Source organism: Cannabis sativa, chromosome X (assembly GCF_029168945.1).
Source record: "Cannabis sativa cultivar Pink pepper isolate KNU-18-1 chromosome X, ASM2916894v1, whole genome shotgun sequence".
Classification (NCBI taxonomy): Eukaryota; Viridiplantae; Streptophyta; class Magnoliopsida; order Rosales; family Cannabaceae; genus Cannabis; species Cannabis sativa.
Window position 1 is genome coordinate 19525408 of NC_083610.1, and position 114416 is coordinate 19639823.

Below are 114416 nucleotides of genomic sequence, written 5' to 3' on the forward strand. Positions count from 1 at the left end.
CAAATGGGCGTTTGCCAACAATGTTACGGGCATGGTAGAGATATCTACTATACCTGTTAATATCTTTTGTAATAATTATGAGGTTTAACTAAGATTGTTATCAAGAACCTAAAAAGGGATGACTCTATTTGGGGGATTGAGAACTATGTGCGTCATTGCAAGCTCCTCTCTACTTTTATGACTAATTGTAATTTCTCTTGTATAACTAGAAACTGTAACGACGCGGCCCATAATGTGGTCAAATGGGCATTTGCCAACAATGTTACGGGCATGGTAGAGATATCTACTATACCTGGTAATATCTTTTGTAATAATTATGAGGTCTAACTTTAATTTTATTTATAAATGCATTTTTCAAAAAAAAAATATATATTAAATTTTGAAATATATATGTTTCATTTGTATTAGTTTATTAAATCACTATTAGTTTTCTTTGAAATATTAATTATAATTTTGTAACCTTTAAATATGATTAGATTAATTACTTTTGCATGTACATTAACATTCAATTTGTACAAGTGTAGATTTAAGATTTCGCTCTACACAGATATCCACACTTTACGAATTAAAGTAAATTGGAGTGAATATTTTATGAACACTTCTACTTTTAATGTAATAAAGAATGATAATTTGGCTAAAAAAAATATAATAATGAAAAATATTATTTTAGTGTTGTAATTAGAATCAAAGAATCTATAACATCATATTTGGTATTGGTGAACTCCAAATTTAGTGTCCAAGTTGAAGATGGCCTAAGAGTGGCATGGTATTGTGTTTCTCCATGGCCAGAGTGGGACTGAAAAAAGTGATTCACAATACCAGTGCTGAATTTCTTCAGCTATCTTCATCTCCAAAAAATAAAAATAAAATTTGGGATAAAATAAATAAGGTTTCATCTCAAAACCAATAATAAAAGTAACTCATTCATCTTATATATGATAATTTATTTCCACAGATTAACAATGTGAAACTAACTTTAATATATAACCAATTGATTATTGCTCCAAGAAAGAAACAATGGAACTCCAATTCTTGATCTAAACTAAATGAAACAACGTTTTTTCTTTTATATTCATCTTGACACAAAATGTGTTTATATAATTTAAGCAATTGATAGGGAAGCAAGCAAGAGCTCAAAAGAGAACCAAATATAATATTTTTGGGATATCCTATGAATATATATTAGTTTGATTTATACTAAATCAACAACATTATAATTGAAAAAGGGGCAATAATTTAACAAGAAGTTCCCATGCAAAATCCAGAGTCGAGTCGCCTTATTTACTGGCTTGACTTTTGCCACTAGTAGATTTATAAGGACATACCTATTTTATCATCATATAATATGGTTACTTAACTTCCTATCTCCTATTCCTATACCTTTCTTCAGCATCCAAAGTCATAGGGCGCCAATCCTTTGAGCTCCGGTCCACTCAGCCTGGTGTTTTCGAAACTGAAACATAAAATGGCAAAAAATCAGAATTCAACAATTGAAACAAACACTGTTAAACCCTTTTCGCTAGAGATGAAAACACAAAAAACCCGACTCTTTTCCCTCTTCACGAGGCGTATATGATGCACTCAACACAATCTTTGGCGCAATGTTGTATTGTTCATAGCTTTGTTCATCAAACCGAATAATTTTTCAAAGCCTAAAATATGTCAAGTTGAGAAATATAACAAATGGTACCTTTCCATGGGAAATGTAGTGAAAGGGCCATCAACAGGTATTGTTCCACACAGATCATTGTTGGAGACATCACTGAATCAAATCATAAATGTCATAAAAATCTCCAATTGAACAATCAAAACCCATTGAATTTAATCGAAAACACCCAATTTTTCAAAATTTCTTTCTCCCAACAAATTGAAAAATATGAAAAACTTACAAGACTTTCAGATTAGAGAGTTTAGTGAGCTCCCTAGGGATTGTTCCAGACAGTTTGTTGTTGTTTACTCGTCTGTACATTCAGATTTTTATTCACATTAAGCCAAAAAAATTACCAAAAAATGTTGGCATTATATACTAAATATATAAATGGCTAATGAGTCTAAAGTTAACTCACAGAAACTTGAGTGAGTTCAATTTGGAAAAAGACTTGGGAATTTTTCCTTCAAATTTGTTGTTATAAAGATCCATGCTGACTAGATTTTTCAAATTGCCCAACTCCTCTGGAATTTTTCCACTTATGTCATTCATGTAAAGCTCCCTGAAATAAATAAAACCATATAAAGAACAGATCTCTAATCAAATTGGTAGTGAATAATCCCTTGAATAATCTCTAAAGCCCATTTTCTGGGTCTTTCTAGTTGTATAAAACAAATAAAAAGGAAAAACCTTTTTCATGGATAAAATTAACCATTAAATCACTGATTAATTACAAAGAGAAAGAGCAAATTACAAGTACTGAAGATGTTTGAGTTCACCAAGCTCAGACCCCAAAGTCCCAGAAATGTTAGAATTTCCCAAATCCCTGAAAAATTCAACAAAATAAAATATGAGGTATTAAAATACAAGCAGAGATAGCACAAAATCAAAGAAAGAAGAAGAAGAAGGGATCTTACAAACGGATCACATGGTTATTGTTATCACAGGAAACATGGAACCAGGTGCAAGGATTGACCAGAGTTGGGTCCCAGCTTTGCAGAACATTGGTGGGGTCAGATAGTCTGTTTCTCATAGCATGCAAAGCACTTCCTGAAACCATTCAACACCATTAAATCAAAGCTTTTCAAACAAAAAAACACACAATTTTGTTTCTAAGTTACCAAATTTAATTGAAAAGATGAAGAAAGATACAAACTTTATGTGAAGAAAGCCAAAAAGAAAAAAGGGGTTACCTTCAGAATTTGTGGAGATGGCAGGAGAGAGTAGAAGAAAGGCAAAGGAGAGAAAGAGAGAAAGGGAAAGAAACGCCATTACAACACCAAAAAAAATGGGAAAAGAGAGAGAAAGAAGAATAAGAAGATGAGGAAGAGAAGGTGATACTAAATATTAAATGCTTAGAAAATTAAGAAGAGAAGTGAGTTTTGGGTTTGGAGAAGGTGGGAAAAGTCAGCAGTCAAAGTCAAACACTATGGTATTTGTTAATGGCAAAAAGACTGTAGTAGTGCTTTCAAAACTACTTAAATAAACCGACCAATGAGAGAAAAATGGAGTGGTGTAGTGGGGAAGAAAGGAGACCCACCCATGCAGAGACCGTGACCTTACTTACTACTCATTTAACAACAAAAAAGAAAGTTTTATTTGGCAAGTACTCTGAAGCTTTTGCCGCGGGTTTGTCTAGCATTTTTCTATACTATTAATATAGCTGTTAATTTAATTTAATATCGAGTTTGATATAATATTTTTTTTAAGAGAATATCGCTAATTAATCGTAAAACAATATGTATTGAGGTGTTAGGTACATTAGAGAATCTTCAATAGTAAAACTTTAGAGGATACTTGGTGAATTAGATATAGTATGTGGCAAAATATTAAGATATTATACCATTGGAAAGAAAAAAAGGCTAATTATGATTTTTGCCTCCTGAACTTTGACATGTAACAAATCATGCCCCCTGAACTTTTAAGGTCGTTAAAAATGCTCCATGAACTATTGAGATTGTTGAATTTAAGGACTTTTGTCTAATTTCATTTAATTTTACTATTTTAGTGATTGTTTATGTACTAAACTATACTCCTCAAACTTTGATATATATCAAATCATACCTCTCAAATTTTGAAATGTACTAAATCATATCCTCTGAACTTTCATCCATGTTAGACTTTTTTTACTAAAATTGGACAAAATTTCTTAAATCCAACAATTTCAATAGTTCAGGGACATTTTTAACCACCTTAATAGTTCAAATGACATAATTTGGTACATGTCAAAGTTCAGGGGACAAAATTTCTAATTAGCCGAAAAAAAAAATATCATTTTAGAAATTTACATGGATATTGTATTGTAGCATTAATGCTATTCATTTTTTTTTAATAAAAAATTTAAGCTAAAAATTAAAATATACATTAAATAATATATATAATATTATAATTATAACATTTTGAAAGGGTACCATAAATTGGAGTATCTAAGTAATAGTAATACAAATAACATGAAAATAAAATATTATATTTTGAAGGAGTACTATAAATTATTGGAGTATTTTTAGTGTCTATTAGGAATACTGAGAGTAGAGGAAGGTATTAGTGGTCCCAGTAGGAGTGGAGGGTCCTAGTCCTGGTCAGTGGTCAGTAGCAGCAGCACCCTGGTTAAGTGGTAGGGTTTGGAAGTGTTAAGTTTAAGTAGCTGTTGTTCAAAACTAGTTATGTAGGTTAAGTGTTCAGTCACCACTCACCAGTGTTGTCCACTTTTGGACACAACTCTACCCAGCCATGGTCTGCCTTGTCAGATTGGATTGGACCCACAATCTCACATGAATCATCCTTTGCTTGCGTCTCAAAATTGACCTAATTAATTGTTCTTGGAATAATTGGCATTTTTCTAATGTAAAACAAGCCTCCAATTCAAATTCAAATTTCAAAGGATACAAGTCTCTATGATATTTAATTATAATCATGGTGATATGATATTTATGGATTTTGTAACAAATTAATATTGACACTTAAGAGTATTCATAAAATAATTGATCCATATTATAAATATGTAATTAATACTTTAATGTAAAAAATAATAATTTAAAAATATTATAAATATGATACATATATATAAATCATATATATTCTATTTTTATTTGTAAGAATTTTTTTTAACTAATTTATAAGAAAATATAATGTAAAATAAAATTAAACATTTCTTTATACATACATTATAATTTTTTTCTTCTTGCATTAAATTTTTTATTTTAACTTGTTATTAGAAACATAAAACAATAATTTATTTTATTTTGTAGTTAGTTAGTTATGTAAAGAAAATATTGTTTAAATATTATTGTTAGAAACATTATACTGAAGTGGTTATGATGTGTTGGTCGATTTGGCACCACCGAAACCAACTGGTTTGGAAGGAGAAGCAGTAAATAAACATTAATGATGTTACTCTGTTTGCTAAACTAAATTTTGAGGAATGGATTAATGCTCAAAAGCTTTCTATAGTTACCAACCATGTGCCTAGGCAGGTTGAGATTGAGCATTGGACAAAAACGGTGTATCCTCGAATCAAAGTTAATGTTGACGGAGCAGTGTTCTTGGATAGTAGGCATTTTGGCTATGGATGTGTGGCTCGGGATTCTCTTGGTATGGTGGTGAAAGCAAAGCATAGTAGTAAAGAGGTTGTCTTCGAACCACTTTTAGTTGAAGCAATGAGCATCAAAGAAGCGCTAAGTTGGATTAAAGATCATGGATGGACTGATGTGATACTTGAATCGGATTGCCTTACTATGGTAGCGGATTTGAATAATAATAAAAACATGGTCTCTCCTTATGGCTCTGTTCTCTTTGATTGTAAGGCTATTATTATTAGTTTAAACTCTTTTTCTTTGAATTTTGTCAAACGGTCTGCTAATAAGGTGGCGCACATGTTAGCGCAATCTTCTCGTTTTGAGGGAAACAGTAGTTTTTGTTTGAATATTCTTCCTGATTTTTTTTCATCCTTAGTTTTGGAGGATAGTTATTAATAAAGTTTTGATTTTCATTCAAAAAAAAAAATAATTCAATATTAAAAAAGTAATCAATTAAAAATAACCAATCCAATCCTAATTTTTACAGATTAGATTAGATTTAAGCTACTATGCAGATTAGATTGGATCGAAAATACGAAAATCGTACTTACTGCGAATCTAATGTACAATGAGCAAAATAGTACGGATTGAACTGGATAAATACCCTTAAAAGCTACTAATTTTGACTTCTGAGGTTTTTAGAGCTAAAAGCTGAATCTTACCGATTATCCAACCGGCAGTAAAAGTTCCACAAACCAAAATGGAGCTTTTAAAAGCTCAACCAACCAGGCCATAGATAAGATCAAATAAATGCATACAACCCCTTGCAGATCTTCTTGCCAGCATTTAAACTCTCCACATCACTAATGAATTTATGCATTTCTTTTATGAGACATACCAAACCTACCTCTTCTCATAATCTAATATTTTGTGGCTGAAAATCTCCAAAGCTCTCTATTTTCAAATGAGAATTACTTGAGGGCAAAATGATAAAGAAACTATGAAGTACTTTCCAGCAAAAGAGGAATATGAAGAGTTTTAAAAAACATCATTTACTAACACACTTCATTTGTAATTTCTTTTGACAATTTTTTTCATCATTGTTGATAACAAAGTAGTAAGCACGGTACATAAGAACAGCATTGTTTCTAGTGTCATTACCAATCTGTAATTCTACAGCTTAGGATCATTTCTTTAGGTGTGGGAAACAAGTAAACACATCAGCCTTAGGGTGCTTCGCTTCAGCGTGTTCTCGACATTTCACCTCCGTCGTGGTACACACAAATGTCTGCATGCACACCTTGCACTGCAACAAGGAACCGAAACAATGACAACCACCAGCAGTGATTGAACAGCAACAAAAACAAGTCATCACCTTTGTTAATGTGAATGGACTCTACTCTAATGCATTAGCACGAAAATTAATTACAATATCAAGAGGAAGCGATTATTATAGCATGCATGTTGTCAAAACTATGGCTATAGATAACTGTCCAACATCAAATAATGAAGAATCAATGGTTGCTAAAGATAAAAACTTTGTAACTCTACAACATTGACATTGAAATACTCAAGTGACTTCTTCTTCCCATGAAATTTCTATGAAGAATGTTTTCATTATCAAGGAGTATAATATGTATTATGTGCAGAAATGTAGTCACATAATCTGAAATTAGTCCCAAAAAATAAAAACCCCATTTAGCATGAGAGCCATGCAGTGGAAAACCCATGAACCATGAGAAAATTTTGGTAGAATAAATTTCTATTGCATAGGCAAAAACCAACAAACAAAAACATGCAACTACTTCAATATTGCTGAGTGAACAACTTTCGGCATGGATATCGACAAGTTAACTCTGATCAGCAAGTCCCATTCTTGGGAGGAGCTGAAATCAAAGAACAAACAGTTGAATTAACAGGGGAACCAAACCAATGAGAGCCATAGATAAGAAAATAACTCAAAAAACGGGATCATGGTACAAGAAAATAGCCTTGCTTGCTGGGAAAAAAAGTCTTGTATCATAATATTAGAAGAAATGATACGAGAACCAAGAAAATATTCTTAAGAATTCACATCCACAGGCTATAATACTTTTAGATATATATAACTTCATCATGTACAGGTTGGGGAAAATGAGAAGCCTCAGCAAAAGAATTCAGGCCTAGAATGATAGCCATAAACAATAGTTAAACAGCTCCAAGGAGCAGAGAAAAAACACATCCTTAAGATAATCAATTCACCCAAGTGGATCAAAAACACACATTCCATTTCCAGTACCTAATTCAGGGCAAAAATTAGAATAGTCAGTGGCTCATAGGCCCTCATTAAATCAAGATCACATACCAACTTCTATTTTGGTTATCCAAACACAAGAAAAATGGTACCAATTATGTGTACGAATAAAAAAAAGTGTTCATGATCCGGAAGTTGAATAGTTACAGTAACAAAACAAATCCAGAACCCAAATCTTGATTAAAGAATACCTGTATGTTCATAGCTTTCTTGTTTGCCTCAAGTTGACTACCTATATAAATCGGATGAGACAGAGCCACCATTAAAACCCCAAATCGCTAAAGGAAACAGATATACAAACTCTGATGCTTCAAAATTGACAGCAATGGAAACTGAAAATGAAGAAAAGAAAATACCTTTGGCAGCCTTCTGCTTCTCCAAATTCTTCTCACGGGCCATCTTAGCCTTCTGCCCATTGCCTCCGCCCATGGCTGATCGATGGGTTTAGCAAGAAAAGGAGTTGTGGTGTGGTGTGGTGTGGTGTGGTTTTTGAGTGTTAAAGCTATATTATCAATGGTAACAGAAAGAAACTACTAGAAGGTGGCAGTTGACAAAACTAAGTAAAAATGAAATAAAATAAAATTTGAAAGAGTATTGTAGTGTGTATTGTGGAGTATCTTTTTTAAAGTTATAATATTAAATTACGTGTGATTTAATATTTACATATAAGAATGAGCTAGGCTTTTTAATTTAAAATGTATATAAAAAATTGATAATTTTTTTTTTTCATAATTTTTAATTTTGGGAGCATGTTTATTTTAATATTTTTAAAATTTATATTTATTTTTCTAAAATTTTTAAAACTTTAAATATTATTTATTGTAAAAAAAATAAGCAGTTTCTTTTTTAATTTATAAAATTTTAAAAATATACATAATAAAAATAAAAACTAAAAATATAATTAAATATACGTATAAATGCACGTAATAATAACCTAATATATATAGAATAATTCTCCATGGGTATATGTATATTTATAGGAATTGAGATTGTGTATGTTTGGTTTGTTGCACATTTGTAAAGATATTTTAATGGAATCAAATCATCTATTGTTTTATTCTCAAACAAAAAAAAAAAATTATCTATTGTTTGATTTGTTTATAAAAGTGATCTAATGAAATTATAATGTAATACTGATTAAGTATGTAATTTTTATTACATTGAAGAAAAAGGTATGTAATGAGAAAAAAAAAATATATCACAAAGATTATGAAATTTAAGTGAAGACAATTTTGTCTTTAAATTTTCATTCTAGCAACAAACTAAAGATTTAATAACTTTAAACGATCAGCTAATATAGTGGCTCATACTTTTACTAAAGCCTTTATATTTTACTCTGATTGTCAATTCAGACTGAAGAATGTTCCTTCAAATTTACTACCTTGATTGATAGCTGACTGAAACTTTAATTTAATAAAGCTGGAATTCTCATTAAAAAAAAAAAAAAGATTTAATAACTTTGAAAGTGAATTAGTAATTTAGGTAGAACTTGGAATAGAAAATCTAAATTAGACCTAATCAATATTTGATTTAATACTATTGATATTCTTGATAGGAATATAATAATTAATCTATTAGTTCGATTTATTGTGATTTGTAAAAAACCTAGCAATTAAAACATTAATACTAGGGGTGTTCATCCGATCCAATCCGCACTTTTTTGGTCAAACAACATCCAATCCGCACTAAGTGCGGATTTCATATTTTGGATCCAATCCGATCCGCATAATAGTTTAAATCCGATCCAATCCAATCCGCAATAGTGCGGATTGGATCGGTTATTTTGGATCGGTTATTTTTTTAATAATAAATTATTTAATATTTCATAGAAAAAAAATTAAAATAAGACTATTGTTTCTTAATCTCCAATAATAATCTATTTTCATCTCTATTTATATATAAATCAAACCCATATACATATATGTCAATATATAATTTACACTAAAATATATATGTATTTATTACTAAAATAAATAAGTTAGTATATATATATATATTTAAATTTGTGTGTATGTGTCTATGTGAATAGAATAATTTTTCTAGTGTTTTTTATTATAAAACAAATAAAATACACTAACTCAATATATTACTAAAAAAGATTAATAAATTAGAAGTATGTGTTTTTTTTTTTAATATTACTAGAAAATTAATATATATTATATATTATAATTTTTTAAAAATATATATAATTAAGTGCGGATTGGATTGGATCGGTTACTTTTTGAGGTCAAACAACATCCAATCCGCACAAGTGCGGATTTTAGATTTTTCAATCCAATCCAATCCGCGCAAGTGCAGATATCCGCATTTTGCGGATTGGATTGGATTGAATCGTGCGGATTGGATTGGATCGGATACTAAGTGAACACCCCTAATTAATACGAAGATGATGAAACTTGTTAATGAACATGGGGAGAAGTTGAAGACCTCAAGACTTTTCCAATTCTTGATTTTATTTTTCTTATAATTTTGCTTTATTTTATTGTGTCTTGATTTTTATTGAACTTGGATTGAATGAATATTAGTGTTTGGTAATAATTAACACTTGAAATGGTAAATTAGTGTATGTGACAGTTGTCTACTTGTTAGGATATGTGCTCCTGCATGAGTTATAAATTCCATCAGCAACACTAGATTCCACCATATATATGAAAGAAAACTTTTGGTAATTCATAAATGATGAGAAATGGTAAATGTGGAATCAATGGGCAATATGGATTCATCGGTGTATTATGGTAATTGTTGAAATCAAATCAACAATTTCCTCAAATAACCCTTCTATTTCTTTTTCACCCTCAACTTTGTTTATCCACAACTATACTTATAGTTTTATCTCCAAGGAACTCATAATGTCTAGGCAAGTATTTGTTAGAATTTGGGATAAGAAAATAAAGTTTCATTTCAAAACTAATTAACAATGAGAAAAGTGACTCATTCATCTTATATATAACAATTTATTTCTACACATTAGCAATGTGAAATTAACTCTAATACACCCTCCTCACGTTTGGGCCTGAAAAGTGTGGGTATAACGAACGATCTTTAAGAGACTATAGAACCAAACATGACTTTTGAAAGAATCTCACAAGACCAAATATTAAAAAATTTGCAGGTGTACATTAACAATGTGGGACTAAGTCTAATAGTATCCAACTTAGCAAACTCTAGCTATAGATTTCTTGGATAGTTTCTGTTGTATTGTCTAACACATTCTAACAACTCTTTTATGTAACAGATTCACTCATCAATGAGAATCAGTAGAAGAGCATTTCCTTCATAACCATTCTCACACAGCACAATTACCAAACAGAACTAACATGTAACAGTAATAGTAAAAATTACATCACAAGGCTCCACAATAGCACAAAAAACAAATGCACACATATATACATTACATACATTTACTGCAGCACTAATCCGTAGAATGCTTTGCTTGTCTTTCTTCTTCTTCAGCTTTAATCCAAGCTGCCTATATAAAAGTACAAACAATTTGTAACTATAGGGGGGAAAAACCATAACAATCAACTCTATCTCCAAACAAAGAAGATGGCATTTTACCTTTTCTCGTTCAAGTTTTGACAAATGTGGCCTCATGGAGTTGCCTAAACTCAATCCTTCCCATGCTTCGTTTAACTTCTTCTCCCTTGCTTCTCTACGAGAGACAAAGCTTTTAATATGGTCTTCTTCTGGTTTGTGGGCAGCGTTCAACTTTTCCATTTCCAGTCTTGATTTATGTTTAACCATTACTTGGTCCAAACCACCAGCTTCCGCCATTTTTGGATTAACATTTGCCTTGACTTTCATAACTTTCATGGATGCATCTTCCTCTGAAACGAGCTTCATTTTCTCTTTCTCAAGTCTGGAAACATGCTTTATCAATACTTTGTCCAAGCTTTCGTACTCTGGGACAATATTTCCTCTATGTTTATTCTGAGGTTTATCATATCTACTGTTAACCAAGGCTTGCATCTTTTCCATTTCAAGCCTGTGCACTTTCTTGACCATTACCTTGTCTAAACCATCTTCACTCTCTGTAGTTGGAGCCTTCGTATTTTGATCAACTTCATTTTGCTCCAAGCTCACTTCAGCTTCCTTATTTAAGTCAGCATTGTCTTTCTCCATTAGCCCTTCATCAGAATCAGGACTAGAACTTCTCTCCAACTCTACTGTGACTAAATCAGAAGAATTTAATGTTGGATTTGTTGTACTACTTTTTTCATGCACGTCATTTTTTCTTCTGTTCTTTGCTTCTTGGACTTCTTTTTCCAATCTCGATACATGTTTCACTAAGAACTTATCAAGACTGGGGAGTTCGGCGATATCTTCTTTTACGCGACTAATGGCTGCTTTGTTTGGTGCTTCTATTCTTCTGCTGCAATTTCTCCTTGCTTCTTCAACTTCCTTTTCAAGTTTAGAAGAACGCTTAATCAGCATACTTCCCAGGTCTGGAATGACTTCAGATGAAGTTGTATCATCTCCACGTGAACTCTTGTGTCCCATTTTACAGTTTTCTGCTGATCTTTTCTCATTAACAAATGATGAAGTTTCACTATTATTTGAATCAACTTTCTCATCAGAAGGACTGGCATGCTCCACTGTACCTACGTTGGAAGCCTTTTGTCTGTTATTCCTGGCTTCCTGAACTTCTCTTTCAAGCTTAGTCACGTGCTTAACTAAAAACTTGTCTAAACTCGGGAGTTCTTGTTCCGCTTGCTTTCTTTTGGTATTCCCATCCTTGAAAGTTTCAAGCTTTCCAGCTCCCCAAGAAGAGAGTCTTCGCTGCAATCCTATACCAGAATTGGCAGTAGAGACTGAGTCGACCTGCTTGTTGTTTTGTATTTCAGTTAAGGCAGCATTTAAACCACAAGTTGCAACTATAGTGGCAAGAGAAGAAAGCTCGTTTTCTTGCAGTCTCTGAAGCCTATCAAACATCATGTTCACAAGCTTTGTCATGCTAAGCTTTTCAGACGACAGTCTTCTCTTACTTTTCCTCTGCCTCAACTTTGAAACTGGCGTCTTGCGATCCAAGTCTGGAGATATACCATCTTTTCTAGAAGCTGTTTCAAGTTTTGATTCACTTTTTGGAGAATCAGACTGTTCCTCGTCATTCTCATTAGTATCTGGGTTCTGACTGATTTTTCGAAGTAGATCTTCGAATTCATCTTTCTTCATAGAAGGGCAGTTAGCAAGCTTCACTAATGCAGTTTTTACCGCTGCAGCTACTTCAATATCAACCTCAAATGCAGTTTCAAAAGAAGCTGTAACAGCATGAGTGGTTGATCCTTCTCTAGAAGAAGAGGTTTCTACATGACAAGTCTTCCGAGGGCAGTTTGGTATGTCGTACATGATTACTCCTACTGCTAAGGCTGTTTCAAATGCTTCAGCTGCAGACTTCTCGGCTTTCTCCAATTGTGCTTCAGCTTCTTTACATTGGATCCTGAATAAACGAATGACAATGTTAATCTTAGAGCAAACTATCAAATATCCAATCCTGCTTTCTACTAAAAGCTCACCTAGCAGCTTTGAGTATTCTACACCAAGATGCTTCCACTAGTGCAGCTTTTCGAGCCTCGATTGCCTTATTTGCAGCTTCTTTAGCAGCCATTTTTTCTTTAAGTACCCTTGAGTAGTGTGGATTAGAATCACCTAGAGTTTCATCAAGTGTCAAATTCATGCCAGATACTTCCTGTCATAAGTAATTTCATCAGTTTTCTGTTTATAAAAAAAATATAATGTTAGGCAGAATGGAGATGCATATTTACAGATATAACCTGCAGCATTTTAATTTTTCTATCCAAGTAAGAATCGGGTTTCTTGCGCGGGAACCAATTGATAGGCGAAGCTTTTCGGTGCCCAGGCTTCTTAATTTGTGAAGTGAATTTGCTAAGAGAACCCATAATTGATTGACTGTTCTCTTTGAAATGCTTATTCTGCATTTGTTGACACAATATCGATGTGAAACTAAACCGAGATGGATAAATAAGACTCAATTCAAAGGGAAAAAACTAGGCTAACATAATTTATAAAAATCTAGAACTAAATCAAGAACACTAAATTTCACAGAAACTTAAAAACGAACACAATATGATCACCAAACATATAAGGCCTAAAGTTCCAATGTCATGAATGTTTCAAAATGCATCACAAAGAATGAATACACAGGAGTCATTCAAGGCTGAGGATCTGCTACTTTCTTCACTTAAGCTAGTGGCTTCGCTATGATGAAATTACGTTTCACCCAACAAAATTGAGGAATTCAAAACTTTTAACTGTTGAAAACAAAACTAAAACTGAAGCAATAGAATAAGTACATCGAAAACCACCACATAATCTACAACGTTATTCAAATTTCAATGTTAAACATGCTCAAAATCTTGGCACAAAGATCCGAATATAAACCATATGCCTAAAGCTCAGTCATTACTTGCTAGGGTTCTACTAATGGTTTCTGAATTCAGCTAGCCTAAATTCCAAAAATTAACTCATACAAGAACTCAAAGCCACAAAATCGGAAATGTAAAATTCTTAAACACTTAACGAGAAAAATCCCAAACCAATTAGTTTCTCTTAAAATTATTCACACATGTGTACAAAAGAACGAAGAAAATCTAAAGAGAAAAAAAATCAACAAAGAAAACCAGTAATGAGATCCGAGACTCTAAATTTAAAAGGAAGAAGGAGAAAAAGAAAACCTTTCCAATCTTTGAAGTGGCGGTAAGAGGTTCGGCGGCGTCGTTTTCCTTGTTATCAGAGTGAAGAGAAGATACTTTATCAGATACAGAGGTACAACCCATGTCTAAGCAGCCAAGATCCATGGCAGAAAACTGGAACTTGCTTGCTTCCAGGAGAAAGATGAAGCGAATATTGAGGGAACTGAAAATGAAGTTGAAATTTGGAAGTGAAAATTAAATGTTTAATCGGAATTTGGGGGAAAAATCAATTGTATTGATTTGATAATGTATATATTTTGCAAGTGGTCTCTTGTTATTGTTATTGTATCCGTTTTTTTTTTTTTTTGAATGGTAAGTACTAAGTAGCCGTTACAAGTCTCGTCCCTGTTTGCCTCCAACGGTCCTATAATCGTCTGCGTCGAGCTTGCAAAGATTGGAGTCCCATTAACCAATCGAGATTCGACACCTGTACCTTCTGGTGTTTTTTTTTTTAAATTTCCTAAATTTCTAATAGGGTTGAAAGGAATTAAGATCCCCTCTTAAAAACTAATTTAAATGTGACACATCAACTAATTTAATTTATATTAAAAAATTAAACTTTTAATTGAGTCAATAAAAATAGTTAACATATTTAATATAAATTAAATTAGTTGATATATCACATTTAAATTAGTTTAACACACTATGAGACACTAATTTTTAACAGGATCTTCATTCGGTTGGGAGTTGGCTGAATTGAGACTATTTAAGGTAGAAATGACATGAATTATGAGTTTTTTTAGTGTTTACTTTTTAATGGCATAATAAAATAATGCATTTGGTGTATGAATTTTGTGTTTTTGTTTATATTTTTGCACTTTTTATATGTCATAATAAAAGAATGTATTTGGTGTATTGAATTAATTATTATCTTTTTTAGAGTTTTTTCCTAATTTATTTACTAATTTTTTTGAGGCGTTCCTAATTTATGTTCGTATTCATGAATTAGCAGTACATGCAATCAGGATGGATAATAAATTAGTTTGGATGAATTCTCCATCTTTCTTTCATGATGTACTACCTTCTTTTGGTTTTTAATAAAATATTTGTTCATTGTTCAAAAAAAAATATAGAAGAGAGAGAGAGAGAGAGAGAGAGAGAGAGAGAGAGAGAGAGAGAGAGAGAGAGAGAGAGAGAGAGAGAGAGTGTGTGTGTGTGTATTTAAGGGTTGTACAAAGAAATGAAGTTTGTCTGATCTTGATCCATTAGAGTGAATTTTCTGAGTACTCAAATTAACAATCTTTCTTGTTTGATTTGTTATTAATGTCGATTGCCATTCAATTCTATTTTACATTTTGATTTGTTCTCATCACAGTTTAGATTACAAACATTTTGTTTGTTGTTCTAAGTCTTTGATTGCTGTTATGTTGCTTTGATCTTGTTCTTAAGATTGATTACAATCACTACATGTAGGTTTCTCTGTATTCTCTAATTTAATCATACACTTGGAAGAACAGTGGTTCAAATTTATTCATCAGAGTCTAAATGTGAGAATAACCACTTGTTCCACACTGGAAGACATTCCAAAATTTCAAAATTGAGGATATTACAATAGATGGAATTGAATCGAGGTCAAAAATAAAATTAGTCATCCTCTTCATCTCTAATCCATTTGGTTGCAACCCATTTCTCCCCCTTGATTACTGGACAGCTTCCATGGAGAGACAACTGTAAGAAAATCAATTATTTTGAGATCTAATGTGATGTCATAGACTACAAAAATAATTACCAAGAGAATGTATATATAGCCATTACTATATTCAAGAATCTATTCCAAACTTCTGATCACCTGTGAAAACCCAGCTTCAAACCTGAGTTTAAAGGTTGAATGATCGTATCTATACACCGCATATGAGCAAAAGCTTTACCTATTACTAAGAAAGGTGAAAATTAAATGCACTACTAGGTTGATTCACAACGGGAGGACATTCACCTGATCGATTGTGCCATTTGGAAACACTGAATAAAATAGTAAGCCATCACCTCGCCGAGGCTTCACTTTCAAACCAATGCACTTTTTGTAATCAAACCCAAAACTGATATCTAAGCCATTCTGCAAACCGAAAGAGTAGGCTGGCCAGTTACAATGTATATTAATGATTTGAATCCTTATATGATAAAACTAAATTTTCTGAAACCTACCTCAAAAGGAAACATGGTCTCTCCACCCTCTTCTACATCGGTTAAGTATAATAAAAAGGAAGCAACCTGCAATTTTAGTGAATTATGATCAAGCAACAATGGTTTCATAAGCTTGAACTTAAAAGGGAAATCAGTAAAACTGAATCAGGAAACTCAGAAAGCAAATATCAGAATCTACATATCATAGAAGTACAGAAAAAGAGCACTTGAGCATGTTTTTTTAATGTGAAGCCTTTCAACAAGCAAGGAAGGATGGTAAAGACAGCAATGGTAGCCAAATTCAGGGCAAGTGGAAAAGCAACAGAAAACAAAATAACAAATCAAAACACCGAAATACTTCTAAGTATTAACAACTTAAATGCCAAAAGATGCAGTCATAACATGATATGATTGAGAATGTAGCTACACATACCCTCTGGCTCTTTTGTGGGCCATATTCTGCTGGGTTGAATGCATCATAGTGAGAATCATACTTCTGGCCAATCTCATACCGCAAAATATTGAAAGCCTGCAACATGGTGATATCCCCGCATTACTCAGGTTAATAAAGAACTGACCTGTGATGAAAGATTAACCCTTTTAAGTTTCTCCTGGAAACTATACGTAAAACATGACTTCTACTAAATGTGGAATTCATCGTTTTTCAACAGGAATGTAAATTGTAGAAAGAAGCTACATGTGCTCAACTAAACCACAATATCAGAAAACTGTAAAGTTACTTGATATTCCGCAAATTCAAACACCTAGGTACTTTTGCAAGTCCCAAGCGCTAGATGATCATGTGCATTTGTGTCATTAAAAGATTACCACCATTTTCTGATGCATTTACTTCAGTTCATTACAAATCCCTTACAATCACTATTCTAGGAATATAATCACATTCTGATTCTGTCGTCAATAAGAACCATCCAAAAACCAATATGCCTTGTAACTTTGACCACGACAAAATGAGAAAGAAGGGTATCCGTAACAGAACCTACCTCTCCGTGTGTTGTTGGTAGCATTGTAACCCTAGCAATCTTTTCTTCAATAACACTCAAAATTCCCGTCTTGTCTTCAGATGCACTAATAAAGGTGCCTGAACTATTGTCAATTAGAAATTAAGTGTTAATTTCTTATCCAGGAAAGCACTCCAAGAAAAAATGGCCTCACACGAAAAAGAGTATAGAAAGATGTCATATTGATTCCAAAAGTACCAATTTTAATATAAATCATGCTATGTCGAATTAGTGAACATGAATATAAATATGTGCGTGCGTAAATCATAGATAAACAAAAACTGTGTTAAGAAAACACATTGTACTGAAAGCTGAAACTAGAAATATAATGTAGACAGATACCTTGTCCTAGTTCCTTTTGTGCTTTCATCAGTTTCTCCCTTTCGCAAAGCCAAAGTAGAAGGCTTAAGATTAACTTTCGCCATCTCAATTATCTTTTGGCATTGTTCCGCAGTTGCAAATCCTGGAAAGTAAAGAGCTCGAGGTTTCCAGCTTAAGATCTGCAGTACATAATAATTGAAATAAGGTAAAGGAATAGATGAAGTAAGAAATCAAGTGTTCGGGTCGAGCAAGAACAATTTAAACCGTTTATTCAGTTGTCAATCCTAACAACTGTGAAAAACACAATCCTTTTTCTGTATTTTGATCCAACTCATCTCACTTGATACCCAGTTACATGAATTCTCTCTCTTCATTGAAAGTTTAATTTTTTCCAAAACAATCATCTACTACATCTCTGATAAACTTGGCATTTCTAATCAACCCAGTTATGTCATTCTGCACTAATCTAACACTCAATTTTCTTCTACCTAAAAATCATCGAACAGACACGTTGCTTCCTTGATAATCAAAACTTTGTAACATAATAAGGAATAAAAGTGGATACCCTTTAGAGTGAAAGTTGTGCTTCTCTTCTGTCAACAATTTTGATCAATAAGCATAACATAAATAAGAATAATTTAAAATGATCCCTCAAAATAGAAAAGATATATTTTTTCAAATAAAAATAAATTCCCATGATCCAAAACTACTACACCAAAAACCAATCTTCCAACCAAAATAAGAAAACAATAAGACAGGGATTTCCCCCAAACAAAAGAAAAAAGCTTATATGAAGCTCACCTGGAATGGAATCACTTGAATAGAACTCTCTCCAGTCTGGCCATGGACCATGGGCTCTAGATTCTCCCCAACCGATTTAAGAATTCTCGAACTGGGTAGCCGTACAGTAGGAACATCCTGCAAACCCGATCAACACCAAATCAAATCAAACCCAAATATAAATTTAAATAGAATAACTCAAATATATACATATATAGAAAGAGAGAAAGAAACCTGATAGAGAAGATTAGAGAGAAAGAAACCAAGAAGAAAGAAGAGAAAACAGAGAAGGAAGAGAATGGAAGGGCCAAACTTGGTTTTGTGAGTCTTAGCTTTGCCTTTCATCTATTATAATATATATATATATATATGTTTCAGTGAAGTTTGAAGGAGCTTCTTCTTCTTTTTCTCGTTTCTTCTTCAATGGAGGTGTATTGTATTGGGTTTTTGTTAGCTTAGTGTGTTGGGTTTTTGTTAGTAAATATTAATATTAATATGATAATTTAAGGTGTGAGTGAGTGAGTGAATGTGTGTTTTGTGTATTGAGTTTTTGCATTTGGAGAATTGATTTGATGAGAAGGAGGACTGGGCTGGGACGCGATGATGGCGGGAGTCTCCCGTGGGTTTTGGGTCCCACATGCACGCTCAAACCCCAAAACACTCCATTTTTTCCTTTTCATTTATTTTTTTGTAATAATAATTTAAAGTGATAATAACACCACTTCCATTCCATTAAATATTTAATTAAGGAGTTTCAATTCCATTCCTCCATTTTCATAGCTCCTATACAAATTTTGTGTAACTACTTTAAATATTGATTTTTATTATTTTTTTATTAATTACAATTTTGTAATAGTATATTTTGATTAGCATTATAATTTCTTAGTTAATCTCCGTACTTAAAGAAAAATATGTTAGAATATATTTTATTTTTTTTTTATAGTGGTGTTCGTTATGTTTATTATACAGTCTTTGTAAATTTTTGAAAAATTTCGAATAGTTTACGCTATGGTGCCGAAAATACGTTTGAGATTTTTTGAACACGCGTGGTAAACTAGAATATTAGAAACTTTATTTTTAGTATTGTAAACTATTTGAAATTTTTTAAAAATTTACAAGGATTATATTATAACCATAACGAATATCGCTATAAAAAATAAATATTTCGGTATGTGAATTCGAACATAAAAATTGATTAAAAGATTTTGATAAAAAGTTATAATTAGCACTCATTAACTTATATATAATTCTTACTACATCAAGTCCAAATAAATATTATAATTTAAAGAGAATATAATATGAGAGAAATACTAAAAGGTGTTATTGATGCCTAAGATTTTTCGAGATGTCATATTGTTATTAGTGTAATTAAGTATCAGATCCCGTATAATTTAATGTAATACTTTTAAAAAAAAATATCACCAACTAATTATAAGGCATCACCTCTAAAAAATGCTTGACACTTCTAATGTCCAACAAAAATGCTCGTAATATAATTACCACTCCAATAATCACTACATATCTTTGATCTTTCAAACACTATTTGAACGAGAATAATACTAAAAAGTAGAATATATAGTAGAATAGATCGTAAATATGGGCCGAATTTTTTGATACGGCATAAAATTAGTACAAGTCCAAGAGGCACGAGTACGATCCAACGCGAAAAATATATGCTTAAGCATGATACAACATGACATAAAAAAAATATGTGCTTAAGCACGACACAATAGAAAAAAATATAGGCTTAGATATGACACGATACAAAAAATATAGACTTAGGTACAATACGACACGACAAACCTGAAAGCACGACATTTAAGCACAAATAGATTAACTCGAAAGTATGACACATTAAAATACTCAATAATTTGATAATAATAACAATGATAAATATTTATTTATCAATTAAAATGATAGTAATATTCAACTTGTAATAATTATCATTATTTTTATATGATTGTGTGTAATTATTAAAAAAAAGTAATTTATATTATAAAATACACAAATTTTAGTATTTAGCTCATCAATTGTAATAAAAATGTAAAAAATATAGAGCATAAATTTGACCCGTATAAGAAAACATGTTGGTCTATTTAAGAAAAATAAGTCGGCCCAAATAAAGCATGACACGAAATTATCGAACTAGTCGTGTCGAGCCTGCCTTATAAAATTATTACACGACACGATCCGATCCATATTTTTTATAGCCCAACACAACATGCCAGTATTTTAAAAAACACGAAAAAATTAAATCAGACTAGTACAGCATACCCGTATTTACTATTTACAGCTAAAGAACAGCCTTCTAGAATTTTACTTTAGTTAGAAAATAAGAATCTAATCACTATCCAAGATCCCTAATTGTAAGTTAACTAGTTACTGTCGTTTTGCATTGAACACCTAAATGTTTAATTTAATTTCATTTTTAAATCTCTAAACCTCTTTCTCCATTTAATTTCACTGTCGGTAGGTCCTGTTTATTTTAAGCTAAATATATATGTATATGAATATCATCAAGTACTAGTAATCTATATATGTATATATATATTAAAAAAAAATAACACCACTCATTATAATTAGTTAGCACAATTACATCCCAATTTCACAGTATCAGTGTATCACTTTATAGTTTATACATTAATAGAGACTGTGTATAGACTTATATAGTTTATCATTTAATGCAACTATATATATTTGAGTGGAATTAGTTATGAAGCATTTTTCTATTTCATTCACATGTGTGAGAATTTTTCAATCATATGTAATGTAAGAGGAATAAAGTAAGTATTTCAAAAAAATAATGATAAGAAAGTAGATTTATATTATGTAGGCACCAAACTAGTTTATTTTTTGTGGCCACTTTTGTCAGAACAACAACACACTCTGCATATTGTTTGAATAATTGAGTACATTTACTGATGGGTTTGGTAGCAATGTTATTGTGATAGAAAAGCTCAAAAAAACATTTGAATTTCAATAAAAAAAGGCTAAAGATTAATTTAGTCTAAAAAAGGATGATGATGTTAAAGATCTATGGGTATAATGAAAAAAAAAAAAAGACTTTCGGCGCATAGGTCACTCTTTTAACTAAGTCTTTTAAATTAAAGCTAAATAATCAACTATTCTTCTTCCCCTCTCTTTTTCTCGAGGTGATTTTTTTTTTTTTTCACTTGATCAAGATATAAGATTCTATTGCTTTAAAAAAGATATAATAGATTCTATTGTACGTCTTATATGTATTGTCTGTGATCTAATTATATTCTTCAAATTAAGATTTTTTCTTACTTATATTTGAATTTAAAAAATAATAAACTTTTTAGTATACATAGATAGGTAATATTGGAAAGGTAGCACTGATTTATTAATATTCTTTGGTTTGATGATACATAATATGATTCGTTGACCACGATCCTACATTCATCGGTTCAAAATATAAGAAATTAGTAATTTAATGTTTGATACTAATTTTTTTGATAATTCATTTTCGTTTACGAAATAAAGTATATATTAAGGTTTGGTTTGGTACGCCGAGTCGTATTATATTAAATAATAAATAACACCATATTTAGATAACATAATGTATTGTATTAATTATTATGACCAAAACTTTTAATATAATGTAAGTTGCATTATTTAATACATAACAAATTATTTGTATTAGCTTGTATTATAATATTCACAAAGGATCCAGGTCAACCCTAATTCTCGACCCGGTCCTCGACTGGACCCAGGACCCGGACCCAGACCCTAGCCCAGACTTGGGACTCGGACCTAGACCAAAACCAAGACCCAAACCCAAACCGTGACCCATACGTACTCGGACCCTGACCTAGGACTCGAGAGCCACTTGGGACGCAGACCCGGACTCGGGACCCGATATGTAGACCCAGACCCGAATCCAAACCCGAACCTAGAACTCGGGACCTGGACCCGGACCGCAAACTTGAACTCGGTCTCGAACCCAAACCTGGACCCGAGACCCATGACCCGAACCCGACCCAGACCCGAGACCTAGACCTGAACTTTGACCCGGACCTAGATTCAGGACTCTGGACTAGGACCCGAGACCCGAATCCAGACCCAGACCCAGACTCAGACCACCACCACCTCCCGTTGGGTATAAGGGTCCATTAAAAAATCTTATTTTATTAAAAAACGTCGCTTATTTTATTTACTACAATTTTAAATCGTCGGGAATACTAAATTTTTTTCGACGACTTTAAATAGTTAATTTTTTTAGTGACGGTCTCCGAAAAAAATTATTCTTAGGACCGTCGCGAATTTTGATATTTGTAGTAGTGCTAATTAGATTGGATCGACTCAGGAGAATAATATTGGATTAGATCGGATGTTCAACTCTACTTTTGTTATTCTCCTTTATTGTAGTTTTAATAATTGAGGTGTCTCGTCCCAATTTTTATTAGAAAATCTTGACGAATTATTATTGATAGGTGTGATCCATCACATATTCTTTTACGAAAAAATTTAGCATTATATTCACATTCTTTTGATGCTTCAATGGATCTTTTAGTTTATTATGATGTTATAGGATGTTTTTATATATATATATATATTTTAAACGACTTGATTAGTCTATTATTATTTATTGTACTCGATGAGCAATATGTACATAGTCTATATCCAATTTACTCATTAATTAAAATTCCATTTACCTTTCAAAAAGATAATAATACATATTATTAAAGTGGTTTTACTATTAATATTTATGTTCCTTAAATATATTCAAATTCTATTACAATATATTGTGTATTGATTATATATGTATAGTTTTTTTTTGTAAGTAATTCTTATATGGAAACATATTTACTCATAAATATCGATATTTACGCATAAAATGTACCAAAATATTAGACAATTTATATCAAGAGCAAAATATAAACATGTCTAATACAGACCATAATCTTTACGTTTTCAAGAAAAGAGCCACAAAATTTAGTTTAACAAGGCTAATTAATTATTAATTATTAATTAGGTACTATATACTTGTCAAGCAAAAGAAACTTTAATAGACAAGTTATATGAACCACACACTTTGTTGTACTTAATAAACACTTCCATTAATAAAATATTTCACATCAGTGAAATGGTTTCTGTATCTATTACAATTTACAAGCAGTACTACTTTTACTTATTTATCATATAATAACAAATCAATGAATATAACAGATTTCAAATATATGATTCCATTGCACTTCTTTTTAATAATGAGATTTCTATGTAAACATATACAACAGTACCTACTAATAACGTCTTTATTAATTAATCACGTTTAGCATCTTTCTTTCTTCTAATAAAATATATTATTAATAAGATTAAGAAATGTGTCTCAATTAATAATACAACCTTATGGAAAACAATGTGTATGCAAATGAATAGTGAACTATAATTAAGTGGAGTACCTTTACCCTGGTCAAATTTCTTTAATGTGACACGTGGAAATGGAACCATTATATATATCACATCAGTGTTCTTTAGTACATCTAGACATGTCATTTTGCTGTTAACTAGTGATACTTTTTAAAAATTATTACATTAAACTATGTGAGACTCGATATTTAATTAGACCACGTAGAATGATATTTCTTTGATACCTATCTATATGTAAATATCGTTATTGATCCAACTAAGCACTCTCTTATGTGTCAATATCACTATTATTCGATTAAATATCGAGTCTTATATATATATAGGTGGCGTTTGGTAACACTTTTTTAATTAGTCTTTTGTTTTTAAAATTAGAAAAGTAAAAATATTTTTTAAAAACATGTTCTATAAAACTGTTTTTGCTTTTCAATTTTTTAATTGAGAATCAAAATTTTAAAAACAAAAAAAAAATCACTTTCAATATTTTTTTAAACAGTTTTTTTTCTTAATCAATATTTTAGACTCCGACACGACCCGGACCCAAATCCTCTCCCACGGCCCTTGTGCTGAACCCGACCTCTGACCCGGATCCGAATTCGACTCCGGACCTAGACCCGACTTAAATAAAATAAAAAAAATAAAAATAAAAATGAACTTTACAGAACACACTATTGTTTTCTATTTTAAAAATTGAAAAACAATAGTGGTTACAGAACACATTTTTATTTTTTAAAAACAAAAATTTTACTTGTATTTTGTGATTAAAAAATTAAAAAACAAAAATATTACCAAACGGTACCATATAATTAGTGTCTTAATTTTTGAAAATTATGGCTAATGAAAGGGACTACAATTGTTAATGCTCTTTCTTTAGTATAACTATATATATAGAGCTATGGTATCCATATATATATAGTGCAAATTTTCATGGGCAAATTAAAGGGCCAATCCTAAAAGAGTGCTCTATACATTGGACTCTGCCACGTACACTGGAACTAATAAAGACTGCAATCAGTCACATGAGAATAATATATATAATATTCCCTAAACTGCTTCAATCAACAGTAACAAATAAACGACAAAAATAATAATGTATAAATTATAATCCTATTTATAGATGAGCATCCATATATAATGACATTTAACAACAGAGTTTATATAATAATGATATACAGCCACAGGATATAATAGGAAATTAGAACCCAACATATGAAACATAATGCGTCTCATCTGAAAATTGGAAAAAAGAAGAACTAAAACTATTAAAGATTTAGCAATTCAACTTTTTGCCTTATTATTCAAATCTTGATGGTTCTTCTTTTCCGCGTAAACCTTCACCAGTCTTTTTAAAAAAGAACTTATTCTCTTCCCTAAAATTATTAAACGTCACATACACATATATATTGATTAATTATATAATAATTATATTCTATTACCATGATTTGGACTGCTATATATACTCCTAACTAGTTTCCATTCTTCTCATGCATTACTAACTCTCACACAATATATTGTTATAATAATTTGCATTAATCTTTAAGAGCTTGTGAGGAAATGGTCAGAAGCACAGTCACAAAAGCAAGGATGTTGTTGCTTAGGTAAATTAACATATAACACAATAAATGTCATATATATAATGTTTGTTTAGTATTTATGGCTCAACTAATTTTATGTGTACGTTACAAAATATTTGTCACTTTTAATAATAATTTTTTTTATTTTTAATTACAATAAAACTTGTGATTAAATGTACATTTGTTGTGACTAAAAATAAATTAATAACAACTTGTATCTAAATATTATGTTTTAGTAACAAGTAACATTTTGTTGTGATTAAAATTTCCATTTAATCACAAAAAATTTATATTGTGATTAAAAAATTAGCACTAAAAATACTCGTTTTTACTATGAATTTGATCAGTTCATGCATGAAAGCGAAACAAGTGGGAGTGGATAATCATAATGGGCGGGCGCAATTTAGCAAGCTGATAAGAGGAGGAGTAGCAGGGATGAAAGACTCATCATCATCTCATGAAAACAAAGATGGTAGAATATTAGGTAATAATAATAAGATCATGAATTATAATTATAAGAGAGATCATGAATATGAACATGATGATGAAGAGGAGGAGGAAGAGTTAGTGGTGGGTTCATCATCGTGGTCGAAAACGAGGTCGTATTGGAGTCCTCATCCGTACAGTGGGATATATGTACCAAAAGGACATGAATGGGTGGTGGATGATGTGCCCAAAAATGCTGCCTCTTTTGGTGATCAGACTTATTGGCTAAGGAATGTTGATGGTGTTGATAAGCCAGACCCCGATCTTCCCTACTCTCCTCATCAATATTACTACAGTACCTTATAATAATAATATACATATATATTATATATGATATGATGATGATGATCGTAAACTAATTGATCACACTTCACCACTCTCTAGCTAATTAATTACTTATAATAAAATAGCTGCATGTATTAATAATAATAATCATTTGATTTTCGAGTGGTATATATATATATTGGTGTTGTGTATAACATATATATCTAGTAATAAACTTTATTTAGCTTTACGTACGTATACGCGAGCGTATTGTATGGCATAATTATTATTATTAATGAATAATTTTAATTAGCATTATTATTATTATTATGTGTTATAACGAAGAATAGTTAGCTTACCCGATCTAGTCTTTGAAAAATCAGTCATATGCCCACTTTTAAAATTTATTTTTTGACGGGAAAATTCCTTAAACTCAAATTCTATTAGCAAGCAAGTAACTGAGTATGTCCATGTGTATTTAATGGCCCACCTAAAAAATATTTAAAAATAAAAATAAATTATAAATTAAATTAATTTAATAATAAAAATAAATCAAAAAAATAAAAACAATTAATTTTTTTTCTTTTTTCCTCCATATATTTTTTTTCCACCAGATTGTTTTCATCATTCTTCATCAAAAATATCACTATCACCTCCACCACCACCTCAACTTCTTTTTCAGATCCAAAACAACCACAACTATCGCACCTCCACTACAGTTAAACACAACCCCACACGTCAGATCCAAACACAATATCAAAGAAACCTAAACAGTAAAAACTTCCCACAATATTCAAGAACTTTACTGAAGAGTTCACACCATAATTTTTCAAGCCAGCCTCAACACTCAAGAATAGAGTGGCTATTAGATTCTATAAGATAAGTATATTTTTGTATCACAAAATATTCTCAACTCATGAGACACTATAATTAAAATATGAATGATCGTAAACTCACACCACACTACATTATGGGTGTGTGAGACTGAGGAGAGAGAGAGAGAGAGAGTGTGAGATAGGAGTATAAGGACAAAGAGAGGAAATGAAAAATCAATTCATAATTTCTCTCTCCTTTTTACCGCATATCTTAGCTTATTAGTTTCTTGCTTGTTTATATTAATATACATCATATATATAATGTTATAAATAAAGTCTTTTAATTAATTCTTTAAAATAAAAAAATATCTAATTTAACTTAAATTTAAGGAAATTTGCAGCAAAAGTTTTCCAAAAGTTCACTTTGATACTGTAACTAATTAGTTATATCAAGATGTATACAAATAAGTTTTTAGAGAGTAACCAAAATGTATCTCAAATTATATGATATAAAAATAAAATTTTTTTATGTAAAGGTAATTAATTGGTTTCTTATCAATATTATTAGTAACTAAAAAGTTACTTTTAAAAGTATAAAAAATAAAAAAAAATTGAAAAATAAAACATAAAAAATATATAAAAAAAAATATAAGATTTAGCTAACGTGGCACGTCAGCAATAATATATAGTAACGTTGTTATTAATATTGTTAATTAGACACAAAAACTAGAGGCATTCGCGGTACGGGTTGTAGCCATTTTTTTAAACCAAACCACAAATGCATTTTTTATAATTTTCCAAACCGCAACCGCACTGCGAGATCTTAAAACCGCAAAAATCACACTACGAAAATACGGTGTGGTATGGTGCAGTTTGAGCAGTCTATACTATCATAATTATCAAACATTATAATGAAAATTTTAAAATCAAACTAATAAAGTTTTAATAATACAAAACAAAAATCTTATTAAATTTGTAACACGTACAATAATCATCAAGTTATTATATTAAATTATTTCTAAAAAATAAAGTAATATACACACATATATATATAATATATGTGAGTTCTTATATGAAAAATAAAATAAAAAATATATCGTAAAAATTGGTGATTTTTTAATATATAGTGCAGTGCGGTTTGAACTGTAATTATTAAATTTAAAATCACAAACCGCATTGCACTGCGCGATTTGGCAAAAATACAAACTGCAATTTTTATGCGGTGCGAGCAATTTATACAATTTGAACAATTTGATGAACACTCCTAATAAAAACTATATATTAGTGTAACCTTCCCTTTTATTGTACTCTTGGTCTTGGATTCTATATTAGCTAAAAAGACAATGTGAGAGGACTTTAAACCTCATAAACCCATTAGCATTAATTCCCACCAAAATAAGCTTAAATATATGTTAAAAATATTGTCATATACACGGGTAGATTTAGGATGTGGTACGTTGTTTGTATTGTGTTGTATTATATAATTAAATTAGAATATATATTTTATTTTTATAATATTATATTAAATTATAATTTATACTAATATATTATATATTTAGGTGTCTATAAAAATTAATGTTATGTATTTTATATAAAATATAATTCAATGTAATCTAGCATACCAAACGAATTATATATAAATGTAATAATATATATGCTTATTTAAGAGGGCCTACATCTATTGAGAGAGAGAGAGAGAGAGAGAGAGAGAGAGAGAGAGAGAGAGAGAGAGGATTGACAAGAGCTCCACCTAATCTTTTATTGGATGCAATCTTCAAACAAAATATGGAAGTTGGTGTTAGGTGAAGGAGAAGTAGTTTTAATGTACAATTTTATTAAAAGAATTGAGCCTAATAATTAAATTTTTATGTTGAAATTTGGTTTTTTTATTAGCATATTTTCCATAACATTATTTTTTATCATTAAATATCTATATCATCTTGTTGTCGGGATATAGATTATAGAGTGGTGCAAACATATTTTAGTTATTTTGTAAAAATATTTGCGTCAAGAGAATTTAAAAGGTTCAAGCAAGTTACAACTATGGTAGTTGGATAATATATAATTTCATCATTATTCTAATAATATTTAAAATTGAGATTAAAACAAAAGGATGTCTTTAAATAGACATACGGCTACCAACACAAAATATTATGTTTATATATATGTTTCTCTTTTTTCTTTTGCTCGAAAAACCTTTGTCTTGTTTTCTTTCTTTGACTATTTGTTAAATATAACTATCTTAAAAAATGAGGGTGCGACACGTGTGTCTCATAGAAGAATCTAATAAGTGTGACATTGGATTGCTTTGATAAAACCTAATCAAAATAATATTTTTTTTTGTTGTTGAGAATAAAAAAACTAATCAAATTGAGATATTATATTCACACGGTTTTCTGACATAAATTCTCAAAAATCTCATTCAAAACGTCGTCGTTTTGATGCCAATAAAGAATCCAATTCAGCTAACAAAAAAAGTCTAATCCAATCCTGTCTTGAGAATATGGACCCCACAAAGCCTAATCTAAATCCAACGCCAGTTATTCCAAACACGTGTACGTTTGACACGTGGAAAGATCTGGTCTCTCCATCAGTCTCTTCCAACTTCGCCCCCAAAAAAAGAAAGAAAGCCTCTTCTTCAGTCACTGAAAGAAAAAGATGATCTTTAGAGCCATGGGAAAGTAACCCCTAATTTTCCCTTCTCTTTCGCCGAAATTCTAATTAATTTTCTGATAAAAATTAGGGCAAAATTAGAGATTTTAGGGTTTGGATTGGAATACAGGTGGGATTATTGTGTGTGCATGACGAGCGCTTCGGAGTTATTCTACACCAGGAGGTCTCGTTTCGGCCGAACCAGTCTGGATCTCGGCCTAGATTCTTCTCCCCCTCCCGATCGAAGTTTTCACCATAGTGTCAACCAGAATCGCCGCCATCATCATAATAACCATCATGGTAGTAATCATCGACATGATATTGACGGCTGCGATCCCCTTCGGCGATACCCTCACTCCCGCCATATCTCCCACCGGGTTTCTAACCAGGTATTTATCTTCTCGTAAAATTGATTTTGTTTCAATATATAAAATTGAACAAAAACATTTATGCTATTCTTAATTGTCATTGCTGGTTTTTGAGTTTCATTTCAAAGAAAGATAGGTGTCACTGTCATGCATTTAGGATTGATAAAGAACTAGCCATAACGTTCGTTAGCGGATTATCCTTTGGTTTTGGTGGGGTTTACAGCTAAAAACTTATTATATGGTATTATGTAATGTGTATGAGTTGATTGACATTGTTTCAATGTTTTGTAACTGAGCATTGTTATAGCACTTTCTAGACATGTCACCTTGCAATTGGTTATGGTTAGCGATCCTCCCCAAAAGTTATTACATACAATTATATTGGATTCCATACCTAATTGTGCCAATAGCAATATTGATATATCGGAGAGTGATAATACATTTGCATTTATTGTTCAGGACCGTATGACATTTAATCTCGAGGAGAGTACAGGACAATCTGTTTCCAGCAGTAATAGAATTGATACCGAAAATTTTATCAGTCCGAGCAGCAGGCAATCTGTTACTGCAAACGAAAGACTCCCTGGAGCTGTGCTTCTTGCAAGGGCAAGGCTTCGTGAGAGGTTGAGAGGGGTTACACTCTCTGGAAGCAGGTCAGTGTGCTGCAACTTGGGTAGGTGAGATATGCAGTATAGGTCAGAATAATGTGAAGTTTATTTATCGTTTTTTTTTAAAAAAAAAAATAACGGTACCTAGTTTAAAATTTCACTTAACCATAATTTTTAGCAAAAGCTAATTTTCTATTCATAAAAAGTCTTTGCAAACAACAAATTAGGTGGTGTGGTTATTGGCTTTTCATATTTTTTATTAAGTTAAGATGTGAATAGCAATATTGCTTTGAAAAGAAGATGTGAATAGCAAAATGATTCCTATTAAATAGTTATTGGTTATTGCTTTATATGTCAAGTTTCAAGTTTTCTAGTTTTTATCCAATATGCTGCTAAATTCTTTGTGTAGTTTTATTACTATGTAAAAAAATTGATGGCAAAACTTCAAGATGGTAGATTTTGCTACAGTTAACAACTTTATGTACAAAAATTGGCAGCAATGGTCGAAGATTTTTTTTTTCTTCTTTTATTTACTATGTAATGTAAATGTAAAAGTATCTCTTTGTTTTATAATTTTAATTAATTTTATATTCAAATTATTTTTAAATAGGTAGTTAACTACCCCTCAAATCATTTAAATTTAGTATTATCTATCTAATGTATATGATTGGTTAAAAGTTTTTCCCACAAATGAAAAAAGTGTGTAGGTAGTACACATGTCATTACTTTAATTTCTTCTCCAAAATGGGTGTGGCTCATTTTTCCTTTTCATTTGATGGAATAATTTTCAAAAGATTATTCTTGTTCTTTCAGCTTATGATTAAGTTGTTGACTATATCGCATACACACATATATAATTCATAGTTTAGTTGTTTTACTAAAGTTATTTATTCACAAGTCTGGTAATTTGTATTGGTGTCTGATGTGTTTACTGGGTTTCTTCCAATTTTATTCAGGCCACGTGGTAGAAGTACCTCTAACAGTGACCGTATTCACATAAGACCTGGTGACGATTTAAGGCCATTCAATGTAAGAGATTGGGATGCTGAAAACTCTACAAGTTTATCAACTGACCGTTCCCCATCTACTAATCTGAGCTCCCGAACTGTAAGGCTGCAAATCTTGCGAGAACAGAACGAGAAGCCACACGGCCTTACGCAAGAGGCTTTGTCTAGTTTGCAACTGGAGCTTTTCAGTGGGAAGGAGACAGATGCTGATGCGGCGGCGGTTTCTAGTGCACCACAGGATTGCAGCATATGCCTAGAGAGTTTCATCCAGGATGATCAGCTTATATGTTTGCCTTGTGATCATAGATTTCATGCTGGGTGCTTGGATCCCTGGGTTCGGATTCGTGGTGACTGTCCTTACTGTCGAAGGGCTATCCTTGTAAAGAAAAGAACAGTAAAGTCTTTATAGTCTTAAGGCGAGGCAGGTTTTTTCTTTGCTATGAAAATTGTGTGTCTCGCTTACTGTCATTGTCTACCTTCTGTTGTCAAATTTTACTGCTTTGAATACAAGTCTTTCACTATCGTTTTCTTTTCCTTTCAATTCAGAATTTAAAGATTTGTTCTATATTTCAGATGCACAAATTAATTCCCTTTCTATTTCTTTCTTGAAAAGAACTCTTAATGAACAAATCGGTAAGACTTGGAAAATGAGATCTAGATCTATTACATGTGCTCAATTTGTCGGTATGGTTAGATTAATAAGACAGCCGATTATTGCTTCGAAACTCTTGAGCATATCTCTTTCTCCTAGAGCATTGTTAGGAAGCATTATAGGACTTAGCACCACGATGAAGTATTATCTTATAAATAGTTAGCGATTTTTTATAATATTTATTAAAGTGAAATAAATGAGATTCGATATTAAGTTGCACTAATAGTAATATTATATCTCACAAGAGTGTTAGGTATCATGGGTACCTAGCACCATGATGAAGTTTCGTCCTATAATTACTTAGCGATAATATTTATTAAAGTAAAATAAGTGAGAACCGATATTAAATTGCACGAATAGTAATATTACATCTTACAAGGATGCTAAGCATCATGAGTGCTTTTTAGTATTTCTCTTTCTCCAAGAGCATTACTATGAGGCATCATGATGTCTAACACTACAATAAAGTATAGCCTTATAATTAGTTAGCGATTTTTTATAATATTTATTAATATAAAATAAGCCCGATATTAAATTATACCAATAACAATATTATATCTCACAAAAATATTTAACACCACCTCTTTAACATTTCTGTTTCTCCAAACATGAGAGTTGTTTTTATATTGACAAAATCAAAATCCAATGTTGCCTGCATTAATTGATGGTATAGAATTTTGGATAAACTATATTTAGTCCATACAATCTTGAAAGTCGAAACTTTAATCTACTACGTTTTCTAATTAATATATTTGGTTTGTGGTTGGTCTTTGGTTCATGTCATCATCACAAACTTGTATTCGGCTCAACAAAGGACCACTAAGTAATATTAATATAATTGAATTATGAACAAAAGTCGATCTCTACTCTCTGAGTCTCTAACTATTTTTTATATATTATATTATTATATGAGACCCAGTCGACAAAATAATATGGACTATGGTATCAGACAAGTCCTAGAAATGCATTATTTAAATGAGTCTTACTCTTCTCTTGTCGTTTATATTCCTAACACCATTACAGAATAGATGTATTATATCATTCAGACAAATATTTGTGTTTCAAATTTTTAATGGTATAATAGAAACATTTCACCACTTTTGTAATTAATATTTTTGAAGAAAAAAATATCGATTGTACCATTTTTGATTTGGAATAATGCTCTCAAATCACAATGTAGCCAAGGGTATATTTTGTCTTGGAATCAACTCAATAGTATGTTGTTTACTTAATACAATCTTTTATTCATTCATTCGGCAAAAGTCTTATAAAGGATTTGGCCAATCAAGCCTAACAACATGATTAATACAAGAAAGAATAACACCAATTCACATAGCACTAATTAATTTTGTTACTCAAAATATAATTAGCTAAAAGATGACCCACTAACATAATCATCCATTAATAACTTTCGAGTTTTCTTTACAATACCATCCATCAACATCATGAAATGAGAAAATTTGTATTGTATTCCCACTTGAGCCCATATTTTTATTGATATCAGTTCAGCTCTATTATCCATTACATTTTTATAGAATTCTCTCCCTATATATTTTAACTAAAAAAATTGTATATAGATAGAATGGTTAGAGTTTCTTTAACTAAACTAATAATAAGCCAATGAAAATCACGGCAGAAACCAAATATTCTATCTGTACACTAAAGACAATAATTTTGGGAAAATGATTGTAAGGTTTTGAAAGAAAGAAAGAAAAGAAAAATGATGTTACGTTACAAAAATGAAATGTGTAGAGAAATGAGATTGATATTAGATAGTAACAAGAGGAAGAAATTGCATTGGGAAGAGGGAGCATTCCATTGTCTCATTGGTCATATTTGTTTTGTACTATATTCTTTTCGTGGAAGTTACCTATTAGTTTCTATGAATTTGGAAACCCTCAAATTTTAGACCACATTCAAAGCAAAACCCACCAAAAGTCCAATATTCTTTTCTTCTCTTCTCTTACAATACTAGGGTAATACTTAATAGTATGACTATGAGTCCTACTTTTATTTTCACCCTTACAAATTTAAGTATTAAGAGAAATTATAGTTCAATTTTTTTTATTACTGTGTACATTATAATTATAAAAAATGTCTCACTTATTTTTTAAAAAATTTAAATAATTTATAATACCGAAATAAAATTCAAAATTACCAATTGTTTACATATTTTATGTTTTTGGCTCGTAAATTATTCGAAAAACATGTAGAATTTTGGGTAGTAATAAAAATCATATCCACACTGTTGTTGGAGGAATTTAGACAACACCAAGATAAATAATATAATAAAGATATGAACAGAAAATGTGCGATTACTCGACCGAGAATGACGAGTATTTAAGCAATAAACACACAAACGTACTGAAAATAAAAAGAACACAAAGGAATATAGTGGTTTAGTCAGATCACGGTCTGCTTAGTCCACTATTGCAAGGATTTCCTGTTTTGTCCATTTCATGTTGGATCACTCATTTATATACAAAGCAAGTGTCTTTTGATTACACAAAGATTGAATTCATTATCAATCCGTTTTTACATTGAATTATAACAATTAAATCAATAAAAACACATAAATACAATTGTTGTTGGAGGAATTTAGACAACACCAAGATAAATAATATAATAAAGATATGAACGGAAAATGTGCGAGTACTTTACCCAGAATGGCGAGTATTCAAGCAGTGAACACACAGACGTACTGAAAATAAAAAGAACACAAAGGAATATAGTGGTTCAGTCAGATCACGGTCTACTCAGTTACAAATTGTTCATTTCTTGTTGGATCACTCCTTTATATACAAAGCAAATGTCCTTTGATTACACAAAGATTGAATTCATTATCAATCCGTTTGTACATTGAATTATAACTAGGGGTGTTCATAAAAATTGAAAAACCGAAACCGACCATCAAACCGACCAGACCGTAACCGAATTTTTGGTTCCACGTCATCACCGAATTTGGCGGTCGGTTTCGGTTTCGGTTTTTTTGACATGGCGGTCGGTTTCGATTTTTGAACTAAAAATAGTTTAACCCAAAAACTGTCAAAACCGTCCAAAATCGCCAAAAACCGCTTAAAACCGCCAAATCAAAAACTGCCAAAAACCGTACGGTCGGTTTTATACGGTTATAATTTCTAAACGGTCGGTTACGATTTTCGTAAAATAAAAACCGTAACCGACCGGTCGGTTATAAAATTGTAAAAACCGACCATAACCGACCGATTTTCACCCCTAATTATAACAATTAAATCAATAAAAAACTTAAATACAATAAATGAAGAACAGTTTCGACCCAAATCACTAAATATAGCAATGTATGCGACTTCTATAGTGTGTATGCATACAAGACTAGTCGAGTCTGGGATGTCTGCGTCCTATTCGAGTCGCTTATACGGACATCCTGTGACAAGACAGAAAACCCTTGCAACAGTGGACTAAGCAAACCGTGATCTGGCTGAACCACTATATTCCTTTGTCCTCACTCGCCTGGGGAAGGTCAAGTGTGATGATTCTGAGACTGTGTAGGTATGGGACTACATAGTTGAAGAGGGCTTAAATGGATTGATTGGTACTACCTATATCAACAAGGTGCATCTTATTTTTTGGTAGCCCATCACGAAAGAACTTCACAGTTAAGCGTGCTTGACCTGGGGCAATTTCAGAATGGGTGACCTCCTGGGAAGTTTTCCTAGGAAGCGTGCGAGTGAGGACAAAGCACGTTGGAAACACTCGTGTTGGTCTGTAGGGTCAGTCATCAATCCAAGAAGCAGCCAGAGTGGCGTACTCGTGTATAAGAGCCATTAGTCCGTGGGTGTAAGGACCCAATAGAGACTTGAAGTGGGGACGTTACAAGAAAATAGGTTTAAAATTAGTTTTAATTAAGTTATATAAGAAGATAAATAAAAAAAAATAATCAAATTTTAGCATTATCTCTTCTTCTTCTCTTTCTTTCTCAAAGCTTAGAAACCAAAAGAAAATCCAAAATTTCAAACCAAATTTTTACCTCAGTTCATCCAAGGATTTGGATCAAGGTTTGAACTAATTGTAGAAAAGTTAAGGTAAGCTTATCTCAATCTTTTTCTATTTGAATTTTTGAAGAAAATATAAATTTTGTGTTGAATTCTTGCATGATTAGTTCTATGTGGTTAGATTAGTGTTAGAGCGCGTTTATAAGCTTAAACTATTAGAGTTGTTTTAAAGCTTGATTAGCTGTTCTTTGGTAGGGAATTCTCAAGCTTGAGCTCCCATGGTAGTTTTCTAATTTTAGCGTTTCGGGGATAATTGAGTTGTGGGTTATGCTTAGTTATGATATTTGAACTGTTCTGGAAAGTTTGATAGGGTTTGGTTAGGTTTGTAGTATAAAACCCATGTTTTATCCGTTTCTGCTAAGAAAAACGCTAAGCCGTTTGGGGTGTTTTCTAGGGTCTAGATGTCTGTATTTTATTAATATTTAAAGTATTGTCATGTTATTAATCGATAGAAAAACGTCCAGTTTTGAGTTTAAGTCATAGAACGAGATTAAATGAGTTATTTATCAGTTTACCATTATTGCATATTCCTTGGTCAATCACTCATTTCATGGAAGTCTAAAAAGCAGCAAACAGTGTCACTGTCGAGATCTTCTGTTGAACTCAAACATAGAGCAATGACCAATACTACATGTGAGCTAACTTGGTTACATTCCATCTTACACGATTTTAACATCAATATCAACATGCCTTCAACTCTCTTTTTTGACAACATTGAATCAATACACATATTTGAGAACTCTGTTTATCATGAGTGCACCAAACATGTCGAAATTGACTGTCTTATAGTACGAGAAAAAATCAACAATGACAGCCTCAAGATGAACCATGTCTCCTCACACAATAAATTAGCCAATATACTCACAAAGCCACTCTTCCCTTCTCAGTTTAACAATTTATAACCAAGATGGGTGTAAAAAATCTTCACACTCCATCTTAAAGGGGTCTATTAGAGTTATTAGAGTTAGTTAATCGCGATTAAGTTAGTTCACTAGTCATGTTGTCCATACAATATTTTAGTCTATATGTTGAATCTATTGGCCATAGCTAAAGATTAAACAGAACAAAGAAGAAGATGAAAGAAAGACTGAAAGAGAAAACAGAAAGATAACAAAGAGGATTGATGAAGAAAGAGCAATCTCATTATTATCAGTGTTGAAGGTACAAGATTATATATAGGACAGGTTGGAGAAGAGAGAGTAGTTGGTTACAACAGAAACAATCTAACAGAATGAATTGTAACAAACTAACTGAAACAACCTGACACTAACAGAAATAACCGAATACCCTTAACACGGCCCCTCAAGATTACAATTCGAGTCTTCAGAGACAGAGGTAAGATCTTGAATTGTAAGCTTGGATCGAAAGAGGGGAAAACGTTGACTAGAGATTGCTTTAGTTAGGCCATCTGCAAGTTGGTCCACAGCTGGAACATGTTTGACATGAACCTGATTTTGCATAACCTTTTCACGCACAAAGTAGAGATCGAGTTCGATGTGCTTAGTGCGAGCATGAAGAACAGGATTTGCTGTGAGAAGGATAGTGCTTAAGTTGTCACACCATACTGTGGGAGGTCTAGGAAGTTGAATGCGCAGCTCTGTAAAAAGAGAATGAATCCATGTGAGTTCAGCTACTGTACTTGCCAAGCTGCGATATTCAGCTTCAGTGCTGGAGCGAGAGACCGTTTGTTGCTTTTTGCATTGCCAAGCAACTAAATTGTCACCAAAGAAGATGGTGAAACCAGAGGTGGACCGTCGATCATCGGGATCGGTCGCCCAATCAGCATCACAAAAGGCAATGATGTCATGATCTGAAGGGCGTTTGAGATGCAGGCCGTGTGAGATTGTACCACTCAAGTACCTGAGAATTCGTTTTACAGCTAACCAGTGAGTGAGTAAAGGATTGTGCATAAACTGACAAACCTTGTTCACACTAAAGGAGAGATCCGGTCTTGTGATGAGCAAGTATTGTAAGGCACCAACAATTGAGCGATATAGGTGAGGATCTGACATTGTTTCACTGCCATGAGCTGAAAGACGTACACCAGTAGTCATTGGGGTTGGAGAAGGTTTTGCCTCTTGCATTTGAGCTTTAATAAGCAAATCTCGAGCATATTTTGCTTGAGAAAGATGTAAACCAGATGGTGTAGAGTTAACTTCGATGCCCAGAAAGTAATGAAGATCACCAAGATCTTTTAAAGAAAACTGGTTGTTCAAAGCAGCAATGATGTTGGTAACAACTTTCGGATCACTTCCTGTGATTAGGATATCATCCACATAGACAATAATTAAGGTTGTGTATGTAGATGTGTGCTGAATAAAGAGAGAGTGGTCTGATTTAGATGGAAAGAACCCCAATTGAAGAAGACAATGATGCAATTTATCGAACCATGCCCGAGGAGCCTGCTTGAGTCCATACAAAGCTTTGTGTAGCTTGCATACAAGAGGAGGAGAGGCTTGCACTTCAAAACCAGGAGGTTGTACCATGTACACTTCCTCTTTGAGATCACCATTGAGAAACGCGTTATTGACATCTAATTGTTTGATGCACCATCCACGAGATAAGGCTAATGTAATTACAATGCGTATGGTGACTGGTTTTACCACGGGACTGAAAGTCTCTGTGAAGTCGAACCCCGGTTGCTGATGAAATCCCTTTGCTACAAGTCGGGCTTTGAACTTGTTGTGTGTACCATCAGAATTTTCTTTGTGTCGAAATATCCATTTGCAGCCAATGGGTTCTCGACCAGGAGGCAAGGGAACTAATGTATAAGTTGCATTTCGAATTAAGGCAAGCATTTCATCAGACATTGCATTGTTCCACTGCTCATCTTGTAATGCTTCTTTAACTGTTTTAGGAATTTTAATGGTCATGTAGACCTTAGGTTTGTGTATCCCTGACTTTGCCCGAGTCTTCATGGGATGAGTATTGGCCAAAGGATTCGGAGTAGCAACAGCATGATTGAAGCTATTAGTGGCAATTGGCTCAGGAACAGCAGTAGGAGGTTGTGTTGCAGCAATATTTGACACATCAGAGGCATTTAGAACTCCAGGGAACTCCAGGCTGTGTTGAGTATCATTGGTGATATCTTGATGGACAGTATTCCCATGTAAAGAAACATTACTGTCAGGTGTAGCAATGGGAAGTACAGAAGTTGCAGCTGGAGTAATGCTTGCTGGTGGAATTGTAACCTGCACAGGCACAGAAGAACTTGCCAAAATTGGCACAGTTTGGTTAGTGATTTCAGGTCTGAGATCAGGATTAACAGGATGAGATTGACTCAATGTAGGAATGACAGCAGAGGGGTAGAATTCAGAGTATGTGTAGGAGTCTGTGGTCTGTTTAGGTAGAGTTGAGAATGGGAAAGATGTTTCATCAAAGATGACATCTCGAGATATGTATATGCGGCCAGAATTGTCTAAACATTTGTAACCCTTATGATTTAGGCTGTAGCCTAAGAAGGTACATGGAGATGACCTGAATTGCAACTTATGTTTATTGTAGGGCCGGATGTTTGGGAAACACTTGCAGCCAAATGTCTTGAGTTTGGTGTAATCTGGTTGAATAGAAAAAAAGTTTTTCTATGGGAGAGACATTTTGCAACACAGGAGTAGGGAGTCTATTTGACAAGTATACAGATGTTCGAAATGCCTCATCCCAGAATTTGAGAGGCATTGAGGCTTGGGCAAGTAAAGTAACACCATTTTCCACAACATGTCGATGTTTGCGTTCAACTAAACCATTTTGTTCATGAGTTGTTGGGCAAGGATGTCTGTGCATGATGCCAAACTGTTTGAGAAGGTCAGTAAAGGGCCTGAACTCACCTCCCCAATCAGTTTGAAGACACTTGATAGACTCTCCTAATTGAAGCTCAGATTCAGCCTTGAATTGAGTGAAAGTTTTCAAGGCTTCTGATTTTTGTTTGAGCATGTATATCCAGGTGAATCTAGAATAGGCATCAACAAATTGGATGTAATATTTATATCCATTGCTAGAAGTGTGTATGGCTGGCCCCCATAAATCAGCAACAACCAGTTGCAAGGGTGCTGTATAGACAGTATGTGAGATTTTTGGAAATGGCAATTTATGAATTTTGCCTAAACAACATGCAGAACATATTGAAAGAGGTGTTTTATTGCTGAATTGGATATTACATGATTGTAGTACAGATTTGACAATCCTTTCTGAGGGATGTCCTAACCTATTATGCCACAACTCATAATTGGAACATTGAGATTTATTACAATTTGGACAGACAGTAGCATTGTTGGTGGAATTCTGAGACAGTGTGGCTGTGTTGACACAAGGAGAGACATCTGTTGGAGTGAGTTGAACTTTGAACTGGGAAGGGTTAAATGTATAAAGGCCATTCTGGTGTTTCCCAGTGAGAAGGACTGCTCGACTGACCTGATCTTTGACAAAACACTTGTCAGCATGGAATTCAAAGAATACATTGTTATCATAGGCAAATTTGGATACACTTAAGAGATTTTTTGTGATTTCAGGCACATGTAAAAGATTGTTTAGAACAAGAGGATGAGAAGAATTGGAATTAATAAACGATTTACCAACATGTTCGATTAACAGACCTGAACCATCTCCAACATAAAGTTGGTCTTGCCCTTCATATTCTGTGCATGTGGTCAGATTTTGCACATTTGGTGTGCAATGATTGGTTGCCCCGGAGTCTGGATACCAGCTTGTGTCCTCAGTTTGATTTGTCTGTACAAGATTAGCTTGGTTTGTAGGAGAGTTTGTGTCTGGAAACACCCCTGTGAAGCTTTTATCAAATCTGTAGAAGCAGTCGAGTACTGTGTGTCCAATTTTGTGACAGAGTTGGCACTGTACTCGATTAGCTTGTGTTGGATATCTACCTCCTCTGTTGACAGTGGAAACACCACGACTGTTAGTGAAATTAGGTGATCCATAATTGTTACCTGTAGGAGTTGATCGAGAGGGGTATCCACGACCTCCACCACGAGTTGTGCCATAAGGAGAGGGAGTGCGATTGAAGTTTTGGAATCTGGTGCCACGATTGAAGTTCTAGTATGCAATATTGGCCTCAAAAGATTGATCAAGTTCAATAGTTGCAAGATTTGCACTGAGATCAACATCTTGATCGAGATCAATCTTTTCAATCCGAGATTCAGAGGCCAACAGTAAGGCTTCGATCTCTGAGACAGAGTATTCCTCAATTCTGGTATTAGTGGAGATAATAAAAGTGTCGTATTCACTAGGCAGTCCCTTGAATATGGCAGCAATATGATCCCTTGAGCTCAGATCTTCTCCCACAGAGGCAAGGAGATCAACATGTTGCTTAACTTTCAACAGATAGTCATTGAGGGACATGGCACCTTTTCGAAGCTTCTGTAATTTGGTTCTAAATTCCAAGATCTTGGAGGAGACTTGAAGTGTGAAGTGCTTTTCGAGTGCATTCCAGATCTGTCGAGCGGTGTTGCATCCTACCATGCGAGTGAGGAGGCTTTCAGACATTGATGACAATAGCCAACTCACCAAGAGTTGATCCTGCACTTCCCAATCCAGAAAGTCTGGGTTGAATGTGTTCGAGATCTGATCAGAATCGCTCAAGAACTGTGGTGGTGGAGCTCGATCCTGAATGTAGTTCATCAGTCTATTTCCTCGGATTGCAGCTAACACCTGCTGTTTCCACAAAAGGTAATTGTGATCATTTAATCGAATTGACATATTATGATTGAAATACACAGGATTATGATCATTGGAAGTGTTTCTTGATCGATTGAGAACAGAGGTTCCATTTTGTTGATTTTGAGCTCTGCTGGTGTTGGAGTTGATTGGATCGCCATTGTTGCCTATTCCCGTGGTCGCCATGTTTGCAGAGAGAGGGGGGAATTGCTCTGATACCATGTTGAATCTCTTGGCCATAGCTAAGGATTAAACAGAACAAAGAAGAAGATGAAAGAAAGACTGAAAGAGAAAACAGAAAGATAACAAAGAGGATTGATGAAGAAAGAGCAATCTCATTATTATCAGTGTTGAAGGTACAAGATTATATATAGGACAGGTTGAAGAAGAGAGAGTAGTTGGTTACAACAGAAACAATCTAACAGAATGAATTGTAACAAACTAACTGAAACAACCTGACACTAACAGAAATAACCGAATACCCTTAACACTATATAAAAGGCATGTAACCCTTTGTATAATTCTGTTAGATTTCAATAACAGAAGTAATTTTCTAATTCTCTGTTTTAATATTTTCGGTGTTGTCTATTTTTCTCCGATAACAGTATTATAAGAAATAGAGTGTAGTTAAATTTTCTCGATTACCTATGTAATTACATGTTCAGATAAATGTACTAAATTGTATAATTACTTTCTATTAAAAAAAACTTTAGTAAACATGCTTTTAGATCTTAACATAATATAATTGTGTAGCTAATGATAAATTTTGCCCACATACCAAAAGGAGGAGAGATATACGAACTTGGTAAGCATCAATTATGTTCTGTTCAAAAAATTATGTATTGTTTAATATAGAAAATATATCATCCTCAAAATCAAATCTCTCATTCTACTTTATTTAGGGTTTAGCCTTCTTTGCTTTCTCATATATAAAGCATTTCTTTCTACATATGAATTATTTTATACACCGTTTGACCAAACCAGAAAGGGAGAAAAAAAATAATAATAGAAGAAAATATTTTCAATAGAACAAAGATATTTATTTTTATTTTTGTTAAAGAGAGCAAAGTTATTTATTTATATTTTTTTCTTTGGCAAAGTAGCAAAGCTGTTTAAATCCATAAATTCAAATATTCAATGCTCTTTATGGAATTGCAATTCCGTAGGCAAAAACCATGGTCGTCCTAATTGAATGAAATATAATTTAATGCACACCTTCAAAACTACGTTAAAGGTATCAATAATATATATATAAATCAAATTACAACTTTGAAAAAAAATAATAAAAAAGAAAAAACATTTGATAGTAAAAGTGTAAGTTCGTGCGTTCCGTCCGTATTTATATGTACTTTTCAAAAAACCAGATCGTGTCGTGCTAAAAAAAAATATAAACGGTGTTGTGTCGTGCCGATATATTTAAAAGATAGACCCAACATGACCCAAATATTTTTGTATTGTGCTTTATTCGTGCCGACTCGTATTTATTAAACAGGCTTGTCAAATTTGTATTCAGACTTAAATTTGTGCTTTACTTTTTTATATATATTTTTTTACTATTACTAAATTATATGTATATTTTAAAATTTTAATTATATTTATATAATTTTTTAACAATATTTTACAAATAATCATATAAAAAAAATAATATCATAAATTTGAATGTTTACATATAAATGCTTAAATTTTTATATCACACCCTATAAATAAATTAGTACATAATATTAATTTTTCATATTTTAATAATTTTAATTATAATATTATTGAATATTATATTTAAGTTTTATGATTATTTTAATTTATTCACAATTGATAAATTCATATTTTATTATTATTATTAATAATAAATTATAGTAACTTTTAATATCTGTATTTTTCAGATTTGTCGTGTGTCGTGTTTTTTGGGCTAGTCTATTCGTGTTTATGTGTCATGTTTTTCGTACTTCTTATGTCGTGTCGTGCTTTAGGATATATTTTTTGTATCGTGTCGTGCTAATTTATAGTATCGTGCCGTGTCGTGCTCAAGCTTGTATTTTTTTTGTGCCTAATCGTGCTAGTACTTCATATCGATTTCATGTCGTGTCAAAAAAGCCAACTCGTAAAAACTAAACATATATATGCAATTAACTAATAGATTAAAACTATTAATTCCTACTACTAATTAATAACAATAAACATGAGTAAGCTACACGTAAGTATTCTTATAACTAAAATATAAGCAATTAGAAATTAGAATTGCCATTTATATTTACACATTAGAATTTAAGCTTTTCAATTTAGAGAAAATTAGGAAAGTTTTTCTTTCTTGAAAGAGCTATTAGTGTTTTATACGCGAATGTGTATATATATATAGGAGTGTATATATATATAGGAGTGCTTATTACAATCTCTTATTTAATCTTTATGTTTGAAATCACATGCTGAATTTTTTTTTTTAAATTTTTTTGATAATAGTATTCGTTATAGTTACAGTATTATTTTTGTAATTTTTTTAAAAAATTCGAATAGTTTACCGTGTCAAAAATAGAATTCCTGATATTCCAGTTTACCACGTGTATTCAAAAATCTTTAAACGTATTTTCAGCACTATAAACTATTCGAATTTACATGAATAATGTTATAAGTATAACGAACACTAATGTAACAAAAAATTTAAAAAAAATATTTCGATATGTATTTTCGAATATAAAATTTGATTACAAAGTTATAACAGGAAGTTCACGGTAACACTCTTCTATATATTTATATAAGTTGTGTTGTGTTAGTGTTCCTTCTTTTCCACTGAACGCGGCGACTTTTCTTTCTCTTCACACTATACATACACACGCTTTCTCTCTCTTTCTTTCTCTTTTTCTTTCTCACTACCAAATACCAAACCCCATTAAGGGATTAACCCAATCAAAAATCTATATCACATTCTTCTCTCAATTCTCAAACCCATTTCCACATTCCGATTATCGGTCCAACAAGATTATGCTCCGATCCTGTTACCGCCCTTTAGAGCGCTGTTTCGGCCGATGGTGTACCGGCGGCGGTAGCGATGCCCTTCTTTGGCATACAGACTTGAAGTCCCATGCCGCCGGTGATTACTCGATCGCCGTTGTTCAAGCTAATTCTAGCCTCGAGGATCAGAGTCAGGTCTTTACTTCTCCATCTGGTATCTATGTGGGTGTGTATGACGGCCATGGTGGACCTGAAGCTTCTAGATTCGTCAACAAACATTTGTTTCCTTATTTACAGAGTAAATTTCTTTATTTGCAAATCTTTAAATTCATTTCGGTTATGCTTCTTTAGTTTACCTGAAATTTGTGATTAGGAAGGGTTTTTGGTGTTTGAGTCACTGGATTAGGTTTTGATTACAGAGTTTGTAGCGTAAATAGAGAAAGCTTTGGTTTCATTGTGAATTGGGTTGTGTTTAATGGTGTTTGTCTTGTTCAATTTTTATAGAGTTTTCTAAGGAACAAGGAGGACTGTCTACTGATGTCATAAAGAAGGCGTTTAGTGCCACTGAAGAGGAATTCTTACGCTTGGTGAAGCGATCATTTCCGGTTAGACCTCAAATTGCATCAGTTGGTTCATGCTGTCTTGTTGGTGCTATTTCAAATGGTGTTCTGTACGTGGCCAATCTTGGGGATTCCAGAGCTGTCCTCGGCCGAAAAGATTCCAACAGCAAGAAAACTCATGTAGTTGCAGAGCGTTTGTCTACTGATCATAATGTAGGGGTTGAGGAAGTGAGGAAGGAGGTTGAAGCTCTTCATCCGGATGATTCTCATATTGTGGTATATACCCGTGGAGTTTGGAGAATAAAGGGCATTATTCAGGTATTGTGGGTCTTCATTTTGCTTTTGGTAGTTTACCATAAGAGCTTAAAAAGTGACATTATTATTTGAAAAAGTAAAGGTTTTGTATGAATGCCAAACTTTTCTGATCAGATGACTATTATTATGTAAATTCAATACTTTCAATTATGCTTATTGATTCAATGTAAATGTAACTGATTGATCTTTTTTCATGTTATTTAATCTGATGGTGTTGTGTTGTTTCCTTAGGTGTCAAGGTCTATTGGTGATGTGTACTTGAAGAAGCCTGACTTTTATAGAGACCCCATTTTCCAGCAGTTAGGGAGCACTATTCCTTTGAAGCGACCTGTAATGACAGCTGAACCTTCTGTACTTGTAAGACAGCTTAGACCTCAGGACTTATTCCTAATATTTGCATCAGATGGTCTCTGGGAACAATTAAGCGATCAGACAGCTGTAGAGATTGTTTTCAAGCACCCCAGAGCTGTAAGCTTTTTTACACATTTGTTATGCCAATTCTTAATTGTGTTCATATGGCCATAACAGTGCAAGTTAGTTTTACAACTCTACTGGTTTACCGGAGTTAACTTGGATATTGATTTGCAGGGAATTGCAAAGAGATTGGTAAGAGCTGCTCTTCAAGAGGCTGCTAAGAAAAGGGAGATGAGATATGATGACATTAAGAAAATTGACAAAGGTATAAGACGTCATTTCCACGATGACATTACAGTGGTTGTAGTTTTTCTTGATCGCCATGATAGCTCCGCAGACCAAAGGTTTAAACAGCATACTGCCGGCTCCACAATTTCACCGGTTGACATCTATTCGTTGAGTGGGGATGGATTGGAAGAAGATATGTAGAGGAAACTTACATTTTTGGGGAATATTTATATCAAAATCACAAGGATCGTCTTCTTATATTGGTAGGAAGGTTTATATGGGTTGGGGGTAAGAAAATCACAGATGCACACACAATCTTGTAGATAAATGAGTTTTACTAATACATGCTGACTGGTCTAGCTTGAAAGGGTTTTAAGCTTATCAAGGAGTTAATGATGCGTTTTCTCAATTATTATTTAAGGTTTTTGGTTGAGTGAATTCATAAAGATCAAATTCCATTTTTTTTGTAAGTTTTATCATAAACTTATTATACATGGTTATTTGCAACTTATGTTAATAATTTGATTTTCAATTTTCTTAGCCAAAAAAATCTGCTTTTTATTGTTGATTCTGATATTTTACCATTTTCACAAAACATTAACTAAATCTAGTGGTTTTGAGAGAAGCTGGTATTGGTGTGTGCAAATAATCTGACCACTTGCTCCCTCATAGTTTATGCTGCCATTTCCTAATCCCTATCATATTATTCTTTTCGACAATTTTCTTGCATTGTATTAATATTTTAGGGAAACCCAAAAATATAAGTAGTTGCTAATTTTAGTTAGTTTATTTATTCAGATAGAGTTGGAATATATTTAAAATGGATTGGATTAGAAATTTGAAAAATATGTTAGTTTGGATAAAAAAAATGTATCATATCTTTTCTTATTAAAAAGAAATCATATTAATTTCTTAACTAAAATTGTACATCAAATGAATAATAATAATAACATTCTAAAAAATGAATGTATGTGAAATTGTCTTTTCATGTTTTGCTATAAATAAAAGATATTTTCAGTCTAGTTTTTTTTTTTAAAAAGTATAATATTATTCAAGATTATAAAAAATTATTACCTAATTATAAAATGTTTATACTAAATATTTTAGTGTCCCATAACAATATCATAAAAGAGTGACATTTTATGTAATTGGGATGTCTAACACCACTGATTATATTATATTATAACTAGTAAACAGGTTGCGCTTCGTGTGCAGCTATTTATAAATTTTTTAAATATATATATAAATATTTATTGAATAATAAAATCATATCAAATAATTTTAAATTTATTTTTATGTATAACTTTAAATATATATATTTATTAAACAAATTTATATATAGAGAACTTTGAAGATATTCAAAATAAAACACATAAAAAAATATCTTCAAATGTATATTTTAGTGAAAAAAAATTAAAAATTAAACAATACTCGCACAAAATATAGATCTAAAAAAAAGACTATAAATTTATTGAAAACTCATCATATAATTTCAAAAATAACCGTCATCGCTGATCACTTCTAGCTACAAATAAGACCCTGTATTTTTTAAAATTGTACAAATAGGACCCTGAACTAATTTTTTGTCAAAATAAAACTTAATAATAATCTAATATAGAGATATTATGACAAAATGATTATATTTTCTGTATCTATTCGTATTAAAAATTGTCTTAAAGTTGGTTATATTGAAAAATAAAATTGTTGAAAATTGAGCTGCCTTATTTTTACTATTTTAGAAAATATAGGGTCGTCATTTAACAAAATAGAAGATCTAATTAATTTTTTTTTAGCAAAATACATGATCCAAAATAATATTTAATCATGTTTAAATGATTAATTTAAGTAGACAAATCTAATTGTGTTATGTGTACATTGTATCTACATAAATAGTACATATAGACAATCTAAATTAACAGTCAAAATTAGTGGAATTTTTGAGTGAAATTTTTGACACACTTCACTTTATAAAATAATAATAATTTGAGAGTACTTACAGAATATAAAGTGTAATATAAAGGGTATTTAGGATTTCCCATTGTAAATTTCTTACTTTTATTCTTTTTCTTTGTAATTGGGTGGGTAAAGCAAATTCCTTTTTTTCTCTTAGGAACGTGTTTCAGTTTTTCTAATTTTGGTTTTGGCATTACATCAAACATCTGGAGTGCTTTCCCAAATGGAACGGAGATTCACTGCTGTTTTCTGATAATTTAATCATTCAAAACCTGTAAGAGCCTCTTAAATAAGCTTTCTTTAGTTTTCAAAACCGAAATTTCTAGTTTTGCTGGAACCAACATTCACAATTGTTGTAAGGTGCAGCAAAAAGAGAAATGAGTTGTAGTCGTATAGTGGCAGAGAACGTGTGGAAACAAATTGAATCAACTTCCTTTGGTAATACTTTCTATTTCAACTTACTTATTCTTATTGTACTTATTTCCTTAAGCTTTATGATTGCAATTTTCGTTTTGTTTTTAACTTTTGATGAGAGGAAACAATGTGAAATGGGACAGTGACAGATGAGCAACTCTCCATGTGAGTAACTTGTTATTGATGTTGTAATTTGTTGGGTTTATTTAAAGTTCATATAGGTGTTAAGTTATGTTTGTTACTTCAAATTTAGCTTAAATTTCTTGTTTGGAAAGAACTTTGAGCGAGCTACTAGGATTGTGGATCAAAGAGGTGTTAAGAGGATCTCGGGGTTACCCAGTGGACGTTCCATCTTTCAGGTAAGATTAAAGATGTTGAATTGAACAATTAGGAAAACCCATTTCGATTTTATCATGCTCAAGCTCATCCAAACTTGAATATATATATTTATATTTATACATATATATATATATATATATGTTGAAGAAAAACTCGACCAAAAACACAATGACAAACACAAAACAGGGTATAGAAATGAGCACAGGAATGTGGAGCAAATGCTAAGCAATTTAAATGAATTGAACAAACAAAAACAGTAAATTGGAGATAGATTTTACGTGGTTCGAGCAGGAATAGCAGCTTGTTATTCTACCTACTCCACGGCCAGAAAGCCCTTTGGGCATTTAATCTTTATTGATAGAGAATGTACACCAGAAAGTTACACCAAGAACTGTCAAGAACAGTTCATAACCACTCGAGTGAAGCTTTGCCTTCAATTACAAAGAGGCACTCATCTTTCTCACACTCAATTCTAGTTTCTCTCTTTCTTTTCTCTAATTCTCTCTCAGTAGCACACTCTTGGTTTCTGGATGATTTAGCTAGAATGGAGAGGATCCCATTTATAGGATTTGGACAATAAGGATAATAAGGATGTTGATGTGATAACAGAAAGTTAGTTATGACAGTTATGACATCTCCGAGCTAATGTTGACAATTCAAATCTGAGGCCAAAAACAACAATATATATATGGAGCTAAAAGGGTCAATTTGTGTCTTGAACTTGGATCTAAATTCAATCAAAACAATGAGAAATGTTGAGCAATTATGTGTTATCTTGTGATATCAGGTTATGGGAGAATCTAAGAGAAAGGAGGAGTATTTTTGCTTCCCTGAGCACTTTTGTGCCTGTTATTCGTTCTTCTTTGACATTGTGAACAGAGGAGAACAACTTTGTGTGAGTGAAAATTTTATTTGGTTTATTGATTAATGAAATGGGAAAATAATATCCTTCTCTGATTTATCTTTTTTTTGCTTGTTTCTCTATTCTTTGTGTCCAGTGTAAACATCAATTAGCTTCAAGACTAGCTGCTTCACTAGGAATTTGCATTGAAGTTAAGGTCTCTGATGATGAGCTAGCTTTGTTACTTTCCAAACTTTGAAATGATTTTAATGGAATTATCAAGTTAGAACATGCGTAGAATTCAGTTCAGATGCTAATATAGTGTAGATTTTCGAGAGAGATATGTAACAAAATAGATATGATGTGTGAATGAAGTGCATTCAAACAAACAGTATATTTCGAAAACACAAAAGTACTAAACTCTTGCATTGTATTAATATTTTAGGGAAACCCAAAAATATAAGATGTGTTATTTTTTAACAATTTTTTAAAAAAAATTAAAAAAAGTGATTTTTTTTTTTTTTTAAAAAATCATGTTTTATAAAATTATTTTTATTTTTTAATTGAAAATCAAAATTTTTAACAAAAAAAAAGTTACTTTCTAAATTTTTTTAAATAATTTTTTTTCTTAATCAATATTTTGGACTTTGACTCCAACCTAAATCTTAGAACTCGGCAGACCTTGGCCCCCACCCTGAACCTAGACTCGGGCTTCGGACTTGAACTCAACTTAAATAAAATCAATAAATGAAAATAAAAAGAAAATTTACAGAACATAATCTAAATTTTTCTCCTTATCTGATCCAATCTAATTAGTAATTGGATTTGGAAAATCATCATCTGATCCAATCTAATTAGACCTCAAAATTTAATCTAATTATTAATTGGTTTGGATCGGTTTTTTAATTGGATATCTAATTACACACCTAATTTTCAATATTAACTTAAAAATATGAAGAAAAATACGTAAAAATTAAGTATCACATTTTATTTAAATTTAATACATTATAAACATACTATTTTTACCAGTGTAATGTAGCCAAAAGTTTTAAATAATTCAAACAAGAACATTCTAAGTAACAAATTAGAACAAAACATTATGAAAATAAATACACAAAACAATCATGTGTTACAAATTAAACATACAAAAAAAATCTAATAAATATATATTATATTTTTTAATATTTTTAATTATATTAAATAATTTTTTAATATATATAAATATAATTGGATTGGATCAGTTTTTAATTAGATTTTGAGATTAACATCCAATAACCGATTCAATCTAATTAGAATCTAACTTTTAGCATTCAATCTAATCCAATTATAATTAGATGTCCAATTTTTTGTAATTAGATTGGATTGAATCGGTTCGGTTCAATTGGATTGGGTTGGATGATGTCCACTCCTAATAACCATTTTTATTTTTTAATTTTAAAAATATAAAATAAAAGTGTGTTTTATAATTCTTTATTTTTTTATTTGATTTAAGTCAGATTTATGTATGGATCTAGAGTCAGGCCCGTGGTTCGAGTTTGGTATCGGAGCCAAAGTTGGAGTTTGGGTCCCAAAATCCAAATTAAGGTTGAAATTTAAAATAGGAAAATTTACAAAAATACTGAAATTTAGGTTAATTTTTACAAAAATATTGTCACACAATACTGCGTTTTTATAAAACACCAGCAAAACACAAAGCAGAACAACTCAAAACAACAGTTGAACAACTAAAAAATACCAGTAGAACACCAGTGAAAACTTAACACAGTATACTGCACTATGAAACTTATAAAAAAACACAGTAAAAAAGTAAAAAATGCCGCCTGACAGTATTTTTGTAAAAAAATAACAAAAAGTTAGTATACTATGCAAATTTTCCTTTAAAATATTAATCTAAGATAAAAAATTATTTAAAATTGTAAAAATAATTTTTTTTTAATTTTTAATTAAAAAATAAAAAAGTACAAATAATTTTGTAAAACATGATTTTAAAGAATATTTTGTGATAAAAATGTTACCAATCACCTGCAATAGCTTACAGAAAATCAGAAATTAATTAATTTTGCCTGATATTGCCTTCTTCGACGGCCATGATTACATTTCTTGATTGCAGCACCATCTGAAATTGTAGGCTCTCCCTCCTGCTCTCGAGCCTATCAACCAAATCTGTTGTTGACATCTCCCTCACCAGTTACTACTGTCGACTCCAACCCCAAAACCAGCCTCACCAACGAACCCAGATCTGACCAGCTTCACCATCAAATCTATATCAAAATTTGGCAGTAGCAATCCTCGGACTTCTTTGGCTTAACACTCATACTCCTCTCGCATAAACAAGAAGGTGCTGGTTGTCATAATTATTAGTTTATAATATGTTTAGTTCTAAGATTTATGATATGAATATGTGTTAATAATCATGCGCTCTCAAATCTTTTTCCATTTGAATCGTTAGGGCGGCTAGAGCCGAAGAAACTTTCATAATTTTCTGATTTTGGTGGTGACATTGAGAAACTTATCTCCAAGTAAAATCTAATTAATGGTGTTTCTAGGCAATTTGATTTGTAATTATTTTAACTACTCAGTCGCAAATAGTTACCTGGAACAATGCTGCGTTTTTCGTTGGAGAGGTACTTTGTAGTTGTTTCAAATTTTATCCGGTAATTTAAAAGGAGAAGCAAAATTGGCAATGCTTCATTGAATAGTTACCAATTAATAACCTGTACAAGTTTTGAACCAAAATGAACAATGCTTCATTGAAAAGCTATAATCTGTCTAGAGAAGCTGTGAACAATTGTGGTTTATTCATTTGCTTCTCTTCAGCATTGTTGTTAGTATTTGACATGTTTATGTGAAAACTAACATAATTTTTAAAATTAGTCTGTTAAGCCAGTTAGATAGACATTTATTATATAGATAAGAGATATTGGCTATTATCTTTTTAAATTTTGGGAATTAAGGTTTCTTCTTCTTATTATTATTATTAGTTTTTAATTTCGTACTTATATCTTTTGATTGGAAAATTTTGATGCAAGGTTCAATTGCAGGTGACTTAGTTTTGATTCTATTGAGTTTTCATAACTCTTGCAAGTTGAAAGTGAATCCTTTTAGTTATTAGTTGAAGTTTTTGCCGCAAATGTTTCTCAAATTTTGTAAAATAAGAATTAAGACCATAAATGAATTTGGTAATACCATTTTGAGAGTGCATGTCTAATTATTGGTTTAGTATTATCTAGGAGTTTGATTACAGGTTATTCAATGTAATATTTATTTTCATGATCATGCCTTTAGTCATTGTTTACAAATTGTAAAATTTTTAAGGTGATCAGTTATACACGAGTGCCTTTATTAGTTTCAGTGGGACTGACATTCATGCTTTACGCAGGTTTTCTATGTTCTAAGTGTCATCACATTTTTATTTGGAAGAAGATCAAAGGGCTTTGTTTTGCATTAAGAAGAACTTATCTTCATTTTTGTTGAATCTTATTTCTGGTGGACAATGAATTTTCTTATGCGGTCTACTCAGACTGCAGCAGCAGCAGATCAGGTGACTGTTCGTGAATCAACTGCAGAGACACATCACATACCAAAACCTACAGCTTCCTTGGAGGCTCTTATAGCTGATGATCCATATCGACGGTATTCTGCACTTGAAGATCATGATAAAGAGATTGAAGATTTTGGAGGTGAAAAGGGTAGCATTGCAGTTTCAGATGCAAAGAAAGACTCTACTGTATCAAAGCATTCTGATGTTTCCGAAGAGGAAGGATGGATTACAATCCCATACAGTATGACTCTACCTCTGCAGTCAATTTGTCTGTGTAGACTTACCTTTTAGTAGTTATCACTTTCAGACTGTCCATACAGATGCACACAATGCATGAGATTGTCTAAATAATTTGAAGTGCTGAATTTTTTTAAGCATACATTTGCCATAGCTGCACATCTTGGTCTAAGTTAACAACATTTGAAAATTATCACTTTCAGACTGTCCATACAGATGCACACAATTCATGAGATTTTCTAAACAATTTTGAGTGCTGATTTTTTTTTAAGCATATATTTGTGATAGCTGGTCTAAGTTAACAACATTTGAAAATTATATTTACAAATGTGCATGTCAAGAATACACTGAGAGTCATCTTCATGTTCACTTTATGTTTTGATGTTGCGGATTTTATATCATGTTGGAGCACCCTCCTTAAGTAGCTTACACTTTTCTGTACCTAATGCATTTTATGGTCTTGTAGAGGAACTGTCTGACAATTGGAATGATGCACCGGATATAAAATCATTATGCATTTTGGACCGTTCCTTTGTTTTCCCTGGTAACTGGTTCTTGACTCTCCCATTTTCTTTAAGATATATGTTAAAATGAATAAACTTCTAATTGTTTTGCCCAACTCAGGCGAGCAAGTTCATATACTGGCATGCTTATCAGCATGTAAGAAGGATACAGAAATTATTACTCCATTTAAAGTTGCTGCAGTAATGAGTAAAAATGGCATGGGAAAGAGCCCAGAGAAACAAAATGGAAACCTGGAAGATGAAAAAAATGAAAATCTTCCAGGCAGTCAAGATGTAGGTCCTCAGAATGGTGAAAATTTGTCAAAGGAAAAGCAAGATTCTAAGAAAGATGTTTCTACTAGTGAATCACTTCTTAGATTGGAAGACCACAAGAGAAGAACTGAATTGTTACTACAAAGATTTGAGAAATCCCATTATTTTGTTAGAATTGCAGAGTCAGGCGAACCACTTTGGTCAAAAAAGAGTGCTTTGGACAAATCTTCAGAATCCTCGGAGACAGACTCTCAAAGGTTGAACAATGAAGATGTTTCTCGCCTTAGTGCAGTTATTGATAAAGGAAATTTTAATCCTACAGCCTCTGGAGGGGTAGCAAGAAATACCGTGAAGTGTTGCTCTCTTTCTAATGGCGACCTAGTGGTATGAGCCATTAAACTTAAAACTAGTAGTAATATACTTTTGTGGAATATTGATGAAAATTGTATAGTAATATATTTTATGTCATCATGTTTATATAGCAGTAACCAGAAGACTATGTTGTAACTTGTATGCATAAACATTCAAAATTGTTTTCTAACAGTACAGACAGTACTTAGGTATATGCTTTCTTGTTACTTTCGATGGGTATGTGGGATTCCATATTTTGAACATATCCCATTTGGGGCCCCGTAATGCCTGTAGTTGTCTGAGAACATCACTATTTTCTCCTAATATCCTTTTCAAACCCCCCAGTTGATTTTATGTCGTAGTAATAGTATGATGTTTTAAGTTGAATTGCAAGGAATTTCTGTCCAGTGAATTTTTTTTTTATTAACGAGAAATTTTGAGGTTGAAGTGTTTATATGCATGCGTAGTGTTTCTGTTCAGCATATTGTTCTGACAACTGATTCTCATTTGATTTTCTTGTTTGGAAGGATGCAGGTGCTTTTACAGGTTAATGTTGGTGTTGAATTTTTGAAAAATCCTGTCCTTGAAATTCTTCAATTTGAGAAATATAATGACAAAGATTTGATTTCTGAGAACCAGACGAATGCAGCATCTGTGGACCAGGACCCATGTGGAGACCTGTTAAAATGGTTACTTCCTTTAGATAACACTCTTCCACCACCAGCTCGTCCACTTTCTCCTCCCATAAGTTCCAATACAGGATTTGGAAGTACAGCTCAAAAATCCAATCTCACTTCTTCGTCCGGTTCACAACTTTTCTCTTTTGGCAACTTTAGAAGCTACTCCATGTCATCCCTGCCCCAAAATAGTACCCCACCTCCTGCATCTGTCAAATCTTCTGGTTCTAAACCAAGCTTTAATCCTGAAGATTGGGATCAGTATTCATCTCAAAAGCTTCGGAAGAGTCAAAAGACTGATGCTGAAGAGCTTTTATCTTTCCGTGGTGTGTCATTGGAGCGAGAAAGATTTTCTGTTCGCTGTGGACTGGAAGGCATCTATATGCCAGGAAGAAGATGGACCAGGAAACTAGAAATTATACAACCTGTAGAAATTCATTCTTTTGCTGCTGACTGCAATACTGATGACTTGCTCTGTGTCCAGATAAAGGTGCGAACATGTTTTGAACTGAGTCACATTGTTTCATAAGCAGATGTATACATGTTCTGAAATGCAGCAGCTACCATATCTCTTTGTTTGTTTGATGTGACTGTCAGTCTAAGCCTTCAAATTTCAATCAAGTTTTTGCGTTGTTATGCAGAATGTTACTCCAGCACATGCACCAGATATTGTGGTTTATATAGATGCTATTACAATTGTTTTTGAAGAGGCTTCAAAAGGTGGACAACCACTATCACTTCCAATTACGTGTATTGAAGCAGGAACTGATCACAGCTTGCCAAATCTAGCCCTCAGGTATCAGGTTGTTGTTAACTGTAGGTATTCTATTACTTTTTAATTCGCACCACCCTGCAATCTGCTGAGGCAAATAGTAGAGAAGACTCTCAACACTTTCTCCAGTGTGATGAACACTGAGAGTTATCAGTTTGCTAGAGTGGTGTTGATTTTGAAGCTTCTTTTGTGAGAACTACCTCAATTAGGTGTCTGATATGCTCAGAGTACCTGTGAGTAAATTACAGCAACCAAAATATTTCAGTAGAGTAGAAAAATGGGAGAAAACCAGAGAAATTGAGCTATTATTGAAGAAAAGGAAAAGACAAGTTCCACAGGTGTTTTAGAGACCTGGGGCTCTCCTAGATGCAGTGAATTTCACTCAATTCATGCTTAGCTCATTCTCTCACACAAAGGCCTCTAAAACCACTCACATAGCCAAATCAGCAGTTACAAAATTACCCTCTCCCCACGCTGGCTTCACTGACCAACTACCCTTGGGCATTTGGCCTCTTACCTCTCCTAGCATAAATGAAGCGTACCTCAAGCCTTACAGTGTCTCCATTCTTCTTTCCTCTTGTTAAAAGCAAGGATGGATTACGGATTGTTTTGGAAGAAAATGTAACCTATCGATGTGCTTTCAGTAGATGATTAGTTTTTTGTTCGGATTAATAGTATAAGAAACACTATGAAGAAGTTGATTGGACAACTGGATAAGAATTGCTTAGTGATTATATCATTTGTTAATTCATATATATTTTCTTCGATTTCGAAGTGATTTTCTATCATTATTCAGACAAAGAGTTCATTTGGTTTCCTGAAATCACTATGTTCATCTATTGGAAATATTGTACAGGAGGGGTGAAGAGCATTCTTTTATCCTCAAACCCGCGACATCTTTGTGGAGAAGCATTAAGGCAAATGGTGAAAAAAGTACTCAATCATCACAGTTACCTACTGGAATTACATCAAGTTTACATCTTTCTCAGACTGTTGAAGGAAAGAGAAAGGTTTTTACTGCAGATCAATATGCTATTATGGTCTCATGTCGGTGCAACTATTCTGGTAATGTAAACCAATTAGCTCACTTTACAAATGAAAATTATTATTCACTGTCTCTTGGCTTATTGTTTTTGTGCTTGCTCTAGAATCAAGAATGTTTTTCAAGCAGCCCACAAGTTGGCGACCACGTATCTCCAGGGATCTTATGATCACTGTTGCATCTGAAATGTCTGGTCAACACCGGCCTAACGGAGGATCTTATCAGCTTCCTGTTCAAGTTAAAATATGTTTTACATTGTATATGTTGGTGTTTGCATTTTCCCCCTAAGCTTGTGTAATTCATCTCATGTATAATTGGTACAATTTTTCAGGTGTTAACGCTTCAGGCTTCAAACTTGACATCAGAAGATCTAACTTTGACAGTTCTTGCCCCAGCTTCATTTACTTCACCACCCTCAGTGGTCTCATTGAATTCTTCACCCACTTCACCTAGAAGTCCCTTTATCAGTTTTCCTGAGAATACAAGTTCAAATGGGGATAAACGTTTCTCTACAGTGCAGAGGTTGAGCTCAGCACCCGCTTCATCTGGAAATCAGAAACTGGATGATCATAGTGGAGCTCGATCTGCTTCATTCAATGAGTTGGCTTCTCCCAGATCCGACATCATTCCTAGTAGCAGTGTAGGTTGTACACACCTGTGGTTACAAAGTAGAGTACCGTTGGGGTAATTTACTAATACTTTACTCTCATTTCTTGTATGTAATTATTGTCTGTTAAATAATTTTTCCATGGTTCCTTCAGATGCGTACCCTCTCATTCTACTGCAACCATCAAGCTTGAGCTTCTTCCGCTGACCGATGGCATCATTACTCTGGACACCTTACAGATTGATGTCAAGGAAAAAGGTAATCTCTTTCTGCTTATGTCTTGCTCTGCTTTCTTTACAGTCCCACCATTGAAACACCAACTCCATTATTGCATTCCCCAACAACTGACCTTTATACTAATGCATAATAAAGCTGCTATCTTCTTTATAGGTTTAGTTTGGGTATGTACATCTGATACTGATATTACTGGGCTTGTTAATTTATTTTCCAAAATCCTCATTCAGAACAGTTCTAACATATTTGCTGATGTTTGTGATTTCACATAACAGGTCTAACCTATGTCCCTGAGTACTCATTAAAGATAAACGCAACTTCGAGCATTTCAACTGGGATTTGCTAAGATGGGATTGCTTTAACATCTGTACCTTGAAACATTTATCTCAAGTATGGATCTTTTTTCATTTGCTTCTGATGAATGATATTTACATTGATATTCTATAAAGTATCAGATTTTGTATGGCAAATTTGATGTATAACTTCAATACTAGAAACTGTAATCTTTGTAGATGTACCTCAGGTGTGTGAATATACTTATTTGATACTACTCATGAGAAAATCAGAAATAAGGCATGTTAATCAGAAATAAGGCATGTTAATCAGAAATAAGGCATGTTAATCTATGGATGTTAAGAGCATCTCTAATGGTAATATTTTTGGAGAATGCTTGATGATGTGGAAAACTTAAGTGGCAAAATATAGAGATGTTATACCATTAGAGATAAAAGAATACTATTTTTGAAATTTAAATTTATGCACACAATGACATTGATGCTATGTTTTTTTATACAATAAAAAATTAAAGGTACAATATATATATAATAGTTTAATAAAGAAAAAAAATTATATATATATATAATAATGTGTGAGATCATAATTATAGTAATTTTAAAAGGTATTGTAGTATTGGAGTGTTTTTAGAAGTAAATGTGTCATGTGGTAGGAAAATAAAATAAAATAATATATATTTAAATAATGCGTAGATATATAGTATTTTCAAAAAATTTTACTGTTCTAATAAATTAATGTTTTTGAAGAAAAAAAAATATGTATAGTTAGACTAAATGTATTTCTGCAGCCGGATGTACCACAACCATCAGATTTCTACGTAGAAATTACATTATCCAATGTTATTTAATATATGGATCACTAAATTTATTAATTAGTTAGTAAATGTCTTTTTTTAAAAAAAGTTTAATAAAATGGTAAATATAATAAATTAGTTAAAAAGAATCATAAAATACTTTTATTACACCAATTTTATTTTTAAAAAAATTATATAATAATAAGATTTAAGTTATATAAATTTGCTTCTTTAAAAATTATATAAATTTGTTAGTATTCACATTAATATGTGAAACTATATTAAAATGGTTGTAATAAAAGTATATAATTTATTAGTTTATAATTTAATGATCTAAATTCAATCAAAACAATGAGAAATGTTGAGCAACTATGTGTTATATGGTGATATCTGGTTATGGGAGAATCTATGAGAAAGGAGGAGAACAGCTTTGTGTGAGTGAAAGTTTTATTTGGTTTATTGATTAATGAAATGGCTAAAGAATATCCTTCTCTGATCTATCTATTTTGCTTGTTTCTCTATTATTTATGTCCAGTGTAAACATCAATTAGCTTCACTGCTTCCCTAGAAATATCCATTGAAGTTAAGGTCTTTGATGATGAGCTAGCTTTGTTACTTTCCAAACAATAAAATAATTTTGGTGGAATTATCGAGCAGAACATGCATAGAATTCATTTCAGATGTTAATATAGTCTAGATTTTCGAGAGAGATATGTAATAAAATAGATATGATGTGTGAATGAAGTCCATTCAAACAAACAGTTTATTTGGAAAACACAAAACAAAAGTACTATAAGCTCTTAACTTACATACTATATAATAATCAAGGAACTATCTTATTAGCTTTCAACTTATCAATCCAATAAATGAACGAGGTCTTTAAATTTCTAAACCCCACAAAACCATGCTCTTTGCTCTTGTTCATACTCACAATTTTCTCAGTCTCTGAATATCCAAAATAAGCAACAACAAACCACCAACACCCAACATCTTCGAATTTCGTAGGCACCAGACCATTCTGCCTTACAATTTCATCCCAAACTTCACTCTTATCTTTCATCTCTTCCACCAATCTTAGCCTCGAATCTCCATCCCCATCATCATCTTCAAATTCCTCATACTCAACATCAAATTGCTCAGCCAACACCTTCCACATATGCTTCCACTTGATAATGTCACCATTGCTGCAATTAAAGGCCTGGTTCTTGGCGTTGGGATCCACCGCCGCCCATATCTGATGCTCCGCGATCAAATCAGCGTCAGAGGCATCCCATGAAGAATCCCAGGCTGCCCGAGTGCCCAAAAACTTGAGTGGCTTATCCTCGTGCTTACACATGGCTGCATAAGCGCAAAGACCACTAATAACATTCATCAAACTGTACGGAGAGAATCCGAATATGAGTCCAGGCCTGTGGACAGACCAAGTCAACCCTTCCTTCTTCTCTACTTCCGCCATTAAAATATCTTCCTGAGTATAATAAAAGTTGGGCGTGACGAGTCTCGGCAAGTCTTCATGGAACGGAGTCTCGTGGGGTCGAACCTTGCCAAGAAACTCAAAGGAGCCGATGTAGTGTTTCAGCCCGGTCTGCAAACACACGTGTTGGAGATTTGGCGCATGAGGGATAACTGCTTCGAGGACATTCTTTAGCATTCGGCCATTGGAATCACAATTCTCGAGCTCGGTGGGTTTGTTGGTCCATGTGACGTAGAAGATGTGGGTGATATCAGAGAGTTTAGACAGCTTGTCTCGCGTCTGGTTCGGGTCAGTAACATCACACTGAATGTAGTGAATTGGGTGGTCAGCGTTCCAAGTGGGTTGGGGCCGACGAGCCACGCCGTAGACCTTCCAGGGTCCGCCAGGGGTGTCGGAGAGAGGTAGAATCTCGGCGAGGCTATTGCCCACGATGCCAGTTACGCCCACCACAAGAGCCACGTTCTGGTAATTATTGACTCTTTTCTGTACATGAAAGGGAAACCACTTTTCTATTACAAAACAGTTTTTTTAGTTAAAATCAGCTATTCACAAATCAAGTGTTGAAATTTTTATAAGAAAAATAAATCTTATGTTTATATATTATAATATTAATAACAATTACGATTATTAGTTAGTACTTACCTTTGCATCTCTTGTTTCTCGTTCCCACCACCAATTCACCATTGTCTTTTTGTTTTACAACAAAACAAATGATCTAAAGGGCACTGAAATGAATCACTAATACAAAATTAACATAATATATATAGTTAAAAATTATAAGATTTTTCTATGATAATTTAAGAATTGAACTAACTATGTACTTTTTTTTAGTTGATGAACTAACTATGTATTACACAGTTAATATATATTTTAATTAATATTTGTTACCCTAGTAATTTAGTCAATTATTAAATTAATCCTAACTTTAGGATTTTAAGACCTAACTTCACCTACACACTATTAGTGAAGATAGTTAGAATTAGTTAGGTTTGTTATTGAAAAGTGAACCCTTACCTGTCTGTTCACGTGTTGCGGGTTTGCAGGTTCTTGTTAACTAAAGTGGCGTTTGGTAATACTTTTATTTTTTAATTTTTTAATCACAAAATGAAAGTAAAATTTTTATTTTTAAAAAATTTATTTTTGAAAAACAAAAATGCGTTCTGTAACTACTTTTATTTTTCAATTTTAAAAATAGAAAACAAAAGTGTGTTCTGTAAAGTTCATTTTTATTTTTATTTTTTAATTTTATTTAATTCGGGTCTAGGTCCGGAGTCGGATTCGAGTTCAAGTCAGAAGTCGGGTTCTGCGGCAGGGCCATGGGGAGGGGATTTGAGTCCGGGTCTGGTCGTAATCCAAAAGATTGATTAAGAAAAACAAAACTGTTTAAAAAAACATTAAAAGTGATTTTATTTTTGTTTTTAAAATTTTGATTTCTAATTATAAAATTGAAAAGTAAAAACAGTTTTATAGAACATGTTTTGATAAATATTTTCACTTTTATACTTTTAAAAATAGAAATTAGGGACTGCCATGTGGCCTTTGACTTAACACTTAGGACTAGGTACCTACGAAAAATCTAGAAATATAATTTAGATATTATTACCGTCAAAAATTAAACTCAAGAGTATTTATATGTAACTAGAAGTGAAACTTAAATATTTATGCTGAAATTTTTTATTTTTTTTTAATATGATAATTTAAGAATTGAACTAACTATGTACTTTTTATTAGTTGATGAACTAACTATGTATTACACAGTTAATATATATTTTAATTAATATTTGTTACCCTAGTAATTTAGACAATTATTAAATTAATCCTAACTTTAGGATTTTAAGACCTAACTTCACCTACACACTATTAGTGAAGATAGTTAGAATTAGTTAGGTTTGTTATTGAAAAGTGAACCCTTACCTGTCTGTTCACGTGTTGCGGGTTTGCAGGTTCTTGTTAACTAAAGTGGCGTTTGGTAATACTTTTATTTTTTAATTTTTTAATCACAAAATGAAAGTAAAATTTTTATTTTTAAAAAATTTATTTTTGAAAAACAAAAATGCGTTCTGTAACTACTTTTATTTTTCAATTTTAAAAATAGAAAATAAAAGTGTGTTCTAGAAAGTTCATTTTTATTTTTATTTTTTAATTTTATTTAATTCGGGTCTAGCTCCGGAGTCGGATTCGAGTTCAAGTCAGAAGTCGGGTTCTGCGGCAGGGCCATGGGGAGGGGATTTGAGTTCGGGTCTGGTCGTAATCCAAAAGATTGATTAAGAAAAACAAAACTGTTTAAAAAAACATTAAAAGTGATTTTATTTTTGTTTTTAAAATTTTGATTTCTAATTATAAAATTGAAAAGTAAAAACAGTTTTATAGAACATGTTTTGATAAATATTTTCACTTTTATACTTTTAAAAATAGAAATTAGGGACTGTCATGTGGCCTTTGACTTAACACTTAAGGACTAGGTACCTACAAAAAATTTAGAAATATAATTTAGATGTTATTACCGTCAAAAATTAAACTCAAGAGTATTTATATGTAACTAGAAGTGAAACTTAAATATTTATGCTGCAATTTTTTATTTTTTTTTAATATGATAATTTAAGAATTGAACTAACTATGTACTTTTTATTAATATTTGTTACCCAGTGAATTTTTTTTTTATTAACGAGAAATTTTGAGGTTGAAGTGTTTATATGCATGCGTAGTGTTTCTGTTCAGCATATTGTTCTGACAACTGATTCTCATTTGATTTTCTTGTTTGGAAGGATGCAGGTGCTTTTACAGGTTAATGTTGGTGTTGAATTTTTGAAAAATCCTGTCCTTGAAATTCTTCAATTTGAGAAATATAATGACAAAGATTTGATTTCTGAGAACCAGACGAATGCAACATCTGTGGACCAGGACCCATGTGGAGACCTGTTAAAATGGTTACTTCCTTTAGATAACACTCTTCCACCACCAGCTCGTCCACTTTCTCCTCCCATAAGTTCCAATACAGGATTTGGAAGTACAGCTCAAAAATCCAATCTCACTTCTTCGTCCGGTTCACAACTTTTCTCTTTTGGCAACTTTAGAAGCTACTCCATGTCATCCCTGCCCCAAAATAGTACCCCACCTCCTGCATCTGTCAAATCTTTTGGTTCTAAACCAAGCTTTAATCCTGAAGATTGGGATCAATATTCATCTCAAAAGCTTCGGAAGAGTCAAAAGACTGATGCTGAAGAGCTTTTATCTTTCCGTGGTGTGTCATTGGAGCGAGAAAGATTTTCTGTTCGCTGTGGACTGGAAGGCATCTATATGCCAGGAAGAAGATGGACCAGGAAACTAGAAATTATACAACCTGTAGAAATTCATTCTTTTGCTGCTCGACCGCAATACCGATGACTTGCTCGTGTCCGGATAAAGGTGCGAACATGTTTTGAATCGAGTCACATTGTTTCATAAGCAGATGTATACATGTTCTGAAATGCAGCAGCTACCATATCTCTTTGTTTGTTTGATGTGACTGTCAGTCTAAGCCTTCAAATTTCAATCAAGTTTTTGCGTTGTTATGCAGAATGTTACTCCAGCACATGCACCAGATATTGTGGTTTATATAGATGCTATTACAATTGTTTTTGAAGAGGCTTCAAAAGGTGGACAACCACTATCACTTCCAATTACGTGTATTGAAGCAGGAACTGATCACAGCTTGCCAAATCTAGCCCTCAGGTATCAGGTTGTTGTTAACTGTAGGTATTCTATTACTTTTTAATTCGCACCACCCTGCAATCTGCTGAGGCAAATAGTAGAGAAGACTCTCAACACTTTCTCCAGTGTGATGAACACTGAGAGTTATCAGTTTGCTAGAGTGGTGTTGATTTTGAAGCTTCTTTTGTGAGAACTACCTCAATTAGGTGTCTGATATGCTCAGAGTACCTGTGAGTAAATTACAGCAACCAAAATATTTCAGTAGAGTAGAAAAATGGGAGAAAACCAGAGAAATTGAGCTATTATTGAAGAAAAGGAAAAGACAAGTTCCACAGGTGTTTTAGAGACCTGGGGCTCTCCTAGATGCAGTGAATTTCACTCAATTCATGCTTAGCTCATTCTCTCACACAAAGGCCTCTAAAACCACTCACATAGCCAAATCAGCAGTTACAAAATTACCCTCTCCCCACGCTGGCTTCACTGACCAACTACCCTTGGGCATTTGGCCTCTTACCTCTCCTAGCATAAATGAAGCGTACCTCAAGCCTTACAGTGTCTCCATTCTTCTTTCCTCTTGTTAAAAGCAAGGATGGATTACGGATTGTTTTGGAAGAAAATGTAACCTATCGATGTGCTTTCAGTAGATGATTAGTTTTTTGTTCGGATTAATAGTATAAGAAACACTATGAAGAAGTTGATTGGAGAACTGGATAAGAATTGCTTAGTGATTATATCATTTGTTAATTCATATATATTTTCTTCGATTTCGAAGTGATTTTCTATCATTATTCAGACAAAGAGTTCATTTGGTTTCCTGAAATCACTATGTTCATCTATTGGAAATATTGTACAGGAGGGGTGAAGAGCATTCTTTTATCCTCAAACCCGCGACATCTTTGTGGAGAAGCATTAAGGCAAATGGTGAAAAAAGTACTCAATCATCACAGTTACCTACTGGAATTACATCAAGTTTACATCTTTCTCGGTATTGAAGGAAAGAGAAAGGTTTTTACTGCAGATCAATATGCTATTATGGTCTCATGTCGGTGCAACTATTCTGGTAATGTAAACCAATTAGCTCACTTTACAAATGAAAATTATTATTCACTGTCTCTTGGCTTATTGTTTTTGTGCTTGCTCTAGAATCAAGAATGTTTTTCAAGCAGCCCACAAGTTGGCGACCACGTATCTCCAGGGATCTTATGATCACTGTTGCATCTGAAATGTCTGGTCAACACCGGCCTAACGGAGGATCTTATCAGCTTCCTGTTCAAGTTAAAATATGTTTTACATTGTATATGTTGGTGTTTGCATTTTCCCCTAAGCTTGTGTAATTCATCTCATCTGTAATTGGTACAATTTGTCAGGTGTTAACTCTTCAGGCTTCAAACTTGACGTCAGAAGATCTAACTTTGACAGTTCTTGCCCCAGCTTCATTTACTTCACCACCCTCAGTGGTCTCATTGAATTCTTCACCCACTTCACCTAGAAGTCCCTTTATCAGTTTTCCCGAGAATACAAGTTCAAATGGGGATAAACGTTTCTCTACGGTGCGAGAGGTTGAGCTCGGCACCCGCTTCATCCGGAAATCGAAGCCGGATGATCATAGTGGAGCTCGATCCGCTTCATTCAATGAGTTGGCTTCTCCCGCATCCGACATCATTCCTAGTAGCAGTGTAGGTTGTACACACCTGTGGTTACAAAGTAGAGTACCGTTGGGGTAATTTACTAATACTTAACTCTCATTTCTTGTATGTAATTATTGTCTGTTAAATAATTTTTCCATGGTTCCTTCAGATGCGTACCCTCTCATTCTACTGCAACCATCAAGCTTGAGCTTCTTCCGCTGACCGATAGCATCATTACTCTGGACACCTTACAGATTGATGTCAAGGAAAAAGGTAATCTCTTTCTGCTTATGTCTTGCTCTGCTTTTTTTACAGCCCCACCATTGAAACACCAACTCCATTATTGCTGTAACGCCCGTACTTTTCATAAATTACTAATTTAGTTACAAGCGTTAAAATGCGGAAAATCTATAATGTCGCTTTTATTTATAAACATAAAATATTCATATTTGAGCTCAGTTTGGACTTAAAAGACATAATAATTAATAAATCAAAATAACTGCGACATTAGTCTAATAACTCTAAATAAAATAAATGGAGCGTGCCCTAGACCACCCTCAGTTATATGGTCCTCAGCGAGTACACACACAAGCCTCCAAGGTCTCACTTGCCACCGGCTCTCTAAGTTTTAGAACCTTAATCTGCACATGGTAAGTTTGATAAGGGTGAGCTACTAAACTCAGTAAGGAAATGCTTGTCACGTAGTCACATAAAATAAAAGAAAAAAAAATATAACTAAAACTTAGATGCACATATTTAGACAAATAGCAATACATATAAGCTTAATCTTATCACTATTAACTAATCACTAGTTTCTAAGCTAAGTCACATAATAATGGTTATGCCGGAGTTCGACTTTGGCAAATAAACTCGAACTATTAGACTAAATGGCGGAGGGCTGGGTTCAGTAAAATCGTACCCACTACTAGATGGCCCCCTATCTACCATATAGACTTAACAGTCAAGTATTTAACCATTATCTTCTCAATCAAACCATGTCACATAATCTACAATAAATCTAATTTAAATAATGTTTAACTACTACACATTATTTAATAGCATATCATAAATCCTATCATAATTAAGTCATAATCATATCAGAACCATATCATAACTACATAATAATCATATCATAACTATATCATAATCATATCATAATCATACCATAATCATATCATTGTTTAAATAATGCGAATCCATTGTACCGTCCATTATCCAAACAACATAACTAGTTTAAATAATGTGAATCTTATAAACACACTATTTACATACATACTTAAATAACATGAATCTTATAAACATATTATTTAAATATATACCTTTAGCAATGGCCATGCTCTAATACTGTAAACATACATAAATAACATGAATCTTATAAACATATTATTTGAATATATATTATACAGTACATTAAATAACAGACAATAAAGAGTTAGGCAGAAGACCTTAGTTAACTTCTCTTTTACTATTCCCACTCTTTCTATGAATGTTATTACATACAGAAAACTTATGTTTTTCTACTTAATTTTCTTACCTCGAATGTGGAGAATCTAGCTTGATTGCAGGAGTGACTCTGAGAATTAATGTATGCTTGATCCCACGAAATCCTAATTTTCATGTAAAATATTTAGAGTGTTCTATGATAATAGATATAGGTTAAATATAGACCTTTTTCAACTAACGAAACATTATTAACACACAATTATTATACCTTAGCTCCCAAAAAAGAATATAGACCCTATGAGAAATATATTAGTGCTCCAAATCTTGAAATTCTTTTTATTATATTTCAGCCAGGTGCAAACCAAATCACTTTGTGATGACCCAAATCTTGATGATGATGTATGGTGGTATAGGGTAATGTTGAAAAGATAATTATAATGATGGTAGTGGTGATAGTAATATTAGGGCTAAGGTAGTGTATGGTCAAAAAGAATAAAACAACAAAACTTTTAGAGTTTTGAATAACACTTGAAAAAGGAAACTATGATTTAATGTGGAAACTTACCAACAATTTAATGTGGCGAAATGAACATGAAAATAGTTATGGAGCTATTGAATATTGAAATGAAAGAGATGAGATGGCAACAACATATGTCTTGGCTACAAGGAAATTTTCAAGCGATGACTTTAGTGTTTAAGAAAGGATAAGTGTAAATACAAGAGAAGGTGATGGAAGATAAGAGTATATGGAAGCTTCAGGTAATTTTTAGTCTAGTGATGAAAAGTGTTTCGAGAATGATTCTTAAGAGTTTTGGCTTATTGGTGTGAGTGATGAAAATAAAAAGAGATATACTCTATTTATAGGCTTTTACTAACCCTAAATCTACCCATGCCAAATTGTTCTCAACTAACCGTAGTTAACACTAAGAATATTCAAATATTCAACTAAAGTCAGTAACTTCCTCTATTTACTAGTTCAAACTGAACTCCACTTCTAATGCTAGCCGAACCATAAATGCTTGAAAATTTATTATAGTACTTTTAGTCATTATCCTTGCTTATAAGATAAAACAAAGACCTTTTTATTCTAACCACATCATCAACCAAGACCCTCCTAGCAACACACGTCCACAATAAATTCAAATTTCAAAGTTGAATTGTCTCCTTAATTCATGCACTTATATGACTTAGGTAAGTCAACCTTGCTCCACGTATAGCTCAATTCCTAAGCACCCTCCTAAATTATTTCTTGTAACCAAATTTTGTTTTTTGTACCACTATATAATATATCATGTTAACTATGAGACAAGACATCCACATGCCACTATAAAACCATGTAACTATTACTGTAGCTAGTAACACTAAATAACACCATACTTAAACCTTAAATAAAAAAAAACAATTATATTAGCTATGATGACATTCATATCCACCAAGTCATACACATTCTCACTAGCTATAATACTAATTATTTTCTAAAGTTAGTTGTGCGTAAAATAATTTATACTTATAAAATGTGAATTTCTATAAACAAAAATAATTTAATTCTCTACCGTAAGATATAAAAAAATATCATTGCTAACAAATAAAATTATTTTTTTTTTCTTAATCTCAATGGACAATGTCTAAATCTAATAGTAACCCATGGAAGCCTTGTTTAAAAATATCATAATTCTCATAGCTTGAGAAACACTGTTTAAAGAACAATTGACATAATTTAAGCAATCTACTATCTCCACATCGAGTTAACTAAAGTATATATATATAAAAAAATAATAATAATAACAACATAGTAGAGGATAATAACAAAATACTTTTGGTTATTACAATCTACCCTCCTTAAAAGAATTTCGTCCTCGAAATTAGCTTCTACCCACATACGCGGGGTATCATTTCCTCATATATTTTCCCAATTCACAACTTTTCTATTAGAATTTCCACTCTACAGGACCTTATCTAGGGATATACTCATATATTTTAGTTACCCCTTTCTACCACGCCTCCCAACGTGTCATATAACTCATGTCCTAATGTAGTTTGAAATTCTCGTACTTAAACATGTGTGTGGGATGGGATACCTACCTTCGCCACATTAAAATGTGAAATTCTGTTACACATATCTGCTATAGCAGGTGGACCTAAATATCTCAGGCTTTACGTACCCTGCATAATATTTCTATTTTAAAGTGAACTTTAAGAACATAAGGTCACCTCTTATCATTGTTACATCCTCATTTTTCTCCATCCGTTAGAGCGCCATGCATACTCTGTCGTACATTGTCTACCATTCTTGAAACTTCTTACCCACTTATAGGTGGTACCTCACTCCAAGTAAATTTAGCACTCATAAACATCTCATAGGGTGCCATACGTATTGTGGCCAACCAACTGTTTTCATAAGAGAACGTTATCAACTACAAGCATTTACTCTAACTTACCAGGTAGTATACTATTTGTAACATCCTTGCTTCAAGCCTCCATTAGGTCCTTACACCCACGGAATGATGGCTCTTATACACGAGTACGTCACTTTGGCTACTTCCTGGATGATACTTCTGCTAGTTTACATGACTTCCTCCAGTTCACTAAAGGTTCGTATCTGACCTAACACTTGAAAATATACTAAAACTCAGATCGAGGTCACCTTCTTTAGGAATACAAGGATCGTATCGTTTTCATTAGTTTTTAATGCTTCGCTCTTACGTGCTGGCATGTAGGACGTCAAATAACAAATCCAATTGCCACTTTCTGAATACTCATCCATCCTTTACCTAATCATTGTACTATTTTACAACTAACTCTGGATGCATCTAGTGTGGTGTAGGTGGTGCTTGCATCATTCTCTCGACCTTAAGTTTCCATTGCAGTACGTTTTCTCCTTGCCTTCGAGTCGCAACACTAACATAGATACTTTCCTGGTTACAAATTCTATCCATATCCTTTGTTTCATACTGTCCTTGAGGTTCGTCAATGTGTAGGCTACTACATATTAGGCCAAGGAAGCTTTCAGTCTCTCTTCGGTCTTTGTGCGCCGACACCTCTTGAATACTACCACGCTTGTAGGATAAACCACAAGTTCTGTATTAAGAAATAAGCATTTTTTTTTGAAAGCCAGCTCTTTGAACCAATAGCTTTGATCTTCTAATCCTCCAGTTCAGTCGAGTCTTCTAAACTCAGTTTGGGGTCGTATTTAAGTATCCTTAACATCCTCCCACAAGTTGGAGTATGGAAAACATCATCAACAACGAATTCCTCCACCTAATTTTTGAGCACTCACACCATCCCCTGGGCATTGAATAATTTTAAGACCAAATTTCTAGTCCCCCGGTGTTTGAGTACTACTTCAGATGTCACACTCTTTGGTACTTCTTGCTCTCGGTGTCTAGTTTGAGTATTTCTTCCCGATTTAAGAATTAACATTGCTTTATTAAAAAGTAGATTCCTAAGTAGAGGCAAACCGTCTTCCTTGTTCATTTTTTTTAGGGAGTTATTTTGGTCATAAAAGAAGAAATTGATTGAAGGAAAATAAATCTTTATTTACTTAAAAGCGTACTAAATCTCTAGTTACATAGTCACTAGATTATTGGAATAGGAACAAAAATATCTTCTTCGGATAAAATTTGACAAGTTGAAAGAGACTATTATTCGTCCTCCACGCATGACTCTGCTTCAGATCCTTCAAAGTCTTCTTGTAGGTCCTCTTCTGGGTGTTCCTCGAAGTTTATTTCCATTTCCACATCTGCTGGAATTGGTGCTGGCACATCCTCGGATTCAGAGTCTGACTCATCAATTTCTACTTCAAAATGATAGTCAGGTATGTCATCTTCTAGTTCATGGATGTTGGTTGTTGTGGGTAGATCTAAGTCCTTGCTCTTCGGTATTGGGGAATAATCTGGCTCATTGGGACCTTCTGGCATTTCCTCATCTTTGGATTCTTCATCTGAGGGAATCTCTATTATTTCTACTATTTTCTCTGCTTCTATTTGAGGTGGGCTTTTTAGTTCAAGTTCCAACATTTCTGTTGTCACTTCAAAATAGTCTGGCATTTCTGATTCTTCCAAATCTCGTTCAGTTGTTACGTTCACAGATTCTGTTATGTCCTCCACACTGTCGTCACTTAGCTTATATCGTATGTTATTGACGCGTTCTTCTTCCATGCCGTTTGTTTCCACAATATAAGTCTTTTCGAAAACGAAGTTGTGGAAGTCAAGCGTCAGCTCACATATGAATGCTGCGTATCTAATTGCGTCGCCAAGATTTGAGACACGGTGCCAGACTTCATCGATATAGTAAAGAAGTTCGGGGACATGTGACAAAGCAGCCCTTAGCACTAGAAACTTTTCTCGTGATTTGATTAAGGCTCCCCTCACCTCTACTACTCTTTTAATTTCTTCATTAATTGCGATGACCTCTCGCAGAGCTCTAAGAATCTTATCCTTTTCGTGGCGGATATTTTCGATCTTAAGTGACAGAATGTTTTTTATTTCTGCAAGTACTGTATCGTTTGACGCCTTAATTCTAAGAGACATATCTCCTATATCTGCAAAAATTTTCTTTAACTATTCAGTAATACTTAATATAAGTAGATATATATTTATATAAATCTTTATAAATAAAATAAAACGTCTTTATTTATTTATAAATTCCAAAAGATAACAAGCTAAAGGAGTTACACTAAAACTCCTAACTAAAGTGGAGCCATACTAACACTCCTTATTACATAAAAAAAAAAATAAATAAATAAATAAATAAACACATAGAATAAAATGCAACTTGACTTTTCTACTCTTCTATGTCTGACCCTTCCTCTAACATATCTTCTGACAAATCTACATAGTCGAGTTCTAAGTACACCAAGTTTGATGAAATTGGTAACTTTTGAAGGAATTCAGACCTAACAGCATTATTGGGTCGATGATATATTTCTTCTTTAGAGCCATCAGGGTGATAAATGGTGTCGGTAATTTGATATTGATCCACTAAGTTGATCATGAGTAGGTCATATCTTTCGGCCTCATCTACCGCGACATACCCTAGATGTTCCCAATTTGCTCTTAGACTATGTTGGACTTGTGGCATGTTGAGAGCGTGCATCAAGGCTATGTACTTCTCATGTGACTTCAATAAACAATTCCAACGATCTATTATCTTATCCATACCCTCATGTATTTTGTTAATTCTATCAAAGACCTTGTTTTCTTCCAGCATGGGTGGGGTCTTGGGGACTCTCTTTGAAGCCTTAATATGCCTAACAATGTGCTCTACTTGCTCTGGTCTCATGATGTTGGTGCTTAGTTGGTTCTAGGGTTCTGAAAATAAAAAGAACTTTTGAAATTACTAAAATGTACATAAAATAGAATCATGCAAAAATGATACTTACTGGGTAGCGAGTGGAACCTTTTTAGCCGATATGTGTAACTCGTGAGAACGTTCGGGACCAATATAACTGTGGCTCTGATACCAAACTGTAACGCCCGTACTTTTCATAAATTACTAATTTAGTTACAAGCGTTAAAATGCGGAAAATCTATAATGTCGCTTTTATTTATAAACATAAAATATTTCATATTTGAGCTCAGTTTGGACTTAAAAGACATAATAATTAATAAATCAAAATAACTGCGACATTAGTCTAATAACTCTAAATAAAATAAATGGAGCGTGCCCTAGACCACCCTCAGTTATATGGTCCTCAGCGAGTACACACACAAGCCTCCAAGGTCTCACTTGCCACCGGCTCTCTAAGTTTTAGAACCTTAATCTGCACATGGTAAGTTTGATAAGGGTGAGCTACTAAACTCAGTAAGGAAATGCTTGTCACGTAGTCACATAAAATAAAAGAAAAAAACATATAACTAAAGCTTAGATGCTCATATTTAGATAAATAGCAATACATATAAGCTTAAACTTATCACTATTAACTAATCACTAGTTTCTAAGCTAAGTCACATAATAATGGTTATGCCGGAGTTCGACTTTGGCAAATAAACTCGAACTATTAGACTAAATGGCGGAGGGCTGGGTTCAGTAAAATCGTACCCACTACTAGATGGCCCCCTATCTACCATATAGACTTAACAGTCAAGTATTTAACCATTATCTTCTCAATCAAACCATGTCACATAATCTACAATAAATCTAATTTAAATAATGTTTAACTACTACACATTATTTAATAGCATATCATAAATCCTATCATAATTAAGTCATAATCATATCAGAACCATATCATAACTACATAATAATCATATCATAACTATATCATAATCATATCATAATCATACCATAATCATATCATTGTTTAAATAATGCGAATCCATTGTACCGTCCATTATCCAAACAACATAACTAGTTTAAATAATGTGAATCTTATAAACACACTATTTACATACATACTTAAATAACATGAATCTTATAAACATATTATTTAAATATATACCTTTAGCAATGGCCATGCTCTAATACTGTAAACATACATAAATAACATGAATCTTATAAACATATTATTTGAATATATATTATACAGTACATTAAATAACAGACAATAAAGAGTTAGGCAGAAGACCTTAGTTAACTTCTCTTTTACTATTCCCACTCTTTCTATGAATGTTATTACATACAGAAAACTTATGTTTTTCTACTTAATTTCCTTACCTCGAATGTGGAGAATCTAGCTTGATTGCAGGAGTGACTCTGAGAATTAATGTATGCTTGATCCCACGAAATCCTAATTTTCATGTAAAATATTTAGAGTGTTCTATGATAATAGATATAGGTTAAATATAGACCTTTTTCAACTAACGAAACATTATTAACACACAATTATTATACCTTAGCTCCCAAAAAGGAATATAGACCCTATGAGAAATATATTAGTGCTCCAAATCTTGAAATTCTTTTTATTATATTTCAGCCAGGTGCAAACCAAATCACTTTGTGATGACCCAAATCTTGATGATGATGTATGGTGGTATAGGGTAATGTTGAAAAGATAATTATAATGATGGTAGTGGTGATAGTAATATTAGGGCTAAGGTAGTGTATGGTCAAAAAGAATAAAACAACAAAACTTTTAGAGTTTTGAATAACACTTGAAAAAGGAAACTATGATTTAATGTGGAAACTTACCAACAATTTAATGTGGCGAAATGAACATGAAAATAGTTATGGAGCTATTGAATATTGAAATGAAAGAGATGAGATGGCAACAACATATGTCTTGGCTACAAGGAAATTTTCAAGCGATGACTTTAGTGTTTAAGAAAGGATAAGTGTAAATACAAGAGAAGGTGATGGAAGATAAGAGTATATGGAAGCTTCAGGTAATTTTTAGTCTAGTGATGAAAAGTGTTTCGAGAATTATTCTTAAGAGTTTTGGCTTATTGGTGTGAGTGATGAAAATAAAAAGAGATATACTCTATTTATAGGCTTTTACTAACCCTAAATCTACCCATGCCAAATTGTTCTCAACTAACCGTAGTTAACACTAAGAATATTCAAATATTCAACTAAAGTCAGTAACTTCCTCTATTTACTAGTTCAAACTGAACTCCACTTCTAATGCTAGCCGAACCATAAATGCTTGAAAATTTATTATAGTACTTTTAGTCATTATCCTTGCTTATAAGATAAAACAAAGACCTTTTTATTCTAACCACATCATCAACCAAGACCCTCCTAGCAACACACGTCCACAATAAATTCAAATTTCAAAGTTGAATTGTCTCCTTAATTCATGCACTTATATGACTTAGGTAAGTCAACCTTGCTCCACGTATAGCTCAATTCCTAAGCACCCTCCTAAATTATTTCTTGTAACCAAATTTTGTTTTTTGTACCACTATATAATATATCATGTTAACTATGAGACAAGACATCCACATGCCACTATAAAACCATGTAACTATTACTGTAGCTAGTAACACTAAATAACACCATACTTAAACCTTAAATAAAAAAAAACAATTATATTAGCTATGATGACATTCATATCCACCAAGTCATACACATTCTCACTAGCTATAATACTAATTATTTTCTAAAGTTAGTTGTGCGTAAAATAATTTATACTTATAAAATGTGAATTTCTATAAACAAAAATAATTTAATTCTCTACCGTAAGATATAAAAAAATATCATTGCTAACAAATAAAATTATTTTTTTTTCTTAATCTCAATGGACAATGTCTAAATCTAATAGTAACCCATGGAAGCCTTGTTTAAAAATATCATAATTCTCATAGCTTGAGAAACACTGTTTAAAGAACAATTGACATAATTTAAGCAATCTACTATCTCCACATCGAGTTAACTAAAGTATATATATATATATAAAAAATAATAATAATAACAACATAGTAGAGGATAATAACAAAATACTTTTGGTTATTACAATCTACCCTCCTTAAAAGAATTTCGTCCTCGAAATTAGCTTCTACCCACATACGCGGGGTATCATTTCCTCATATATTTTCCCAATTCACAACTTTTCTATTAGAATTTCCACTCTACAGGACCTTATCTAGGGATATACTCATATATTTTAGTTACCCCTTTCTACCACGCCTCCCAACGTGTCATATAACTCATGTCCTAATGTAGTTTGAAATTCTCGTACTTAAACATGTGTGTGGGATGGGATACCTACCTTCGCCACATTAAAATGTGAAATTCTGTTACACATATCTGCTATAGCAGGTGGACCTAAATATCTCAGGCTTTACGTACCCTGCATAATATTTCTATTTTAAAGTGAACTTTAAGAACATAAGGTCACCTCTTATCATTGTTACATCCTCATTTTTCTCCATCCGTTAGAGCGCCATGCATACTCTGTCGTACATTGTCTACCATTCTTGAAACTTCTTACCCACTTATAGGTGGTACCTCACTCCAAGTAAATTTAGCACTCATAAACATCTCATAGGGTGCCATACGTATTGTGGCCAACCAACTGTTTTCATAAGAGAACGTTATCAACTACAAGCATTTACTCTAACTTACCAGGTAGTATACTATTTGTAACATCCTTGCTTCAAGCCTCCATTAGGTCCTTACACCCACGGAATGATGGCTCTTATACACGAGTACGTCACTTTGGCTACTTCCTGGATGATACTTCTGCTAGTTTACATGACTTCCTCCAGTTCACTAAAGGTTCGTATCTGACCTAACACTTGAAAATATACTAAAACTCAGATCGAGGTCACCTTCTTTAGGAATACAAGGATCGTATCGTTTTCATTAGTTTTTAATGCTTCGCTCTTACGTGCTGGCATGTAGGACGTCAAATAACAAATCCAATTGCCACTTTCTGAATACTCATCCATCCTTTACCTAATCATTGTACTATTTTACAACTAACTCTGGATGCATCTAGTGTGGTGTAGGTGGTGCTTGCATCATTCTCTCGACCTTAAGTTTCCATTGCAGTACGTTTTCTCCTTGCCTTCGAGTCGCAACACTAACATAGATACTTTCCTGGTTACAAATTCTATCCATATCCTTTGTTTCATACTGTCCTTGAGGTTCGTCAATGTGTAGGCTACTACATATTAGGCCAAGGAAGCTTTCAGTCTCTCTTCGGTCTTTGTGCGCCGACACCTCTTGAATACTACCACGCTTGTAGGATAAACCACAAGTTCTGTATTAAGAAATAAGCATTTTTTTTTTGAAAGCCAGCTCTTTGAACCAATAGCTTTGATCTTCTAATCCTCCAGTTCAGTCGAGTCTTCTAAACTCAGTTTGGAGTCGTATTTAAGTATCCTTAACATCCTCCCACATGTTGGAGTATAGAAAACATCATCAACAACGAATTCCTCCACCTAATTTTTTTTTTGAGCACTCACACCATCCCCTGGGCATTGAATAATTTTAAGACCAAATTTCTAGTCCCCCGGTGTTTGAGTACTACTTCAGATGTCACACTCTTTGGTACTTCTTGCTCTCGGTGTCTAGTTTGAGTATTTCTTCCCGATTTAAGAATTAACATTGCTTTATTAAAAAGTAGATTCCTAAGTAGAGGCAAACCGTCTTCCTTGTTCATTTTTTTTAGGGAGTTATTTTGGTCATAAAAGAAGAAATTGATTGAAGGAAAATAAATCTTTATTTACTTAAAAGCGTACTAAATCTCTAGTTACATAGTCACTAGATTATTGGAATAGGAACAAAAATATCTTCTTCGGATAAAATTTGACAAGTTGAAAGAGACTATTATTCGTCCTCCACGCATGACTCTGCTTCAGATCCTTCAAAGTCTTCTTGTAGGTCCTCTTCTGGGTGTTCCTCGAAGTTTATTTCCATTTCCACATCTGCTGGAATTGGTGCTGGCACATCCTCGGATTCAGAGTCTGACTCATCAATTTCTACTTCAAAATGATAGTCAGGTATGTCATCTTCTAGTTCATGGATGTTGGTTGTTGTGGGTAGATCTAAGTCCTTGCTCTTCGGTATTGGGGAATAATCTGGCTCATTGGGACCTTCTGGCATTTCCTCATCTTTGGATTCTTCATCTGAGGGAATCTCTATTATTTCTACTATTTTCTCTGCTTCTATTTGAGGTGGGCTTTTTAGTTCAAGTTCCAACATTTCTGTTGTCACTTCAAAATAGTCTGGCATTTCTGATTCTTCCAAATCTCGTTCAGTTGTTACGTTCACAGATTCTGTTATGTCCTCCACACTGTCGTCACTTAGCTTATATCGTATGTTATTGACGCGTTCTTCTTCCATGCCGTTTGTTTCCACAATATAAGTCTTTTCGAAAACGAAGTTGTGGAAGTCAAGCGTCAGCTCACATATGAATGCTGCGTATCTAATTGCGTCGCCAAGATTTGAGACACGGTGCCAGACTTCATCGATATAGTAAAGAAGTTCGGGGACATGTGACAAAGCAGCCCTTAGCACTAGAAACTTTTCTCGTGATTTGATTAAGGCTCCCCTCACCTCTACTACTCTTTTAATTTCTTCATTAATTGCGATGACCTCTCGCAGAGCTCTAAGAATCTTATCCTCTTCGTGGCGGATATTTTCGATCTTAAGTGACAGAATGTTTTTTTTATTTCTGCAAGTACTATATCGTTTGACGCCTTAATTCTAAGAGACATATCTCCTATATCTGCAAAAATTTTCTTTAACTATTCAGTAATACTTAATATAAGTAGATATATATTTATATAAATCTTTATAAATAAAATAAAACGTCTTTATTTATTTATAAATTCCAAAAGATAACAAGCTAAAGGAGTTACACTAAAACTCCTAACTAAAGTGGAGCCATACTAACACTCCTTATTACATAAAAAAAAAAAATAAACACATAGAATAAAATGCAACTTGACTTTTCTACTCTTCTATGTCTGACCCTTCCTCTAACATATCTTCTGACAAATCTACATAGTCGAGTTCTAAGTACACCAAGTTTGATGAAATTGGTAACTTTTGAAGGAATTCAGACCTAACAGCATTATTGGGTCGATGATATATTTCTTCTTTAGAGCCATCAGGGTGATAAATGGTGTCGGTAATTTGATATTGATCCACTAAGTTGATCATGAGTAGGTCATATCTTTCGGCCTCATCTACCGCGACATACCCTAGATGTTCCCAATTTGCTCTTAGACTATGTTGGACTTGTGGCATGTTGAGAGCGTGCATCAAGGCTATGTACTTCTCATGTGACTTCAATAAACAATTCCAACGATCTATTATCTTATCCATACCCTCATGTATTTTGTTAATTCTATCAAAGACCTTGTTTTCTTCCAGCATGGGTGGGGTCTTGGGGACTCTCTTTGAAGCCTTAATATGCCTAACAATGTGCTCTACTTGCTCTGGTCTCATGATGTTGGTGCTTAGTTGGTTCTAGGGTTCTGAAAATAAAAAGAACTTTTGAAATTACTAAAATGTACATAAAATAGAATCATGCAAAAATGATACTTACTGGGTAGCGAGTGGAACCTTTTTAGCCGATATGTGTAACTCGTGAGAACGTTCGGGACCAATATAACTGTGGCTCTGATACCAAACTGTAACGCCCGTACTTTTCATAAATTACTAATTTAGTTACAAGCGTTAAAATGCGGAAAATCTATAATGTCGCTTTTATTTATAAACATAAAATATTTCATATTTGAGCTCAGTTTGGACTTAAAAGACATAATAATTAATAAATCAAAATAACTGCGACATTAGTCTAATAACTCTAAATAAAATAAATGGAGCGTGCCCTAGACCACCCTCAGTTATATGGTCCTCAGCGAGTACACACACAAGCCTCCAAGGTCTCACTTGCCACCGGCTCTCTAAGTTTTAGAACCTTAATCTGCACATGGTAAGTTTGATAAGGGTGAGCTACTAAACTCAGTAAGGAAATGCTTGTCACGTAGTCACATAAAATAAAAGAAAAAAAAAATATAACTAAAACTTAGATGCACATATTTAGACAAATAGCAATACATATAAGCTTAATCTTATCACTATTCACTAATCACTAGTTTCTAAGCTAAGTCACATAATAATGGTTATGCCGGAGTTCGACTTTGGCAAATAAACTCGAACTATTAGACTAAATGGCGGAGGGCTGGGTTCAGTAAAATCGTACCCACTACTAGATGGCCCCCTATCTACCATATAGACTTAACAGTCAAGTATTTAACCATTATCTTCTCAATCAAACCATGTCACATAATCTACAATAAATCTAATTTAAATAATGTTTAACTACTACACATTATTTAATAGCATATCATAAATCCTATCATAATTAAGTCATAATCATATCAGAACCATATCATAACTACATAATAATCATATCATAACTATATCATAATCATATCATAATCATACCATAATCATATCATTGTTTAAATAATGCGAATCCATTGTACCGTCCATTATCCAAACAACATAACTAGTTTAAATAATGTGAATCTTATAAACACACTATTTACATACATACTTAAATAACATGAATCTTATAAACATATTATTTAAATATATACCTTTAGCAATGGCCATGCTCTAATACTGTAAACATACATAAATAACATGAATCTTATAAACATATTATTTGAATATATATTATACAGTACATTAAATAACAGACAATAAAGAGTTAGGCAGAAGACCTTAGTTAACTTCTCTTTTACTATTCCCACTCTTTCTATGAATGTTATTACATACAGAAAACTTATGTTTTTCTACTTAATTTCCTTACCTCGAATGTGGAGAATCTAGCTTGATTGCAGGAGTGACTCTGAGAATTAATGTATGCTTGATCCCACGAAATCCTAATTTTCATGTAAAATATTTAGAGTGTTCTATGATAATAGATATAGGTTAAATATAGACCTTTTTCAACTAACGAAACATTATTAACACACAATTATTATACCTTAGCTCCCAAAAAGGAATATAGACCCTATGAGAAATATATTAGTGCTCCAAATCTTGAAATTCTTTTTATTATATTTCGGCCAGTGTGCAAACCAAATCACTTTGTGATGACCCAAATCTTGATGATGATGTATGGTGGTATAGGGTAATGTTGAAAAGATAATTATAATGATGGTAGTGGTGATAGTAATATTAGGGCTAAGGTAGTGTATGGTCAAAAAGAATAAAACAACAAAACTTTTAGAGTTTTGAATAACACTTGAAAAAGGAAACTATGATTTAATGTGGAAACTTACCAACAATTTAATGTGGCGAAATGAACATGAAAATAGTTATGGAGCTATTGAATATTGAAATGAAAGAGATGAGATGGCAACAACATATGTCTTGGCTACAAGGAAATTTTCAAGCGATGACTTTAGTGTTTAAGAAAGGATAAGTGTAAATACAAGAGAAGGTGATGGAAGATAAGAGTATATGGAAGCTTCAGGTAATTTTTAGTCTAGTGATGAAAAGTGTTTCGAGAATGATTCTTAAGAGTTTTGGCTTATTGGTGTGAGTGATGAAAATAAAAAGAGATATACTCTATTTATAGGCTTTTACTAACCCTAAATCTACCCATGCCAAATTGTTCTCAACTAACCGTAGTTAACACTAAGAATATTCAAATATTCAACTAAAGTCAGTAACTTCCTCTATTTACTAGTTCAAACTGAACTCCACTTCTAATGCTAGCCGAACCATAAATGCTTGAAAATTTATTATAGTACTTTTAGTCATTATCCTTGCTTATAAGATAAAACAAAGACCTTTTTATTCTAACCACATCATCAACCAAGACCCTCCTAGCAACACACGTCCACAATAAATTCAAATTTCAAAGTTGAATTGTCTCCTTAATTCATGCACTTATATGACTTAGGTAAGTCAACCTTGCTCCACGTATAGCTCAATTCCTAAGCACCCTCCTAAATTATTTCTTGTAACCAAATTTTGTTTTTTGTACCACTATATAATATATCATGTTAACTATGAGACAAGACATCCACATGCCACTATAAAACCATGTAACTATTACTGTAGCTAGTAACACTAAATAACACCATACTTAAACCTTAAATAAAAAAAAACAATTATATTAGCTATGATGACATTCATATCCACCAAGTCATACACATTCTCACTAGCTATAATACTAATTATTTTCTAAAGTTAGTTGTGCGTAAAATAATTTATACTTATAAAATGTGAATTTCTATAAACAAAAATAATTTAATTCTCTACCGTAAGATATAAAAAAATATCATTGCTAACAAATAAAATTATTTTTTTTTTCTTAATCTCAATGGACAATGTCTAAATCTAATAGTAACCCATGGAAGCCTTGTTTAAAAATATCATAATTCTCATAGCTTGAGAAACATTGTTTAAAGAACAATTGACATAATTTAAGCAATCTACTATCTCCACATCGAGTTAACTAAAGTATATATATATATAAAAAAAATAATAATAATAACAACATAGTAGAGGATAATAACAAAATACTTTTGGTTATTACAATCTACCCTCCTTAAAAGAATTTCGTCCTCGAAATTAGCTTCTACCCACATACGCGGGGTATCATTTCCTCATATATTTTCCCAATTCACAACTTTTCTATTAGAATTTCCACTCTACAGGACCTTATCTAGGGATATACTCATATATTTTAGTTACCCCTTTCTACCACGCCTCCCAACGTGTCATATAACTCATGTCCTAATGTAGTTTGAAATTCTCGTACTTAAACATGTGTGTGGGATGGGATACCTACCTTCGCCACATTAAAATGTGAAATTCTGTTACACATATCTGCTATAGCAGGTGGACCTAAATATCTCAGGCTTTACGTACCCTGCATAATATTTCTATTTTAAAGTGAACTTTAAGAACATAAGGTCACCTCTTATCATTGTTACATCCTCATTTTTCTCCATCCGTTAGAGCGCCATGCATACTCTGTCGTACATTGTCTACCATTCTTGAAACTTCTTACCCACTTATAGGTGGTACCTCACTCCAAGTAAATTTAGCACTCATAAACATCTCATAGGGTGCCATACGTATTGTGGCCAACCAACTGTTTTCATAAGAGAACGTTATCAACTACAAGCATTTACTCTAACTTACCAGGAAGATTCTGTGCACATAACAGAATTCAGGAAAAAAATATTGCAGTGTGACTGCAGTACACAGTAGCTGCTGTAGGGTCTTGTATTACCCAGGTTCTTCAACACCACCCCTTAAACGAAGGGGTGACACCTTCACTCCAAGTTTGTCCACAAGAACCTGGAAACGAGAATGTGAAAGACTCTTGGTGAACGAATCAGCAGTAGGCACATATCTTATCTCCAGTTCTTTCTTCAAAACTTTGTCTCTAACAAAGTGGATATCGATTTCGATATGCTTTGTTCTTGCATGGTAAACGGGATTGGAGGCAAGTGCATTGGCACTGATGTTATCACACCAAGTAATTGGTGTCTCAGGCAGTTTGAACTTTAGTTCTTTTAACAAGGATTCAATCCAAGTTATTTCAGATGCTACATGTGCCAATGCTCTGTATTCGGATTCTGTACTAGATCTTGAAACAACAGCTTGTTTCTTTGATGACCACGAAACAAGAGCTTCTCCAAGATAAACACAATATCCAGCCACCGATTTTCTATCATCTGGACAACATGCCCAATCAACATCCGAATAACCAACTAAGGATAATCTTTCACTAAAACCAATGTGTAAGCCGTGACGAATGGTTCCCTTCAGATATCTCAAGATTCGCTTAACTCCACTCCAGTGAGTTGTTGTTGGATTTTGTAGGAATTGGCTCAATTTATTTATGGCGAAAGCAATGTCTGGTCTGGTATGACTTAGGTACTGTAAAGCACCTATGGCACTCCTGTACACAGTCAGATTAGTGAGAAGATCTCCATCATTCTTCGATAGCGGCTTTCCCGCAATCATGGGAGTTGGGCATGGCTTGACATTCAACATATCAAATCATTCCAGCAGTTTAGTGATATATTTAGTTTGAGTGAGATACAGTCCATATTCATCTCGATACACTTCAATTCCAAGGAAATAATGAAGTGAACCGAGATCCTTCAGAGAGAAATGCTTGTTCAGCTTTGCTGTAAACTCATTCAGCTTTTGCAAGTTGTTTCCTGTCACAATTATATCGTCCACATAAATCAAAACAAGTATAATAACCTGATCTGTCATGTAGAAAAACAAAGAAGTGTCGGCCTTAGAATTCACAAAGCGCCATAGCAGCAGTGTTTGCTTAAGTCTGTCAAACCAGGCCCTGGGGGCTTGTTTAAGGCCGTAAAGAGACCTGTTCAGCTTGCAAATGTGATTTTGTTTCAAGGGATCTTCGAAGCCTTGAGGTTGAAGCACGTAAACGTCTTCTTCAAGGTAGCCATTTAAGAAAGCGTTGTTGATATCAACCTGTTTGATAGCCCAATTTCTCGAGACAGCAATTGTTAAAATAATTCGAACAGTAGATGATTTGATTACAGGACTAAAAGTCTCACTGAAATCAATTCCCGGTCTTTGGTGGAACCCCTTAGCAACTAGTCTTGCTTTCAATCTCTCCACTGTACCATCAGCCCGATATTTAATTTTGAACACCCATTTGTTACCCACAGTTCACACCATCAAAGTAAGGAACCAACACCCATGTTTTCTTTGTTTTTAAAGCAACAATTTCTGTACTCATTGCTGCATTCCACTCTTTAGATTTGAGAGCCTCTTCAACACTTCTTGGTTCTTCAATTTTGGGAATCCACTTTGTTTTGCTGACATAGGTTTTCGGTTTAAAAATGCCTGCCTTGGCACGTGTCACCATAGGGTGGCAAGGCACAGGAGGTTGTTCACTCTGTGTTCCTTGTCTCAGGTCTGTAGCTACTGGTTCAGCTTGGTCTGATGCAGCATTTTGTGGCTCAGTAGCATAAGCAATATCAGCTGGTGTGTGTTCAAACTCACTAACCTGCTGACTTTCAAAATCAGTAACATGATGATTGTTGGAAGATGTTGCTTCAGAGGATGCTTGGGCAGAAGGATCAAGAGCTGTACTAGTAGGCAAGGGAGTGTTGTGTGAGAAAGGCAGAAAGGGCAGCTGAGACCAGGCTGGATTGTGGACAATGGCTTCTTTTTCTGGTGCATAGGTGTTGAGGAAACCTTGTTTAAAAGGAAATTTAGTTTCATTAAATGTGACATTTCTTGAAATGTACACACGACCTGTGGAACTTAGGCACTTATAGCCTTTGTGTGATGAGCTAAAGCCTAAATTGACACACTTCAATGAATGAAACTGAAATTTATGCGTTTGATATGGGCGAATGCAAGGAAAACAAGCTGTTCCAAAAATTCTCAGTTGAGAGTAATCGGGTTTTTCAAGGAACAGTGTTTCAAAAGGTGATTTCATTTTTAGAATGGGTGTTGGAAGTCTATTGATCAAATGGACAGCAGTTTGGAAAGCATCCACCCAAAATTTGAGAGGCATTGAGGCTTGTGCAAGGAGAGTTAGACCCATTTCGACTATGTGCCTATGTTTCCTCTCAGCTCTCCCATTTTGAGCTGAGGTGTGAGGACAAGGGTGTTGGAAATCAATTCCATTGACCTTAACAATGTCACCAAAGGCTTGAAACTCTCCCCCCCAATCAGTTCGAAGAGCTTTGATTTTTCTATTAAATTGATTCTCAACAAAGGCTTTAAATTGAGTGAAAGCTGTCAAAGCTTCATCTTTAGTTCTTAATGGATACAGCCATGTAAAACGACTGTAATCATCAAGAAAATGGATGTAATATTTGTAGTTTGTGTTTGAGGCTATTGGGGAAGGCCCCCAAAGATCAGTGTGGATCAACTCAAGAACTTTAGTAGCTCTAGAATTCGACAGTTTAAATGGGAGAGCATGAGCTTTACCAAATTGACATGCATCACAGAAGTGTAAATTTTCATTGCTTAAACAGGGTACATTAGATACTTCTAACACTTTCTTTAAAACTTTGACAGAGGGATGGCCTAATCTCCTATGCCAAATATCATTATTGGAAAGTAAAAACTCATTACTAGGAGCACGGGTTACATTTCCCTTAGACAGAACAGAGACACCAGTAAACTTGAGACCAGGTTTTAAGTTGGTTTGGGTAGAGTGGTTGGGGTCGGGGTATTGAGTTGGTACAGTCCATCTCTAAGCATCCCTTGAAGCACCACCTTCCTTGTTGCTTTGTCCTTCACATAACAACAATTTGAGTGAAATTCAACAATCACATCATTATCAGCAGTCAATTTAGATACACTAATCAAGTTTTTAGCAATTTTTGGTACATGTAACAATTCGGTTAGAACCAAAGGAGAATTAGATTCAGTTTGGAGGGAACCAGATCCAATAGATGTGATATTAATTTGATTACCATCACCTATGGTCAATTTTTCCTTACCATTGTATTCAGATTTCTGGTTTAGATTCCCTGCAGCAGATGTTACATGATTGCTTGCACCAGAATCCGCATACCAAACATCACTGTCGACCACCTCTGGTGATGCAACAAAGGCAGTGTGGTTCCCTGCTTGTGAAGACTGCTGAGTATTGGGATCTTGACCCATATACGACTCATCATACCTAGTGTAACAATAGGCGCTCGAGTGACCATACACCGCCACACACTTGGCAGGTTGGTTTTGAGTTGTTGGTTCTGCCTCTACCTCGACCTCTAGTACCACCTCCACGGCCTGAATTGTTATTCGAACCTCTGCCTTGGTGAGGAGTAAAGTTTCCTCTTCCTCTTCCCTGAGAGTGACTGTTTGGTTTAGCAGCAAGATTAGCCGAAGGTCCAGATGAAGAGCCCCCTGCTGTATGATCAGTCGATTTGGTGTGTCCTGGAGCTTGTAACCTTTCGAGTTTGCTGTCAAAACTCAGCAAGGTATCCTGTAATTCCTGCCATGACATTCTATTTCTTTCTATTTGAATGACTATTGGTAAGTATTCAATACCCAAACCAGAAGTAACATTCGAAATAAGGTGGCTCTCTGGATATGGGTCACCATAGCCAAACTATCGGACCACATCTTTTTTTGTCTAAGATATTCAGCCATAGATGTATTACCTTTTTTTGTAGTTTGGATCAAGGTTCGGGTGTCGTCTAGCTTGGCTCTCGAGTGAGCTCCATAGAGGTTTTCAAGTGCACTCCACAAGGCTGATGAAGATCCACACCCCATGACTTCAGTTGCTATAGATTCGGTCATCGAACTGTAGATCCAGCCCATGAGCAGTTGGTCACTCACTATCCACTGCTCATAGTCAGGATTCAGCATCATTTCGCCTTCTGGTTCTCCTTCTGGTGTTGCGGCAGTGGAGCATTCGGGGGCAGGGACGACTTCCATTGATAAACCCATCGAGTCTGTGACCTCGAATAATTGTTGACACCATAGTTTTCCATAGTGTATAGTTGTTTCGGTCTAGCTTGAGGGAGAACTACCGATTTAGAGTATTGAAGGGTTGTGTGTAGTTCGTAGAGGAATTACTACCATAGGAAGAGGAGAAGTTGCGGCGGTGTTGTGTAGCGGGGTTATTTGTGCGAGGAGGTTGGTTATTGGTCGAAGTAGGTGGCGGTGGAGTCTGAGATTGACCGGTCGACATTGGCGTTGGCCACACGGCTCTGATACCACGATAGATTTCAAAGGAAAAATGAATTGGGCAAAACTCCGCTCAGCATTTCCTGAGTGAGGGATATTTCATTTATAGACAAGTGTAGTACAGAGGATATACCTTTACAATCAATAAACAATTGACACGTATTTACACAGAAAACAATAAGATCCTAACAGAATTGATACACCCAACAATATTGGAAAAGCAGAGAAAAAGATTCTGTGCACATAACAGAATTCAGGAAAAAAATATTGCAGGATCGCAGCATACGTAGCCGCCGTAGGGTCTTGTATTACCTGTGTTCTTCAACATGAGCAACTATGTGTTATATGGTGATATCTGGTTATGGGAGAATCTATGAGAAAGGAGGAGAACAGCTTTGTGTGAGTGAAAGTTTTATTTGGTTTATTGATTAATGAAATGGCTAAAAAATATCCTTCTCTGATCTATCTATTTTGCTTGTTTCTCTATTATTCATGTCCAGTGTAAACATCAATTAGCTTCACTGCTTCCCTAGAAATATCCATTGAAGTTAAGGTCTTTGATGATGAGCTAGCTTTGTTACTTTCCAAACAATAAAATAATTTTGGTGGAATTATCGAGCAGAACATGCATAGAATTCATTTCAGATGTTAATATAGTCTAGATTTTCGAGAGAGATATGTATTACGATTGGTGATTCGTTTACTCATAGCAGTGAAGCTAGAACAACAATGAAAGAAACTGAGAAAGAAGAAGAAGGAGAGAAAAGAGAGAACGACAGAGAGAAAGATCAATTGTGTTTTATTGTATTCATCAAGTGTTTAGAGTACAATGGGAACTGTATTTATATACATCAGAATAGAGAGAAAGGAAAGAAAAGGAGCTGATTAACTACTCCTAACAACCTTCTAACTGCTCTGAATTAACAGAATAACAGTTCACTAACTAACTCTAAACAGAGTCCCTAATAATATGTAATAAAATAGATATGATGAGTGAATGAAGTCCATTCAAACAAACAGTTTATTTGGAAAACACAAAACAAAAGTACTATAAGCTCTTAACTTACATACTATATAATAATCAAGGAACTATCTTATTAGCTTTCAACTTATCAATCCAATAAATGAACGAGGTCTTTAAATTTCTAAACCCCACAAAACCATGCTCTTTGCTCTTGTTCATACTCTCAATTTTCTCAGTGTCTGAATATCCAAAATGAGCAACAACAAACCACCAACACCCAACATCTTCGAATTTCGTAGGCACCAGACCATTCTGCCTTACAATTTCATCCCAAACTTCACTCTTATCTTTCATCTCTTCCACCAATCTTAGCCTCGAATCTCCATCCCCATCATCATCTTCAAATTCCTCATACTCAACATCAAATTGCTCAGCCAACACCTTCCACATATGCTTCCACTTGATAATGTCACCATTGCTGCAATTAAAGGCCTGGTTCTTGGCGTTGGGATCCACCGCCGCTCATATCTGATGCTCCGCGATCAAATCAGCGTCAGAGGCATCCCATGAAGAATCCCAGGCTGCCCGAGTGCCCAAAAACTTGAGTGGCTTATCCTCGTGCTTACACATGGCTGCATAAGCGCAAAGACCACTAATAACATTCATCAAACTGTACGGAGAGAATCCGAATATGAGTCCAGGCCTGTGGACAGACCAAGTCAACCCTTCCTTCTTCTCTACTTCCGCCATTAAAATATCTTCCTGAGTATAATAAAAGTTGGGCGTGACGAGTCTCGGCAAGTCTTCATGGAACGGAGTCTCGTGGGGTCGAACCTTGCCAAGAAACTCAAAGGAGCCGATGTAGTGTTTCAGCCCGGTCTGCAAACACACGTGTTGGAGATTTGGCGCATGAGGGATAACTGCTTCGAGGACATTCTTTAGCATTCGGCCATTGGAATCACAATTCTCGAGCTCGGTGGGTTTGTTGGTCCATGTGACGTAGAAGATGTGGGTGATATCAGAGAGTTTAGACAGCTTGTCTCGCGTCTGGTTCGGGTCAGTAACATCACACTGAATGTAGTGAATTGGGTGGTCAGCGTTCCAAGTGGGTTGGGGCCGACGAGCCACGCCGTAGACCTTCCAGGGTCCGCCGGGGGTGTCGGAGAGAGGTAGAATCTCGGCGAGGCTATTGCCCACGATGCCAGTTACGCCCACCACAAGAGCCACGTTCTGGTAATTATTGACTCTTTTCTGTACATGAAAGGGAAACCACTTTTCTATTACAAAACAGTTTTTTTAGTTAAAATCAGCTATTCACAAGTGTTGAAATTTTTATAAGAAAAATAAATCTTATGTTTATATATTATAATAATATTAATAACAATTACGATTATTAGTTAGTACTTACCTTTGCATCTCTTGTTGCTCGTTCCCACCACCAATTCACCATTGTCTTTTTGTTTTACAACAAAACAAATGATCTAAAGGGCACTGAAATGAATCACTAATACAAAATTAACATAATATATATAGTTAAAAATTATAAGATTTTTCTATGATAATTTAAGAATTGAACTAACTATGTACTTTTTTTTAGTTGATGAACTAACTATGTATTACACAGTTAATATATATTTTAATTAATATTTGTTACCCTAGTAATTTAGTCAATTATTAAATTAATCCTAACTTTAGGATTTTAAGACCTAACTTCACCTACACACTATTAGTGAAGATAGTTAGAATTAGTTAGGTTTGTTATTGAAAAGTGAACCCTTACCTGTCTGTTCACGTGTTGCGGGTTTGCAGGTTCTTGTTAACTAAAGTGGCGTTTGGTAATACTTTTATTTTTTAATTTTTTAATCACAAAATGAAAGTAAAATTTTTATTTTTAAAAAATTTATTTTTGAAAAACAAAAATGCGTTCTGTAACTACTTTTATTTTTCAATTTTAAAAATAGAAAACAAAAGTGTGTTCTGTAAAGTTCATTTTTATTTTTATTTTTTAATTTTATTTAATTCGGGTCTAGGTCCGGAGTCGGATTCGAGTTCAAGTCAGAAGTCGGGTTCTGCGGCAGGGCCATGGGGAGGGGATTTGAGTCCGGGTCTGGTCGTAATCCAAAAGATTGATTAAGAAAAACAAAACTGTTTAAAAAAATATTAAAAATGATTTTATTTTTGTTTTTAAAATTTTGATTTCTAATTATAAAATTGAAAAGTAAAAACAGTTTTATAGAACATGTTTTGATAAATATTTTCACTTTTCTACTTTTAAAAATAGAAATTAGGGACTGTCATGTGGCCTTTGACTTAACACTTAAGGACTAGGTACCTACAAAAAATTTAGAAATATAATTTAGATGTTATTACCGTCAAAAATTAAACTCAAGAGTATTTATATGTAACTAGAAGTGAAACTTAAATATTTATGCTGCAATTTTTTATTTTTTTTTAATATGATAATTTAAGAATTGAACTAACTATGTACTTTTTATTAATATTTGTTACCCAGTGAATTTTTTTTTTTATTAACGAGAAATTTTGAGGTTGAAGTGTTTATATGCATGCGTAGTGTTTCTGTTCAGCATATTGTTCTGACAACTGATTCTCATTTGATTTTCTTGTTTGGAAGGATGCAGGTGCTTTTACAGGTTAATGTTGGTGTTGAATTTTTGAAAAATCCTGTCCTTGAAATTCTTCAATTTGAGAAATATAATGACAAAGATTTGATTTCTGAGAACCAGACGAATGCAGCATCTGTGGACCAGGACCCATGTGGAGACCTGTTAAAATGGTTACTTCCTTTAGATAACACTCTTCCACCACCAGCTCGTCCACTTTCTCCTCCCATAAGTTCCAATACAGGATTTGGAAGTACAGCTCAAAAATCCAATCTCACTTCTTCGTCCGGTTCACAACTTTTCTCTTTTGGCAACTTTAGAAGCTACTCCATGTCATCCCTGCCCCAAAATAGTACCCCACCTCCTGCATCTGTCAAATCTTCTGGTTCTAAACCAAGCTTTAATCCTGAAGATTGGGATCAGTATTCATCTCAAAAGCTTCGGAAGAGTCAAAAGACTGATGCTGAAGAGCTTTTATCTTTCCGTGGTGTGTCATTGGAGCGAGAAAGATTTTCTGTTCGCTGTGGACTGGAAGGCATCTATATGCCAGGAAGAAGATGGACCAGGAAACTAGAAATTATACAACCTGTAGAAATTCATTCTTTTGCTGCTGACTGCAATACTGATGACTTGCTCTGTGTCCAGATAAATGTAACGCCCCGATTTCCCGAGACGTCACACTAGCTAGTCCGTTTAAAACCATTTAAGATAAAGACAATAAAAGACTTCTTTAATGAAAAATAACTAAGCATGAGATCTCATTATTTTTAAAACAAAACATTTATTTATTCATAACCTTAAAATATAAAGCTTTACAAAAACTATTTGAATCATAATCTTAAATGAAATATTTTTAAACCAAAACATCGTGACAATCCCCTAACATGTAATCCACGCCTCGAGCTCGCCACCCTCACTATATAATTTTGCCTTTACCTGCACACAGAGTACCCGTGAGCTAACGCCCAGTAAGAAGAGCTATGTAGGACATAACCCCCCCCAACCAGATAACATAGTCATAAGTATAACAATATCACAACATCAAATCAATTCATACCATACTTGCATACATATACCAACATATCATATCACATACTCATATCATATCACATACTATTCTCAAATACAATATAACATCATATCACAATGTAATCTTAATGCATGCTATACTCACACACATAACACATAGTATTTTATCGCACATTATCCTCACATACGATAATCTACTCCCACTCATGTTGATCAGACATGAAGTGTAACTTGCCCTGCCTCAGTCTGTTCTCACACTCGGCATCCAATAGGGCAATCCCTTATCACAAGTTGTACTCACCCATGATAGGATAACCTGCAAGTAAACCCATACAAGCAGCCAAAAATATATCCTGCAGTGCTATGCTCACACCAGCAGCAGAAAACCTATCCTATAAGTGCTATTCTCACACAAACAGTCAAAAGCCTTATCACTATCACACACTAATAACATTAGCATAAAACAACAATCTACCATAGAATAAAATATGCAAATACAAACCCATAATACAGTTGTATGTTTCAACATACACCCTGTGCACAGATGTCCACTCTTCTTACCTCAGTTGTTAAGAACACCTTCTTGCTACTCCAAGCACCTTCTCGTCACTACTACCTATAACAACACACGGTTCAAGGCCCTAACATTAAAATTCGTACTCTTACAGTACAGCAGAAAGATCACTATTTTTGACCAACAAATATACTAATTCAGTGAAAGTTGTCTTCATAAAAATTATAGAAAATTTCATTATCTTTCCAATGATATAAAGATCATTAAAAATGGATTAAAACTGAGGGAGTTATGATTGTTTTACTGAAACTATTTCTGAGAAGGAATATGGAGTAACGAATTACACAACTTAGCAAAAATACAAACTTTTGACATTGAATGGTTCAGAACTAGAAGATAACATCTTCATCAAAGTTTTAGGAAATTAAATTCCCTTTCCAATGATACCAAAATCTTTGAAATTGGAATTATATTCAAAGAGATATTACAATTTTACCAAAACAGTTTTGCAAGAACAAGATTCAAGAAACGAATCACATGATATTGAATAAAAATAACTTTTTGACATAGTATGACTTCGAATTAACAAAAAGTTTCTTCATAAAACTTATGGGAAATCGAATAAGCTTTCCAACGATATAAAAATCTCTAAAAACGGATCAATATCAAGAGAGATATCATCACTTTACTGAAACTTGTTTTTCTGAAAACGAAAAAATATAATAGATCCGAACCCTAGATAACATTTAGCATTATTGAGCAAGAAAATATTTCATACCTCTTCACATATTTCTATTCGATGTCTCAAGCCCGCAAGCCTTGATTATAAATCCAAAACTTTAAGAATGAAGGTAGAAAATAAGAAGAATTGTGGAAGGTTTGAGAGGAGCAAACATGAAGAAGAATGAGGCTTTGACTAATTGGTTTGGAGAGGAAAAATAAAACTATGATAATTTAGGGTTTGATAAAAAGATTATGAGATATCGTATTCTGATAGGTTTAGGTTAACTAAAAATAATAATATATAATAAAATGCTAAAATATTATTAAATCAACAAATATCTAAATTTTTAAATTTTAAAAGTAAGCTCTTTATTTCGTAACTTTAGGCTCAGTTTTCACCTAGAAAAATTCCGAATTATGATATAACTATTTCTACAAAATTTATAGATCTTTGAATTATCTTTCCAACGCCACTGGAATCACCTCAATCGGAGCTCTAAAACTCTAGATATGATCATTTTAGTAAAACAGTTTTTAATCCTGCGAATTTATCAAAACCTACGAATTTTTTGTGACATTAATTCCATTATAATGTTATTCAATGCACTTCATACAATAGATTAAACCCACTAAATAATCTATAAAACTCTAATAGACTTTCATATTGGGCTTTAATTGAGTAATTATCCTAATTCGTAAAAACACCATAATTTTACCTTGACACTTACTATAATTTCAACTATGTTTAGAAATCTATCAATACTATTCTAAGCAATAGTCTCTATTCACTATTAGTAGAAATAAATAAATATTTATTCTCACACAAATTGTATAACAAATAAAATTTAAAATATATGTATATTTTTACCGGGTATTACATTCTACCCTCCTTAAAGAAATTTCGTCCTCGAAATTTAACTACCAAATACACGAGGGACTTCATGTTTGTCACCACTTATTACATGACCTCCTTATCTACCTTATGGACCCAACAAATATGTACTTAACTTTTATCTTATTGGTCAAACTACAACACCTATAACATATACAGTCTAATTTAAGTATTGTTATTCCTTTATATATTACTTAAATAACAAACCATCACAATACTTACATATACGTGCTTTAAATACATAAATTTTGCAATAACATGCTCGTAATTTTATAAAAAAAAAAACTCTTCTCTTATGAACATCCTTATATGCCACTTAAGAACACATTATACAATACAAAAATAACAAACAACAAGGAGTAGGGTAGAAGAACTTATGCAAACTTCTCTTTAATTGTTCCCATTCTTTCATTGAATGTTAATTTTTTTTTTTAACTTAATTTCCTCCATAAAGCTACAATTCCGTTATTATAGTTACGTAGCATAATTATTAAGAATGTTGCCCTACACATAACGATCCAATATATCATCAACAAACCGATGTCATTCAAACAGACCAGATGTCTTCTATAAATTACATGAACTACATGTAAGCTAAAGATCGTTAAAGGTCTTCTTACACATGCGAGCTAGCCAATATATAGGCTTAGAAGCATACAAGTTAACATACTCTCAGGAATGAGCTACATGCATATCACTATAAAAGAAACATTTACTAATCCATCCAACTAATGAAATATGAATAAAATTTGCTATCAAAATCACTCTTTCTAAGAATAACTCGAGAACGAAAATCGCTTAATCCAATTCTCATATATATTTTTCTTTACTCGCTTAATCATATACCATTTATTTGTACTAAACGAAACCATTACATATATGTAGGGATCACAACCCTAACATCATACTCATAGCACAATCATAGCAATAACATATAAAAATTATTTCAATCATATCATGTCTTTACCATAACATTGGCATATCATAATCATTCCTTACATAACCTGGGCCTAGCCTGACCTTACAATATCCTGGGCCTAATCTGCCCATATAATAACCTGGGCCTATGTAGCCCTACCATTGTTATAAGATAGGGTATATCTATATTCAACAGTAACATCACTGTATCATACCCCACTATAACAATGTCATACACGAATCAGACAAATGTAGGGTAGGGTATCTCTACATTCAACGACCTTATCCCGTATCATACCCCACCATGGCCCCTCATTTGTACCTGAGACGTTAGCATACAACATACAACATACAACATACAACATACAACACACCACATACATCATACAACATACAACATACAAATCGTACCAACCATAATATATATCGATTCACAAACTCATATTGTGTCCATACCACACATTCTCAGTACTATATACACATTCATAATAATACATCACTAATAATATTTCAATACATAAAGAATTTAAATTTATGCAGATAAACACATACAAAACTATCTAATTTCCTTACGAATCACGGGGCTACTGACTGTCACAATCTATTCTTCTATTATAACCTTAATGATTAGATTTCAACCTTAACCAAAATTCAACAGATTAACTAAAACTTACAGTTCAGTGAGTCGAGCTCGTCTTGTGGCAATGAACTTTACATGTTAGGGTCAACCACATCCTTTAGGACCGTATTGCTCTGATACCATATTGTAACGCCCCGATTTCCCGAGACGTCACACTAGCTAGTCCGTTTAAAACCATTTAAGATAAAGACAATAAAAGACTTCTTTAATGAAAAATAACTAAGCATGAGATCTCATTATTTTTAAAACAAAACATTTATTTATTCATAACCTTAAAATATAAAGCTTTACAAAAACTATTTGAATCATAATCTTAAATGAAATATTTTTAAACCAAAACATCGTGACAATCCCCTAACATGTAATCCACGCCTCGAGCTCGCCACCCTCACTATATAGTTTTGCCTTTACCTGCACACAGAGTACCCGTGAGCTAACGCCCAGTAAGAAGAGCTATGTAGGACATAACCCCCCCAACCAGATAACATAGTCATAAGTATAACAATATCACAACATCAAATCAATTCATACCATACTTGCATACATATACCAACATATCATATCACATACTCATATCATATCACATACTATTCTCAAATACAATATAACATCATATCACAATGTAATCTTAATGCATGCTATACTCACACACATAACACATAGTATTTTATCGCACATTATCCTCACATACGATAATCTACTCCCACTCATGTTGATCAGACATGAAGTGTAACTTGCCCTGCCTTGTGCTGTTCTCACACTCGGCATCCAATAGGGCAATCCCTTATCACAAGTTGTACTCACCCATGATAGGATAACCTGCAAGTAAACCCATACAAGCAGCCAAAAATATATCCTGCAGTGCTATGCTCACACCAGCAGCAGAAAACCTATCCTATAAGTGCTATTCTCACACAAACAGTCAAAAGCCTTATCACTATCACACACTAATAACATTAGCATAAAACAACAATCTACCATAGAATAAAACATGTAAATACAAACCCATAATACAGTTGTATGTTTCAACATACACCCTGTGCACAGATGTCCACTCTTCTTACCTCAGTTGTTAAGAACACCTTCTTGCTACTCCAAGCACCTTCTCGTCACTACTACCTATAACAACACACGGTTCAAGGCCCTAACATTAAAATTCGTACTCTTACAGTACAGCAGAAAGATCACTATTTTTGACCAACAAATATACTAATTCAGTGAAAGTTGTCTTCATAAAAATTATAGAAAATTTCATTATCTTTCCAATGATATAAAGATCATTAAAAATGGATTAAAACTGAGGGAGTTATGATTGTTTTACTGAAACTATTTCTGAGAAGGAATATGGAGTAACGAATTACACAACTTAGCAAAAATACAAACGTTTGACATTGAATGGTTCAGAACTAGAAGATAACATCTTCATCAAAGTTTTAGGAAATTAAATTCCCTTTCCAATGATACCAAAATCTTTGAAATTGGAATTATATTCAAAGAGATATTACAATTTTACCAAAACAGTTTTGCAAGAACAAGATTCAAGAAACGAATCACATGATATTGAATAAAACTAACTTTTTGACATAGTATGACTTCGAATTAACAAAAAGTTTCTTCATAAAACTTATGGGAAATCGAATAAGCTTTCCAACGATATAAAAATCTCTAAAAACGGATCAATATCAAGAGAGATATCATCACTTTACTGAAACTTGTTTTTCTGAAAACGAAAAAATATAATAGATCCGAACCCTAGATAACATTTAGCATTATTGAGCAAGAAAATATTTCATACCTCTTCACATATTTCTATTCGATGTCTCAAGCCCGCAAGCCTTGATTATAAATCCAAAACTTTAAGAATGAAGGTAGAAAATAAGAAGAATTGTGGAAGGTTTGAGAGGAGCAAACATGAAGAAGAATGAGGCTTTGACTAATTGGTTTGGAGAGGAAAAATAAAACTATGATAATTTAGGGTTTGATAAAAAGATTATGAGATATCGTATTCTGATAGGTTTAGGTTAACTAAAAATAATAATATATAATAAAATGCTAAAATATTATTAAATCAACAAATATCTAAATTTTTAAATTTTAAAAGTAAGCTCTTTATTTCGTAACTTTAGGCTCAGTTTTCACCTAGAAAAATTCCGAATTATGATATAACTATTTCTACAAAATTTATAGATCTTTGAATTATCTTTCCAACGCCACTGGAATCACCTCAATCGGAGCTCTAAAACTCTAGATATGATCATTTTAGTAAAACAGTTTTTAATCCTGCGAATTTATCAAAACCTACGAATTTTTTGTGACATTAATTCCATTATAATGTTATTTAATGCACTTCATACAATAGATTAAACCCACTAAATAATCTATAAAACTCTAATAGACTTTCATATTGGGCTTTAATTGAGTAATTATCCTAATTCGTAAAAACACCATAATTTTACCTTGACACTTACTATAATTTCAACTATGTTTAGAAATCTATCAATACTATTCTAAGCAATAGTCTCTATTCACTATTAGTAGAAATAAATAAATATTTATTCTCACACAAATTGTATAACAAATAAAATTTAAAATATATGTATATTTTTACCGGGTATTACAATAAAGGTGCGAACATGTTTTGAACTGAGTCACATTGTTTCATAAGCAGATGTATACATGTTCTGAAATGCAGCAGCTACCATATCTCTTTGTTTGTTTGATGTGACTGTCAGTCTAAGCCTTCAAATTTCAATCAAGTTTTTGCGTTGTTATGCAGAATGTTACTCCAGCACATGCACCAGATATTGTGGTTTATATAGATGCTATTACAATTGTTTCTGAAGAGGCTTCAAAAGGTGGACAACCACTATCACTTCCAATTACGTGTATTGAAGCAGGAACTGATCACAGCTTGCCAAATCTAGCCCTGAGGTATCAGGTTGTTGTTAACTGTAGGTATTCTATTACTTTTTAATTCGCACCACCCTGCAATCTGCTGAGGCAAATAGTAGAGAAGACTCTCAACACTTTCTCCAGTGTGATGAACACTGAGAGTTATCAGTTTGCTAGAGTGGTGTTGATTTTGAAGCTTCTTTTGTGAGAACTACCTCAATTAGGTGTCTGATATGCTCAGAGTACCTGTGAGTAAATTACAGCAACCAAAATATTTCAGTAGAGTAGAAAAATGGGAGAAAACCAGAGAAATTGAGCTATTATTGAAGAAAAGGAAAAGACAAGTTCCACAGGTGTTTTAGAGACCTGGGGCTCTCCTAGATGCAGTGAATTTCACTCAATTCATGCTTAGCTCATTCTCTCACACAAAGGCCTCTAAAACCACTCACATAGCCAAATCAGCAGTTACAAAATTACCCTCTCCCCACGCTGGCTTCACTGACCAACTACCCTTGGGCATTTGGCCTCTTACCTCTCCTAGCATAAATGAAGCGTACCTCAAGCCTTACAGTGTCTCCATTCTTCTTTCCTCTTGTTAAAAGCAAGGATGGATTACGGATTGTTTTGGAAGAAAATGTAACCTATCGATGTGCTTTCAGTAGATGATTAGTTTTTTGTTCGGATTAATAGTATAAGAAACACTATGAAGAAGTTGATTGGAGAACTGGATAAGAATTGCTTAGTGATTATATCATTTGTTAATTCATATATATTTTCTTCGATTTCGAAGTGATTTTCTATCATTATTCAGACAAAGAGTTCATTTGGTTTCCTGAAATCACTATGTTCATCTATTGGAAATATTGTACAGGAGGGGTGAAGAGCATTCTTTTATCCTCAAACCCGCGACATCTTTGTGGAGAAGCATTAAGGCAAATGGTGAAAAAAGTACTCAATCATCACAGTTACCTACTGGAATTACATCAAGTTTACATCTTTCTCAGACTGTTGAAGGAAAGAGAAAGGTTTTTACTGCAGATCAATATGCTATTATGGTCTCATGTCGGTGCAACTATTGCCGGTAATGTAAACCAATTAGCTCACTTTACAAATGAAAATTATTATTCACTGTCTCTTGGCTTATTGTTTTTGTGCTTGCTCTAGAATCAAGAATGTTTTTCAAGCAGCCCACAAGTTGGCGACCACGTATCTCCAGGGATCTTATGATCATTGTTGCATCTGAAATGTCTGGTCAACACCGGCCTAACGGAGGATCTTATCAGCTTCCTGTTCAAGTTAAAATATGTTTTACATTGTATATGTTGGTGTTTGCATTTTCCCCCTAAGCTTGTGTAATTCATCTCATGTATAATTGGTACAATTTTTCAGGTGTTAACGCTTCAGGCTTCAAACTTGACATCAGAAGATCTAACTTTGACAGTTCTTGCCCCAGCTTCATTTACTTCACCACCCTCAGTGGTCTCATTGAATTCTTCACCCACTTCACCTAGAAGTCCCTTTATCAGTTTTCCTGAGAATACAAGTTCAAATGGGGATAAACGTTTCTCTACGGTGCAGAGGTTGAGCTCGGCACCCGCTTCATCCGGAAATCAGAAACTGGATGATCATAGTGGAGCTCGATCTGCTTCATTCAATGAGTTGGCTTCTCCCAGATCCGACATCATTCCTAGTAGCAGTGTAGGTTGTACACACCTGTGGTTACAAAGTAGAGTACCGTTGGGGTAATTTACTAATACTTTACTCTCATTTCTTGTATGTAATTATTGTCTGTTAAATAATTTTTCCATGGTTCCTTCAGATGCGTACCCTCTCATTCTACTGCAACCATCAAGCTTGAGCTTCTTCCGCTGACCGATGGCATCATTACTCTGGACACCTTACAGATTGATGTCAAGGAAAAAGGTAATCTCTTTCTGCTTATGTCTTGCTCTGCTTTTTTTACAGCCCCACCATTGAAACACCAACTCCATTATTGCTGTAACGCCCGTACTTTTCATAAATTACTAATTTAGTTACAAGCGTTAAAATGCGGAAAATCTATAATGTCGCTTTTATTTATAAACATAAAATATTCATATTTGAGCTCAATTTGGACTTAAAAGACATAATAATTAATAAATCAAAATAACTGCGACATTAGTCTAATAACTCTAAATAAAATAAATGGAGCGTGCCCTAGACCACCCTCAGTTATATGATCCTCAGCGAGTACACACACAAGCCTCCAAGGTCTCACTTGCCACCGACTCTCTAAGTTTTAGAACCTTAATCTGCACATGGTAAGTTTGATAAGGGTGAGCTACTAAACTCAGTAAGGAAATGCTTGTCACGTAGTCACATAAAATAAAAGAAAAAAATATATAACTAAAACTTAGATGCACATATTTAGACAAATAGCAATACATATAAGCTTAATCTTATCACTATTAACTAATCACTAGTTTCTAAGCTAAGTCACATAATAATGGTTATGCCGGAGTTCGACTTTGGCAAATAAACTCGAACTATTAGACTAAATGGCGGAGGGCTGGGTTCAGTAAAATCGTACCCACTACTAGATGGCCCCCTATCTACCATATAGACTTAACAGTCAAGTATTTAACCATTATCTTCTCAATCAAACCATGTCACATAATCTACAATAAATCTAATTTAAATAATGTTTAACTACTACACATTATTTAATAGCATATCATAAATCCTATCATAATTAAGTCATAATCATATCAGAACCATATCATAACTACATAATAATCATATCATAACTATATCATAATCATATCATAATCATACCATAATCATATCATTGTTTAAATAATGCGAATCCATTGTACCGTCCATTATCCAAACAACATAACTAGTTTAAATAATGTGAATCTTATAAACACACTATTTACATACATACTTAAATAACATGAATCTTATAAACATATTATTTAAATATATACCTTTAGCAATGGCCATGCTCTAATACTGTAAACATACATAAATAACATGAATCTTATAAACATATTATTTAAATATATATTATACAGTACATTAAATAACAGACAATAAAGAGTTAGGCAGAAGACCTTAGTTAACTTCTCTTTTACTATTCCCACTCTTTCTATGAATGTTATTACATACAGAAAACTTATGTTTTTCTACTTAATTTCCTTACCTCGAATGTGGAGAATCTAGCTTGATTGCAGGAGTGACTCTGAGAATTAATGTATGCTTGATCCCACGAAATCCTAATTTTCATGTAAAATATTTAGAGTGTTCTATGATAATAGATATAGGTTAAATATAGACCTTTTTCAACTAACGAAACATTATTAACACACAATTATTATACCTTAGCTCCCAAAAAGGAATATAGACCCTATGAGAAATATATTAGTGCTCCAAATCTTGAAATTCTTTTTTTTTATATTTCAGCCAGGTGCAAACCAAATCACTTTGTGATGACCCAAATCTTGATGATGATGTATGGTGGTATAGGGTAATGTTGAAAAGATAATTATAATGATGGTAGTGGTGATAGTAATATTAGGGCTAAGGTAGTGTATGGTCAAAAAGAATAAAACAACAAAACTTTTAGAGTTTTGAATAACACTTGAAAAAGGAAACTATGATTTAATGTGGAAACTTACCAACAATTTAATGTGGCGAAATGAACATGAAAATAGTTATGGAGCTATTGAATATTGAAATGAAAGAGATGAGATGGCAACAACATATGTCTTGGCTACAAGGAAATTTTCAAGCGATGACTTTAGTGTTTAAGAAAGGATAAGTGTAAATACAAGAGAAGGTGATGGAAGATAAGAGTATATGGAAGCTTCAGGTAATTTTTAGTCTAGTGATGAAAAGTGTTTCGAGAATGATTCTTAAGAGTTTTGGCTTATTGGTGTGAGTGATGAAAATAAAAAGAGATATACTCTATTTATAGGCTTTTACTAATAAATCTACCCATGCCAAATTGTTCTCAACTAACCGTAGTTAACACTAAGAATATTCAAATATTCAACTAAAGTCAGTAACTTCCTCTATTTACTAGTTCAAACTGAACTCCACTTCTAATGCTAGCCGAACCATAAATGCTTGAAAATTTATTATAGTACTTTTAGTCATTATCCTTGCTTATAAGATAAAACAAAGACCTTTTTATTCTAACCACATCATCAACCAAGACCCTCCTAGCAACACACGTCCACAATAAATTCAAATTTCAAAGTTGAATTGTCTCCTTAATTCATGCACTTATATGACTTAGGTAAGTCAACCTTGCTCCACGTATAGCTCAATTCCTAAGCACCCTCCTAAATTATTTCTTGTAACCAAATTTTGTTTTTTGTACCATATATAATATATCATGTTAACTATGAGACAAGACATCCACATGCCACTATAAAACCATGTAACTATTACTGTAGCTAGTAACACTAAATAACACCATACTTAAACCTTAAATAAAAAAACAATTATATTAGCTATGATGACATTCATATCCACCAAGTCATACACATTCTCACTAGCTATAATACTAATTATTTTCTAAAGTTAGTTGTGCGTAAAATAATTTATGCTTATAAAATGTGAATTTCTATAAACAAAAATAATTTAATTCTCTACCGTAAGATATAAAAAAATATCATTGCTAACAAATAAAATTATTTTTTTTTCTTAATCTCAATGGACAATGTCTAAATCTAATAGTAACCCATGGAAGCCTTGTTTAAAAATATCATAATTCTCATAGCTTGAGAAACACTGTTTAAAGAACAATTGACATAATTTAAGCAATCTACTATCTCCACATCGAGTTAACTAAAGTATATATATATAAAAAAATAATAATAATAACAACATAGTAGAGGATAATAACAAAATACTTTTGGTTATTACAATCTACCCTCCTTAAAAGAATTTCGTCCTCGAAATTAGCTTCTACCCACATACGCGGGGTATCATTTCCTCATATATTTTCCCAATTCACAACTTTTCTATTAGAATTTCCACTCTACAGGACCTTATCTAGGGATATACTCATATATTTTAGTTACCCCTTTCTACCACGCCTCCCAACGTGTCATATAACTCATGTCCTAATGTAGTTTGAAATTCTCGTACTTAAACATGTGTGTGGGATGGGATACCTACCTTCGCCACATTAAAATGTGAAATTCTGTTACACATATCTGCTATAGCAGGTGGACCTAAATATCTCAGGCTTTACGTACCCTGCATAATATTTCTATTTTAAAGTGAACTTTAAGAACATAAGGTCACCTCTTATCATTGTTACATCCTCATTTTTCTCCATCCGTTAGAGCGCCATGCATACTCTGTCGTACATTGTCTACCATTCTTGAAACTTCTTACCCACTTATAGGTGGTACCTCACTCCAAGTAAATTTAGCACTCATAAACATCTCATAGGGTGCCATACGTATTGTGGCCAACCAACTGTTTTCATAAGAGAACGTTATCAACTACAAGCATTTACTCTAACTTACCAGGAAGATTCTGTGCACATAACAGAATTCAGGAAAAAAATATTGCAGTGTGACTGCAGTACACAGTAGCTGCTGTAGGGTCTTGTATTACCCAGGTTCTTCAACACCACCCCTCAAACGAAGGGGTGACACCTTCACTCCAAGTTTGTCCACAAGAACCTGGAAACGAGAATGTGAAAGACTCTTGGTGAACGAATCAGCAATTTGATCAGCAGTAGGCACATATCTTATCTCCAGTTCTTTCTTCAAAACTTTGTCTCTAACAAAGTGGATATCGATTTCGATATGCTTTGTTCTTGCATGGTAAACGGGATTGGAGGCAAGTGCATTGGCACTGATGTTATCACACCAAGTAATTGGTGTCTCAGGCAGTTTGAACTTTAGTTCTTTTAACAAGGATTCAATCCAAGTTATTTCAGATGCTACATGTGCCAATGCTCTGTATTCGGATTCTGTACTAGATCTTGAAACAACAGCTTGTTTCTTTGATGACCACGAAATAAGAGCTTCTCCAAGATAAACACAATATCCAGCCACCGATTTTCTATCATCTGGACAACATGCCCAATCAGCATCCGAATAACCAACTAAGGATAATCTTTCACTAAAACCAATGTGTAAGCCGTGACGAATGGTTCCCTTCAGATATCTCAAGATTCGCTTAACTCCACTCCAGTGAGTTGTTGTTGGATTTTGTAGGAATTGGCTCAATTTATTTATGGCGAAAGCAATGTCTGGTCTGGTATGACTTAGGTCCTGTAAAGCACCTATGGCACTCCTGTACACAGTCGGATTAGTGAGAAGATCTCCATCATTCTTCGATAGCGGCTTTCCCGCAATCATGGGAGTTGGGCATGGCTTGACATTCAACATATCAAATCTTTCCAGCAGTTCAGTGATATATTTAGTTTGAGTGAGATACAGTCCATATTCATCTCGATACACTTCAATTCCAAGGAAATAATGAAGTGAACCGAGATCCTTCAGAGAGAAATGCTTGTTCAGCTTTGCTGTAAACTCATTCAGCTTTTGCAAGTTGTTTCCTGTCACAATTATATCGTCCACATAAATCAAAACAAGTATAATAACCTGATCTGTCATGTAGAAAAACAAAGAAGTGTCGGCCTTAGAATTCACAAAGCGCCATAGCAGCAGTGTTTGCTTAAGTCTGTCAAACCAGGCCCTGGGGGCTTGTTTAAGGCCGTAAAGAGACCTGTTCAGCTTGCAAATGTGATTTTGTTTCAAGGGATCTTCGAAGCCTTGAGGTTGAAGCACGTAAACGTCTTCTTCAAGGTAGCCATTTAAGAAAGCGTTGTTGATATCAACCTGTTTGATAGCCCAATTTCTCGAGACAGCAATTGTTAAAATAATTCGAACAGTAGATGATTTGATTACAGGACTAAAAGTCTCACTGAAATCAATTCCCGGTCTTTGGTGGAACCCCTTAGCAACTAGTCTTGCTTTCAATCTCTCCACTGTACCATCAGCCCGATATTTAATTTTGAACACCCATTTGTTACCCACCAGGTTCACACCATCAAAGTAAGGAACCAACACCCATGTTTTCTTTGTTTTTAAAGCAACAATTTCTGTACTCATTGCTGCATTCCACTCTTTAGATTTGAGAGCCTCTTCAACACTTCTTGGTTCTTCAATTTTGGGAATCCACTTTGTTTTGCTGACATAGGTTTTCGGTTTAAAAATGCCTGCCTTGGCACGTGTCACCATAGGGTGGCAAGGCACAGGAGGTTGTTCACTCTGTGTTCCTTGTCTCAGGTCTGTAGCTACTGGTTCAGCTTGGTCTGATGCAGCATTTTGTGGCTCAGTAGCATAAGCAATATCAGCTGGTGTGTGTTCAAACTCACTAACCTGCTGACTTTCAAAATCAGTAACATGATGATTGTTGGAAGATGTTGCTTCAGAGGATGCTTGGGCAGAAGGATCAAGAGCTGTACTAGTAGGCAAGGGAGTGTTGTGTGAGAAAGGCAGAAAGGGCAGCTGAGACCAGGCTGGATTGTGAACAATGGCTTCTTTTTCTGGTGCATAGGTGTTGAGGAAACCTTGTTTAAAAGGAAATTTAGTTTCATTAAATGTGACATTTCTTGAAATGTACACACGGCCTGTGGAACTTAGGCACTTATAGCCTTTGTGTGATGAGCTAAAGCCTAAATTGACACACTTCAATGAATGAAACTGAAATTTATGCGTTTGATATGGGCGAATGCAAGGAAAACAAGCTGTTCCAAAAATTCTCAGTTGAGAGTAATCGGGTTTTTCAAGGAACAGTGTTTCAAAAGGTGATTTCATTTTTAGAATGGGTGTTGGAAGTCTATTGATCAAATGGACAGTAGTTTGGAAAGCATCCACCCAAAATTTGAGAGGCATTGAGGCTTGTGCAAGGAGAGTTAGGCCCATTTCGACTATGTGCCTATGTTTCCTCTCAGCTCTCCCATTTTGAGCTGAGGTGTGAGGACAAGGGTGTTGGAAATCAATTCCATTGACCTTAACAATGTCACCAAAGGCTTGGAACTCACCACCCCAGTCAGTTCTAAGAGCCTTGATTTTCCTATCAAATTGATTCTCAACAAAGGCTTTAAATTGAGTGAAAGCTGTCAAAGCTTCATCTTTAGTTCTTAATGGATACAGCCATGTAAAACGACTGTAATCATCAAGAAAATGGATGTAATATTTGTAGTTTGTGTTTGAGGCTATTGGGGCAGGCCCCCAAAGATCAGTGTGGATCAACTCAAGAACTTTAGTAGCTCTAGAATTCGACAGTTTAAATGGGAGAGCATGAGCTTTACCAAATTGACATACATCACAGAAGTGTAAATTTTCATTGCTTAAACAGGGTACATTAGATACTTCTAACACTTTCTTTAAAACTTTGACAGAGGGATGGCCTAATCTCCTATGCCAAATATCATTATTGGAAAGTAAAAACTCATTACTAGGAGCACGGGTTACATTTCCCTTAGACAGAACAGAGACACCAGTAAACTTGAGACCAGGTTTTAAGTTGTTTTGGGTAGAGTGGTTGGCTGGGGTATTGAGTTGGTACAGTCCATCTCTAAGCATCCCTTGAAGCACCACCTTCCTTGTTGCTTTGTCCTTCACATAACAACAATTTGAGTGAAATTCAACAATCACATCATTATCAGCAGTCAATTTAGATACACTAATCAAGTTTTTAGCAATTTTTGGTACATGTAACAATTCGGTTAGAACCAAAGGAGAATTAGATTCAGTTTGGAGGGAACCAGATCCAATAGATGTGATATTAATTTGATTACCATCACCTATGGTCAATTTTTCCTTACCATTGTATTCAGATTTCTGGTTTAGATTCCCTGCAATGAGATGTTACATGATTGCTTGCACCAGAATCCGCATACCAAACATCACTGTCGACCACCTCTGGTGATGCAACAAAGGCAGTGTGGTTCCCTGCTTGTGAAGACTGCTGAGTATTGGGATCTTGACCCATATACGACTCATCATACCTATTGTAACAATAGGCAGCCGAGTGACCATACCTGCCACACACTTGGCAGGTTGGTTTTGAGTTGTTGGTTCTGCCTCTACCTCGACCTCTAGTACCACCTCCACGGCCTGAATTGTTATTCGAACCTCTGCCTTGGTGAGGAGTAAAGTTTCCTCTTCCTCTTCCCTGAGAGTGACTGTTTGGTTTAGCAGCAAGATTAGCCGAAGGTCCAGATGAAGAGCCCCCTGCTGTATGATCAGTCGATTTGGTGTGTCCTGGAGCTTGTAACCTTTCGAGTTTGCTGTCAAAACTCAGCAAGGTATCCTGTAATTCCTGCCATGACATTCTATTTCTTTCTATTTGAATGACTATTGGTAAGTATTCAATACCCAAACCAGAAGTAACATTCGAAATAAGGTGGCTCTCTGGATATGGGTCACCAGCCAGAGCCAAACTATCGGACCACATCTTTTTTTGTCTAAGATATTCAGCCATAGATGTATTACCTTTTTTTGTAGTTTGGATCAAGGTTCGGGTGTCGTCTAGCTTGGCTCTCGAGTGAGCTCCATAGAGGTTTTCAAGTGCACTCCACAAGGCTGATGAAGATCCACACCCCATGACTTCAGTTGCTATAGATTCGGTCATCGAACTGTAGATCCAGCCCATGAGCAGTTGGTCACTCACTATCCACTGCTCATAGTCAGGATTCAGCATCATTTCGCCTTCTGGTTCTCCTTCTGGTGTTGCAGCAGCTGGAACAGATTCTGGGGGGCAGGGACGACTTCCATTGATAAACCCATCGAGTCTGTGACCTCGAATAATTGTTGACACCATAGTTTTCCATAGTGTATAGTTGTTTCGGTCTAGCTTGAGGGAGAACGGCTGATTTAGAGTATTGAAGGGTTGTGTGTAGTTCAGAGAGGAATTACTACCATAGGAAGAGGAGAAGTTACTGGCAGGTTGTGTAGCAGGGTTATTTGTGCGAGGAGGTTGGTTATTGGTCGAAGTAGGTGGCGGTGGAGTCTGAGATTGACCGGTCGACATTGGCGTTGGCCACACGGCTCTGATACCACGATAGATTTCAAAGGAAAAATGAATTGGGCAAAACTCCGCTCAGCATTTCCTGAGTGAGGGATATTTCATTTATAGACAAGTGTAGTACAGAGGATATACCTTTACAATCAATAAACAATTGACACGTATTTACACAGAAAACAATAAGATCCTAACAGAATTGATACACCCAACAATATTGGAAAAGCAGAGAAAAAGATTCTGTGCACATAACAGAATTCAGGAAAAAAATATTGCAGTGTGACTGCAGTACACAGTAGCTGCTGTAGGGTCTTGTATTACCCAGGTTCTTCAACATGAGCAACTATGTGTTATATGGTGATATCTGGTTATGGGAGAATCTATGAGAAAGGAGGAGAACAGCTTTGTGTGAGTGAAAGTTTTATTTGGTTTATTGATTAATGAAATGGCTAAAAAATATCCTTCTCTGATCTATCTATTTTGCTTGTTTCTCTATTATTCATGTCCAGTGTAAACATCAATTAGCTTCACTGCTTCCCTAGAAATATCCATTGAAGTTAAGGTCTTTGATGATGAGCTAGCTTTGTTACTTTCCAAACAATAAAATAATTTTGGTGGAATTATCGAGCAGAACATGCATAGAATTCATTTCAGATGTTAATATAGTCTAGATTTTCGAGAGAGATATGTATTACGATTGGTGATTCGTTTACTCATAGCAGTGAAGCTAGAACAACAATGAAAGAAACTGAGAAAGAAGAAGAAGGAGAGAAAAGAGAGAACGACAGAGAGAAAGATCAATTGTGTTTTATTGTATTCATCAAGTGTTTAGAGTACAATGGGAACTGTATTTATATACATCAGAATAGAGAGAAAGGAAAGAAAAGGAGCTGATTAACTACTCCTAACAACCTTCTAACTGCTCTGAATTAACAGAATAACAGTTCACTAACTAACTCTAAACAGAGTCCCTAATAATATGTAATAAAATAGATATGATGTGTGAATGAAGTCCATTCAAACAAACAGTTTATTTGGAAAACACAAAACAAAAGTACTATAAGCTCTTAACTTACATACTATATAATAATCAAGGAACTATCTTATTAGCTTTCAACTTATCAATCCAATAAATGAACGAGGTCTTTGAATTTCTAAACCCCACAAAACCATGCTCTTTGCTCTTGTTCATACTCTCAATTTTCTCAGTGTCTGAATATCCAAAATGAGCAACAACAAACCACCAACACCCAACATCTTCGAATTTCGTAGGCACCAGACCATTCTGCCTTACAATTTCATCCCAAACTTCACTCTTATCTTTCATCTCTTCCACCAATCTTAGCCTCGAATCTCCATCCCCATCATCATCTTCAAATTCCTCATACTCAACATCAAATTGCTCAGCCAACACCTTCCACATATGCTTCCACTTGATAATGTCACCATTGCTGCAATTAAAGGCCTGGTTCTTGGCGTTGGGATCCACCGCCGCCCATATCTGATGCTCCGCGATCAAATCAGCGTCAGAGGCATCCCATGAAGAATCCCAGGCTGCCCGAGTGCCCAAAAACTTGAGTGGCTTATCCTCGTGCTTACACATGGCTGCATAAGCGCAAAGACCACTAATAACATTCATCAAACTGTACGGAGAGAATCCGAATATGAGTCCAGGCCTGTGGACAGACCAAGTCAACCCTTCCTTCTTCTCTACTTCCGCCATTAAAATATCTTCCTGAGTATAATAAAAGTTGGGCGTGACGAGTCTCGGCAAGTCTTCATGGAACGGAGTCTCGTGGGGTCGAACCTTGCCAAGAAACTCAAAGGAGCCGATGTAGTGTTTCAGCCCGGTCTGCAAACACACGTGTTGGAGATTTGGCGCATGAGGGATAACTGCTTCGAGGACATTCTTTAGCATTCGGCCATTGGAATCACAATTCTCGAGCTCGGTGGGTTTGTTGGTCCATGTGACGTAGAAGATGTGGGTGATATCAGAGAGTTTAGACAGCTTGTCTCGCGTCTGGTTCGGGTCAGTAACATCACACTGAATGTAGTGAATTGGGTGGTCAGCGTTCCAAGTGGGTTGGGGCCGACGAGCCACGCCGTAGACCTTCCAGGGTCCGCCAGGGGTGTCGGAGAGAGGTAGAATCTCGGCGAGGCTATTGCCCACGATGCCAGTTACGCCCACCACAAGAGCCACGTTCTGGTAATTATTGACTCTTTTCTGTACATGAAAGGGAAACCACTTTTCTATTACAAAACAGTTTTTTTAGTTAAAATCAGCTATTCACAAGTGTTGAAATTTTTATAAGAAAAATAAATCTTATGTTTATATATTATAATAATATTAATAACAATTACGATTATTAGTTAGTACTTACCTTTGCATCTCTTGTTGCTCGTTCCCACCACCAATTCACCATTGTCTTTTTGTTTTACAACAAAACAAATGATCTAAAGGGCACTGAAATGAATCACTAATACAAAATTAACATAATATATATAGTTAAAAATTATAAGATTTTTCTATGATAATTTAAGAATTGAACTAATTATGTACTTTTTTTTAGTTGATGAACTAACTATGTATTACACAGTTAATATATATTTTAATTAATATTTGTTACCCTAGTAATTTAGTCAATTATTAAATTAATCCTAACTTTAGGATTTTAAGACCTAACTTCACCTACACACTATTAGTGAAGATAGTTAGAATTAGTTAGGTTTGTTATTGAAAAGTGAACCCTTAACTGTCTGTTCAAGTGTTGCGGGTTTGCAGGTTCTTGTTAACTAAAGTGGCGTTTGGTAATACTTTTATTTTTTAATTTTTTAATCACAAAATGAAAGTAAAATTTTTATTTTTAAAAAATTTATTTTTGAAAAACAAAAATGCGTTCTGTAACTACTTTTATTTTTCAATTTTAAAAATAGAAAACAAAAGTGTGTTCTGTAAAGTTCATTTTTATTTTTATTTTTTAATTTTATTTAATTCGGGTCTAGGTCCGGAGTCGGATTCGAGTTCAAGTCAGAAGTCGGGTTCTGCGGCAGGGCCATGGGGAGGGGATTTGAGTCCGGGTCTGGTCGTAATCCAAAAGATTGATTAAGAAAAACAAAACTGTTTAAAAAAACATTAAAAGTGATTTTATTTTTGTTTTTAAAATTTTGATTTCTAATTATAAAATTGAAAAGTAAAAACAGTTTTATAGAACATGTTTTGATAAATATTTTCACTTTTATACTTTTAAAAATAGAAATTAGGGACTGTCATGTGGCCTTTGACTTAACACTTAAGGACTAGGTACCTACAAAAAATTTAGAAATATAATTTAGATGTTATTATCGTCAAAAATTAAACTCAAGAGTATTTATATGTAACTAGAAGTGAAACTTAAATATTTATGCTGCAATTTTTTATTTTTTTTTAATATGATAATTTAAGAATTGAACTAACTATGTACTTTTTATTAGTTGATGAACTAACTATGTATTACACAGTTAATATATATTTTAATTAATATTTGTTACCCTAGTAATTTAGTCAATTATTAAATTAATCCTAACTTTAGGATTTTAAGACCTAACTTCACCTACACACTATTAGTGAAGATAGTTAGAATTAGTTAGGTTTGTTATTGAAAAGTGAACCCTTACCTGTCTGTTCACGTGTTGCGGGTTTGCAGGTTCTTGTTAACTAAAGTGGCGTTTGGTAATACTTTTATTTTTTAATCACAAAATGAAAGTAAAATTTTTATTTTTAAAAAATTTATTTTTGAAAAACAAAAATGCGTTCTGTAACTACTTTTATTTTTCAATTTTAAAAATAGAAAACAAAAGTGTGTTCTGTAAAGTTCATTTTTATTTTTATTTTTTAATTTTATTTAATTCGGGTCTAGGTCCGGAGTCGGATTCGAGTTCAAGTCAGAAGTCGGGTTCTGCGGCAGGGCCATGGGGAGGGGATTTGAGTCCGGGTCTGGTCGTAATCCAAAAGATTGATTAAGAAAAACAAAACTGTTTAAAAAAACATTAAAAGTGATTTTATTTTTGTTTTTAAAATTTTGATTTCTAATTATAAAATTGAAAAGTAAAAACAGTTTTATAGAACATGTTTTGATAAATATTTTCACTTTTATACTTTTAAAAATAGAAATTAGGGACTGTCATGTGGCCTTTGACTTAACACTTAAGGACTAGGTACCTACAAAAAATTTAGAAATATAATTTAGATGTTATTACCGTCAAAAATTAAACTCAAGAGTATTTATATGTAACTAGAAGTGAAACTTAAATATTTATGCTGAAATTTTTTATTTTTTTTTAATATGATAATTTAAGAATTGAACTAACTATGTACTTTTTATTAGTTGATGAACTAACTATGTATTACACAGTTAATATATATTTTAATTAATATTTGTTACCCTAGTAATTTAGTCAATTATTAAATTAATCCTAACTTTAGGATTTTAAGACCTAACTTCACCTACACACTATTAGTGAAGATAGTTAGAATTAGTTAGGTTTGTTATTGAAAAGTGAACCCTTACCTGTCTGTTCACGTGTTGCGGGTTTGCAGGTTCTTGTTAACTAAAGTGGCGTTTGGTAATACTTTTATTTTTTAATTTTTTAATCACAAAATGAAAGTAAAATTTTTATTTTTAAAAAATTTATTTTTGAAAAACAAAAATGCGTTCTGTAACTACTTTTATTTTTCAATTTTAAAAATAGAAAACAAAAGTGTGTTCTGTAAAGTTCATTTTTATTTTTATTTTTTAATTTTATTTAATTCGGGTCTAGGTCCGGAGTCGGATTCGAGTTCAAGTCAGAAGTCGGGTTCTGCGGCAGGGCCATGGGGAGGGGATTTGAGTCCGGGTCTGGTCGTAATCCAAAAGATTGATTAAGAAAAACAAAACTGTTTAAAAAAACATTAAAAGTGATTTTATTTTTGTTTTTAAAATTTTGATTTCTAATTATAAAATTGAAAAGTAAAAACAGTTTTATAGAACATGTTTTGATAAATATTTTCACTTTTATACTTTTAAAAATAGAAATTAGGGACTGTCATGTGGCCTTTGACTTAACACTTAAGGACTAGGTACCTACAAAAAATTTAGAAATATAATTTAGATGTTATTACCGTCAAAAATTAAACTCAAGAGTATTTATATGTAACTAGAAGTGAAACTTAAATATTTATGCTGAAATTTTTTATTTTTTTTTAATATGATAATTTAAGAATTGAACTAACTATGTACTTTTTATTAGTTGATGAACTAACTATGTATTACACAGTTAATATTTATTTTAATTAATATTTGTTACCCTAGTAATTTAGTCAATTATTAAATTAATCCTAACTTTAGGATTTTAAGACCTAACTTCACCTACACACTATTAGTGAAGATAGTTAGAATTAGTTAGGATTGTTATTGAAAAGTGAACCCTTACCTGTCTGTTCACGTGTTGCGGGTTTGCAGGTTCTTGTTAACTAAAGTGGCGTTTGGTAATACTTTTATTTTTTAATTTTTTAATCACAAAATGAAAGTAAAATTTTTATTTTTAAAAAATTTATTTTTGAAAAACAAAAATGCGTTCTGTAACTACTTTTATTTTTTAATTTTAAAAATAGAAAA

General features: G+C 33.5%; 11 protein-coding genes, 3 long non-coding RNA genes and 3 pseudogenes across 19 annotated transcripts; 7 read left to right on the forward strand and 10 right to left on the reverse strand.

The window, feature by feature from the left end:
* Nucleotides 1–1130: 1130 nt before the first annotated feature.
* Nucleotides 1131–3187, reverse strand: LOC115703050 (leucine-rich repeat protein 2). Its single transcript, XM_030630542.2, has 7 exons — nucleotides 2842–3187; nucleotides 2566–2698; nucleotides 2403–2474; nucleotides 2067–2210; nucleotides 1890–1961; nucleotides 1691–1762; nucleotides 1131–1453 (listed from the first exon to the last, which is right to left on the reverse strand). Exons 1-7 carry the CDS (start codon nucleotides 2918–2920, stop codon nucleotides 1387–1389), a joined length of 639 nt encoding a protein of 212 aa, XP_030486402.2. The 5' UTR covers nucleotides 2921–3187; the 3' UTR covers nucleotides 1131–1386.
* A 3012-nt stretch (nucleotides 3188–6199) lies between these two features.
* On the reverse strand, nucleotides 6200–8012 carry LOC115703052 (uncharacterized protein At2g23090). The gene is made up of 3 exons (XM_030630543.2): nucleotides 7813–8012; nucleotides 7648–7688; nucleotides 6200–6469 (listed from the first exon to the last, which is right to left on the reverse strand). The coding sequence occupies exons 1-3, from the start codon at nucleotides 7883–7885 to the stop codon at nucleotides 6350–6352; spliced, it is 234 nt and encodes a 77-aa protein (XP_030486403.1). The 5' UTR covers nucleotides 7886–8012; the 3' UTR covers nucleotides 6200–6349.
* Nucleotides 8013–10598: 2586 nt separating this feature from the next.
* LOC115703053 (uncharacterized) lies at nucleotides 10599–15425 on the reverse strand. 2 transcript variants are annotated; one of them, XM_030630544.2, is made up of 5 exons: nucleotides 14149–15425; nucleotides 13228–13386; nucleotides 12970–13142; nucleotides 11015–12893; nucleotides 10599–10925 (listed from the first exon to the last, which is right to left on the reverse strand). In XM_030630544.2, the coding sequence occupies exons 1-5, from the start codon at nucleotides 14269–14271 to the stop codon at nucleotides 10869–10871; spliced, it is 2391 nt and encodes a 796-aa protein (XP_030486404.2). In that variant the 5' UTR covers nucleotides 14272–15425; the 3' UTR covers nucleotides 10599–10868. The 2 variants fall into 2 exon arrangements, with proteins under 2 accessions (XP_030486404.2, XP_060963265.1); XM_061107282.1 differs by having other exon boundaries at nucleotides 10599–12893.
* Nucleotides 15426–15556: 131 nt separating this feature from the next.
* Nucleotides 15557–19090, reverse strand: LOC115703054 (probable prolyl 4-hydroxylase 9). Its single transcript, XM_030630545.2, has 8 exons — nucleotides 18642–19090; nucleotides 18429–18545; nucleotides 17649–17806; nucleotides 17289–17391; nucleotides 16721–16816; nucleotides 16309–16374; nucleotides 16100–16219; nucleotides 15557–15834 (listed from the first exon to the last, which is right to left on the reverse strand). Exons 1-8 carry the CDS (start codon nucleotides 18750–18752, stop codon nucleotides 15751–15753), a joined length of 855 nt encoding a protein of 284 aa, XP_030486405.2. The 5' UTR covers nucleotides 18753–19090; the 3' UTR covers nucleotides 15557–15750.
* Nucleotides 19091–25242: 6152 nt separating this feature from the next.
* On the forward strand, nucleotides 25243–26437 carry LOC115702382 (uncharacterized). Its single transcript, XM_030629853.2, has 2 exons — nucleotides 25243–25393; nucleotides 25717–26437. Exons 1-2 carry the CDS (start codon nucleotides 25350–25352, stop codon nucleotides 26159–26161), a joined length of 489 nt encoding a protein of 162 aa, XP_030485713.1. The 5' UTR covers nucleotides 25243–25349; the 3' UTR covers nucleotides 26162–26437.
* Nucleotides 26438–29369: 2932 nt separating this feature from the next.
* On the forward strand, nucleotides 29370–32134 carry LOC115703056 (probable E3 ubiquitin-protein ligase RHY1A). Of its 2 annotated transcripts, none has more exons than XM_030630549.2 (3): nucleotides 29370–29975; nucleotides 30414–30607; nucleotides 31519–32134. In XM_030630549.2, exons 1-3 carry the CDS (start codon nucleotides 29736–29738, stop codon nucleotides 31976–31978), a joined length of 894 nt encoding a protein of 297 aa, XP_030486409.2. In that variant the 5' UTR covers nucleotides 29370–29735; the 3' UTR covers nucleotides 31979–32134. The 2 variants fall into 2 exon arrangements, with proteins under 2 accessions (XP_030486409.2, XP_030486408.2); XM_030630548.2 differs by having other exon boundaries at nucleotides 29561–29975; nucleotides 30414–30631.
* A 12550-nt stretch (nucleotides 32135–44684) lies between these two features.
* Nucleotides 44685–47272, forward strand: LOC115703037 (probable protein phosphatase 2C 63). Its single transcript, XM_030630519.2, has 4 exons — nucleotides 44685–45154; nucleotides 45361–45734; nucleotides 45963–46199; nucleotides 46320–47272. The coding sequence occupies exons 1-4, from the start codon at nucleotides 44887–44889 to the stop codon at nucleotides 46572–46574; spliced, it is 1134 nt and encodes a 377-aa protein (XP_030486379.2). The 5' UTR covers nucleotides 44685–44886; the 3' UTR covers nucleotides 46575–47272.
* Nucleotides 47273–48312: 1040 nt separating this feature from the next.
* Nucleotides 48313–50340, forward strand: LOC115704434 (uncharacterized). Of its 2 annotated transcripts, none has more exons than XM_030631648.2 (6): nucleotides 48313–48600; nucleotides 48687–48764; nucleotides 48884–48905; nucleotides 48994–49099; nucleotides 49867–49974; nucleotides 50078–50340. In XM_030631648.2, exons 2-6 carry the CDS (start codon nucleotides 48704–48706, stop codon nucleotides 50177–50179), a joined length of 399 nt encoding a protein of 132 aa, XP_030487508.2. In that variant the 5' UTR covers nucleotides 48313–48600; nucleotides 48687–48703; the 3' UTR covers nucleotides 50180–50340. The 2 variants fall into 2 exon arrangements, with proteins under 2 accessions (XP_030487508.2, XP_030487504.2); XM_030631644.2 differs by having other exon boundaries at nucleotides 48315–48600; nucleotides 48693–48764.
* Nucleotides 50341–51924: 1584 nt separating this feature from the next.
* Nucleotides 51925–58739, forward strand: LOC115703035 (uncharacterized). The gene is made up of 11 exons (XM_061107241.1): nucleotides 51925–52258; nucleotides 53300–53702; nucleotides 54165–54242; nucleotides 54323–54858; nucleotides 55360–55992; nucleotides 56144–56298; nucleotides 57131–57339; nucleotides 57423–57553; nucleotides 57648–58000; nucleotides 58078–58181; nucleotides 58433–58739. The coding sequence occupies exons 2-11, from the start codon at nucleotides 53414–53416 to the stop codon at nucleotides 58501–58503; spliced, it is 2559 nt and encodes an 852-aa protein (XP_060963224.1). The 5' UTR covers nucleotides 51925–52258; nucleotides 53300–53413; the 3' UTR covers nucleotides 58504–58739.
* A 1203-nt stretch (nucleotides 58740–59942) lies between these two features.
* LOC115703034 ((S)-8-oxocitronellyl enol synthase CYC2) lies at nucleotides 59943–61623 on the reverse strand. The gene is made up of 2 exons (XM_030630518.2): nucleotides 61361–61623; nucleotides 59943–61201 (listed from the first exon to the last, which is right to left on the reverse strand). The coding sequence occupies exons 1-2, from the start codon at nucleotides 61400–61402 to the stop codon at nucleotides 60068–60070; spliced, it is 1176 nt and encodes a 391-aa protein (XP_030486378.1). The 5' UTR covers nucleotides 61403–61623; the 3' UTR covers nucleotides 59943–60067.
* A 1768-nt stretch (nucleotides 61624–63391) lies between these two features.
* LOC115714677 (uncharacterized) lies at nucleotides 63392–67426 on the forward strand (annotated as a pseudogene).
* Nucleotides 67427–72092: 4666 nt separating this feature from the next.
* LOC115703065 (uncharacterized) lies at nucleotides 72093–74601 on the reverse strand. Of its 2 annotated transcripts, XR_004009001.2 has the most exons (3): nucleotides 74311–74601; nucleotides 74134–74206; nucleotides 72093–73240 (listed from the first exon to the last, which is right to left on the reverse strand). It is a non-coding gene; the product is annotated as an uncharacterized LOC115703065 (long non-coding RNA). The 2 variants fall into 2 exon arrangements; XR_009684899.1 differs by having other exon boundaries at nucleotides 74134–74601.
* Nucleotides 74602–78665: 4064 nt separating this feature from the next.
* Nucleotides 78666–80949, reverse strand: LOC133031823 (uncharacterized). 2 transcript variants are annotated; one of them, XR_009684901.1, is made up of 3 exons: nucleotides 80870–80949; nucleotides 80693–80765; nucleotides 78666–79798 (listed from the first exon to the last, which is right to left on the reverse strand). It is a non-coding gene; the product is annotated as an uncharacterized LOC133031823 (long non-coding RNA). The 2 variants fall into 2 exon arrangements; XR_009684900.1 differs by having other exon boundaries at nucleotides 80693–80939.
* A 7375-nt stretch (nucleotides 80950–88324) lies between these two features.
* LOC115703063 ((S)-8-oxocitronellyl enol synthase CYC2-like) lies at nucleotides 88325–90077 on the reverse strand (annotated as a pseudogene).
* Nucleotides 90078–91059: 982 nt separating this feature from the next.
* LOC115704230 (uncharacterized) lies at nucleotides 91060–100814 on the forward strand (annotated as a pseudogene).
* A 985-nt stretch (nucleotides 100815–101799) lies between these two features.
* Nucleotides 101800–102699, reverse strand: LOC133031824 (uncharacterized). The gene is made up of 2 exons (XR_009684902.1): nucleotides 102101–102699; nucleotides 101800–101996 (listed from the first exon to the last, which is right to left on the reverse strand). It is a non-coding gene; the product is annotated as an uncharacterized LOC133031824 (long non-coding RNA).
* A 6871-nt stretch (nucleotides 102700–109570) lies between these two features.
* LOC133029051 ((S)-8-oxocitronellyl enol synthase CYC2-like) lies at nucleotides 109571–111427 on the reverse strand. Its single transcript, XM_061106548.1, has 2 exons — nucleotides 111165–111427; nucleotides 109571–111007 (listed from the first exon to the last, which is right to left on the reverse strand). Exons 1-2 carry the CDS (start codon nucleotides 111204–111206, stop codon nucleotides 109874–109876), a joined length of 1176 nt encoding a protein of 391 aa, XP_060962531.1. The 5' UTR covers nucleotides 111207–111427; the 3' UTR covers nucleotides 109571–109873.
* Nucleotides 111428–114416: the final 2989 nt, after the last annotated feature.

Bases quoted from the DNA above. Each gene is read 5' to 3' on its own strand.
- LOC115703052 (XM_030630543.2), bottom strand. From the start codon at position 7,885: ATGGGCGGAGGCAATGGGCAGAAGGCTAAGATGGCCCGTGAGAAGAAT. The intron at 7,689-7,812 runs GTATTTTCTTTT...CGATTTATATAG, and splicing joins GAAGCAGAAGGCTGCCAAAG to GTAGTCAACTTGAGGCAAAC. The intron at 6,470-7,647 runs GTATTCTTTAAT...TCCTTGTTGCAG, and splicing joins AGAAAGCTATGAACATACAG to TGCAAGGTGTGCATGCAGAC.
- LOC115702382 (XM_030629853.2), top strand. From the start codon at position 25,350: ATGGTCAGAAGCACAGTCACAAAAGCAAGGATGTTGTTGCTTAG. The intron at 25,394-25,716 runs GTAAATTAACAT...GAATTTGATCAG, and splicing joins GCAAGGATGTTGTTGCTTAG to TTCATGCATGAAAGCGAAAC.
- LOC115703053 (XM_061107282.1), bottom strand. From the start codon at position 14,271: ATGGATCTTGGCTGCTTAGACATGGGTTGTACCTCTGTATCTGATAAA. The intron at 13,387-14,148 runs GTTTTCTTTTTC...CAACAAATGCAG, and splicing joins CCACTTCAAAGATTGGAAAG to AATAAGCATTTCAAAGAGAA. The intron at 12,894-12,969 runs GTGAGCTTTTAG...TCGTTTATTCAG, and splicing joins AGAATACTCAAAGCTGCTAG to GATCCAATGTAAAGAAGCTG.
- LOC133029051 (XM_061106548.1), bottom strand. From the start codon at position 111,206: ATGGTGAATTGGTGGTGGGAACGAGCAACAAGAGATGCAAAG. The intron at 111,008-111,164 runs GTAAGTACTAAC...TTTCATGTACAG, and splicing joins GAGCAACAAGAGATGCAAAG to AAAAGAGTCAATAATTACCA.
- LOC115703037 (XM_030630519.2), top strand. From the start codon at position 44,887: ATGCTCCGATCCTGTTACCGCCCTTTAGAGCGCTGTTTCGGCCGATGG. The intron at 45,155-45,360 runs GTAAATTTCTTT...CAATTTTTATAG, and splicing joins TTTGTTTCCTTATTTACAGA to AGTTTTCTAAGGAACAAGGA. The intron at 46,200-46,319 runs GTAAGCTTTTTT...ATTGATTTGCAG, and splicing joins TTTTCAAGCACCCCAGAGCT to GGAATTGCAAAGAGATTGGT.
- LOC115703054 (XM_030630545.2), bottom strand. From the start codon at position 18,752: ATGAAAGGCAAAGCTAAGACTCACAAAACCAAGTTTGGCCCTTCCATT. The intron at 17,392-17,648 runs GTATCTGTCTAC...AATTGACAATAG, and splicing joins ACAAAAGGAACTAGGACAAG to TTCAGGCACCTTTATTAGTG. The intron at 15,835-16,099 runs GTGAATGTCCTC...ATTTTCTTACAG, and splicing joins CAAATGGCACAATCGATCAG to TTGTCTCTCCATGGAAGCTG.
- LOC115703035 (XM_061107241.1), top strand. From the start codon at position 53,414: ATGAATTTTCTTATGCGGTCTACTCAGACTGCAGCAGCAGCAGATCAG. The intron at 55,993-56,143 runs GTGCGAACATGT...GTTGTTATGCAG, and splicing joins TGCTCTGTGTCCAGATAAAG to AATGTTACTCCAGCACATGC. The intron at 57,340-57,422 runs GTAATGTAAACC...TGCTTGCTCTAG, and splicing joins ATGTCGGTGCAACTATTCTG to AATCAAGAATGTTTTTCAAG.
- LOC115703050 (XM_030630542.2), bottom strand. From the start codon at position 2,920: ATGGCGTTTCTTTCCCTTTCTCTCTTTCTCTCCTTTGCCTTTCTTCTA. The intron at 2,211-2,402 runs GTAATTTGCTCT...TATTTATTTCAG, and splicing joins CTCAAACATCTTCAGTACTT to GGAGCTTTACATGAATGACA. The intron at 1,454-1,690 runs GTACCATTTGTT...TTTATGTTTCAG, and splicing joins ACTACATTTCCCATGGAAAG to TTTCGAAAACACCAGGCTGA.
- LOC115704434 (XM_030631648.2), top strand. From the start codon at position 48,704: ATGAGTTGTAGTCGTATAGTGGCAGAGAACGTGTGGAAACAAATTGAA. The intron at 48,765-48,883 runs GTAATACTTTCT...GAAATGGGACAG, and splicing joins AATTGAATCAACTTCCTTTG to TGACAGATGAGCAACTCTCC. The intron at 49,100-49,866 runs GTAAGATTAAAG...TTGTGATATCAG, and splicing joins GTGGACGTTCCATCTTTCAG to GTTATGGGAGAATCTAAGAG.
- LOC115703034 (XM_030630518.2), bottom strand. From the start codon at position 61,402: ATGGTGAATTGGTGGTGGGAACGAGAAACAAGAGATGCAAAG. The intron at 61,202-61,360 runs GTAAGTACTAAC...TTTCATGTACAG, and splicing joins GAGAAACAAGAGATGCAAAG to AAAAGAGTCAATAATTACCA.
- LOC115703056 (XM_030630548.2), top strand. From the start codon at position 29,736: ATGACGAGCGCTTCGGAGTTATTCTACACCAGGAGGTCTCGTTTCGGC. The intron at 29,976-30,413 runs GTATTTATCTTC...TTTATTGTTCAG, and splicing joins CCCACCGGGTTTCTAACCAG to GACCGTATGACATTTAATCT. The intron at 30,632-31,518 runs GTGAGATATGCA...AATTTTATTCAG, and splicing joins GTGTGCTGCAACTTGGGTAG to GCCACGTGGTAGAAGTACCT.